Below are 144179 nucleotides of genomic sequence, written 5' to 3'. Positions count from 1 at the left end.
CTGAACGTATCTTGTTATCATGGTTTACCTGGGACAGGTGTGGTACATGAGCTAGATAAGTAGCTTAAAACACGCTGGGAGGCATGAGCTACGTTGTGTTCAAATTTCAGAGCATTTGGTCCAGCAAACCCCCGGGCCCTCCCTCACCTTCCCTTCCTCCGCTAGGGTAGGTGGGCCATGTCCAGATGGCGGACCCTGTCCCTTTCATTCCAGGTGGCAGGGGTTTTCAAAGGCAGCATGGTTGTTTCCCTTTTATCAGAGGGTGTTGCTTTGATGGCCAGCAGATGGTGCTGTTGCGGAACATAACTGTGGTTCCAACTGTCACAGGTATGGCATGTACACAATAACTGGTACAGTTGTGACATGTACACAACAGGAGGTGTGGAAACAGTATGAAAACCTGGCCACATGCAAATGCGACATTGTGTGAAAATTTCAAAGCAATCGGTCCAGGCGTTTCGGCGTTAGAGCATCAGTAACAAATACACTGTTAGCTTTTTACATATATAAATAGATGGTCAAGCAACAGCAAAGTGAAAGTACATTCCCCTCACCCAAGTGTCATTCTTAACACTTTGCATTGCAAAGCCATTTGAAGCTAAGAACGGCCCTCAATCCCTGGGCACCGTTCCTGACACAAACTCTTTCCCTTCTTCTACTCACAACAGGCGCCTTGTGAGGTAGGTGCAGCTGAGAGAGTTTTGAGAGAACTGTGATGAGTCCAAAGTCACCCTTCATGTCTGGGAGCAGGAAAACAAACTCAGCTCATCAGGTAAGAGCTCATGTGGAGGACTGAGAAATCAAACATGGTTCTCCAGAGCCCACCACTCTTAACCACTACACCATGCTGGCTTAAAATGCACCTTGCCCAACTTAATATGTTTAATATGTTCTTTGCCCTACAGGTGTTTTTTGTTAGTTAGTTACCAGTTTTTATAATTATAATGGAGAGTGGATGCTAGAAACTGAGGAAGAATATTAAGATGTGGGTGGCTCATTCCAGAAATGTATTCTTTTTTGCAGTACATATTTGATATAGGACTCCAGCTCTGATTGACCACTAAACTGGTCCACTTCCCACATGTCGCATGCTAAGATCTAATATTGTAAAATAGGATCAGTGTTGCAGTCAGTGATGGGTTTTTCATTGGTTCCATATGCCCAGGGCTGTGAGTAAATGAGGACACAGTGGCTACCTTTATGAGCACTTCTTCTCTAGAGTACTTGAATCATTGCTTTGTAAAACAGGGCGGCCAGAATGGTGCTCTATAAAACCCCATTCCATTTTTGTTTTTCTCTTGTAGCTATTCTCATTCTAAGAGACCAAAAGCAATGTCATAAATTTTTCTCTGGAATAATAATGGGTAGCTTGTACCACTTTTGACATGCAACTTGAAAGGCAGGTTTGAAAATCCTCTCGGTTTATTAAGCATATCATCTGTCCAAATTGCTCCATAAAAGTATCACATACGAAGATGTAATGAATATAATAATAACCTTTACCAACATTTCATTTTGAAGCTCCATTTACCTGAAATGAGCTGCTTCCGATAAATATTTCACAACATATTTCTCTTTCCCAATTGCATTTACAACTTGTGAGGCAAACAGGGACATTTTAATTTTGACAAAATGGGTGTCTTTCATGAACTGGCTTTTATATTGTGCCTCATTTTGCAACTAAATGGCTTTCTGATTATCATGTCCCGGGGTATCACTTCAAGTGCAGTGATATGAAATGTCATTAAGAAGTAATGTTCCTCTGCTTTGACAATTATATTAGTAAACACTGGAGAGTTGGTAGGTTATGTGCCATGCGGACTGGTGCTAATGGCTTGATTAGCATACGCAGTAGCAATATTTGTCAATATTGTTCATTAATTCAAATTTTCAAATATGAAAGAAAAAGCAGAAACACATATCTGAGTACTTTTCACGTTGGAAAACAAACTGGCAGTAGCTAAGAAATGGAGACTATTACCATCATAATGGGTGAAATAAGTGGTTTATCTCAAGCTCAGTACTTTGACTTCGTGCATGTGCAGTGCTGAAACACACACAGAACTCTCATGAGCCCACCTTACACTGAGTTGGGCTTTGGCTATCTAGCACAGGAGTTTCACCAGAGAAAAATCTGTCCCAACATTTGCAGTCTGTGATCTTTAACTGGAGATGCTAGAGATTGAATCTGGGACCTCGTTCATAGAAAGCATGTAGCCTACCATATGGTCTGGGGTCTGGTTGTGTCAAAACCTTTTCCTAAAATGTACCATCTCAGTACTAAAGATCAGCTAAACATCAACTGCTGTATACCAAGTCAAGCCATGCCTCTATCTAGCTAAGTATTGACTATTCTTTTGTTACAAGGAATATCTTTCCCAAATCTGCTCACATTCCCCCCCCCCACCGTTCTTAAACTAAAATATTTTAATGAGTAATTTTATATTTTATGGAGAAATGTATGACTGTTCATTGAGATTTCTATGTGAGCATTAATTAATTATTGGGGGGGGGGGTATTTATGTTTATCTCTTAATGGTAAGGAAGCTGACCCTGTGCTCATGAGCACAACACAGTGGGACACCAATAGATAAAAAAAATAAACAAACCCCAGTATAGTCTGATGAGGACTGAGTATTTTGAGAATCACCTGATAACAAGAGCAGTGAGAGTTAGTTCAGCTAAATCCCTGAAGAGCTCATAGGATGCTTGATGGAGAGATATAGGATATTTTTTCCTACCCTGGTTTTATTGGTGCTTCCCAGATAATTTAACATAATATAAGAGCCATTTTGAGAAGGAAGGATGTGTATCCTTTAATCAAAAAAGAAAAGTAGTATGAACTGGGAAATGAACATAGGATCCTCTCCATGCAAAGCACATGGTACACCAGTGAACCACACACGCACATCCCATAATTCATTCCAATATCCTAGCAGAAACGTAAACCAGAAAGAGAGAGGGAACAGGTTTCTGTACAATAAAAAAGAAGCTACCAAGTCAAAACTTAAACTTAATCCCTGTACATATGATAATGTATACCTACATTTTTTTATTTTTTTATTATTAGTTTTATATACCGCCCTCCCCCTGAGGGCTCAGGGCGGTTCACAACAGATTAAAACATACATTAACACATAATTTAAATACCAATTACATAAAAACAGAACCCATTAAAAATGTGGATGGCGTCTGGCTACCCCCCTCCCCCCTTGTGCCCACAGGAGGCCAGATGACACAGTAGATGTATTTTTAACCAGGCTGGCCAAATGCCTGGTGGAACAGGTCCGTCTTGCAGGCCCTGCGGAAACTCTGTAAGTCCCGCAGGGCCCTGATCTCCCTAGGGAGCCTGTTCCACCAGGTAGGGGCCAGGGCTGAAAAGGCCCTCCCCTCGTCGAGGCCAGCCTGATCATTTTTGGGCCAGGGATCACGAGTAGGTCCTCCTCCAAGGAGCGGAGGGGCCTACCGGGGCAATATTGGGAGAGGCGGTCCCTCAGGTATGCAGGTTCATATGTTCATATAAATTTTTCCAGTAATAATTACAGTTGCAAATTAGTGTGTCAGTGCTGGAATATCATATCACAGAAGCAACTTGATTACATGGTATCTGAATTCCAGGTATCTGAAGGTTGCAATAACTGTGCACCCCCGCCCCTGACACACAAAATTACATATATCTAAATGACAAGAACCTGAAAATTATATTGTTGTACAAAAAGACAAGCTCCCAGGTGTCACTCCTTTTGAGGGACTATATTCTTCAATTTACTCTGACCTTTCTCATTATTTTGAGACAGAGAAGTGGTTGATATAAAGCCAGTAGTCTTTACCTGAAATTAATAAAAAGGTGTATGTCCATGTAAACAATGAGAATGGCTCAGCAGCTGAACAGATAGCCTTTCTCAAAGCAGTTTGACCTCAGTGTATGACATGGTCATGTTTGAAAACAATTGCTCCTTCCTTCCTTCCTTCCTTCCTTCCTTCCTTCCTTCCTTCCTTCCTTCCTTCCTTCCTTCCTTCCTTCCTTCCTTCCTTCCTTCCTTCCTTCCTTCCTTCCTTCCTTCCTTCCTTCCTTCCTTCCTTCCTTCCTTCCTTCCTTCCTTCCTTCCTTCCTTCCTTCCTTCCTTCCTTCCTTCCTTCCTTGTCCATCATAAATAAGCCCTCCAGGATCATTAGGTCCAAGAATAGAACTGGGCTCGCTGTAACTTTTTCAGGTCGAAATGTTTCATACGGTACTGGTCTTGTGGTTTCCTTCGGCTGCCACTGCCCATTAGTCACATCCATAGAGCCATGTAGCACAAGGCACTCAGCACCAGCAGGCTGTGTGTTACAAACCACCATCTGTCAATCTCATTACTTCTCCTTCATCAGGAAAGAATTATAGTACAGCAGGAGGATATATTGGCTGTCTCCTTGCAGGAAAACCAAGAACTTAAACAGAAATATAACGAGAGCTTTGTTCAGCAGGTATTAGGGTAAATGAAGCCCATCTAGGGCTGGAGCAGGAACAATTGTAACAGTGCATTTGTGTGTGCATACATTTTCAATGGAATAGGTCAGGAAAAACTGAGAAGCTGGGGAAAAAGACAACACTGGGGATTCTTGGTTGCATTTGGGAGTAAGTCAAGCCTTAATAATGTAGAAGTAGTTTCCATGCCATGGCTGGGGATTGTGCTGCCTCTCAATCCACAATTCTCTGGTACTATTTAGAGTTCATCTATTTAGGCTTAGAGGAACAGCATGAATTATAACTTTTCCTGTGTGAGAGGTGAACGAAAACTCTATGCTCCAGATTTAAAAGTACTTTGTCAAAACTATTAATGATGTCTTTGTGCCTTCAGTCTAATTGTATGTCCTCCATGAGAAGGGCTGGCATGCAGTTCTCCTGACTATGCCTACCCTCTTTGTGCATGTGTACATTGTTCTCAAAGAAATTGGTTTAATCTCCATCTCAATATTGCTGTTTAATTTATTGTGCCACTGAAGTGAAAACTCAAAATGAATTTTTGTTTCCAAATCTAGATCAATGACTGGCCTCCTCCCTGGATTTGGGCTTGAAGAGGTGGGTGATGAGCAGGACTTGCTTACAAGCCAGCCCTCAGTATTGCCAGCAGCCTACTGGTTTTCATCATACATTATTTAATTTTATCATATATACTTGTTGTTCAGTAACAATAGTATATGTTGCTATAGATACTTGGATTATCTTTTTACAATTTTCTGTGAAGCACAGCCATTGCCAAGATTTATTATTGGATTAAACATATATGCACATCTGTTCAATTCTCTTTTGTCAGGTGCTCAATCTATGACTTTTTGGGCAGTGACATGAATGTTGGAAATGGAACATTATGTAAGGATGTCTTTTTCTAAATGAACTGGGGGAAAAAAACCAGTTTTGCACCACCATGAATACTATCCAGTATGTGTGAAAAGGAATCTGTTTATTAGATGAAAAACATGCAATAGCAATGTATTATGTGGGTATTGAATTTTACTTTCATGTTGCACTTAATGTGATAGATACGTTAACCAGCATTATGAAGAGGTAATTTTTCAGATAGAATAAAATCAGAGAAGGGCACTATTTGGCAGTAAGTAGAAAGTTTGGAGTTCACATATTGAATATCTGAGAGCAAGATGCCAAGATGCCATCTCCTTCCATATAAATATATCTGACTATGAAGGTAGCTTTCTGAAACCCTTTTCCTTGTGCCTTGCTATAGTCAAAGTGGGACTAGTGAGTGCACCACTCTTAAAGATTTTTTCCTTAAAAAAGGATTTAATTTGCTACAAATTAAGGGAGAAAGTACATCTATTTAAATAAGTGGTTTTGAAAAAGAAAGAAAAGAAAGATTCCGATTAAAGGAATAAACACAGTTACTAATCAGCACAAATGGTAATGATTGAAACCCTTCTTCCCAGTCCATTTGTATACCCAAGATTCCCCTGGAGTATTTTCATTATCAATGCCACCCTTACTTTTTATGTGATCCTGAAAAATCTCTCTTTAACTATGACAGTGAGCCCATTTACAGTGTACTTAAAATGGAAAAAGAGAAATAGGGAAGCTATTATTTATTTAAGAAAGAAGGTCATTACAAGTTGATAAAAGCTTCTGAGCTTAAAAATAACTTTCTTATTAAAGTTATGTATTTTTGATGTTCATAGTTTTAGAGAACTTAAATACATGGATATACTTCAGCTACAATGTAGAATGGTATAGTTGTCGGCAGAGGTAATTAAACACAACGGTAGAACTCGTGGCAAGGAGAGAGTGGTGTAGTCTTCTTGCACACAACAGGAACCTTCTTCACTCATGGAAATAAACACTCTTCAAACATGTTCTTCTTTCCATAGGAAGGCCTTTACTTAATAAGTTGCAAGATATACAAGACTACAAATATAAACTACTATACCTATACAGAACACTTCTAATCTATATACAGCACACAGCTTTCCTAAGCACACAGCTTTCTTTACAGACAGCTCATTACAGAAGAACAATATGCAGAGTAGGAGGTTACATATAAGGGTTCCCAACTCCAGCTTAGGCTCAGTCTCCTACATTGGATACATTATCCTGCCTCAGCAACAAGCCCCTGATTGGTCCATAACTTTCCACCAATCCCTTCAAAGATCTACACTTGTTACTTTTTTACTGAAGCCTGTCACTTGAACTTTACATAAACTTTTACTTTATGATGCCTTCTGCTGGACTGAGAAGCTGAACATATATTCATCCATTTTGTTTCTGTCAGCCATTTTACTAATCCTGACAATAGTATGGCTTGATCTGATCAGATCTCAGAAGCTAAGCTCCTGCAATACATAAAAGAGAGACCAGGGTTTGCTATAGAAAAATGGGAAATGGGGAAATATCTGTTCTGTCAGCAAAACTCCAAAGTTCTCTGGCTTTTCACCATTTTCTTTTTTGTAAACCACTTCTGATAAACTTAATAGAAAACAGTTACAGAAGGTATTAAATAAATACATTTGTTAGGGGCATTAATAAAATTAACATTTCCATATGGCATTGGGATGGGAAAAGTATAGAATAGCTTGTTCTCATCAGATCATAGAAATTAAGCTGGATCAGTCCTTGGAAGGGAGATTACCAAGGAAGATTCTGCAGAGGAAGGCCTTGAAAACCGTACTAGGGTTCACTATAAGTCAGCTGTGACTTGACAGTATCACACAGACACATCTGAGCAGGTAGGTTAGGATGTTGTAGGTGTTGTTGTGTATCACTAAACTCATCCCCTCATCAACAAAGTTGATACAGAGAGGAACCATTTCCTCACCACAATCAGTGTTACAGCATAGGCTTTCAAATGCGCTCAGAGCTGCGTAAGATTGGATTGCTTGAGTTTTCCACTGCTTATGTTCTTATTGCTAACAGAACTTTATTGCCACATGAAACCAGGGAGGCCCTGTTGCCTAGTTTGAGGGCTACAGCAGTAATTGTGGCAAAGCTCTACATTCAAGAAGACCAGTGACAGGAAATCCAGCCAAGATAGTTGACAAATCCTCCAGAGCATTTTGGAAACCAGCTGGATCAGTTGCTCTGTGAGCCAACCATCCACTGAGATCTGCACATGTTTGGCACGCCTTCTGACTTAGGTGAAGATGGAATGCTGGCAATAAGTATTTTTCTTCCATTCAGTTTCTTTTCATTGGAACAAAGTATCTTCTGCTAATCTAGCCTGGCAACATTGTTGGAGCAGAGAAGAGGGAGAAAAAACAAACATCCTTCATAATATCACTTATGCCTTCTCTTTCATCTTCTTGTTGGTAAATTCTGTGGGCAATTTTTTAAAAAAATGTTTACTGTTTGACCAAGAATGAAACACTGTTGTGTATTTCTATTCAGATATTCAATCATTGGCATAAGCCATAGTGTTTTTAAGAAAGAAATATATCCAAAATGGCTTAATCCCAGTTGAACATAACTTTGGCACATCACCAACCAACCAGCCCACGAAAAATGTCTAGCTCTGTAGGTGCACCTGGCTTCCATTAGACTGCCTTTTTACTTGATAAAAATAGCTACAAGGGGGCAATTGGAAGAAAATTATGCTTAAATATGGTCTCCAATTAATCAGTACTTTAAGGGATTGGCTACAGACAAGTCCTCTGCATTTACTTTTTCCTATGAAGTTCCAGGTTAAGTCAACAGTGGTTTGCTTCTTGCAATGAACTAGTCTTGACTTCAAGTTTGTATTCTGGGTGTTGGTGTGTTCCTGAGAACTGAAGGAGGCAGATGTTTTAACATGAGCTAATTTTTTAATGGTATTTCAGATTATTTTGAAAGGGCATACTAGATGAGAGATGGAAGATCTATGATGGGATTTCCAGCACTTTTTTTTGTTTATATAAAAGAGTTGTTGTCCCCCTAAATTCATTGGTGGATTCTGCACAGCATAAATATAATGTCCTGAGGGTGTTATAAAAAGTGTTTTGGGGAAGAACTTGAAAGAAATAAAACGGATAAAATGCTAAACTAGAAATCTTCTGGGTTGAAGACATTTCCTTCCTGCTGGATGGGGGGGGGGGAGCAGGTAGGAATGGCTTTATTTCTCCTGCCCACCTCTTACTTTCATTTTCGCTGCTCACACCTGCCATTTTGTGGGCTGCAGCAGGGTTTCCATGAAGATTCCCCACAGAGTTTTACTCTGCTTGCAGCATATCCGCAAACAATTTTGATGAAAAAAGTAGATGAATAAAGTTTGTTTTACCTAGCATGTGTTGTTTTTCCATTTTTTGTTTTGATGGGGATGTCTGCAAACCTACAGCAACTACAAATATGCACATATTGCCGCTTCTCTAATCATGTTGCCATAGCTTTGCAGACATCCTCCTCAAAACAAAAAGAAAAAAAAGACATCATTAGGCAAAGCAAGCTTTATTCATCTGCCTTTTACAGTGAAATTGCATGCATGTGAGCTGCAAGCAGAGGAAAGTTCTGTGAAAAACCTTCACCAAATGGTGGAGGTATGGAGAAGCAGCAGCACACAAAATGGGAGGTGCAGCTGTGAAACTAACAAGAGCTCCATGCAGCAGGCAGGAAAAGAAGATTTGTGTTGGCTGGCCATGCTTATGTTTCCTCACACTGTGGGAACACAAAATATCAAAACAGATATTTTTAAACTGTCTGCAGGACGTTATATTTCTGTTGTGCAGAATCCACCATTGTTAATCATATAGGGCAAGTAAGCCCACTTTAACCTATGCCCCATCACCTGTAATTTCATTTCCTTTCGTCCCCCAAACTGATATTATACAGCCTCTAAATCTTCTGAGTTCCACAAAGAGGGAGGTTTGACCCCTACCACACTGCCTGAGAAAAGTTTTTGGCTCTGTCTTTGAGGGCATATCTAGTTTATATATAATAATCACAGATGATTATACATGTGTTTCCCTCAAATTCCACTGTTTAAATGTTTTATTAACTTACAAGTTCGTCTACATCGTGTATTAATCCCAAAAAATTATACTTCTTCATCTCTATTAACAACATCAATATTATATTCTTTAAAACTTTATTGTTTAAATTGCTAAACATCATACTTTTCTCTATTAAGTCTTAATTTTAAAATATATCAGACTTCAAAACCACTAATCATGTTCACCTTTTTCTTTTTTATCCATAGATTCCTATCACAGGTTTCCACCTACCCCAAATTTGTTGAAATTCCCTTTCTCTTTGCAACAAAGTGAACTTAGCATTTCTGATATTTCTAATACCTTAACCCACCATTCTTCAATTGCGGGAATAACTGGAGTTTGCCATTTTTACACCTGTGCTATTCTTGCTGCTGTTGTCATATATAAAAACAAAGATCCATGTTTCCTTTCCAAAGTTCCGTCCAGCACCAACAAAAAGGCCTCTGATCTCATTTGTACTTTCATCTTTAAACTCTTTTGGATTGTTGAATGTGTTATTCTCCAGAATTCTCTAGCCTTGTCACAAGTCTACCACAGATGATAGAAAGTCCCATCATGGTGCTCACATTCCCAACATTTATTTGAGGCATTTTTTGCTAATTTATTGAGGTAACATGCCATCTATACATCATTTTGTAAAAAATCTCTTTCAGATTAGAGCTTAATGTATATTTAAGACCCTTTGGCCAAATATTTTCCCATTGTTGTAAATGAATGTTACTTCCAAAATTCATAGCTTATTTTATCATAGACTCCTTTACTTGTTCTCCTTCTGCTTCCATTCTTAACAATAATTTTATACATTTTGGCAATGTTCATCATTTGTACACAATTCAACTTCAAATTCCATCTTATCACCAAAGCCATGCATCTTTTTATTGATTTTAAATCAATAAGTAACCAGTCACAGAAGATACCTTCCATCTGTAATTGCTCTTTTGTTTTCAATATATATTCCCCTTGCACGAATCGAAAATATCACAATATACAATCCATTTATTTTCAAACTTAATTTCGCATTTAAAAAATGCCTCATGTGGTGAAAGCCACCTTGGTGTTTTTAAACAGGTCCGTCCAAGACTTCAGGTAGTTTCATCACCTCTTTAAACTCAGTATTAGAATTTGTATTGCCTTTCTTAGGACCTATGGTCTATTCTGCACAGAACAAATAAGACATCTGGGGATGTTATAAAAAGAGGCAACTTAAAAAAAATTCCTATTAGAACAAATAAAATGCCCTGGGGATGTCTTTTAAAAAGCCACTTCTCATGTTGTGTCCAGACAGCACAGGCGTCAGAAGAGAAAAGAGGCTTTTCCTGCCCAACCTTTTTGCTGTATATTCAGTTTCCTCCTCATCTTGCACCTGACATTTTGTGTGCTACTGAAGGGATTCTTCCTGCCTCCATTTGCTGAAGGATGCTCCAGGATGTTTGCTCTGCAGGCTCCAATGAATAGTACATAGTTGTACTCAGCTCTTCTTGCCGATTTTGGTAATACAGTTTATTATTATTATTATTATTTTGGAGAAGAAAAGAGGCTTCAACAAATGGAGGCAGGAAAAATCCCTTCAGCAGCACACAAAATATCAGGGGCAAGCTATGGAGGAAACTGACCAGTGAGCTGAACAGTCAGGCGAGAAAAATAAGACTCCTCCTGAGCTTCTGAGCTCCACATAGCCAGAGTTGACTTGCAGATGACTTCTGGAAAATGTTTAGCATCTTCGAAAAAGATGTCTTGAGCTGAAAAAAGGATTCCTGAGGATGTCTTTGGGAAAAAGCTTTGCGAAATTCTTCCCTAGGATACCTTTTTGTGTGTCTTCAGGTCAGGGGCGGAGCGAGGGGAAACTGTGCCTGGGGCACGCAGGCGCCCTGTGCCCCTGCCATGGCCCCACCCACCCCAGAATGCCCCCGGAATGCCCCCGGAACACCCCCACTATGCTTGCTTCATGGCTTGGCCATGCCTCCGCCATAACTCTGCCCGGGGCGTCATGCCCCGTGTCCCATGGCACTATGCCACTGCTCCAGGATGTCTTATTTGTGTTGGGTGGAATGCACCCATATCTGCTAAACCACCCCTCCCCCAGTAATTTTTCATATCCCTACTGCTGTAATTTCAAGGAGCAAGTATCCAAAGTTCACAATTCTCAGTATCACAGAATAACTAAATACAGATTCAATACATAACAGACTTCTCTCTGTGATACACCTCTGAAGATGCCAGCCACAGATGCAGGCGAAATGTTAGGAATGAGATCTACCAGACTACGGCCACACAGTCTGGAAAACCCACCACAACCAGTTGAATCTGGCTGTGAAAGCCTTTGACAATACATTTGAAGAAGCTGTTTGTTAGACACTGAAAACCTTGTGGTGTAAATGAAACCTGGCACTGGCTGCCAGCTTGGTACTACAAATGTCTAAAAGGCTCAGTGCAGCAAATTCTTAGAAGCCATTCACAGTTAAATAGAGAACTGTCTCCTGTTTCCTATATTGCATGATGAAACCTCATATAAGAACTGGCCAGGAGTAATGAAGGCTGCCATGCTAGTAAAAATCGGCCAGTTGGTAATCTTTATCAGAAGTAAGTGAGATTTGCATGATGCTGAACATACAAAGGCATTTTTAAGATTACTCCTTCTAGCACTGTGGTTCATTGAGAAGACAGTGGTGCTATTCCCAGAAGCGGCCAACATGCCTTTTTTGTATTTAAGAACCATAGTTCCCTAAAACAATGAAAGCCCAAGAAAAATTGGTGAGATTTTTTTTTCTTTCTATCAACTACTTTGTCACTGCTGGCTCTCTTTCTGTTCCAAAACTATCTCTTCATAATTTATTTTGATTTACTACCCTATGCACAAGCAAGTACACTGTTTGAAGAAGTTTGATTCACAGTTGCATTACCTTCAGTGAGCTCAGGGGGGGCATTTTCTAGTCTCTGTTATTGTGAGGAATAAAAAAGTAATCACATCAAATGTCCTTTTCAAAAAAATTCAAATTAGTTTTCTTGAATACAGCCAGCAACAGGCCTTTGAATCTTGCCCAGACTAAAAATGGTTCGCCTTAGGGCCAAATTAAGTCTAACGGATGCCACAAGCACAGTCCCACCTTGGTGTCCCAGCCCTTCCAGTTGCAAGATTCATAATTCAGTTTACTCGCAGGCCAGTCTGACCAAATTTCACAATTTATATTCACAATATAGCCTGTTCTTTATTTCATTTATTTAACATTTAATAGCAAAAAGCAATTTATTTGTGCGCCACTTAATTGAACATTTGGGATGTCTGGTCTGAAATAACGCCCCCCCCCCCCATCACATTGTTATAACTAAAAGCTGGCAGAAATTGTTGATAAGTAGCAGATTATTATTGGTAACTACCACCATGCCTACAAACCTCCTAGACTGAGCTTAAATAAAGTCTCCCCCCTAGAATAACAGAATAAAATGACCATACGTTAATATATGTACCGTATATATTCGCGCATAAGTTGAGTTTTTTTAGGCTGTAAAATGCCCCCCTCGACTTATATGCTAGTCAATGATTTTTTGGGGCGGGGCCACGGTGCCTTCTCCCTGGTGCAGAGAGGGAATGGCGGTGGTGCCCTGCTCTGTGCAGGTGACCCCTTCTGCCCCAGGGAGAATGGCAACGGTGCCCTGCTCTGTGCCGCTGGCTGCTGCATTTCCCACCCTTGAATTATACACGAGTCAATGTTTTCCCATTTTTTTTGTGGCAAAACTAGGTGCCTCGACTTATATTCAGGTCGACTTATACACGAGTATATATGGTAATTACTGTGTGTTAGGAAATGGGAATACATGTATATATAGATTATATATAATCCATATACTTGTATAGGTCAGGTTAGGAAAAATTCTACTGTAACGTGGCCATACAACCTGGAAAACCCATAACACCTAATGTTGTTTCCGTCTAGTCCAGAACACTCTTATCCTAATATACAGAAGCAGTTAGAAATGTCTATGGATAAAATGCATTCTGGAATGAGCCAGGTTACCATGTGTGATTGTGCCTAGCTAAAACATCTGACTTACAATTCTTCACAGGAGGATCCTTTGACAATGCAAGTGCATGCAGGTGAAACGTCAGGAGAAAATGCTACTGGAACATGGCCATACAACCTGGAAAACTCACAACACCCTAGTGATTCTGGCCGTGAAAACCCTCGACAATACACTGAAACAACATTCATGATGAGATCACTGGCACCATTCAATGGAGACCCATGATGCTTACACACCCTCATTTTATGTAGCATTTGTAGCAGCAATAGATGGGGAAGGGATTAACTTTCCCAGAAACAGCATGTTGTGGATTTTATTAACAATGATATACTGATTTTAAAAAATAGTCTGTATAGACCCCCAGAACTAGTTGCTGCCATAGAATTACAGACCTTACCTTAAATACCATATGCCATATTAAAGTAATACTTGTCTTTTTATTATAAATATTGCTCATTTCTGCTTCTGAGTCACACTGGAAGGCAGAATTTTATTGCAGATTAGTTAGCTTAGTGGTTAAAGTCTCTAGAAGAGTCCAGCGTCAGTTCCTGACTGCCAAAAACATCTCCATCTTCTGCTTGAGACTGTGGTCTGTGCTGAGCTAGATGGCTCAACAGTCTGACTCAGCATCAGGCAGCTTCAAAAATCGAAATATACAATCCATCATTAGGTCATTACTGGACTAAGGCTGCTACTGAAAATATGGGAGTTAACTTAGCTACTGTACAAATGAGTGTAATCTGAATGGCACCCAGGGATGCATTTGGTCTTCATTAACAAGACTCAGTAGCTATTTTGTCATTTTTCATGTTTGTCATAAAAATAAATACACTTTAATAGATGATCTAACTGAGCAGGCTTTGGCAACAAAATGGCCTAGGTTCCCATTATAAATGAGATGTGTACAATTTAAAGTGAGGTGGAATATTAAACCATTTACATCTCGTTCATGGGAGAGACAGACAAAGATTTAGGTTCTGATTGTAAAGGAATGAAAAACAGGACATTCTTGGAGAGTGCCTTAAATCATGCATTCCATGTTATATAGTTCAGGCTATAAATGGCCTATTTCAGGATAATTAATCATGTTGAGTTTTTTTTTCCAGGTCCAAAGTTTGCATTTAACTAAAAAAATGTTTTATGAGTAAAAGAGCAGCTTAAGCACCTTAATAGATTGTACGAGGGCCAAAAAGGAATTTGGAGGGCACTTCCTGTTCTCTTGCAGGTCAAAATTACCATCAGTTAGAAAGATTTAAGAACGGCATTGAAAACCCCTGGGAAATTCTATGGTTGATGGGAAAAGGCTGAATTTCAAACCAGTGGCAAATGTAAGATCTAAGTTGAATGAGCAGCTGACTAGTCATTTGATAAACATCTTTGGTTCCAATTAACTATTAAGAACTTATTAGCCAGGGTCCAATGAGCTTGCAGAAAGGCTTTTTGAGGCTCTTCACTCTTGCCAGAACTTGTAAGGAACCTAGCAAGCCAATGGAAAGGTAATGTTTTCTCCTGAATGAGTAGTGCACCAATTGTTTTTCATTTTGTATATAAGTATCATTAAAGATAAAATTATAAAACATGTAGAAAAGCAAGACCTGCTGAGAAAGAGTCAGCATGGCTTTTGCAGAGGCAAATCCTGTCTTACAAACTTACTAGAGTTCTTTGAGGGTGTAAACAGGCATGTGGACAGGGGTGAACCGGTGGACATTGCCTACTTGGATTTCCAAAAGGCTTTTGACAAAGTTCCTCACCAGAGACTGTTGAGAAAACTCAGCAATGAAGGAATAAGAGGGGAAGTCCTCCTATGGATTAAAAACTGGTTGAGAAACAGGAAACAAAGAGTGGGTGTAAATGGGAAGTTCTCACAATGGAGAGATGTCGGGAGTGGTGTCCCCCAAGGATCCGTTTTGGGACCAGTGCTCTTTAACCTATTCATAAATGACCTGGAAGTAGGGGTGGGTAGCGTGGTGGCCAAGTTTGCAGATGATACCAAATTATGTAGGGTGGTGAGAACCACAAAGGATTGCGAAGAGCTCCAATTGGACCTTGATAAATTAGGTGAGTGGGCTCAGAAATGGCAAATGCAGTTCAATGTAGCAAAATGTAAAGTGATGCACATAGAGGCAAAAAATCCAAACTTCACATACACGCTACAGGGGTCAGTGCTATCAGTCACAGACCAGGAAAGGGATTTAGGCGTCTTAGTTGATAGTTCCATGGGAATGTCAACTCAATGCATGGCAGCTGTAAAAAAGGCAAACTCTATGCTGGGGATAATTAGGAAAGGAATTGAGAATAAAACTGCAAAGATTGTCATGCCCTTATATAAAGCAGTGGTGCGACCGCACTTGGAGTACTGTGTCCAGTTGTGGTCGCCGCATCTCAAAAAGGATATTGAGGAGATAGAAAAGTGCAGAGAAGGGCAACAAGGATGATTGAGGGACTGGAGCACCTTCCCTATGAGGAGAGGCTGCAGCGTTTGGGACTCTTTAGTTTGGAGAGGAGGCGGCTGAGGGGGGATATGATTGAAGTCTACAAAATTATGCATGGGGTAGAAAATGTTGACAGAGAGAAATTTTTCTCTCTTTCTCACAATACTAGAACCAGGGGGCATTCATTGAAAATGCTGGGGAGAAGAATTAGGACTAATAACAGGAAACACTTCTTCACGCAACGTGTGATTGGTGTTTGGAATATGCTGCCACAGGAGGTGGTGATGGCCACTAACCTGGATAGCTTTAAAAGGGGCTTGGACAGATTATGGAGGAGAAGTCGATTTATGGCTACCAATCTTGATCCTCTTTGATCTGAGATTGCAAATGCCTTAACAGACCAGGTGATCGGGAGCAACAGCCGCAGAAGGCCATTGCGTTCACATCCTACATGTGAGCTCCCAAAGGCACCTGGTGGGCCACTGCGAGTAGCAGAGAGCTGGACTAGATGGACTTTGGTCTGATCCAGCTGGCTTGTTCTTATGTTCTTATGTTTATGGATTATTAAAATCACCACTGCTTTTAATATCCAGTTATTATAAACCAAAATAGAGTCAGATGGGATAAGATTGAGTTTGTCCTGTGCTAGATGCTGCACAGTGTATTGCACAACACAAAGATAATATTCTGTCATCTTTATCCCTTACTTTCCCTTGTAGTGTAGAAATTTCCTGAACATTAGGTTGCTGCCGCAATGATCTCTGATGTCAGCTCATGGCACTATGTGGTAAGTATCTTTCTTTTTTTGCAAAATATATTTGATTGGGAGCTCCCAAGTAACCTATCGACAAAAATAAACACAAACATGAAAAATTTACAGATACCAACCAATAAACAATAATATTCAATTGAAATATTGCTCTCATTCAGACTGCAATATAAAGTTTTAAACATGAAAAAGAAACTCCAAAGCACTTGACAATTCCAATTAACAAGTGACAGTTTCTGCCCAGAAAGAATTCACTAAAATAGTCCTAACAATATCAGGACTTCCATGAACACAGAAGAAGAATGTTGATCTTTTTTTCCACTTTGGCTTTCCATTGTGAGTAACCTTTACATGTTGTAATAAGTGAAACATTAGTTCCTCCATTACTGTCTCATCTCATCCTGTCTTATACCAAGATTCAGCACAAAGCCATGTAATTTTTCATTTTCTTGTGATTTCTCATCTTATGAAAGAAATGAAGAAAACTAAATGATTTCCTAGCACAGTATCAGCAGAGGCGTAGCTCCAAGGGAGAAGGGGGGTGCACCGGGCATGCGCCCCTGTGGGGGTGTGGTGAGGGCATGGCGGGGGCATGGCAGGGGAGTTCCAGGGTGGAACAGGGGTGTGGCGTGGCGGGATGGGGACAGAGGATGCACCAGTGCAACTTGCTATGCCCCTATCAGTGTTATTGGAATGTGATGTTCTAGATTGAGATGATCTATGTAGATTTGTGACTATGTCGATAGTAACACTCATGAAGTTCAAATTTTATATGAACTGGGGTTTTCATGGATACAGCAATCCATTCTCAAGAGTAATCATAATAGTGGAGAATCGTGCGGCTATATTTGTGGAAATTGTTGAAAAGAGATCTGGAGTTCTCAGATGAGGTCTCTCCAAGACCAAGTTCTTGACTATGTGAACTGACCTTATAATTAGCCAAAAATAAGTGCCCTGCATGTTCTGCTTGACTGGCAGGTGTTGTTTGTGATAAGCAATGTATCAAACTTCCAATGCATCAAACTATTTTTCTTAAATAGCAGAATGTACGTTTCTGAGTAAAGATCTTCACTGGTTGAACAATACATAGGATTGAATAGATATCACAGGTGACTGATCCTGAAACAACTAAGGGCAACCATTGAATCTAACAGATTTTACAAATAACATCAGATGCCTATCAGGCATGGGCTACCATCCATCATATTCAAATCAATGTTATTCAAATTATGCTAGTATATGCAAATCAAATGTGCAAATCAGCTCTAGTCCCGTGACCCATGCTATTTCCAATTTAGACCTGAAAAAAAGCTGCCTCTTTCCACTCTAAACTGTGAAATGGAATCTCTCTGATTCGGTTATGCTTAATGATTTTTCTCATTTATATTTGTCACCTACTAATTAGCACCTGGCCTCTCCCTCCTCAATAAATGCAGACAATTTCTAATCTCTTTTAAAGAATCTTTACTTTAAAAAAATCGGATAAATGTTCATAATGATTAACAAAGAGATTTGGTGCTGGGTTTGGAGGGAAGGTTGTGCAAGTTAGTCCTTCCACTTATGCTGTCCTGCTCTGAAATACTCAATACTGGACTTGCCAAGAAATCAAATTATTCTAATCAACATTTTATGTAGCATTTCCATTCCAATGCCACGTAGCTCAAACGATAAGCTGAAAATGTTGGAATGCAATCATTACTTGGAGTCTTCCAGTGGCTCTCAAACTTTAGCAATTTAGGGCCTGGCATTTTGAACTAAAAGCCTTTGTGGACTCCAAAGCTTCCTGCTTTTATGCTAGCGACCTTCACATGGCAGTCTCCTTTCAAAACATGCAACAAGCCACGCATTCATACCTCACTGGAGCTAGGGTTCTCTAGTGACATGAGAATAGCACAGTGAGAAACCTCATCCTAAGGGGCCGCAGTGCAAAATGCTCTGAGCCCTAGACAGCCAGCTCTTTGCATCAGAGTCTTTGCACCAAAGACTGCAAGAAACCTCTTTATTGGTTAATAGTTGTAGACAGAGACCAGCTGAGCAAGTTGGGAATGATCTAACAAAGAAAAACAAAACACTCTCCAATTGGCCATTGGAGAGTGTTTTGTTTTTCTTTGTTAGATTATTGGGCTTACACCTCGCCATTTTTTCGGGTACCAAAGATGGGAATGAGCCTGGAGAAATGTCCAGAACTGCTCATCTAAATAGAAAAAGACCAGTGTCATGAAGAACCTGAATTTCAAACCTGGTGTACAATTGAAAATGATCCCTATTATTGCCATAAACTCAGAGAGGTCTATCTCTCTCTATCTCTCTTCTTCTCTCTCTCTCCTCTCTCCCCCCACCCCACCCCAGTATGGTGAAATCGTTTGCACTGGAAAAAAGATTAAAAAATAGTTCAGCTTTTAGCAGAAGTAACTACAATGACCTTATTAGAAGGTGTACCTCCCTGACACCATCCAGCCAATTAAAATTCCTAGGACTGGGCTACTGCATCCTGACAACGAAGCAGCATACTCTCTGGCTAGTGCTTTAAGATCATCTGGAAACTAGATGACTGAAGGTGGTAGCAGTTTTATGCCTTCCTGCCGTTTGAAGAGAAGGAACCTGATTCTGTTTCCTTCCTCCATGGCAGGAGAGTCCCTGCCGCCATTGCTAGAAAACACAGCAGGATCCATTTCCAGGTTATTCAGATGGATGTGAGAGTGTGGGTTTGCCTTTGACTTGTTTGTGTTATTCCATTTTCATTGTTGCACATACAGAATTTTCAATATAGAAAGCCTTACAAAAGTCAAGACACATTAAAAATTAAAGGCAAAGGTAGGCTCCCATGCAAGCACTGGTCATTACTGACTCGTGGGTTGATGGCACATCATGATATTCACAAGGCAGACTGTTCATGGGGTATTTGCCATTGCCTTCCTCAAATTACTGTAATACAAATTAGCAATGGAAAACATCACTAATTAATGACTGAATAAAAGCTTGCATTGCCCAGCAGCAGAATTATGCAGTATCTATAAATATGCCAATATTGGCAAACTGTCTTCATCACCTGATATGATCTTTTGGAATATATGGGGTTGTTTTGGGGTCTGCATAAGGTCAATGCAACCTTTTACCTTTTTGTGGGTGATGTACTGCTTGACTTCTTGATTCTTGGTGGCACATTCAAATGCTGTCTTGATATTTCCTGTGCCCATGACTCCTGGCCGATGAGTCAGTATACTTTGATTCTTGATTTTCTGCCTTTTGATCCCTGAACTGCCATTTGGTTTTATCCTGAACTCTTGTTCCCCTGTCTTGGGCTTTGCACAGTTGGTGCCTAAGATGCTAGACCTCGACTGCTATTAAACCTGGTAGAGGGAAAGCCTACCAATCCTGAAGCTTTTTAAAAGAAAATAACAGGCATCTGGAGATCTGATCATGAGTCTCTAGCACACAATCTAGTTGAGCCCTTAGTATTTCAGTAATCCCATGAAGAAGGTTGGGAGCATACAAATGGTTTCCACAAACTGTGGTGTCCCAATGCAATAGAAGACAGAAACCCTTGCACATTTGTGGAGAAGAGTGGAGTTTGGAAGGCGGATAATCATTTTTTTGGGGGGGGGGGGGGAATTGTGCACCTGCTAAAATTCCTTCTTCAGTACAATTGTTAACTGTACAGGAGCTCTGCTGTCCTCTCTTGCGTCTAGTCACACTAGCCAAATCCAAGTATTAAGATTCATGGCTGAACAGGGATTTGAACATGGATTTCCCACATATCTAAACCCAACAACGTGGCTGATATCCATCATAGAGGATCTCAACTGTTAGCCATAAATTTGTTTCTTCCCCCAAAAAACCTTCTCTGAAAGAAATCAGGCTTTTCATTTTTTAAAGAATACCCCTGGGCTTTCATTTTTTCACCACACATATCTCTGTATTTTCCCCTGCAAAACAAATAGAAAGCATGGGACTTTTTATGAGAAAAAGACACTCAAACTTTCCACAAATGGCTATTTCCATGCAAAGCAGAATTCTAATTTTAAAATCTGTTTCAAATAGGAACGATTGGCTATTCCTTTGAGCACCAAGCAAAGATTTTATCATTTTCTCTTTCATACTATCTCTGGGTTATAATTTCAGGATAACTTTCTGCTACACCTTTTTTTCCCTGCCTATCATGATTTTATCTGAAAATAGAGATGAAAGAGTTATGTGGAAGTGAGATCTGAGTGCAATGCACAGCAGCATTTTGTTAGGTGAATAGAGGTAGACACATTAACCGGGAAGAATGCTGAAATAAGAGACAGTGAATATTAACAACAGCATCAGAGTTCTTCCTGCATTAAATTAATCTTTCCTCAAACAGGATCTGCAAAGCAGCATTTGAAATGTACAATGGCTGTAGAGCAATGGATTGCATTTGCAGGCAAAACTAAGTAAACAAAATGGAGTGATCCCAGGTATTTGCTTTCTTTGCCTCTCCCATAGCTTTATTAGTAGTGCATCACAACTGGAAAGGTTCCAAATAAATAGACAATGGATGTGCTATTGTCCTTCCATTAAGTAGAATTGGGTCCAGTAAGGAAAATGAGGACTGAATAGCAAGGAGAGTTTATTTGAATAGCAAACTTGTGGGACTATGATGGTCTATGATGGAGCAGCAGTGGTGTAGGAGGTTAAGAGCTTGTGTATCTAATCTGGAGGAACCGGGTTTGATTCTCCACTCTGCCGCCTGAGCTGTGGAGGCTTATCTGGGGAATTCAGATTAGCCTGTACACTCCCACACACGCTAGTTGGGTGACCTTGGGCTAGTCACAGCTTCTTGGAGCTCTCTCAGCCCCACCTACCTCACACGGTGTTTGTTGTGAGGGGGGAAGGGCAAGGAGATTGTAAGACCCTTTGAGTCTCCTGCAGGAGAGAAAGGGGGGGGGGATATAAATCCAAAGTTGTCGGCGGCGTTGTCGGCGTCGACGTTGGCGTTGTCGGCGGCGGCGGCGGCGGCGACGGCGTCGTCTTCTTCTTCTTCTTCTTCTTCTTCTTCTTCTTCTTCTTCTTCTTCTTCTTCTTCTTCTTCTTCTTCTTCTCTCGAACAGATCTAAGCAAGAATTCTGAGGAATGGCACAGAAATTAGTTGTGGCAAACCAGGGGCACATATTTTTTGAAGAGGAAACTTAGTAATGGGACAATGTCTAAAATTGTTTTTATTTCTTTGGATCTTGATTTGCTTAGAAGCACAATGAATCTCTTGAAAATAATTGATTTCAGGCCAGTATTAAATCATGCTAATAGTAAAATATGCTAATAAGCTAGTAAATCCAGAAAAATGCAGAAGTTCATTCAAATACTATACATTTGTATTTGGGGCTTATCTGATTGCTTATCCAAATGATCAGTTTAGAATGCTGGCATGCCATAACCTTCTTTCTACCATTATTTGTAAACCCCAAATCCCAGGTTATGGTGTATGTCTAAAAATCTGCTCAAGGTAACTTGCAAAGTAAAACAGCATAATAATTATAAAACAAAAGCATGACAAAAGACCATTAAAATACAGCATAAAAACATGTAATTAAAAACCACAACAAATACATGACTGGATTATAGGGAAGAAGACAGTAGTCACTGTTAAATTATGTTAAACATAACAATAGGTTATGTTTTGATAACTTAAAAAATGGGTGGGCTGTCAGACAGAAGCAACTTTGAGGAAAAATATTTTGTTCACATGGAACACAAGGCAACAATTATGATTGTATGTATCAACTGGACAGGAACTATATACAGGAGTGGAATGTCCATTTAACTCACATGGAAATTTCCTGGTGGACCACTAGTGACCCAGAAGAAGCAGAGTCAAGCCTTAGTACCTCTGTCCAAGCCTCAGGGCCTTGTGGCCTGGACCTCTCATCAGCAATGTATTGATTGACTGATCATCTTTATATCCTGCTCTTCCCACCAAAGCAAGATTCAGTGAGGCTCACATAATGATGAACAATTCTACAATAATTAATAAACTATGGGCACAACATTAGAAATGTAGACCCCAATAAGAGGCTAATGAAACTGATAAAAAACAACCTAAAATCATTGGTACCTAAAAACTTATAAATATCCTTCCTGCAATGAAAGTATCAAAACATACAAATCTGATCTGATCTACAGTTTGGTGAGTCAAATAATTCAGACAGCCTGGATGATAGTCAGGAAAGGTTGGTAAGGGGACTGGGCTGGAAAAAAAAAGATGAAGGATTCAGGCCAATGGTTGTGATTGGTGCTAGCTCACCACATATCCCCTCCTGCACTGCTTCCAGTTTGGAACATAGTGAGGTGAGTGAACTAATTCCCCCGGTCAACCTCACTGAGCTGAGTGACCTTGTAGCTTGTAGCTTGATTTGGTCCAGAGATGTTTTCACGTTTTACTCCACTCCTGACTATACATTAGTTGCACTATTGTCTGATGATCTGGAAAGGCACTGCATCCCCCCTGCTAGCCTCTAACCATGCAAAGGATGACAGTAAGCATCCAAAAAAACAAAAAAAGAAAGCACATGAGTGCCTGATGCTCCTGTTATTTGAAGGAGAGTTCTGGCAGCATGTTCCATTTCTTGTCCAGCTGCAGTAAAGGAACAGCCAAGTTAGCTCCTTGGTTGCCAAGTTTGCTTCAAAAGCAGAGGGCTCCAAGAAAACACATTCTTGAGTATTGTTTGGATACTGCCCCTGCTTCATTCTACACATTGCATCCAAGCCAGCAATTGAAGCCTAGACAAGCAGTAAACCATTTACAATGGTGGGTCTATCTGCAATTAGTCAGTTACCTGGGTTTTATAATATAAACCACCTTTGTCCTCAGTATGCAAACAAAGCAGTTTACATAGATAAATGGACAGACAGACCGAAGTATCACATCACTTCAATATGGGGACAGAAAAAGATGGTTTTTTTAAAAAGTATGTTCAAAAATCGCTCCTGTGAGCAGACTTGTTTCCTTTAGCCATGATCCGAGGAAAATTAAAAACTCATTCAGGAATGCAGCAGCCAGGCTGCTTATCTGGCAGTCTCGAAAGCAGAGGATTGAATTACACCACGCATCCTATACCATCACTGGCTGCCGATTGAGTTCCGGATTATGTTTAAAGTGTTGGTTTTGACCTTCAAAGCTGTTTGCGGACTCGGACCTGCATACCTGAGGGACCGCCTCTCCCCATATTGCCCCGGTTGGCCCCTCTGCTCCTCAGAGGAGGACCTACTCATGATCCCTGGCCCAAAAATGATCAGGCTGCTGTCTCGAAGCGAGGGGCAGGAGAACCTTTTCAGTAGGCTCCCTGAAGCTGGCCTACCTGGTGGGAACAAGGCTCCCCTAGGAGATCAGGAGGTCTCCTATGGGACACTATAGAGTTTCCGCGGGGCACTGGCAAGACTGGACCTGTTTCAACCATGGCGTTTGGCCAGCTAGCCTTGGTTAAAAATACATCTACCAAGTCATCTGGCCTCCCGTGGGCACAAGGGGGGAGGGGGGTAGCCAGACGCCATCCACATTTTTAAATGGGTTCTGTTTTTATGTAATTAATATTTAAATTATGTGTTAATGTATGTTTTAACCTTGTTGTGAACCGCCCTGAGCCCTCAGGGGGAGGGCGGTATATAAAATTAATAATAAATAAAAAACAAAATAGCTGGCAGAAGAGGAATCCAATCATTCTGTCTCAGGCAGGGAGACAGGCTCCTTCTTTGAGGAAAAACCTGGATGGTCCCAATGCTTTTCAGTGGGAGTCCTCCGAGTGGCTAAGATTCTCTATGTATGTCTGGGTATCTTTGAAGATAGCTCCTTGAAAATTAATTTTTTTAAAAAAGAAAAGCTATATATTGGTGGAATTGGCAGGACCAGCTGAGTACAATTATGTCCTTTTAGGGCTGAAAAGGGACCCAGGATTGGCAACTGCAAAGCAAATGTCCTGGGGCAACCTTCAGTAAGTGAAGGCAGGGAGCTTCCCTTCACCAGCACACAACATGCTGGGCACAAGTGGAGGCTGAAGTGGACCAGAGAGTTTAATGGTCAGGTGGGAAACATAAGATGCCTCTGAGTTCTGCATTCCACACAGCCAGGCAGGGGACATCTTGCAGGTTAAAGGGAAAAGGTGCACTTTGAAGGTTTTTTTTAAAAAAACCCTTGAGCTGAAATAAGGCATTCAGAGGACATCTTGGGAAGAAACTGTGTGGAGTGCCTTCCCAGATTAGAGTCCCCAGGACATCTTATTTAAACTTTGCAGAATGGACCCTTGTGTTTGGGAAAACCCTTTACAATAATACAGGAAATGCATGCTGTAGTGAGGGAGATGGAAAACACACACACAAGAAAAGGTACATGGAAAGGTGGGACACTGGTGTAAAGAAAGGTAAAAACTCCCTAGAAGTGTCAGAATGAAATTACTTACCTACTCTCAATCTATTCCCTGAATAGATTTGGTCTATATTTGCTGTGTACATATATATCTATAACTAATTTTAAAGACTGTTGCAAGTCCTTAACACTTAATAATTTACTTGCATATTACCATGTATGAAGAATATTTTTGCATTTATTTATGAAATCTATGTAAAGTTATTTTACCTCTGATATCTCAGTTTAAGTATGACTAATGCCCAGCCACCTGCATTATTTTTCAAGAAGCTAATTGCGGGAAAATAAATCTGTCTTCCCATATTAAAAAAAATAATAAAGGTAAAAATTCCCCTTAACATGTAAAAAAAAGAGAGAACTTCTTTAAATAGGTACATAGTTGCATGTGAATGGCAGAGGGAGAGGGCAGAAATGTGGCTTCTGTTATCAGTCATACCCAAAGCAGAACGCAAACAAGGGAAGAAGGCAAATGGGACTCAGAGCTCAGGAGATCAAATGTATGGGATCGGCCTGGTGAGTGAAGGCACCTTAGAAGTTTGAATGGACCCCAGAGGAATTATAGTTGGGTCCTGGTTCAGTGGCTGTACTTGTGAACATGAGTAGAAAAGGGTAACAGTGTTGTTGGTAAGGCTTCTACTGGATAGATTTGAGATATTCAATATTGAATTATTATTTAAGTTTTTACATAAACCTTGAATATGGCCAGCATTCAACTGAACTCTGGCAACTTTATGGTAGTGGCAGGATAGACTCAGCAATTTTGTGCAAGAGATAAATAAATAAGGTGTCAAAATGTTCTTCTTTCCATTCTCATTTGCTAAGTATTGCTGATGCTACTTAATTGGACTGGTCCGAAACAGCTTTTTTAACAATCCTAGTTACCTTTTTTTAAAGTGCGAATATAACCAAGATGTATTAAATGACAAATGTTGCCAAGTCTCGCTGCTATTTTCTTTTGGGGAGCAGAATATATCCAGAAGTATAGGCTTAAACAATTCCTGTAAAGCTGAAATTGAGAAATTTTTAAAAGATGCAAACTTAGCAGTTTTTTTAATACTTGATTTTGCTGAGATTCAAGGCTGCTGATCACCACAGAGTTGCTGAATATCATAGAGGCAAAATCTAGTCCCTCCAAGCCTTGCCTTGCCCTTTCTAAAGGTTTTAAGGTTATGGGACTGTTTCTTTTCTTTTTCTTTTTGTTCACATGATAGTCAGTGAGACTTGTAAAATTGACTGTTTTATGGAAGAACTGTGGTGTGCAAACTATAACTATGGTGGGCAAAAACAGCTTTTCGTCAGAAGGAGAGGGGAGTAATTGTGTTCCTTATAGGCATCAGGAAGAGGACATGAAAATTTCCAAATTCCTGATATCATCTGTACAAGTCTTTAGTTTACATATTTGAGATTTTATTTATAAGAACAAAAGAATAGTTGCAGAGAAGCAGCTGGAGATGAACAGATAATAGCCAAAGATCTGGCTTGTTGGAAAGACTAAGGACACAGACTTAAATCCTTTACAACTCTCATAAGGATCTAAAGATCATCTAGTACTGTAAAAAACAGAACCATGTACATTTCTAGCCTTTGATCGATGGGAAGATGGCCACAATAATCTAACTGGTAGCTTAGTTTCTCTGAATGTCACATGCCTGAACAGATAGCACACAGAGAGAGACTGCAGCCTGCAAAGGAATTGGTTCATGTATATAATATGAATCAAGTTAAACCAAATGGATGGATCAAATTTTGATAGGTCATATTCTAACTATGACCTTGATCTAAATGGCCCAGACTACTTTGATCTTGTTACATCTTTGGAAACTAGGTACAGTCAGCCTTAGTCCTTGGATACGAGATCACCAAGGAAGTCCAGAGTTGCTGCGCAAAGGCAGGGAATGACAAATCATCTCTGTTCACCTCTTGCTTTGAAACCCCTACAGGATCACCATAAATTGGGTGTAACTTGATGGCGCCATCCTCATTTTAATTATGGGCCATTCTGCACAACACAAAAGAGACCACAGAGGACAGGTCTATCGTCAGCTTCTCAATGGGCGGTAGAGCTGTCCTTCATGGTCACCGTGCTTTTCAATGGGAGTTCTCCAAGCAGCTGATTCGAGAGTTCCTCAAAAATAAAATTAAAAAGGAGGAAATTGACCAGAGGAGGAAATTGACCATTGAAAAAGGTGAGGAGAGGAGGAAATTGACCAGAGAGCTTAATGGTTGGACAGGAAGCGTAAGATGCCTCCTGAGCTCTCCATTCTGCACAGCCAGAGTCTTGCAGGTGCCTTAAGGAAAAAAAAGGTGCACTTCGAAGGTTTTTCAAAAAAAAAGATGTCCTGAACTGAAATAAGGCATCCTGAGGATGTCTTGGGAAGAAAGTTGTGTGGAGCGCCTCCCCAGGATGACTTTTTTAGCATCCCCAAGACATCTTATTTAGGCTGTGCAGAATGGAGCAAATAAGTTGACAAGCAGGACATGCTGGCTCAAGCCTGCCTTGTATGACCTTCTCTCTCTCTCTCTCTCTCTCTCTCTCTCTCTCTCTCTCTCACACACACACACACACACACACACACACACACACACACACACAGTAGCTTTCTTGGTGTTGGTGCGCCTGCACTTGTATTCATTTAGGGGCTGCAGACTTCAAGGGGAAATGTGTCAATCATGGGTGGGGCCAGGAGGCATGGATCTTGCCCCCCTCCACCAGTGCGTGAGCTCAGCAAACAGCTGCTATGAGAGGAATGAACTGTGGAGTGAACTACTATGAGAGGAATGAACCTCCTTATCCATTTTATTCTGAGAATGAGTTTACATAATCTGTTGTTGCACACATGTTAGTGTTACATTGGTATTTCCTGTTGCAACCATATAAATGGCAGGCACACTTTTCAAAATACCCATGTTCCTGCATATGCCATCTGCCATATTTTCCCCTATACTTTGGATTTGCTCAGATGTACCCTTGATGTACTTAAAACAGTCTAGTCTGTAGAATAACATGCCTGATATTTCTCATGTTGTCTGTGGCCCACCAGGAACGTCATCTGTACATTAGATAGCAAATCCACTTCAAAAGAAAGGGCTGTCTGTTGTTTACCTTTAATGGCTTTAGTGAGAACCAGCGTGGTATAGTGGTTAAGGAACAGTGGACTCTAATGTGGAGAATTGAATTTGATTTCCCACTCCGCATGAGTGGCAGACTCTTACCTGGTAAACTGGATTTGTTTCCCTGGGTGACCTTGGGCTAGTCAGAAATTTCTCAGTCCCACCCATCCCACAAGGTGTCTTGTGGGGAGAGGAAGAGAAGGAGTCTGTAAGCTGCTTTGAGATCCCTTACAGGAGAGAAAGACAGGGTATAAATCCAAACTGTTGTTCTGTTCTTCTGTATGAGAGTTTATTTCAACAGGTAGAGGTTTTTATGTTACTCTTGTATAAGAAGCAGCACCTGCCAAAACTAATAAAGTAATAACTATTGTCAAAATGAACTTTTGGTGTGATAATATGGAAGATTGATTCATTCTGAATATATATGTTTGGGGAACACAACTGTGAATGACCATAGCCTTCAGAAACTGTTGCCAATTTTCCACCCTGAAAACCCAGGATGCCCATAGGAGTGTCTTGGCTCCAACCTTCATGTCGTACCACTTCTAGAGAGTTAGATGTGTTAGTCTTAGCAGCAAAATAAAATGCATCTGATGAAATACAGGCTTTAGGATCACTTTTCACAACAAGAACCCAAGGGCAGTCTGTAGATCTCATGTTGCTTGTTGACAACTTTCCTGGTACCTAAGTGTTTTTAGAAAGTGGGCATGGTTAAGTGGGATAACCATGGCCAGCAGGGATTCTGATTGGCTATTGGACATCTGATTGGCTGTGCAGATTAAAATAATGTTGTAGGAACAGCCACATGGCCTGTTTCATTTTCTTCCCTTTCCCATTGTATTTTTAAAGTGACTCCTCTTGTCAGCTATATGTTGGCTTTGTGTGTGTGAGAAAGACCTGGGGTGACCATATTTTGGTTGCCTCTGCCAATTTCAAAGGCGCCCACAAACTCAAAAAAATAAGGGATTCCATGAAAGGCTTACACCACAATATTGTTGTGAGCACTGGTGGGATCCAAAAATTTTAGTAACAGGTTCCCATGGTGGTGGGATTCAAACAGTGGCATAGCGCCAATGGGGCTGGGCGGGGCACGACGGGGGCATGGCTGGGCATTCTGGGGCGGGGCATTGCTGGGCGGGGCTGTGGCAAGGACGCAGCCACTGCGCCAGTCCTTGGGCGGGAAACGAATGCACACAGGCGCAGGCTGTCACGCACGCCAGTGCACCTCCTGCTAGACGCTTCAAGTTCTGCGTGCTACTGCTGAGGAGTGGAGGAGGGGCGTAACTAAGGCAAAAATCACGTGGCAAAATCACCAATTAGTAACCCCCTCTCGGCACACACAAATAATTAGTAACCTACTCTCGGTAACCTGTGAGAACCTGCTGGATCCCACCTCTGGTTGTGAGCCATTAATAAGGTACCACAAAACACTTTGTATGTAAAGAGCTTTGGGATAAAGATAGAGCTAAACACAATGAAAAAATGATGTCACAGGGGCATTTCAAGGGATAATTAGGAGCTGGGTGTGTTTTACTTTGTCCCCGGCCCATTAATTCTGTCACCTGACTAGGAGGAGGGAACTGTCTTTGGTGTACTTTGCTGAAGAGAATAAGCAGGCACGTGCTTCATTTTTTGATAACACATTGCATTTGTATGATGAAGTTCATATTGGGAGAACTCCATAATTGTTGGCTGATTATTTAAATTGTAGGATCAGGGACTGTCAAGGCCCAACATTTTAAAATTAAGCTTAACTTTGGTTCCCTTACCTGTGCCCTGCATTGCTAAATTACAAAAGCACCTACTGGCAGCTACTGGGTTGGAATATAATGGCTTCTTTTTATAAGAATGAGAACCCCATCGGGGAGAGGGGCTGAATCCACCCATGGGAGTGGTGGGTGGGTGCACTGGTGGATTTAGCCTCCCTAGGGCAGTTGCTCTGGCGGTGGGGTGAAGTTGCTGGCGTGCAGCTGCCACGACCCTCCCCAGCATTGAGACACAGAGCTGGATGTGGCTCCAGTGTCCCAGTGCTCCTGCCACCACTGGAGTAGCAGGGGTGAGGCACGGGCATGGGCAGGGGAGGAGCCAACATTAGTCGGCTCCCTCCTGGCCATTTGGAGTGTTACACCAGCGAGTGGGCATTCAGACTTACATAACCCTTTGGGATGGCATAAGTCTGTTCAACCCAACTAAGGTTTCTGGGCAGCAGGGAGGCTTTCACTCTTGTGAAGCCTCTCCACACCACTGGGAAGCACCTTTGGGAGTGGCAGAGGGGTGTGGCCATGGTGCAGCAACCAGCCACCTGAAGTATTGGATGGGGCTGTTAGTTGTGGAAGCTATGGTAAGTAAGAGTCTGGTGCATTTCAATCTGGACAAAAGTAAATAACAAGGCAAACAACATTCAGTTTCAAAGTTCGCACAGATCTTTATAAACCCCTTGATACAGAGCCATGAGATGACCATTAGTTAGTCAACGTTAGCATCCTGGTGGATTGTTGGTGTGGTTAAAAACAGTAGAGTGCTCCTGGAATAACAAGTCAAACTGTGACCTTGATAGCAGTCCTATGGGATTTTTGTTGTGCATGCCAAGCTGAAACAACTGCATTTCCCAACAAGTCCTGTGCTGACACTTGTAGAAATGCTCAGCTTAGGAGGTTCCACAGAGTCTGCTGGGATCCCATCCTAGATACCTGAGGTTCATGAAGACTTCTACCAACCTCCCTAGTAAAACTCTCTGAGCAGTCTGACTCAGAGAGAAGGCCAGGTTAGCACAAGCTTGACCTCCCATGGGCCAATATGATTGCTTAAATTTAAAAGGATCAATGGAGCAAAAAGGGGAAAATGAAAGCCAATTACTTTGTTCCTTGGAAGGCAATGGGGGAGTCCCCTTTGCTGGGCCCTGATAGAATTCCCAAACCACCAAGGCCACTGCAAGTGCATTTCCATGTCATGCCCACTGTAATGGGAAGTGACAGCCGATGAAAGCTTTTATTCATGGCCTTCTGACACTGCTGTTCCATGTCAGCACATTTCAGGGTGAAGTGACTCTAAGCACAGAGACTAAAGAACCTGGAGAATGCTTCCCTGAATCACTGGAGGGGGCAGGGGAGTGGCAGATACCAGACCCCCCCCATTTTTTGTCAGTGGGTTTCCTGTCTCTGTATCAAAGTGATTTGAAAGGGACAATGGAGGTCTTTATATTCCTGCTATCAGTGCTGTATGGATAAGGCTTGCTTATGCAGAGATCCCACCTTCATGCCGCAGCTACTATGATACCATATCTAGCTTTGCTAGAGGTCAAGATGCTGCAAACTAATTTGCAATGGAGCTCCTGAAGTGGCAAGCATTTCCCATACACACACACACGCGCGCGCACACACACACACACATACCACACACACACACACACACACACACACACCCCCAGCAACAGTGGCTTGACCCTGAAAATATACCCGGAGAGAAAGATTTTGGAACACATATGAGTGATTAATTCTCCCCTACTCCTTCAGATTCTTCACAGAGATCCCCCTTCTCTAAACAGCTCCTGCTACTATTTTTATTGTTCACTGTTTTATTATTCAGCGCCATTGCTATGCTAAGTGCTGACAGAATATTCATCTCTGGAATGTGCAGTGCACTCCAAATGGATTCTTAGTTTGCATATAAGTCTGAAGGATATTTGTATTTCAAACTTGATACATACCAGCCTGCATTTTACAACCACCCTGTGTTCACAACTCAAACAAACTATAAAATATTCCATGGCTTCCCCCTCCTTTTCCAATTTAGATATGGGAGCCACTCCATGATGGCTTCAACTTTTTGTGCAACAGAAACAAGGGTACAGCTCACTGCCCCTGCTAAAGTTTAGCGGACTTCAGTTAGGCCTGCACAATTTACAACTCACCAGTCTCACTACAGTCCATCATTCTTGCATTGCAGTCTACCACATGTGTGACATCCCCTCTGTTTTAAGTCCCAGGCAATGAGTTAAAACAGAACATCTGAGTTCTTTTTCGGCAGCCATACATGGCTGGTTTCATTTGGCAAGTTACTTGTCCTATTCAACGTTGTGAAATCGTCATGATGCATGCAACCTGGTATGCATACAACTCCCTTGCCATTGCTGCTTTCTGTTGCTCTCACAGTTGATTTATAGGGGGAAAAACCCTACCTATTACAGTTACTAACTTCTTCAGACTTTGCCTAGCCAGTTGGATGCAACTGTTGAAACTCATGAACACATGAGGTTGCTTCATAATGAATCAAACCATTGGTCTGTCAAGGTGATCACTGCCTACTCTACCTGTAAACAACTCTCCAAGATCTCAGTCTGTGGTCTTCCACATAATTTGCTACCTGATTCTTTCAACTGGGTATGCTGAGGATTGATCCTTGGACTTTCTGCATGCAAAGCTGGTGCTGTATCACTGAGTCATACTCTTTGACCCTTGAAACCCCTCTCTCCCCAAAACAAAATCATCTCAAGTTGGTGAATGGATATGACTGGATTGCTGTGGTCTGAAGTAACTGGGAGTCATAAGGCAAATGTCTGTGTGAAAGAATACAGAAGAGCAAGAAAAACCTTTACCAGTCTTGTGGAAGGAGAGATTGGGTAGAAGGAGAGAAATCTAAAATGGAGCAGAGGAGAATGATGTAAGCTTCTATGGGTTTCCTTCGAAATAGAAATGGAGTATTAATGAAGTATATAAATCAATCAATCTGAGGTGAACGTTGAATTCTGTTTATAATTGTCCACATCCTTGTTTCCAATTGTGGATACCACAGTCCTTGGCAAAAGTGGACTCGCAGTGATCAGTTTGTGTCTGTGAGTTCTGGCCTAAAAAGACTAATTCACTTCATTGCCCTTCCTTTTTGTTAATCCTTATGAAGTCCTGTGATGACTTAGTCCCAACAGGAAAATGAACAGGGAGCAAATTGACTTCTTTGATGCAACAGAGAATCGATGGTCTTCCCCTGACTCTTTTGTGTCTCACCAAAACTGTGTCACATGCTGGGGTGTTGTGGGTTTTCTGGGTTGTAAGGCCGTGTTCCAGTAGCAATGCTACTTGAATAAGCCATACAACCCAGGAAACCCACAACACCCTAGTGATTCCAGCCATGAAAGCCTTCAACACTACATTGTGTCACATGCATTTCCCTCCTAAGCACAAATGTCTATGGCTGAACTCCTCTGGCTTTTCTTCTCTATGGGGTTAATTCCCCAAGCCTCACACAGTGCTCATTTCTCAGGGAGCAGCTCCTTCAATAGGGCTGGCAATCGAACTGATTTTACTAACCTCATCAAATATAGTTTCCATAATCTTCTCTTCTTTAATATGTCCCCATCTCCTTTCTCATTTAAGATCCTGGCTTTGGAACCAGAAGCCATGGGCAGTACAGTGCTGTGTTTTTATTTTTGCAAGGAAGCTGCCAAGGGAAACAGATGGGGTTTATGATAGCAAATTGGAAGGAAATAAAAAGGTAGATGAGTAATTCAGGGATTATAAGGCTCAGAATTTTTGTGAGGCAGTTTTTGGTTTTTTAAAGAAGAAAGGCAGGGGTGGGAGGGGAAGTTATTCCATTTCATGTAAAACACAACATTGCAGAGGCTGAAAATGTGAATTGCCTGGTGGAGTCTGTTACAAGAAACTGCAGCCTGAAGGCTTCCTGGAGCTTTGGCCAAGAAGGACTGCTGTGCTGCATTCATGAAGGAGAACCCTGTGAGGGTGCGCTGAGCAGTAGGGCATGGCCAGAGCCCGTATCACCCTTGCACCTGTCAGGTCCCCACATTTCAGTACTACCTAGAGGGGTGTCATGACAGCCCAAAGTCTCCATCCACTTAAACAGCTAGATGAGAGAGTACCAGCAGCAGGTAGCAGTAATGTTTCCTGCTCTGTTGCTCTAATGTTTCCTGCTCTGTTGTTCTTCTAGCCTTCCCTCTGGCCTGCCACAATAGGGGGAAGAGGAGCGTGGGAGAAATCAGTAGCAGGGAGTGAGGTTCCTGCCTTGTTGCCTTTCACTGTCTCTGAGCTCTTTAAGTGATATGTAGAGTCTCCAGTTTGAGAACTAGTATCCTTAACTGCAGAACTGTTTGAAACCTGGGTTACAGGGGAAAAATTGCTTGTTTAGCAATCTTCATTTAACCTGAATTGGGCTCTCTAAAAAGGATCTGACCAGTGGTGGGATTAAAATAATTTAACAACTGGTTGTTTAGAAGCACCATTTTAACAACCAGTTCTGCTGAAGTGGTGAACCTCCTGAATCCCACCACTGGATCTGACCCATTTGGAGGGAGTGTTCTGCCCTCAAAATCGTGTTTGTTTGTTTTTTTGCCTCCTTATCCTGTTTTAGATTTGCTGTGCGGAATCTCCCATAGAATCATAGAGTTGGAAGGGACTGTACAGGCCATCTAGTCCAACCCCATGATCAGTGCAGGATCAGCCTAAAACATTCCTGGAAAGCATTTGTCCAGCTGCAGCTTTAAAGTAAGGGGGAGCTCACCACCTCCTTAGTTAGCTGATTTCAGTGTTGCACAACTTATAATGTAATTCCCCCCGCCCCTAATATCCAGTTGGAACCTTTCTGCATGTCATTTAAACTTATTATTGTGAGTCCTATCTTCTGCTGCCAACAGGAACAGTTCCCTGCCCTTCTGTAAGTGACAGCCCTTCAAAGAAAGCAATCATGTTCCCCCTCAATCTTCTCCAGACTTACCATTCCAAGGTCCCTCAGCCTTTCCTCATAGGACTTGGTCTCCATTTGAAGAGTGAAGTGTGTGTGTGTGTGTGAGAGAGAGAGATTGAGAGAGAGAGAGAGAGCATTTCAGCAGAATTCTTACTTTTGCAGGAAAACATTGGGGGAGCAGGAAGCTGAAATAAACTCCTACTTCTTGCTGAACTCCAAAGAATAATTCGTCATGGGTAGCATGTGGGCAGTTCTCCATGCTGCCAATATACTGGTGCTATTCCTTTGTGGACACAGGGATTTATTGGGTTGTGGTGTGTGCGTAGATAGATAGACTGCACATAACATCCTTATAACCAATGCAGTAGGACTAGGATTACAAAACTGGATAACAGTGCAAACAAAAAGAAAGGGGTTGGCCAAGGACATACCATAATACAGAAAGCAGGTCATAAAGGTAGACAACACAGTTAAAGCAATATAATACATGCAATTTACATTGCAGTAGACTGCAATCCCATCCCCTAATAAAAGTAAATGAATAATTTAATTTTATGGCAATAATATTGTTGCTAATTTTAATCTGATACTCTTATCGTTGCCCTGAGACCATTGAGGTGAAGGGCTGCCTAGAAATGAAATTATAAATGAATTAAAAATATAGTAATGTGTGTTTGTGCTCACAAAGGGAGTCTGTCCCCTCTTCTTCTCGAAGTGACCCTGGGAGGGGAAGGGGAACTCAAAGTACAAGACCGTGTGCATTTTGATGTGCTGTGTCTGATTTGCAATCTGCCCTCACAATGATCACTTCAGACGTACAAAGACATTCAGACAAGAGGCTTTTAGGTGTGATGGTGGAAGACAGAAGACCACAACACTCCAGTTTTATTTTATTTATTCTTTTGTTTGTTTGATTTATGCCCCACCCTTTGCTGGCAAAACCAGAAAAAATTACACACATGCTATTTCCAATCTACAAATAAATAACCAAGGCTGAAAATGGCTTGTTTGATTTTATGCTGAGGACTTGTCAGAGACCTATGCCTAGAGAAGAGTGAAAGCCCTATTTTGTATCACCATTTTAAATTCTGGCAAAAGGGGTATGATGATTGCAGAAGCAAAGGCAATACACGTGTATTGATATAACCATATGAAAAAGGCACAGTCAGGGAGATGGTCCATACTGCACACCTCACACACGAGCACACACGCGCACGCGCACACACACACATGGTAGCTACAGATTGTGTTCTCCACCATTCCTAAGCCTTAATCAGGACTTCTTACGTCTGTGTTTTAACCTGAAAGCTTTTGTTCAGATTACCTGGGTGGAATGTCAAGCTCATACTATTGACTCTGGATAGCAGTAATTAAAATAAAACCATTTTAAAAGCTTGAGAAAGAAAAAAAGGACTCTCTTGCCTGTCTCAATGTAAAGATTTATATTAAATGGGTGAAATTTAATCAAATATTCTGAGGTTCAGGAGTGTGTTTTTGTAGGATTTAATCTGTTTGCATATGTAAAAAAATAAATGGAAACCTCATTTTACCTGACCACACTGAAAATTTGACATTCCACAGCCAAGCCACTGGATATGCTTCTTGCTGAAACATTTCCAAACTGAAGTGTGATCATCTACTTCCTCTGGATATGTGGACGTGTTGCTCTTGTATGTAACTTTATGATAGAATACTGACAGCCTCAGGGCTGGATTCAGCTCTCAAAGAGATTTTATCTGGCCCCTAGATGGCTGTACTCAATTTTAGTCAAGATGTGGCAAAGCGTTTGCTAATAGAAAAAGTAGAAAAAAATATTTCCAAGTCCTAAGAGACACAGCGGGCTCATACTTCTCTCTCGTTTAATGCTGTTTGTACTGTCCCAGACTGCCTTTGTGCACATTCTCTGAAGCCAGCATTTGTAAAGCCTGGCTACACATGGGGTCAGTAAAATTTTGTGGCTAAATCAGGGGTAGGGAACCTGCGGCTCGAGAGCCACATGCGGCTCTTCTGCCCTTGCACTGCGGCTCCACGAGCCGAGCCGCCGGCCCCATCCTTGCTCGCCCTGGCGCACCAACTGCCTGCGATTGGCTGGGCCGCACTGCGGGCTTCCCCTCTCGCCCGCCCCATTGGAGCGGGGTGGGCGCTTTCCTGGTGGCCGGCGAGGCCGAGCCACCGGCTTCATCCTTGCCCGCCCTGCAGGCAGCAGGGCGGGGCACACCACCGGGCCGTGCGAGCCTGATAATACGTAGCTGGCTTCCCCTTCCCGCCCGCTCCGCTCGAAGCTGGGCAGATGCTTTCCCGGCGGCTGGCGAGGCCGAGCCGCTGGCCCCATCCTTGCCGCATCCATGCGCTTCTCCGAATGAGTGGAGTAAAAGGTAAAAAAACCCCAATATATATAGTGTTATCTTTATTTTAAATGTCAAAAATTATTTGCGGCTCCAAGTGTTTTCTTTTCCCGTGGAAAACGGGTCCAAATGGCTCTTTGAGTGTTAAAGGTTCCCTACCCCTGGGCTAAATAAACTGTTTCCACCTCCAATCAGTCTCTATGGAATAAAGCAGTTCCTGATAATTCAGAAAATGGCCACCCCTGCTCTAGATCGCCACATATTTCTGATATGTGTCTTTTCTGACCCTGTCGATACCCTTCTGTCTAAAAAAGGGAGCTGTCAGACAGACACATTCTTTTTTTAAACATAGGCAGGAAAACTTTTGATTTCACAAGACAGAGGAGCCAGGCAGTTGAAACCAAAGGTTTATCCACTCGATCAGGTGAAGAGGCTTGGTAAGCAACATTTGGCAGAATCTGAACGGCATTCAGATCAGTGTTAGTCATCTAACAGAATATCATTTTAAACAGAAAAATACCAGTAAATCTCTTCAGTTGTTTTGGCTAAGAGTTCATTTGCAACTGCATATAGTCAGAGGTGGGATCCAGCAGGTTCTCACAGGTTCCCGAGAGTAGGTTACTAATTATTTGTGTGTGCCGAGAGTGGGTTACTAATTGGTGATTTTGCCACGTGATTTTTGCCTTAGTTACGCCCCTCCTCCGCTACTCATCAGTAGCACGCAGAACTTGAAGCAGTCTAGCAGGAGGTGCACCGGTGTGCATGGCAGCCTGCTCCTGCATGCATTCGTTTCCCACCCAAGGACCAGCGCAGTGGCTGCGTCCCTGCCACAACCCCGCCCAGGAATACCCCGCCCCCGTCGTGCCCTGCCCAGTCCCATTGGCGCTATGCCACAGTTTGAATCCCACCACCATGGAACCTGTTACTAAAATTTTTGGATCCCACCACTGCATATAGTTATCAGGATATGATCATTTTGGTCCTCCTATCAGTAAGCTATGACGGTGCCTTTTGAGAAGTATTTCCTCCTTGTCTTTAAAATGTGCATTCATGCTTACAGCTTGTAAACAAATCGGGAAAGTAATAACATTTCATTAAAAATATGGCATGTATGAACTACCCTGATTTGCATCATGCGTCTCTCCACCTCTTTGTGTCAAAGCCAAAAAGACAACACAGCCTCTCAGTACCCGTAAACTTTATTAAAATATGTGCTTCTTCAGCCTTAAATTAAATTAAAAGTCTTCAGCTCATACAGAAATAGCATCAAAGTGAAGAAATGAGAGGATTACAAAGCAAAGAAATAACATAAAATATAATGAGTTTAGGAAAGAAGTTTTTTTCTGTTAATAAAAAGGAATTGATATCTCTCTTGGCAGGCCTTATATGGAATATGCTGGGTAAAACTGAGAGATAAAGTAATAACTATTTCAAATAAATAAACTTCACAAAGTATGCTCTTGAATAAGATCCAAAGAATCTTCATTTGCATTTAGTATACCAGATGCACTGAAAAGAACAATTCATTCATAAGGTCCCTTGATAATCTGGTTTTTAATTTTACCTAGCAACAAGTTTGCACGTTCATTGTTCATCCCATTGTGGCAAGAAATATTCCTTAGGAGCACTGTTAAAAAGCTGGATTATTGTTTTGCTTTTCAATCTTGGAAGTTTTACGTTTTATACTCCTCAGTACATTACTGAAACTGGTTATTTTGAAACACTGCTCTGTCATATTAAAGTAAATCCTATGTTCATCTGGGCCTCAATTCAGCATTGCATTACTGGTTCAGCAACAAGCTAGAAACCAGTGTTTGCCTTTAAGTTGTATGTTACAGTATGTGCATTGCAATTGTAAGCTCCTGTTCAATTCTCTTGGATGACCTTAAGAGAATTACAGAGATGGAATCCCCTTGACCATGTCCAACTGATCATCCACTATGAAACCAATCCAATCCAGAATCCAAAAAAATCTTTACATTCTTCACTAAAATCCTTTTTAACAGTAAAACCAACTCATTATGCTGGAGACTTTATACAAATAAGAAGAGTGAGTGTGTGTGTGTGTGTGTGTGTGTGTGTGTGTGTGTGTGTGTGTGTGTGTGTGTGTGTGTTCACACATGCATGCAATAACTTAATAAGCATGCTCTGGAACAGTTGAAATTAAATAATTTGGAATACTTTTAATAGATGTCTGTCAAGGACAACTTAATCTCAAAGCAGGGATGTGATAGGAACACTAAGGTATGATACCTGAAAGACTGCAAAAGAGGATTTGCAATATCACAAAAAGACTATTGAGCACATTGCCGTTGGAACACTATACTTGCCCTGCCAGCAGATAATTGTAGCGGATAGGGCAAAGAGTGCCAGACAAGTGCAACCAACTTATGTGGTAGTCATGATGCTCACATACTGCAAGGCTGTGCAGCTGATTGGATTCAAGCTGTTACCTTACAACTGAGAGATTACTGAGAATGACTGGTCATAATTTATACTAATATTCAGCTGAGTTGAAGATGACAGAGACTAACAAGCTGTTGTATTAACCTGTTTCTGTTTTTTTATTTATTTTGTTAAACAATTTGAATAACAATGTACTATGTCTTGAAAGACAGCTTTTCTCCAGAGAATTTTATTAAGTGAATGAGATGGGGACTGAATACATTTCAATTCTTTGTCAATAAGTTGTTAATTTCTCAAGTGAGATATTTTGTGCCTTCTGGCATCAGCTTCAGGGGTACATTATTGCCCCCCCACACACACACACATCCTTTTCTGTTTGAGTGAGCAGGAAAACTACAATTATTGCAGCTGTTGTTTTTCTCTTGTGGTCACAGCCAGTGGAGTGTCTATATAAGGTGATTTCTGTATTTGGGATGAATCAAGCTCGCCGAAGGACCTCAGACAGAAGAGCTGATGTGAGAGGGAGCAAGCCAGATTTGTCCAATGTTACATTCTCAAATGACCTAATAGCTACTTTCCCTTCTTTGTTTGGGTGATTATAAAATGTTTACCCAGATGTTTTATGGCACAAGATCCTGCCAAAAAAGGATTTAAGGCTAGAGATGGAACATTCGGAGTTGAGACAGGAGGCTGAGCAGATTGGTTGACTGTTACGAGCAGTGACCTTAGAACCTCTTGTGCTTAATTGTGTGTGTTGGGGGGGGGGGGGAGGATGATAGAGAAAGCGGCTGTGTTTTTTTGCTCCCTACTGTTGACTCTTCAGCTCAGCCCAGCTGTCACTAGGCTCTGATAGAGAAATCTGAGCTAATATAAGGCTTTATGGAGGCAACAGGTGGGTATGATGGGGGATGGAGGAATAAAGCCTTTCAAATTATAGCGAAGATACTTTATCTTAATGAGTTTGGATACTGGATCTTCTTTGCAAAAGGGCTCGGTTTAGAGTCAAGTGTTCAGACAAGGCTGCACATCACTCTTCAGTAAATGCCTAATGGTCCAGTCCTGTGGGTGTGCTTTAGGTCACTAGCACAGACAACTACTGTCAGACCTTAAGAAATGGTAATGCTACAGTAGGACTTCAGCAATACCTTCTGTTCCTGATTATCTCTCTCACCCAGAGATGATGTTACATATGTTTATAAAGAAAGGTGGAGAATCAGATGAGTGAATAAATTACCTTTGCTCTAGAACACTGGGATCTGAAGTTCCACACAGCTTGCAAAATGTTTATGCACATCGATCACTCTGAAAACATTCTCATGTTGAATCTATCCTGAGCAACTTTTGTGGTTATGCAAAAGCCCTCCATAGGACATGCTAAAGCCAAAACAAAAATCTATTTCATACTGTTATTTAGTCACAAACACTGACCTAGTAGTATTAGGTTGGATCCAAACAGCTTTCTTCACTCCATCTCACTTAATTATTATGCTCCTTAATACACCTCCTGTTCCACATGGCTTTTGGCCATGCAGGCCCCATGATCTTTAGAATAAACTGTCTGAGTGGTCAGAGAAAACCCCCTCCTCTCCATTTATTTATCTATTTATTCAATTTATACATTGCCCTCCATCAGCAAAGCCTGGCTGAGGGGAACTTCCACCATAATACAGACAGACTCATAAGGGATACAGACACTAAATCCAATAATAAAAATCAGTGTAGTGAAATCAATAAAATCACATTCAATTATAATTCCAGAATTTTTCCTTCTTTATAGCTATATGCCACCCCTCCTCCCAAAATGTTGCATTCAATATGAATTTAAGGAGGGCTGAGGATGAGAGGCTAGCTTCCTCAACCATAGGTCTGGTAGAGAATCTCCATCTTACAGGCTCTGTGGAACTGAACTAAATTCTCCAGGGCCCAGGTTTCATTAGACAGAGAATTCCACCAGGCTGGGGCCTAAACCAAGAAAAAGACCTGGCCGTGGTTGGGAACAGTTGGATAACTCTGGGACCGGGGACCGCAAGTGGAAATGCTAGTTTTAAAATCTAGGCACTGAACCCAGAATTAACTGATTGAGGAATCCAACCTCTGCCATAAAAAACATAAATGGAAAGGTGTATCTTGTCTATCATGAAGAATCTACATCTTGGACTCACTGAGGTAAATAACCAGGCTTACTGTTCCAGTCCTCAACTCGAACTTCTGGTTCCATGGAAGTAGATACTGTAAATCCTGACCAATAAAGTAAGTAAAATAGAAAACCATGACATTTTTGTGCCAAAATTAAAATATTAATTGGAACCACCACACATCGGCACAAATATTAATTTCCCTTCTTCATTGATATGTACAAAAATATATTTTCCTTTTTATTCATTTAAATTATTTTTTTCCAGCCTCAATCCCAGCCAAAGTTTTGTCCAGTCATCTGGTAGAACTTCATGTTGAAAGGCCTGTAGAACTCCCGTAGCCTCTGGACCACCTTCTGGTCGATGTTTGGATGGGTCCGCCCTTTCGTTTTGCCCAGGCAATGCGGCTTGCTACTGCCTTCTGCCTTTTTCAGGCACGGAAAGCCCTTGGTCTTGTTGAAGTAGAAGTGTTTATCTGTGATGATCCTTTTGAGACCCAAGAAGTCCTGGACTCGGCCTAACTCGCCAGCAGGGTCACTGATTAGCCTTTCCCCACTGACAAAGAGAATCTGCCCAATAGGGAAATAGAGGAGCCAATTTTCCAGATGCTTGGCATAAATGCCAATCTGAATGGCACTCCAGGAGGTATCAATGAGGCCCGTAGTCCTGTTTTTGAAGGTCAGGCTCTCGAAGGTGGGGATGTCAGGCTTCTTGGACAAAGTTTGTGTGTAGTCAGAAATGGCTCGGGTAACCGGGTCTCTCACCACCACAATGAGCTTGGTGCCTTTCGACATGGCAGAGATGCGAGCAGGTGCTTCCTTGGTGACAAAGTAGCTGGGAGTTTTCTCCATGGTGATCTGCCCATCGAGGGTTCTTGGCATCAAATCCCTAAAACAAACCAAAAGGGAGAGAAAATGTGTGGAATAAAAAATAGTAGATCTCTAGCAATATGGCAGCACAAGACTAACTTTAGGTAGTTTTCTTAGACTTGGCTAACTTGGTTTACCATTTTTGACAAAAGATGAATTTTAGACACAGAAGAGATGGGACAAATATATGAGGTTCATAGACATGAAAGACTTAGAATTATTTGAGTAGCATTCAAACCCTGAATTTTTAAAAACTGCTGTCTGATGCCTATGCTATTTAATGATTTTTATCCCCTTGTCATCATAGTAGCATACTCTTGTATTTTTTCCCCATCAAAAGGCATGCTCATCAGGGTAAATTGTTTGTTTCAAACAAGTTCCTTGGCATCTCTTAATCCATTTGCAAAAAGCTGAACTATGTAATAGTAAACATTCTTGCGGGCAGAGGGGGGGTCTCTCCGTCTAGGCACTCCAAGAAGCAATTTAATGACCCTTACTGTACAGTCATATCAGTACAGTATAGTTCCATTTCTCTACATCCATCACACTAGATAATTTTATGCAGCCTGATTGACCTTCAGTTATGCCAATGGGAACTACTTGAACTATGTAACAAACTGCTTTGGAAAGTCTAGTGTGATTTTCTCCATTCCTCCCCTATTGGAACACAGTATCATCAATTAAATTTTATTTAAATAATTTTGGGACAGTCACCAGGAGTGCCTTGTCTCACATTGCATGTAATTATCTTACGGAACTCTGGGATGATGACTCAGCAATGTGAGGCTACATCTGGTGCTGCCCCCCATGTTTAAATGCAATACAAATCTGAATATACAGAGGGTACCCATTGCCACCATGCCCTGCTTGTGTCTTCTGAAGGCTTCTCGCTAACTATGATTATAAACAAACCACAGACCTAAACAAACCCCTGGTTTGATCCAGTAAGTCTCTTTTTATATGCTCTTTTAAAAGTCCCAAACACATTAAAGTAGGTGGCCAACTGAAATAGTTACAGCTAATGTATCATCTCATAATCAGAAACACCTTAGAATTCTCTTCTTCACACTGTATAAGAATTGTGATAGAATTCAAAAATTGCAAGGTCAAAGGCAGTAAATGATACCAAATGTTATATAGGATCCTACGGGGGAAACGTGCGCGCACACGCACATACCACTTCAAAAGTACAGTACAAAGTCTTGCCCTTAAACATCAAATAATTTTGTGGTTATTATTACCATTAATGCTTGTGATGACATGACTTTAATGCAGAATTTTACAAAGCATCACAATTGCATAGCGATAGATATGATTAGAAAGTAATCAGGATGGGTTCTGCCCTGCCCCATTTTTTGGCAACTAATGGATACCATAACCACTTGTATCAATCCCAAGTCAGGAACGCAATTTTAGGAATGAAATTAAAGGATGTAACATTGAAATAGTATCAGTGAGTTCTTAATGGCCAGAATCTACTCTGAGGACTCAGTAGCTACTTTTAAACTTAGTAGTTACTTTTGAAAGCTCTACTCACGTCACCACATGTAATGTTTCTGGATTCCAAGATAGAGACCAAAAGAATGAGTAGTCCAGCTTTAATCTAAGGAACCATTCCAACAGGTTCCTGAAAGCACTCACAACTGACTGAACAGTCTACTTGAACATGTGATCTTAGGGAAAGTGTTCAAATAACACACTAAACTAATATTAGAGAATAACTTGAAAGTATAAATTCTGTCATGACACCATGAAGTGTGAGTTTTGGTCTTTCAAGAAATGCGAGATGAATTTTCATGAAATTGTTCATTTTGTTCAATAAAACATGACCACACATGATGCTGAGATCATGGCCAACACTACTGATCTACTTTGGAATGTTATGGTCAGCACCACATAACAATAAGAGCATTAAGAAAAGGGGAAAATTGAGAGAAAAGATAAGAATGAGAAGGAGGGAGGGAGACAAAGAAAGAGCAGTCACTATGGTCTTAAAGAATGTGTGAAGAAGCTAATATATTTTAGTCTGTAGAAAAATATTTTTATTTGTACTCTTGACTTCCTACAAGGAAGTCTGAGCAAAGTTTTAGCCTCAGAAATTTTGCAAAATAGGCCACAACGCTATTTTAAAACTCCAACAATATATGACTTTTAACTTTCCCAGAATATCTTGGAAAACAGTTTGACTAGAAATGACAATGGAACAAAGAAGAAAGTGTAGACACCCTGAGAAATAATGCTTCTATCAAATTATATTCAGCTCATTTTGAAAATGATAATCTGTTTGCAGACAAGGACTTCAATTGCCACTACTGTATCTGGAAAGCAATGATAGAAAGCCTTATATTATATTCCATTGTAAAGATATGTTTGTGACAATTATTTTAATTAAAAGCTAGAGAACTCAGAGGCGTACTAGCCTACGGACATGGGAATACCCATGTCCCCGGGCGCATGCCTTTCAGTCATGTGGGTGGCAATGGAGGCCCCCCATGTGACCAAAGACATGCCTCTGCAGCCGGCGCCCCACCCCCCTCCTTGCCCAAACACCAAAAAGCAGTGCGTTGGCCGATGGAGTGCCGCTTCCTAAAGCCCAAGCAAGCTGTCCGGTCTCTGGCTGGCTGGAGGCCAAGCAGCTTACTCGTGAGGCGCGGTGGTGGATGGAGTGCTCCATCTGCCACCCTGCCTCTTCCTAGAGCCCAAGCAAGCAGCTCGGTCTCCGGCCAGTCGGAGGCCGACCAGCTTACTCACAAGTCGGGCACCAGAAAGTGGCAGATGGAGTGCTCCATCTGCTGCTCTGCCACTTCCTAGAGCCCAACTTGCGAGCAAGCTGCTTGGCCTCTGGCTGGCAGGAGACTGAGCAGCTGCTGGGGGAGGTTGCTGCCCACTCCACCGTCGAGCTGGCTCCTTCTCAGAGCGATGGAAGTGGGTTTGAGGAGTGCCCAGCTGGGCTGTGGCAGGCTACTGCCAGACCACCCCACCCCACCTTCATTGGAGCCTGCTCTAAGGAGGCACCAGCTCAGAAGGTGCCAGCTCGGTGGGGTGAGTGGCAGCCTTCCATAGGCCCCCTGGGCAGCCCTCAGCACCTTGTCAGGCTGCCTGAGACTGCCACCAGCTCAGGTAAGGGGATTTTGTCTCAGAGGGCCATTTGGCCTCTGCCTGAACTTATTTTTTTGTCCCTGTAGGATTGATCTCCACACACCATAGATACTATGCTCTTTACTAACCCGAAAGCATTTGAAAACTATTAGGTAACACATCACTTTCTAGAGACATCTAGTTCTTGAGCACTTCCCCTTCCTAATAAAATTCAGGCAGTTCTGGAAATTATTAGCCCAATTCGAATCCTATAAAATCCAACATGGATTTTTCCAAATGTTTCACATTATGTCTATATCTAACCTGAGTTATCACTTGTTACAAATAAGAGGAACTACTGAAATACCCCCTTAGATAAACCAGACAAAGAAGATGATTCACTGGTAGCACTGAACTTTGAGAGGACAACTTTGTGGTACAATAGTTTTCTTCAAAACTAGGAGATTAATACAGGCTTTTTTGCTTATGTTGGCAGGATGAAACCACTGACTGTATGTTCTTGGGAGCTACGAGGAATGTCCTGCCACAGTTTTGGAGAGATTAATTAATGACAAGGGCATCTTTCATGAATATAAATGGCAGCTTGTAGGGTCTTATGGATGTATGGCATCTGGATTTTATTGAGAAGGAGCCACTTGAAAAGACCAGAGCCACGGGCATATTTTGGAAAACACTTTTGCAAGTGACTTTTGCCAAAATAAATTGACTCTGTTATTTTAATTTTAGTGAGCCTTGGGGGCTCTGTTTAATTACTTAGTAGAAGAAGATGCCTTTTTTAAACAGAGAGGACATTTTAGATGTACGTAACAAAGATCAGAGTCTGCCTTACTCCAACCTTCACCCTGTCTATCTTGCCTCCTTGGATGAATTCTACTGCAATCCTAGAATGAGGACTCATAGTTAGACTAAATTTAGGAGGACTAAAAACTGGTGCCTGAATGGAAGAGAAGTCAGTAAAGACTGCTGCATAAATACTACTATATCTGTACTACCGTATCTTTACAGTTTGTGAGGAGTTTGTGAGGAGCATTAGCATCAGTATCTGACAAAAACAATACCAGTTCTGAGAGTATTGGGACAATTCAAGACAAGAGAGCTTTCAGCTGCCTGATCTCTTGCGCAATGGTATAATCTAATCTATTTCCCCTGCTCTTAATTGGTATGCTGCCCTACATATGACATCACTTTCATTAAGAGTTCTACAAATCTGGTTGCAAAACTTCAAACGTGCTCATTAATTTTTGGATGTCATGCTGGAGGAAATGGCAGTCTCTTCCAAATGTCTGATCCCAAACCTTCCAAGATTGTGATCCCATTCGGCTTTGCATGTCACTGTGAAGTGGTTATTACAAAATGTGTATGATTTGCATGTTATTTTTATACACTTTTCCAGCCAAGAGGAACAGTTCTGGAGAGCTCAAAAGCTTGCATGCCATTGATGGTTTTTGGATTGGTCTTAATAAGAGGTATTTTCTGGGTATCTGTTGCATCTACCAATATTTTCTTCCCCTCTATACTTACAAGTCTCATGCCAAGGGGACACCAACATCTTTTTAATGGAAATATGCATGTGCTCCTCATGCTTGTACAGATCTCCTTAGCATTGCATCTCTTAGAATGGGAAATGAATTGCTTGCCCATCCTTTAGTTCCACTTTTTGAGAGCATGTTCAGTAGTTCAGAAAGTCATGGGGATGTGATAAGAATGATCCCAGAATGCCGCAACTGCAGTCACTTTAAATAACTCTAGTTTCATTGGGGAGAAGAAAAAGCAAGAGCTTTCCCCCCTAAGTGACCCATGTTCATAGCTTCCTGGACTCTTACTAGGTCACAGGCACAGCCATCTGAGTAGTTCATTTTGAGAGGTTTTTGAATTCTGAGTTGCAGGCTGGTGTCCAGAAAAGTATCATGGTAAAGGGAAGAACTGGGCTCAGAGAAAAGGCATTTTCTGATGCTAGTTATTTTTTTAAAATTTCCCTTTGCGCCTATGATCCTTCCAACAGTAAAGACTTAAGGGATGCTATAGAGAGAAACTGGGATCAACTAAAGTAAGGCATCCTTGGAGTCCAATTCTGTTAGGCAAAATGGAAGCCCATTTCTTCACTTCAGTATCTCAGCTCCAGTTTGTTAGCTGCTGCCAGGGATCTTTGGCCAAATAGGGCCAATACCTATGCAGAACCCTTAGCCCCCAGTGGCTTTTGTGGCTGGGGCAGTGGAAGTTTATTTTATCTTTTGATAGCACTTTGCCAGGGCTAGAAGAGTGATACTTCTCGTGGGAATCCTCTGATACTTTGTCCTTCCTCACACTGAGGCTCCTTTGCTAGCCCAGGGAATGATGATTTCTGGCCCAATAATGGATATAATGAATTACAAAACATCTTTGTACATTTGTAGCACTCATTCTATGTGGTTCCAAAGAGTTCATGACAAACTTTCCAATTTTGTCCATAGCATTAATTTTCTTCATAGGTATAATTCATCCCTTTTAATGCAGCGCATTGGCTGGCAATTAAGCTTTAAGATGTTTGCATCAGGTTATTGATATGTATTTTTTAAAATCCTGTATTATTGATCTATCTAATCAAGTTCTACTCAACATCATTTGCCTGGGTACCGGGCAGATAGCAAAAGTATTCAACGGGCTTACTGTCAGCACTAGGTAGAAAACATGGCTGCCCACATATGAACTCCTTCAGAATGGGCAATGCTTAGATTTGTTTAAAACTATTCCACAGGAAGCTTCTTTTATAATAATAAAAATAATCCTGGTCTCCTGAAATCTTAACAACCATGGCATGACTTTTCACATTTAACGCCACCCCCGTGTCTATTGAGGCCAAAAAATGTAACTTTCTACACTTTCTGAAATATGCAATGATTTTTTTAAAAAAATCTTGGCCTGTATCTACCTGGATTATAATCAAACTGTATGTAAGTAAAATAAAGGAAAATCCTGGGTTGAACAGTAGGGTTGCTGTCAGTCTCTTTGAGGGAGAAACTGGGCTCAGAGTGTTTCTGTTCCTCATGGCCAATTCCCTGCTCTTTAAACGGTCAGGGGACATTCACATGTGGAGACTCGCTCTTGCTTTCTCTCTCACCCTCCATCAATATTGGCTGGCACCTAGCTGAATGCCTGTGTGTGGCATACCTACTTCACTAACATGATATACATGGCTGTTTTTCCTGGCTATGATATAATTTTTCCACTAGGGTGGGATGGGGAAAAGAATGACCATTGTAGACACTGCTTCACACTGTGATTGTTGCTCACTAACACAACTTCCTTCATTCCTCTCCAACATTCTCTTTCTCCCTCTGCTGTGCTGCATTATCGAACATGCAATTGTGCCTTGAATTATATAGGCTCGACGTGCCAAATGAGATGAAAAGAGCACTGGCAGGCAAGCTTATAAGCAGCACAGATACAATTCCATGCAGATGCTCTTGGGTGCAATGAACAAAGAGTGGTGTATTACAGAATGAAGGCCCTGTGGCAGAGCTATCCAGAAGAACTCTCACATGCTGACATAATAGTTTATCCTTATCTTTGGCTTTCTTACCATTGACTTAACCATGGTCCCCAAAGGGTACACTGGGTTATTAAGGATCTGCCAGCAAAAGAATGGGAAGGAATCCAAAGCTCCAGGAATTTTTTTTAAAAAACCCTGGTGATAAGGCCTCACCACACTGAGTTACTTAATTACAGGGCTCCCTACACAACTTTCTGAGTCCCAGAGGCTGGGAAGTCTTATCTCAGAAATAAAACATGGTCCACATAGAAAACATCGCCTGCATTCAGGCAATCATCTCTATAGTCTTTGGTCTGAGGGAGATCATGTCTTTGCCTGAGAGTCAGCTCCATTTGCACTGAGGAATTAGAAGGAGCTTCATCATGAAAGTCACAGACAAATATTCAGCTCAGGAGCTGTTTAATTTTTAAGAGTTTAAGGAAGAGAATTTTGGGCAATCATGGTGAGGGTATTATTTTGGAGAAGTAGTGTACAGTGGCTCACAGTATGATCTTCTTCCTTGGAAACTTGTGTGTCTGTCCTATTTCCTGCAACCCTTCTCTGGGGGGAAATGAATCTTCTGGACTCAGAATAAGGGGTGTGTGTATGTGTTGTTTTTGCTCTAGTTACAATATTGGTTCAGTTTCAGACATTATTTAACTGCTACAACTTAACTGGAGAGGCCTGGATTCGAAGCCTCAGTTAATCCAATGGGTTGTATCGTTACTTGATTCCAGTATTTCTAGTTTAGACAGTTCTGAAAATATTCTTGATGAGTGGATGAGATTGGATAATTGTATTTTTTATGATCCATAATGCCTCCCATTCTAAGGGCTGGCTTAGCTGTTTCCACAATTCAGATACCTCCCTACCCTAGATGGTAGTTGACCACAGGGCTGAAACCATGTATGTTCCCATATGCCAAATATTCTATTACATATTACAGGTCTCCCTACAACTCATAATCATAGCTGGCAATATACTTGTGGAAAATGTTGGCCTCTGCTACACCAAAAGCTCCTTTGGTCCTTTCCATTTCCAATCCCCACTTTGGGAAGTGCACTATCCAAATGACACATCTCAAAAGAGTTCATTTCCAGAGGGTGACATGAGGAGATTATTTGGTCAGATGCTGTATCTTAGTAAAATGCTGTGCTGTTTGGATGATAGTGTGGTTAAAAATGAAAGCTGCTTGTTAATGCAGAGTTATCAGGCTTTTGCAAATGTGGGCAGAAAGAGATAAAACATAACACCTTCCCACTGGCACTGTGAATCAAAAACATACAAAGCTTGAAAAGGAAGTGGGGAGAAAATTTTGACAAAAGCATCAAATCACTGTGGGACTGTGACATTCTGGCACCCTTTGCTGTTACTTCACACAGTTGTTGCCATTAGTGCTTGTTCACTTGGTGTTTTATTTACATGTCAAGCATCCCACAAAGCACCTACTCGACCTGTTATTGCTCCACTTAGATGAAGGAAGAAATTCTGGATACACAACAGAGAATAGCAGAAAGCCCCAAACTACCACAGCATGGTGGAATGTGTTCAGATTCCACTGATCAATCCAATTCTTTTAAAATGTCCATAAATGGAGTGGGAGGACACTGTAGCCACTTTATACAATACAGCCTTAGAAGTTGTACTGTTAGTCCATCTTGATTAGACCAAGACCATCCCTAGAGTTGCACACTGTAAGACACCACAACATACTATTAAGTAAAAAAAACCCCACTACCACAGCCAAAGTGCTATTGCCCACAATGTGCATAGCCTTGCCATGTTGCACACTATAGTCACCTACTATCGTGGAATATCCTTCTGTTCTCAATGCCACCCACAATGCTCTTCAGGGCAGCTGGCCAACAACTGGCAACCCTACCAGTGCAACAAATAATTATGTGTAATTGTTAAATAATCATGAGTCCAATAGCCAGTCATGACATCCAACCAGGCACACACAGGCTGCAGAAGAGAAACAAGGCCCCCACATCAAGGCTGCTTGCTAATGTATCAAGCTTGCATGTGGCTAGATTTCAGTGATAAAGCACAGGGCGCACATATGTAAAGTTTTAGGCATTCATCATTGATTCTACCATTGATTAAGTACTCTCATATAGCAGGGCTAGGAAAGACACCTCCAGCCAGAGTGAACAGAACAAGGATATCTAGACCAACTGTCTGAATCAGCAGAAAGCTTCTGGAACCAAGAGCTATCCTAGGTTGACTTAGCATAAGTCAGCTCTTAAAGGCACTGTCTCATATAACAGCAGCACTGTAAGGGCAGTGCTATGCTACAAGGGTTATTCAAAGCCTAGGAAAATAAGCTAACATTCGCTTTTTGAAGGGTGAAATCTGGTTTCCAGAATAAACTTAAATCTAATCCACCACCACCCTCAAACAAACTATGGACAGGAAAAAATGCAGTTCCGCAAGGCTCAGGATTAATCAGAAGGGATGCGAAAATCCTTTTTTGCAGAATAAGTTATGCTGCCTTTTCACCTTCAATATTTAATTACAGAGTGACTCATTGAAATAATAGAATAATGGTTGAGCTGAAAGATGGCAAGTTAATCTTGCCACTTGGTTTTGCCATCCTCAATCTAGCGTGGTGTTATTGAAAGAAAAGCTAGTTGTACTAGCAGATCACCCCAAAAGTTGTTTCCATTGATTAAGGTAAGAAACATATCTTGAATGCAATTTTTCTCCTCCCAGTCCAACTCTGATGATATTTTCAACTCTAACCCTAAGGAATCCTCACTCCCAAATTCCATGCAGATAAAAGAAAGTGTCCCTGTTCTAGAGAAAATTAAAATTCTCAGCAGGTATTGGCAGGCATAAACTGATGTCTGAGTGAGCTTTCTTCTCTTTTCCTAGGATCCTCAAGGTAGGGTGTGTGTGTGTGTGTGTGTGTGTGTGTGTGTGTGTGTGTGTGTGTGTGTGTGTGTGTGTGTGTGTGTGTGTGTGTGTCACATCTGGTTTGGAGTGTGCATGTTTTTACTATTGGGGGAACAAGCTAATACAGGAGTATACCCAGGGTGGGATTCAAATAATTTAACAATTGGTTCTGGTGATGGGATTCAACTAATTTAACAACCGGTTGTTTACAAGCACCATTTCAACAACTGGGTCTGCCGAAGTGGTACAAACCTGCTGAATCCCACCCTTGTGTCTGAAGGTGAGCAGTCCATAGCGAGATTTGGGTGAGAAAAATCTGGGTATCTTTACTTGCTCTCTCTATCTCTGCAATACTGTCTGTACCCCATCAGCAGCTTTCCTCTGTTCATTACAGGGAATGCAAGCTGATTGGCATAACCTCTCGATCACATTGAATAGGCACTGTGCCTCTTCACCTACTTTCTGCTCAGCTTGCCAGTGAACATAAGCAAAGTTTTGCTTGCCTGCCTTGAACAGGTACAGCAGGAAGTAATGAAATAGCTTCTTCAAAGCCACTGAAATGATGATGCAACAGTTGGTAGAACATGGAAGTGCTGAGCACAAAAATGGCAGTCAGGATTTGGGGTGATCCTGTTGCTGTTCCTGACACATACTGTTCTCTTCAATACTAAACTCTAGCCAGACAGAATAATTTTGTTCAGGTTGAGAATGTTTCCAACATTTATAAATGAGGGTTGTTCATGATGTTGGTGTCATTATCATAATTAATAAATTTCCAACTAGACATCACTGCAGTATACACAGAAAGGGGCAGTGTAATTTTTCATTTTGAAGTTTTCCTCTGCAATGTTGGAATTCCAGTTTAAAGTTTTGCGGAGATTTTTCTGTTGGCACAGATATGTGTTGCGTTGTACAGCCTTGGCCGGGCTGTTTTTTTCCCGGCACAGATTTGACCCAGCAGACACACAGTGTTTTTCCATCTCATGATAGAAGCTGCTGGTAACGATTTCTTGCTAGGATTTTACAAGTGCCTGCTTCATTCAGTCAAGGAAGAGTTAACTGCTGAAGTCACATGACTAGAATCACATGAGCTTCTGGAAAAATCTCTCCTTTCTTCTTCCAGCAAAAAGAGGCGAGACACAGAGGGACAGACAGATTGAACAGACACCCAGACTGAGCACTTGCATAGACAGTTTGCTGTTCCTATAATTAGTGTAAATTCATTTATCTAGTAAAGTTCTACAAAACATCGCGCTTGCGTCTCTACCCTATTATTTGCTCTGCTAATTCATTGCAATGCAACATTTCTGCTGTTTTCCCCTAAATCCCACTTACTTCCTGCATTGGAACCTGGCCAGGAGAAAAATGCTTCACACACTCTGTTCACTCATGCTGGAGAATGATGTGGCAGAGTTTGGCAGTGGCACAATAGATTGTACCACTTCAATCTGCAAAGTGATGGATTTTAACTTTGAATGTTCCTGTACGTCAGAAATCTCCCTGCAATTAGAAAAGTAGCACGGGCGGGGTGGGGGGGTTCCTCCCCACTGTTTTTTAGGCTAGTTGCATCTGTGTGGGATGTCCATGGTTTTCAGTAGGGGAGGCTTCATATGTTGTGTTACTTTGCAATATATCCAGATCTCTTGCTTGCTACTAGCTTTTCAATAGCTTTTAACAGCATTATTCTCAGCCCTGAGTGAAGTGTAAACAGGATCTGATTTTACATGTTAACTTGCAAACAAGGGCTTCTGTTTGCCTAAAGAGCTTGATTCCAGCAAGTGGCGCACACATGTATTCAGCCATACTTCTCTCGAGCACTGAATGAAGGCAGGCACTGATTGAGAAAACGCACATGTGGAGAAATTCAAGGGGAATGTGTTCCTATTCAGAGTAACTGCTAGAAGTACAAGGCTAATAATAATACTCAGTCTTTACAAACCACTTAAGAGAGTTCAAAGTGCACCACATGCCTTAGCTAGCAATTCCTACAATGATCATGTAAACCAGATTAATATTATTATTATTATTATAATCACTAACCAAATGCCTATAATTACAGCAAGTGAAGTATGTATTTACAAAGAGAGTATGTATATTTCAATGAGGCCTGGAGGGTGCAATTCTGTTTGCTCAGAGATGGGTCCCTTATATGGGACTCTGGTCAAAGAAAGCTGGGTCCACAATGCCTTCCTTATGTGCAGGGCCTAACTTTTAACATATGAATTAATGGAAAGTATTCACTTGTATGGGAGAATATAGATTGTATACAGCCTAAATCTGCTTACTGTTGCTGCTGATCCCAGTAACTGAGTCACTCACCCACAAGTATAACTTGACATGGTTCAGTTCTGGAAGAGTTTCAGTGTTCCTTTTGATTGCATAAACTAACCCCATTTCCAATTATGATAAAAGAAATATAACGAACCATACCTGACCCACATGAGTTACAGATGCTATCTGTGCAGGAAGGTTATCAGGAACTACGGGCACATCTACTTAGGCATTTATTTGAGCCTCAGTTGTGCTCTTACATGGTATCTGATCCCCACAAGTCAAATCCACACCTCTCCTATTGATCCTTTGCTATCCATATCATTTTGGGCTGTATAGGAGGGGGGCATCAAGAAGTCGGGGAGGGGAAATGGGTGCTTTGCAAGCTTTTTGTATATATGTCCAGATATCTTGGTAATACAAGAAACGTGCTTGCACCTACATACCTGGAGAGAGAGTGTTTCCAAACTACAGTCAAAGGCACAAGCACAGCTTTCATTTACCCTTGACCGAAGAACAGTCCACTCCTTCTATCTGGGATGGTCGTCTTCTTCCACCAAGTGCACAGCTTCGGGAGGGACGCATATGGAGCAGTGGGGGAGGTAGGGGACACCCACCTAGCCAGCCAGATCAGCCAAATCAATTCTGGCGATCAATGGGGTGGCAGATGTCACAGCCAGATCACCCTCACATCCAAAAGTCAAAGGCACAAGTGGACAAAAATACTTTGGCTCTCTTCCTGCTCCCCACTCCTTGACCTGCATTCTGGGTCTCATCAACCCTGACTGTTCTGGTTTACAGAGAACATTTGGAAATGATCTTATCAGTATTATCAAACACTGAGGTTTCATTTTCTCGTCTAAGTGGCTATGATGAAGCACACAGCTCCTTGAGACACACGGTCAAAAGGCCCTTTTGTGAAGGAAGTGATGAGGATACAGTCTTGCTTCCTAAACTTATCAGACCGAGTTCTTTCTTAAACCTGGAGTGAAAGCATACATGTAGTAAGATGTTATTCAGGTAGAAGCTCTGCAGATTTCAGATTCATCAAACAATGTAACCATTCAGCCAGAGAACCAATTTCTTGCATCTTAAACGTAGACCAAGAGGCAAGATGCCATTCTGTGTGCTGGAAAATAAAACTGGCTGATTAAACCTCCAAAGTAAAAACATCTCTCTGTCTCTGAAATTAAACAGATCCAGGGTGCTGGTGCTGAAATACACAGGCGCTGATGTCTAGAACTTCAGCAGACATCTTTATGGAATGGGATGCTTCCATTTATTCAAGTAGGCCTCAGTATTTATGTATCTCATTACATCGGCAGCCTGTGGCATCTGTTTCCACGCTATATCTGTCAAGCTACATCTTATCAGAGAAGCTCTCTTTCTCTGCACAACATTCCTGCCTCTCCTTTTACCTCACTGATAAGTAACCTGATGCTTATTCTAAGCTCTTTTTTAAATAACAGAGTGGAAAACAGACAAGGCTAAGCAGAGACTTTTAAAAGGGCCTGTGAGCTGCTATACATCTCTGATCAGCGGCACTCAACACAACTGAGTCAGACTTGAAGCATAATTACATAATGTTAGTATTTATCAGAGACTGCTGCCTATCCACTGGGATTACAAAAGCTCCTAACAAGCTTAGCAGAGACACAAAAAATGTCGAATCCATGCTCCACATGTTCACAAGGGCACATTTTGCTCTCACATCTTTCATTGCTAATGAGAAGGATAAAAAAAATACCTGACTGAAATTTCTGTAGTGCTGAAGAGTAAGAGCAGAAGTACATAGAACAAAATGTGATCCTATAGATGAGAAGCTATTAGACTATAGGGCATGGGGTCCTTAGTACATTTATTCACAAGTAGTTTCTGGATTAATCGCCATTGTTCCCCAACCCTTCAGGGTGGAGAGAGTACACTTGAAAGGACAAACAGTTCTGGTCTCTTAGGAAATGTATTCAATAACTCCCATTGTACAGAATCATCTGTCAAAGGTGGGAACAGCACTGAAACCTCTAATATGTCAGGATGATGGTGCAGCTCCTTAACAGACACTTGATTTAAGGCAGAATGACACAATGCAAAGAATGCAAACAAAGCCTGTGCAACCACTTCTAGTTGGGAAAAGCAGTTTTGAGGCTGAAATTGGTTCCCAGTTCCTTATTTACACTTCCTATTTCCTTTTTTGAGAATCCAAGAACACATATTGGGGACAATTTAAAAAGCTGTACACCCAAAAAAACAAGCTTTGGACCACAGCATATTCAGGGGACTCTGCCCTCCAAGAGAACATATTCTGATTTTTGGTCCAGCTCAGTTCTTGTGGCAGTTGCTCCAAAGTTAGGTACCTCCCAGGTCAAATGAATATACAGATACTGAGGCCCAGCGACATCTCTAAAAAATTACTGGACCACCCCAAATCGAACATCTCCATACTCCAGAGATAATACCCTGGAAGAAAATATAGGACAGTGCCTGGTCCAAACATTGGTTCTGGCACCAGCGGCTTCTATTTGGAGCACCAAAATCAGTATTGCAAAGTTCTGAAAAAGGAACTAGAACAGATGCATGCACCCTAGAATAAATATTGAACCACCTCACACCATACACTCCCATATTCAGTGGTCTCTCACCTTCAAGGGGACATATGCTTTGTTCCTGGTCCAAAGCCCAGTTCCTCAGCCAACTTCTCCAAAGTGGGGCACCCCACAGATAAATGCACACAATGAAAATGGGGCCCAAATACACCTCTCCAATCATTGGACCATCCCACATCACACATTCTCACACTAGTCTAGAAAGACTTTCCACTGCAAGAAGATATACAGTCCACATCCTGCACATACAGTGCTCAGTCCAAACACTGATTTTGGTACCATTGGCTTCAAGGTAGGTCACCACCTAGAAGCCGGTATTGCAAGAAAATTTGAATAAGGAACTGGAACAGTTACATGCCCTTTGTTCTCCAAAATCCTTTGAATGCAGAGATATATGATATGGGGTGGTCCAAACTTTATTGTGAGGTGCAGGGGGCATACAGGTCTCCAGTCCCTTACTCAAATCTTTGCATTACAGACTTCTTCATGATAACCCAAATAGAAGCTTGTGAGGCCAAGAAACAGTTTGGACTGGACACTGCCATAGATCTTCTTGCAGGGGTCAGTCTCCAGAGTCTTGCAATATAATATCCGAATATTGTTTTGGGTGGTCCAAAGATTGCTTTGGGGTACAACTGAGCCCCAGTTTTTGTATGTACTTTTGTCATGGAGTCAACCCACTTTGGAACAGCTGGCTCAAGAACTGGACTTTGGACCAGGAACCTATCAAAGAAGTCTTCCTTAGATATAACATATCTGAATGGTTTCGGCAATATGCTATAACCTAACTTGATGTTATAGATGACATGAGCTCTTTGCAACTGTACTGCAATTGCAGCTGTACAGGGAAAGCAGGATTTCCTGCCTTCTCTCCTATGGTGTTTTTGGTGGCTAAAACAGCCAGAGGGTAGCCTTGGATGGGCAATTTGCCCAACTGGGAGCCAGAACATGCTTGCATGTGCTGCCTCCCTCAGAGAAAATAATGCTGTTACTTGCAATCCCCGGGCTGCCTCAGTGACCAAAAAACAGAACAAAGGAGACAGAATTCCTCCTTCTCCTATGCAGTAATCTTGATCTGAATCACAATTTGCAACAAGTACTAGCAACCAGTACAGCAAGAGTTGTCAAGGCCTTTGGGTACCTTTGGAATTTGGACACAGCATGATAGGCAAAGCCACAAAATGGCTGTCAAAATGGCTGCCACAGGAGGTGGAACCTCACACAAAATGGCTGTTGTCACAGCTTACTTTCAGTAACAGTGAAGATTATTGTGCTGCGGTGCTGCTGTCACCACCGTAACATTTTTAAAAAAATCTATGCAGCCAATCTTATTTAATGGTTAATTAGAAGCCTTGCTGAGCAAAAGCCCCATCTGCATCTACACACTTGGCAGTCACCAGGAAAAGTATAGGCAGGCGCCATAGTGGGGACCCCTGAGCTACAGTATAACTGCAAGACCCTGTGGTGAACTTATGCAGTTTGTAATGTCTAGTTAGGTGCCTAGATAAACATTAAAACATTTACTCAGGCTGTAAAAAAAATCTTAATATATCTATTTTTACTAACACTTTTCTTATTCTGTCCTAGCAAGTAACAGAGGGGCTGCCTATTTTTCAGCAACTTGGGAGGCAATAGTTATCTTTAAATGGCTGTTCTGTGATGACAGCCAACACTAACTTTCCTCAGCACCTCTGGTGGTAGTGACTCAGCTGTTATGGGTAAAGATCAGGAATTATGCAGGGAGAGCTGGGAAGAATGCCAATGCATATGTCAGTTAGATTTGAGTCCAGCTTATACCCCAAAATCTTGTCAGTCTCTAAGATGCGAGTGGGCTCAAATCTAGCTGTTGTATGACAGACCAGCACTGCTATTCTCTGAAACTGCACACATATGTGTATCTCTGCTGCCCCCCCCCCCCTTTGTGTTGGCTTTAGAATTACCAGGCCATAGCCACACAGCCCAGAAAAACCACAACAGCCAGTGAATTCCAGCCTCGGAAGCCTTTGGCAATACGTTTCTTTATGTTATTTGAAATACTAGTCTTCCATTTTTCAATACATATTGCTGTTTCTCAGATTAATCTATGCTGAATTTTTATTTTGTTGACAAAGCCTGTTTTGTACTGATTTCCCTGCAATTTAGTTTTGATTTCAGTTGTATGCTACCATGAAAGCTGTCTGGTTGAGGAACGAGAGACAAATTACTGCAATAAAAAAGAAGCAAATACAAACAGGACAAGAGACTTCTAAATGCATCTTGGTCTTGAGAAATATTCTAAATGAAGATTTAGACTGTTTGCTACCACATTAACTGAAAGCAAAGCAAAGCAAAGCCTTTATTGGCATACATAGAACAACAGCAACAAAACACAATAACTGAAACAGTGTTTCCCATTTTGTAGATGGGCCAGAGTGCGCCCAGTGCGCACTCTGGCTTCCCCCCCCCCCACTTACTTTAGGAAATCAAGCAGGCTGGAGGCCTGTTCTGGTGGGACAGTGTAGTTCCCACCAGAACAGGAAGGCCTGTTCTGCAGCCTGCTTGGTTTCTTAAAGTAAGTGGGGGGGTGCAGAGGGGTGTGTGTGGGGGCGCAGGGGGAGGGGCCGGGGGAATTTTGCACCCCCCCGTGACCAAAATCCGTGCGCCTGGTGCGTGGCGCACCCTCCGTCCCTGGGAGCTTCGCCACTGCATTTTGGCAATAAGGCTATTAAGAAACAAACCAAGAAGAGATTTGGGTTTACTTTCATAAGCAGCCATTTTATGCACTTCTTTTGCTGGGACGTGCCTCTTGTCAGGGCAGAGGCGACCTCCCTGCTACATTTTTCATCTTGAGATGTGCCTTGATTATTCATTTCTGAGTAGAAGCCAGATTATCTACTGTGGCAGTTTAGGAAGCTGAAATTCTTGGGATGCTGAAATCTGTGCCCCATGAATGATTTCTCACTTGTGCTACATGATCCCAGAATAGCAGACTTTAGCTGTATAGAAGTTGGATGTGTTAATCAGTAGCTAGGGAAAACCCTACACACTCTCAAGCCCCCTCTCCTTGGTATTTTTCACTCTTTGAAGAGATGAGAGCTACAAGAGGGCTCAGCCATAGGACATTGTGAATGCTTCGTTAACTGAGACGTGTCTAGCCCCATTTCTGCTAGCTCTCTCCAGGTGAAAAGGGGTGTTCCTATTGATTGAAAGTTGTCAGAGCTAGCTCTGTTTTACTCTGTGCAGATTTTTACTTGGATGTTGCTGTTACTCTTTTCTTTTTTACTGCATTTGTAGGTCTGCAAATTTACTGTTGTTATTTGCAGTTTCCCATTTGTGCATGGCTCTGGGTGGCATTTTTAAAGAGGAGAAAATGTGGTAAATTAAAATAAATAAAAGGGCATATTCATGTGCTCAGCCCTTGTATAACTGCAAATCGGTGCCAGGAGGGCTAGAGCAGTTTATGAAGATGCTGTGTGAGCTAATTAGTGAAGTTCAGTTAATTCAATCACAGGAAAACTTAAGAGTTACACTGACTCAGCCATAGCAAGCTAAATGCTCCAGGGCAGAACTGGAAGCCAGACTGATTTGGTCTGCTAATGGCAGATTGTTTAACTTTTTGCTCTAGTCAACATCCTCTGTTTTAACAAGATTTTAAAATTAGACTCCAATCATGCCATGAATAATTAGGTCAGTGATTCTCACCCACCCACCCAGGGACTGAAGACTATACAGTCTTGATGCCTGCTCTGAAAATTGTATTTTCAAGACTGTGGGAGGGTGTTACGGAATTCCCTCCCCCACTTCCCCCTAATCCTCATGACAAACCATGACCCTTATGAAACAGCCATGTTTGGGTTGTTTTATTTGGGGCATATTCAAGCTCTGCCATTTATGTAATTCAATGCTATATTTTTAAAAAATGCAGGAAAGTATCAGTGAAAGATAAGAATGTCAGTTCCAGCTAAGCAAATTCATGGAGATTTGGAGGGTGGAGCCTGAGTAGGGTTGCCAATTTACTAATCTAAATCTGAATAAAGTGATGAATTCCCTCAAGTGTATTCTGGATGTCCAGAAAGTTTATCTCACTTTGGTGTCATGGCACTGATAAGAGGTTGGTGTGACTTAAAATATGAACAGGGTACTTTCTGTTGCTATTCTTGCTTTGCAGCAGAAGGGAACAAGAGAGTCCAATTTGAACTCACTGCACTTCAGATCACAGAATCTCTGTGGTATCTGAAACTTCTGAAAGGGTGACTTTTCTTCTCCTTTCATGGGGAGAATGGAGCGAATCAACATGAGTCTTGCTTTCTTTGGGTTTTTTTTTGCTCCTCTCAACTTTTCCTATCTACACAGCAGCAATTCCTTCCACTCTCCCAGGCATCACTTCAGAAGGATCAAAGGCGTTTTCCTCACGGGCCATATATCCTGGGATAAGGAAGTGAAACATCCCGGTTTGGGCATGACTTCTGGGCCTAACTCTGCCCTGCCCTGCAAGATTTCCCTTATCCTGCTGCTTTCAAAAATCACTAAATTGGTGGTTCTTTGGAAAAAGCCCGTGCCGCCTCCCGCTCCCATGCAAACACCACGGGAGATGGACCAGTTTGCCATCTGCTCTCTCTGCCCCACATCTGCAGCCAATCAGAATGCCGGAAAAACGGGACTGTTCGTGCATGCACGGAAATGTTGCCATGGAAAATGAAACTAAATGGGGGCCATGCATAATCACCTGGAGTTCTTCCTTCTGGTCTGAATGCAATAATGGGCAGCCCTGCGAGGGGAGAAACCGAGATAGAAACATCTCGATATGCATGACCCCGGTTTCCCACCATAATATTATGTCTGTCTGGAAAACGGCCAAAAGTCTCATTGTTGTTGCTTGAAATTGACCTAAAACTTATATGGTCTAGACCAAAGATGGCATCCCAAAAAAGATGGCAGACAACCTCTTCAGCTGGAGGTTGCACAAATAGAACAAGAAAGTGGGGGCAGGCAAAATGGAGAATCAGCTTGGCTGGGGACACTTCAAAGCAGGAGAATCCTCTGTTTAAACTATATTTCAAAACTGTGGGAAAAGCCCACTGCCAAGCAAACTGCTGTGAGGTAAGTACTGCATGCACAAATGGCCCCAGTCTCAACAGATTATCTCACAGAAGCATCTTTCAACCAGATGGGTTTTCATGCTAATTTTAATGCTGCTTTTTAATAGTTTGCTAATTTAACAATCTCTCTGGTATTTTTGAGGTGTGAGGAAAAACTCACAGGAATGTAGTCACAGTTTTCTGTCCCTGCTCTCCAAGTGAGAACGATCATTGCCTATAAAACTGAGATGCTTTCTTCCATCTGGAATTTAGCAGGGAAAGATCCCTGGATGAAAATGTCATCCATTTTGGGATGTAGGATGGGAAAAGTAAATTTAGCAATGTGTTTCCCACAGAACCTAGTGAAAAGAAATAAACAACAGAACAGTTAAGTGAATATACAAACTAATTTTAACAAATTAAAAAATTAAGATGAAAATGAAGTATCTGTTTTTAGCAAAGTTTTTGCATAGTTTAAAAGTTCATAGGAATCAGCGGCAAAAAGTAGACAGGTGAAGTTTAAAGAGATGCAGGTCCCAGACAGCAGGAACTGCCATTGTGGGTGAAACAAAACTTTAATACAACATATCAAACCTAGGGACACTTTTCCTCAATTTAGCTAAAAGTGTCGAGTTTATTAAGGAATGTGCAGAAACAGCCAACATGTCCATTATTTCTTCCAAAAGCTGAAAAAGAGCCAAGATACTGGCAAAATATAGAGGGCGTGTTTTTGTTTCATAAAGCTGTCGTACTAGTAGAAATGGGAATATAGTTAGGTCCACTTTCTATATCACTTCTTGTTTTTAGGTACATATATAACACCTCTTTTACATGACTAAATCGCCATATGCTTCCAATGGTTTTTGTATGCTGAAGACTGGAGTTGCCGAGAGGGCTGTGTTTCCTTGCTGTTTCACCTTCTGACTCCTTCCCAGTTGGCATTCTAAGGAGCTGAGGAGAAACTCCAGGGGCCCAGTTGACCTGCGGTTTAGAAAGGGGAACCAACACTGATCAGGGCTAATTGGAGATTACCATCTCTCCCCATCACCTCTTCTGATTAATTATTGATGAAAAAAGCCTTTCCTCTTTGGCTGTCAGGTGACAATCGCTTCATGCCTAAGAAGTTCTATCATAATCCCTCTCTTTTTTCACCATTTTGTTTTCTAATTAAGGAATTAACACTGGCTGGAGAAGGAAGAGCAGAGTCTGGCTTTGTTCTCGGGCTGTTGTACCTTTGAGGATCCCAGATGGAGGTTATTCCGAGAAGCTTATCCATGGGCCTCCTGTAGACAGTCAGTTCCTTAAGTGTTATCGACAAGAAAGAGCCCTTTGATGCCATTACTTGTGCACTTCATTGATTTTCTTTGTTTTAACAAGAAAATCATTAGAGTTTATACAATTTGAATGCTTGACTCATCAGCTCTATAGTCCTTTCCATCTCCTTCACATTTCTGCAGTTGCCATACTGTGGTGGAGAGGTCTGAAACTCATATCCCTCTGGCTTCCTGAAAGTCTTGAATGATTTGATTCTTTTCTCTTTTTTCCCCCTTCTTCCTTAGCTTGAACTACAAAAACCATCCTGTTGCTTATGGCTTTCCCCTTAGTACTCTGTTATTGTGTGGATTTATACTTGCTTCAATACATTTTTAGGACTGGTTTACATGCTTTAAAAGTCGATTTGGCTGCCAGGAGGACTTTCAGTTCACTACTAGTAGAAACTAAATTCCCATGTGTGCATAGGATCAATTCAGACTAGGACCACAATATGGGGGGAGAGGGGGCTTAAGATTCCCCACCATGTTTTTTTTTCTTGAACTGAATTGCCATGGGGAGCTACTCTGTGGAGTGATTCCCCAGGCTATTTCAGGTCAGCAAAAGGGCACCAGTCAGGGGCAGGGGTGGGGGTGAAGGCTTGAGCGCACTCTCCCCACATGCTACAATTCCAATCTGAGTTGGGCCCATGTCTGCCTCAGAACTGAGTTCCCAGTAGGGAACTCCAAGACCACATATATTGGTCAGTTGTGTAGATGCTGGGTCAAATTACATGCTAACTGTGCCATGAGTACTTATGGGATTTGCATAGGTTAATTCACATGGGGGTGGGGGGCGATAAAAAGGACTAATGGCATTTCACTTGTTTTATATAAACTCTTAGCCTGTACTAGTTCTTCAGTCTGAGCAACTTGCCTCCACTGTGAGGCTTAGTTTCCCAAAAGTTCTTTCGCAAATATCAGGAGATTTTGCAGGAGTGCCTGGTGAAGGTGGAGTTTGGGGAAGATGTAATGTCATTTCTGGGTGATGGTCAAGATTGTCTCCTCTAGTTTCTATGGTCTCCACCATAGAGACAAGGGGAAATTCTTACAGCATCACTATGAAGAAAACATTTTTTCTCCCACTCCCAGTTACTCAGTGTGGGACATTGGAGCTGGTGGACATGTAATTTCCTACACTGGACAGATAAATCTAAGAGGCCTGAATGTCCTTGCCCCAGACTCCTTGCCTGCTTTCTACATTGTACCTTGGAACAAAGGAAAGCTGATTTATGTGGTTTGTTTTTTTACTTGGGGCATATAGAAATCAACACAAGTTGACTTTTGCAGTAGATAGGGGTGTGCTGCAACATCTCTGCCAGTACAGCATGGGAGAAGGGAGTTTAAATCCTTTCTATTTGCACCTCTTTTCCAACTGCATATAGACGACCCGCCCCCCCCCCCCCCCAACACACATACAATCTGCTGTTCTTCCCAGTGATGCAAATACAGCATATCTGGGAAGGGGACAATTTCAAATCAGAAAACTGAGATGAAATAAAAATACAAACCCTCTGCCCTGCACTATGACCTCAATTAGAATCAGCTTCTGCCCCCAAGATGCTGTTTAGCAATTAAAAATGCTCACAGGTCCATTCATGGGTTTTCCATAATTTCATCTGGTTTGACCTTGAGAAGTTTTAAAAAGCTGAGCTGAACCCGAAACAGGAAAACAGAACATAGGTCAAAATACTTCTACGAAACTAGTTTGACACGCCAGCATCCATATGAAGTTTGAGTTGACTTCAATACCCAACCCAGAATCATATAAACTGACTTCAGGAGTGGTTTGTTGATGCATCACAGGAATAGCCAACAATGGGACAATAAAGAAGACTGTCACACTACACTTGCCTAATGTCACTGTTGCAACTTCCAAATTAAAAGAGATTTCCCATTTCCCTGATGGACCTGCTTAGATTAATCCAAGTTGTGATTGTTTCCCCTGAACTCAGTGTTTCTTAATGAAAACTGACATAACAGCAACCTTCCTTTCCCAAACATCTCGAGAGACTGTCTATACTGTTCCAGTTAAGGATCTGTTGCACACAAAGAACTTCCTGCTGCAGCTTCGACTCTTATAGTTTGCTGCCTTGCTCCACTGGCTTCCTGTTCCTTCCAAAATTCAACAGGCAGAACAGGAGCCTAAAATGAAAGTTTGCACTATGACTTTGAGAACTAACAATTGCAGATAAGGAAGCCATTTAGGACAGATGGGTACATGAGGTACAGGCCATGTCTTCTGCCCTGTTTTTGATCGGGATGAGTTCTGTACCCTGGTCAAGTGAGGATGAAGAGTGGAATGATATCAACAGAGAAGTCACAATGGGTTCTTTACTGGTAGTGCAAACTTGGCTTCCTCCAGGCTTTGCAATTTGCATCCGCATAATACATCAGTCTTCCAACATATCCAGAAGCATACATATCACCTGTCATAATGATGACACGACTAAAGCTATACATTTAATTTTAAAAGATAGAATGTAAAGGCTCAGGGGGGAAAAGCCTGGGGGATGGGGGTGGGGGCGAGGATGTAGGTAAGGGGGGTTCCCAGGTTTAACCCCCCCATTACATGTCTGAAGCTCCGCCCCCCGTTTGTGGTTTTTTGTATTTTAAAGTGTTTTTTTCAGTTTTTGGCCTGCAAGGGGCGCAGTTTTTAGACTAGTAGCACCAAAATTGTGGGGATTTTTTTGGGAGACTCTCCTGATGATACTACCCATATTTGGTGAGGTTTGGTTCAGAAGGTCCCAAGTTATGGACTCCCAATGGGAGCTAATAGAAGATGAGGAAAAACACCTGCTGAGGTTCCCATAGCTTTGGACCCCCTAGTCAGAATTTCACCAAACAAGTGGATCAGAATCATCAGGAGGAATCTCAATGATTCCACAGAAAGTTTGGTGCTGTTAGCTTAACAATTGCACCTCTGACAGCAGGCACCCCCCAAATTTCCCCAGATTCTCCTTTTAAATCCACTCCCTTCAGCATGGATTTAAAGGGAGAATCTGAGATCCCCAGTTTAAACATTGAAAGTGATGCTGTTTCAGGGTGGGGGATAATCCACCCCCAAACAGCATCACTTTCAATGTTGTTTTAATTGGGGACCCCAGATTCTCTTTTTAGGGTGGATTTAAAAGGAGAATATGGGCTCCCTAGTTTAAACACCAATGAAAATGATGCTGTTTGGGGGTGGATTCCAGCATCACAGCGGCCACCCATGCCCCTCCCGCAAAACTCAGATTTTGCACCGGGCTCCATTTTCCCTAGCTACACCTCTGCCCAGAGCCCGCCGATGAGGGGGGCGGGCGGGGCAGGGGAATCTGCCATCCCTGGCCTCCGAGAGCCACTTTTATAAGCACTGAGGCTGGGGGGGTGGGGCTTGGGGAGACGTGGCTATGTCCCCAGGGGCGGGTGGGGGTGTGGCCCCTCCCCCCAAACTCACCCCATAAAAAATCTATACCTGTGTCTCTGGTGGGGGGGGTGTGTCCAAAGGACTTGTTTCAATTCTTCCCACAGAAAAATTGGCAGAGTCAGGGGAGCGCTGAAGAGAATCCTATGAAATGTTTGCTCTTCTGGAATGAGTGAAATACTTTTTAAGACAAGATTTGACTCATTCAAAATAAGTAGCATGACATTTTAATGAAAGAATGTACAGTATTAGAGAATGATTATTCCAGTGTTTGCTGTAAACATATATAACATATTTTCAAGGATATGTTTATTTTTTATAATGTGAGTAACTTTGTCAAGGACTAATATATTATAATGTGTTTAATGGCAACATATTATGAAATAATTTTATGTGTTCAGTGTTATAAAGTTGTGACTATATGAAACTGTTTCTGTTCAAATTATACACTTTATTTTGTTCACTGCAAAATTTGCTTTCCAATTTCAGCTTTTATTTTTTTCCTATAATTTAAATTGCAGAATATGAGATACATTTACTAAGATACCATATGGTGTAACAGTTTGTAGTTCTCTGTCAAGTATTGGGCAAATTTACAGTTTTGCTTGCAGAAAACTAAGAATTTATTTTAGGTATATTATAATGTTATAGATGATGCATTTTATGTTATTATTGCAGTACAATAAATTTAGCCTTGACAGAAAAGCAATATATATATATTTCATTTCTTCCCTAAAATTTCAGCTTTTCCAACAACCATTTCCCCCCTATGGCTTCAAAATTTCTGGAAATGTAACATATACAATAAGGAGGTGTACATACATTAAGGAAGGCTGTTTCCGCATGGGCAATTAATGGCGGCCTGGAGATGGCAAAAACGCCGTCTCTAGGCCGCCCTCGCGCCGCGAAGCCGGCGTTTCCCCAGAGCGCTTGGAAGCGCTCTTGTTGGGGAAACGCCGCCGTGAAGCCGCTGCCGAGCGAACGGCAGCGGCTTCATGACGCCTCCCCCACCCGGCACTTACCTTGTCCCTGGGCCTCCGGCGATCGGCCAGCCGAGGCCTGAGGGACCACGCCCCCCTGCCCTGCGCTGCTGGAGCAGGCGTGCAGGGCCAGGGGGCGTGTCCCCAGGCCTCGGCGACGCGCCGAGGCCCGGGGACATGCCGGGTTGGCCGGGTGCCGGCACTCCGCTGGGGCGCCCGGCGCTGCCTCGGCTAGCTTCCAGGAACCCGTCCGGTCGCGGAGACCCGGTCTGGCAGCGGGCTCGCTCGTTGGTCGGCGGCCAGCAATGCGCCGACCTAGCCGTTTCCGCCTCTGTGCGGAAACGGCCGAAGAGTTTTCCCCATTATCTCAAACCCTGAGATACAATGGGCAGGTAATGATGATGGAATGGGTCTAGGGATCCATTGCAGTCATCAGATAGGACCTTGTTAATTTCATATTGAATAGTAATAGTAGTAATTGCACATGCCACTAAATGCATTGTGTGTAGTCACAGTCATGTGGCTTTGAAGAGATGGCCTATTCAACCTGCAGAAATTGACTATGTGCTAAATGTAAAATGTAGCTGATCTGTAACTGACATGGTCGTTGCTTCCCATCACCACTGTATAACTGCAACAGCTACTACAAAGTCTTAAAAGAAAGCAAATATCTGTAATATGGCATACTGTCTGTTAGCCATCTAAAACTGACTGTGTAACCCCAGTGACATCTAGGCCTCCCATGGGCCCGGTGTGGGGTGGGAAACTGTCGCCATCTGCCAATAAGCCCTTCAAGGGAGGGTGCTCTAAAAGTTTAATTATAAATAAATAAATAAAATACCATGACTCCTTTGTTGATTTGTTATATCCATACTATGAATCCTTTGTAGGCAATGTACATTCTTGAAATAGGATACAGGGTTCAATTAATACCTGTAAAGAGTAGGTACTTGCTTTTCCCCTTTATATATCACACTATCCCGTTGTACTGCCCTCCAATTTTGCAATTTAGCTTTGCTGTATTATTTGTATTAACTGTATTATAATGCTTATAATGGATTGTTTTCTAATCCAGTTTTATTCACTGTTGGTTGTATGTTTTATACTATTTCAAGTCTACTGTTTTTACTCAGGTAGTCTGCTTTGAGACTCGAGACTCAGCAAGAAATGAAGTCACTGCAAGCAGGTAACAACTTTTTTGTGTTATCTAGTATTCCTTTATTGATCCTTCTTCCTGTTTTATTTTTGTTTTACATTCACACAATTTTTAGATGGTTTTTACAGAGACTAAGTCACAAATAATTGACCTGAATGGGATTCTGGGTAGACTTGCTTAGGAATGCTGTCTTTTAAACTGTTTGCTGTCTCAGAAAGAGCCAATACATACCAGTATAATGTAATTTTTTTAAAAAAAATGTTTATTCCTCTCTGAAGAGCAGAAGGCTTGGAAAGATTTAAAAATATGTTGGGAAAACTGAGGAGTGGTGGTGATGGCAATTAATTAGTGCTCTAAAATGAGAAATTCCTAAATTATATCTTTCAAAAAATCACTCTCTTCAACCTAGAAATTATCCCACAATACCAGGTAGAAATTTGTGTTTACTTCATAATATGATATTATGGTTACAGCTTCTAACTATGACCAACGTGAAGGCTGAAAAATGTTCACAGTCTGAACACTTGAACCCCTTAAGCCTGAACATCTCCATTGTCCTGCTGGCTAGGGATTTTAGATTTCCAGTTCTTACTGCCCTATCAGATTTATGGCCCTATGGCCCTATCAGATTTTAGATTTTAGATTTCCAGTTCTTACTGCCCTATCAGATTTATGGCCCAATGGTCCTATCAGATTTTAGATTTCCAGTTCTTACTGCCCTATCAGATTTATGGCCCTATGGCCCTATCAGATTTTAGATTTTAGATTTCCAGTTCTTACTGCCCTATCAGATTTATGGCCCAATGGCCCTATCAGATTTATTACTACTCAGCATCAGCATGATCTCCATGGGAAATAACAATAAAGACCACCCTTTTCTGAATGAAAGCTGTTGCTGTACTACTATCCCTATGAGCAGAGAATGTTGGTAGGAAGAACTAGAACAAATAGTTGCTGTTAGGTCTAAGCTGAAAAAGGGAGATTTGGGCGGTGGAGCCTGAGGAGGGCAGAGCTTAGGGAGGGAAGGGAAGGGACTCCAGTAGGGTATAATGCCATAGAATCCACCCTCCAAAGCAGCTTTTTTCTCCAGGTAAATTAATCTCTATTGCCTGGCGATCAATTATAATAGCTTGGAATCTCCAGCTACCTCCTGGAGGTTGGCCGCCCTACTCAGCCCTTACCACTGATCTCAGATCCTGACTTTTGCCATTTCAGGGAAAATTCTTCCCAGCTTTTTTTATTTGCATTTCAGTAGTACTTTACCCTGGTCCTTCCCTTAGCAACTCAGCAACTCTGCTTCTGCTACCTGCTGTAGAAAACCTTTGGTTTTGGACAAGGGTGAGCTAGGGCATGTTTGTGAAATCTTGGGACATGGCTTCTAAGTGACCGGGGGCTGGGGGAGGAAAGGGGGGAAAAAAGAAAGAGATGTTAGACACAAACCTCAGCCCTTTTTGGATTTGGAAATAACAATCTAAATAAAACAAAACAAAAATGCTCAAATCCCTCAACTTAGAACACCAGATTTGGAAGTTCCAGCCTATTTAATTATCACTCGGAGACTAAACTACAGTACTAGAAGTCTACAGGAGGCAGCAATAATGGATTGATGTTCTATGAAGACTGATTGCTCCCCTTGATTGTATAACAGATGGACTGAAACTTTTTATTCCTAGAAAGATAAATGCTTTTTTTAAAGCCCTCTTGGTAATAAAAAAGCACCTTTGTTTATTTGGCTTTGTAATAAAAAAAATAGCATGTCTTAATATAGACTAAGCAAATTACCTTAAAAAAGGAAGGTTAAAAAACTGTTTATTATTTGAAATGTCTTTCTTGAGGCTCAGTTTCTGATAAATTACCTCCAGCTTCATTACTTGATAATATATCTCCCATGACATTTAATTATACTTACCCCAAACACATTAAGCCAATCAGTCTGAACAGTCTCTTATTAATATGCAAATTTCTGCTTTTGAAAACCCATGAATCTGTGGAAAAAAAATCTCCTTAGGCTTCAATTATGTCCACTCAGGAAGCTATGTGCCTCAATCAGACGCTTCCCTGTTCACCAGCTCGATGACTCAGCATTTGACTAAATGTTTAAGCTAACAGTTCTGGCAATAACATTTGCCATGCAGGGCCGATGAGGAAAGGAGCAGGAAGGGCCAAATGAAATTAAACTTGGGAACACTTGGAAGAGATTAATGATAATACACAAACCTGCCACTACTACTGCTTTGGGTCAGGGTGATAACCTATTGATACTGCGTTAGATGTATTCACTTTGTGATGGTTAAAAAAAATCCCTGTTATGTATTGTCGAAGGCTTTCACAGCTGGATTCAACTGGTTCTTGTGGGTTTTCCGGGCTGTGTGGTCTTGGTCTGGTAGATCTTGTTCCTAATGTTTCACCTGCATCTGTGGCTGGCCTCTTCAGAGGTATATCACAGAGGGAAGTCTGCTAGTTGTGATGCTGTAGAACTGTGTGTAACAGACTTTCCTCCGAGATACATCTCTGAAGATGCCAGACATCTCTGAAGATGCCAGGCACAGATGCAGGTGAAACGTTAGGAATAAGATCTACCAGACCACGGCCACACAGCCTAGAAAACCCATAACAACCAATCCCTGTTATCTTCCAGCATGCTGTTTTTCTGGCTAGTTTAATCTTTAAAAAGCACATTTCCAAATACCTGCAGAGATTCCAGTTCATGCACAAAGGCTGCACATATGCAATAATCTAGGTCCACTCTCAGTGAAATTTAATTGCTCTCTATTGACTAGACTGCATTAATTTCTTTCCAGTATTTTCTGCAAGACAGACATCCTCTCATCCTTGTGGCACAAACACTGTGAGAGACATTGAAAAACATTTTTGATGGCATATGGAAAATCAGTAATTTTTTATTTAAATATTTGTATCCTACTTCTTTCTCCACTGGGGACAAAGCATGTTCGACTCAGAACATTGCACTACACTTAGGGTGTTGAGTCCCTCTTGGCCACCAGTGGGGAATGAGGGGGTAGGGTTACCAAATCCAGATTAGGAAACTCCTGGAGCTGGGGAGGGCAGGGACCTCAGTGGGGTGTAATGCCAGAGTCCAGCCTCCAAAGCATCCATGTTCTCTGGGGGAACTGATTTCTGTTATCTGGAGATGAGCTGTAAATCCAGGGGGTCCTCAGGTTTTACCTGAGGTGGGAATCCCTAATTGCATTCAGTGGATTTACCTCCTATTAAGTAGGAGCAGACTTGCAGACTTGTTCAAAGAATTCTTATTGTGTAGAGGGGATTTCCACTGTATCTTCAGAGCATACCATGACTGATAAAAGGAGACAGCTTCTGTATACTCCAGATATGATCTCATAGAGCTTTCAATCACTGATTAAATTCAAGGAACATTCCTGTCTTTTACCCATATGAACTGAAAAAGTGGTGGAGATTATCAGAAATTGTATATTCCCAAAGTAAGACCTCCCCCTCCTTCAGAGATCTCTGTTTCCCTTGTACCTTCATGATTCCAGTGCTGCCTTAAATGCCAGGTGAGGTGCATCCTTCACCCACAGAACTTACTCCCTCTTTCTACTCCAGTTCTGGTCACAAAATTGAAACTTGTTCCCAAGCTCACATTTTGAACCGCATTTGCTTAGTTGTGATGCTGTAGAACTTTTATCTTATTTTTAGGAAGAGATCCAGAACAGAAGAGGCACAAATCCCATGCTGTTCACCAGCCAAGGCCACATGAAGAGCTGGGGCACAGATCCAAACATACCAGACATCTTCTCTTGGGGCTGCCTCATAAAATCTATCCCTTCGCTCTGCTGACCTCAGGATTTTCCCATCCCATTAATGTGTGAGCCAAGTTTCTTCAGAGTTACTGCACTTCACATTGGAGGAATATTATGAGTCCTTTTTCTTTCTTTCTTTTGTTAAATAAATGTGGTTATTTAAATATAGCTGTTTAAAAAAAGTTTTCTCGCTAAACTAATTAGTGAGCATTAAAGTTAATATGCTACATTAATTGTCCAATAATTAAAACTGAATGAACAGAAGGCATCCCATTCAGCACATTGAGTCTGGAGACAGACAATAGTTCCTTTCAGGAATCTGAAAAGGTTTTGGAAAAATTATTACGGCTTCTGGTGTGCACATTCATTTCATTTGTATCCCAGTAAGTAAGTTTTGCAGCATTTTATGTTGCTTAGAAAACTCGCTTAGCTTGTTTGATGAGAGAGTGAGTCAAAATTAGAATCTATATACATTGTCCCATTATGCACAAAGTGTCTGGTGAACGATGGGGGTGAATGTCCATCACGGCAAGATTTCTAGTATGGACATATTTTCTCGAGCCCCGCTTTCACTTTCCATTTTCTCCGTGGAAGGTGACACTTGTAGTATGACTTTTAATTTGCTTCACAGCCAGAGCGGGCAGATTTGCCAGTGAGCACATCTTTACCCTAGACATCTTCCCTCCACTCCCAGCCAGCCTACCTAGCTCATCCCTTCCCACTCTCTTGTACTTCCATTCATGCCTTCCCCTTCTCCCTCCTTCCAGGTTGCTGGCTCCTTCCTTCTTCTCTAAAAACTCATATTGATATATTGATATATCAGTATAAAAATAACAGTGAGCTGGTTTTGCAAGGAATAGTACAAACAGGGAATCTGTTTGACTCTGCCCCACCTCCCCCGCAATACTTCCACCCTCCCTGATGATTGGGGTGACCATTTAAAACTTAATTTCAAACAAGCCTGTTGTCTCCTGCAGTAGGGAAGTGCTTTGCCTCTTTCATTTGTGCGGATTATCATTTTTGGGATGGGCTAGAATATTGCTATAACTGCAATAACAGTAATATCAATATACTAATTTAAAGGCTTTTCCAAAGCCAGCAGTCTTGAGGCTACCTGGCATGATGAAATCTGTGACTTTAAGATGGAGCTGATGGGTGGAGTTAAGAGAACCAGGAGAGCGGGCAGAGTTCAGCAGACAAACCGCATGGTGGGCTATGAGCTGCCTCCTCATGTGAAAACAGAAAAACATGAGCAGACCCCACTACAAGCCCACTGTGCGGTGAGGAGCCCTGAGGTAAATGTCCCATACATCATGGGACATTATGTACATTGCAGCCAAGGGAGGTAGCTCCCTCGGGGATATTTCAAACATAGGGTTGCCAGTCTCCAGGTAGGGCCTGAAGATCTAAAATTACACCTGTTTTCCAAACTACTGAGATCAGATCCCCTGGAGAAAATGGATCCTTCAGAGAGTGGACTCCATGGCATTATACTCCACTGAGGTCCTTCCTCTCCCCAGGTTCTACCCTCAAATCCCCAGTAGTTTCCCAGGTGGCAACCCTATCAAGAGCTCTCTCTGAACTTTTTAACTGTAAGGTATAAAAGGAAAACATTTACTTGTGGGGATGAAAGACCCATTTTCTTGTAGGCATAAAAGGAATACCCAATTGTTCAGTGTAAAGTGGTTCCTACTTTTTAGAGCAAAGGAAATGAGATAAGTAATAAGTATTAACGCTTGGTTTTCTTCATTTTATTTTATTAACATTTGATTCAACTAAAACAAATTTAAAATATTAAGCTACCTAATATTTATGTTCTGGCTGTTCTGAAATAACTCTCTACTCCCACCCTAACAAATTATGGCCTTGGCCTTGCTTCTTGGCTTCTTTCAAACCACTCAGTTCTTCTAAACACCATTATCTGTCTCCAGTCTTAGAGATATAGTTCTGCACAAAGTTTTGAATTAAATCGATTGGAACAGAACCTATGTCATAAAGCATCGGGCATTGAATGAGTAGCAGCAGCAAAATCCCTCCGAAGCAGATCTATATCAACCATTGGACTGTAATCTCTGACACTGTTTGACAAGTCTAACTGCATGGTGTTCATTCACAGTCATATCAAAACCTCTCTGATTTTTCAGACCCGAGGTAGAATTGAAATAGTGGAAGATTTTCTAACAATAAGCTGCTAAGCCACCTCTTTCTGTCCCTGGGGTCTTCCCACTAATTGTGGCTTATCCTACTTTTAAAAAGCGACCTCTTCTAGTTTTCCTATAAGTCGCTTCTGTAGGTGAAAATTTGTTTCCATTAGGCTTATTGAGGGCATTTTTAGTGCCATCCTAAACATTCTTAACACCTGTCTACATCTGTTAAAGCCAATAGTCATAGAAGGGTGTGGTTCCACTTAGGAGGGCATTGCTTATCTCTTACTTCTATTTCCCATAACCTTATGGCAAAAGGATAAATCAAAGGTTGGACAGAACTAGAAGGTGGTCCTTCATTTTGCACTATTTTGCAATGCTAGGGAAATTTGTTAATGAAGAGCATTTCTTCCTCATTTTGAGATAGGTAAGTAAATAGTACCACAGTCAGTATCTCTTCAAAATAGTAGGTTTCAACAGTTTTACAATAACTGATTCAGAAGTGAAGCTACTGCAAAATTCACAAGCTCCCAAACAACCTGTGGTATCTGACCGCATAAAAAATTCATCTATGGACAGCAATGTGTTGTTTTTTTTTGCATTCCACATCAAGCATGTCCTTGGATCATCTCCTCTTGAATACTATGTAGTTTTTCCCCCTTTTTTAATCGAGAAATACTCCAAACCAGCAAGGGGCAAGCTGTTAGCAGTTTTCTTCGATTTAAAAACAGCTTTTAACTCTATTAATCAAACCCTCTTATGGAAGAAATTAAGCAGCCTTGTAATCGATCAAAGATTACTGTACCTACTAATACAGTTACACAGCTCGAATACATGTCAACTAAAATACTCACACAAAGGACATTTAATAGCAAAGGTTTCTATTACAAAAGGAGTCAAACAAGGCTGTCCTCTAGCTCCCTATTTATTTAACTTCCAGCTACCCTTAATTCAACAGATTGACACCCTCCAAGACTTGCTACCCACTCTGCTCCAATACTCCAATATGCTGATGACACGGTGATCTTGTCTAGAACAAAAAATGGCTTTTAGCAAGTGGTTGGATTCAGCAGGTTTGCTCCACTTCGGCAGAACTGGTTGTTTAAATGGTGCTTGTAAACAACCAGTTGTTAAATTATTTGAATCCTACCACTGCTTACAACGCTACATTAATGTCCTTAACCACTACTGCAACCAAAACCAATTGAACATTAATAGTGATAAAATAAAAGTTATAGTCTTTGCAAACCATAGGTGTGATTATTCTTGGGAGATTGAAAATATCCAACTCAAACAAGTGGAACAAATTAGATATCTCAGACTCACTTTTAGTGTTAATTGCATGTGGACCACTCATTGCAATAAACTAATAAAAACTTCAAAACTGACTTTTGCTGTTTCCGCGAGGGTGGAAAACTGTGCCCTAGGGACAATGAAAACATCGTCCCTGGGGCGCTGTTCGCACAACAAGCGCTGCTGCATTGCAGCAGTGCCGTGCTGGGCCTGCCCAAGTGGTGCAAAGACGCCGCTTCCAAACCACGCTCCCTTGAGCAAGGTTTTTCGAAAGCGGAGTCTTCGTGCCAGTGTGGTGCGAACTGCACTGGCGTGAGGGTGCCGCTTTTGGCCCCTATAGTGTGTGCAAGGGACTTGCCTTCCTGTACAGCTCTGGCAGCTGGAAAGACATGCCCACACTGCCCTCTGACCCCGGGAGTCGGAGGGCAGCATGGGCGTGTCTTTCCAGTCACCTGGAGCTGCACAGGAAGGCAAGATAAGTCCCTCGCACACACCCTGGGTGGCTCCATGCAGAGCCACCCCTGCAGGCAGCACCAGCATCAGGACTGCCCGCACGGTCCCGACGCTCCACCGGCTTCATTTAAGCCGGTGGGAAGCCGCTGCCTCTGGCCATGCAGAAACGGCCTTTGACGTCCCTAAACTAATTTCAGCAACATAAAGGCAACCAATATGTTCCAGCGGCTCAAATGGTGTATTCTGAGATGATGATTCCAAAATTTAATTAGGATCAAAGCCTTTCCCTCAAGCATAGAAAATATTCAGGCAGGATTCCTTTGGAAACTTCTGGGTGTTTCAAACAGTGTCACCTATTTTGTAATAATGACCTACAGTGTCACCCTCCCATCCTACCTCCTCTCACAATACTAGACAACACAGTATCAATAGTAGAGACCTTTAAATTTCTAGGCTCCATCATATCTCATGACCTAAAATGGTCACCTAATATCAAAAATGTCATCAAAAAAGCACAACAAAGAATGTTCTTTCTGCGCCAACTCAGGAAGCTCAAACTGCCCAAGGAGCTGCTGATACAGTTCTACAGAGGAAGCATTGAGTCTGTCATCTGCACCTCTATAACTGTGTGGTTTGGTTCTGCAACCCAACAAGATCGACACAGACTTCAGAGAATAATCAGAACTGCAGAAAAAACAATTGCTGCTAACCTGCCTTCCATTGAGGACCTGTATACTGCACGGCTCCAAACAAGCGCTCTGAAAATATTTACTGACCCCTCGCATCCTGGACATAAACTGTTTCAACTCTTACCCTCTAAACGTCGCTACAGAGCACTGCACACCAAGGCAACTAGACATAAGAACAGTTTTTTCCTGAATGCCATCACTCTGTTAAACAAATAATTCCCTCGATAATGTTAAACTATTTATTATATACTTATTATATAATTACTGCACTACTTTTTTCATCATTCCTATTACCCATCTCCTCCCACTTATGACTGTATGACTATAGCCTGTGCTGACATTTTATTTTACATTTTATTTTATTTTATTTTATTTTATTTTATGATTTTACATTTTATGTTTTCATTACTACTGATTGTTTCCTGATTGCTTACTAGACCTATATGACAATCATTAAGTGCTGTACCTTATGATTCTTGACAAATGTATTTTTCTTTTATGTACACTGAGAGCATATGCACCGGAGACAAATTCCTTGTGTGTCCAATCACACTTGGCCAATAAAGATTCTATTCTATTCTCTATTCTAATATGTGCTGAAATAGGTCAGCAAAGACTGGAGACCAAGACCTGGATCTCAACATTTTGGTTCTTGCTCAAGATTTATTTCCATGCTCAATCTTCAAGTTTAATATTGCACATGTTGAAGGATGCCTTTCTTTCTATCTGGCACAAATTCATTCTGAAAAAACTCCTCACGCTGGGTCTGGATATGAATCTCTTAGTCAATATGGAAGAGAAAACTATCATGAAACTGATCATTGAAAGATTAGAAGACCAGGAAATAATTTTTTTCAGGTTTTACACAAAAAAATGTGCTTCCTTTTTTTTTTTTTTTTTTGGCCTACCAAATAAGTAGAAAACCCCATCACAGTATTTTGCATTGCTGGTCACTCCCTTGCATAGACATGCATTCATGATGGCCCGATTTAATACTTTATCCTCCAACGTTACTATGGGGAGATATCAAAAGATTCCCTTTCAGCAACAATTATGTTACTTTGGATGAGACATTCCAGACTCTGGCCCCTTCCGCACATGTAGAATAATGCACATTCAATCCACTTTCACAATTGTTTGAAAGTGGATTTTGCTATTCCACACAGCAAAATTCAGCTTCAAGGTGCATTGAAAGTGGACTGAAAGTACATGTGTGGAAGGGGCCTCAGTTACACATTTACTATTAAATTGTAAGCATTTTGTCCACCAATGTGCTCCACTAACCGAATATTTACAAAGGCTGGGTCTTAACAAGCTCAATGAAGATATACAAATCAAGTTTCTCTTGGCTGATAAAGATTGAAATGCAACTGACATTGTGTCAAGATACTTGGCAGCAATATATCCACATCTTATAGGAAAATGCAAAAACTTTTTAAAATGCCTTTCTTTATGTTTCATACCAATCCATCCTATTAACCCTATTCATGTCTATTTTTATTATGCCACTAAAGGTTTTACTGACTGACTAACTGAGGACATAGCAGCAATTTAGAAGGAAGAACTGAAAATGGGAGAAAGCAGTTTCATTTTTAAAAAACCAGCTGAGCCTCGGGATGGCGATGGGACACAAGAAGCGTTGTGTGAAAATGTATAAACAATCCATTAGCAGTAAGAAGCCAAAAAGGTTGTGTCTGAAGTGACGCAAAAAATCTGTTAGGAACTGGCGGCTCAGACAGATTGTAAAGGTGGTGTAAAAGGGGTCTTTGTGAACTACCGAAACAATGGGCATATCTGAATGACTGAACTGTCATTTTTCCCCAATTTGAATTAGTTGTAATACCTTAAGGGGGATGTGGGGTTTGGTGGTTGGGTTCTATGTAGGTAATAACTCAATACATAGTTTTTGAATCCTATATTCTGGTTCTGAACTCCCTTCCATTTCTAGAATTGGCTGCATTATTTTCAAGGGATGGAAACATAAGCAGAATCCAATAGGAACTCATAACTCTGTTACGTCCCGGAAAAGTTACTCATACAGCCAATTCTGACATAAACTGATGATACTAGAAGTCATTTTGACACTGTCTATCACTACTCAGTGAACACCAGAACAGCAAAGGTGCCAGAAACACAAATTGTTCATGTATAAACAATGTCGTTTTTTCACAGACTCTTCCAATTTAGATGCTATATTCAACACATGGGGGCCTCTGGAACCAGTCCCAGTGTGGTTGTAACACTTATAGTTTCATAGTTCATCCGGATCCTGTGGCAGGCTTCCATACCAGTGCTGTACATTAGTGATGACATGAAACATCACTGCATGATGGGAGCAAATCATAAACCTTGTAGTATGTTCTAAGCTCAGACAATGGACGCACATAGCGGGGAGCGAGATCGTGCTGACAAGCTTCACACTTGACGGTCATACATTTGTTGAAAAGCATGTGTAGCGTACAAATGAACATTCATGCAACTTTCTCCACATGATTGCTTTTTCCAGGGTCCACAACTGCATGGAGAAAGCCCAAAGTCTTCATGCACAGCTTTGTGTGAGTGTTACTGATGCAATCCCACTCCCCCCACCCTGATGCATTCATTGCTTATGCTGAGCCTGTTTGGAAAGGGTTCATGAGATGATCTGCTACATATATTACAGCTCCAGAGGGGAACAGCAGTCCTACAATAGCTCTTTCCAGATCATTCTTGTGCGTATAATATGTAGTTCATCCAGATGTGTGCTGTGAGGCACGTTTTATATGCGTGCACATATTATATATGAGTTTCTAAGCCAGCCAGCAATACAAAGTATCATTTAGGGACAACAATGTTTTGTGTGCTCTTGGTAGCTTTTTATGCTTTTTCCTCCATCCACCCAATCAGCCCCTGGTACGCTTGCTGTCCTAGCCCCCATTATTTTTCACAAAGCCATATTAATCATCACAGAAACTCTTATTATCTTATTTTCCCTCTGCTTCCCTCTTGTCTATTTTGAGAAAAATTAATGCATTTTTCTCTAAAGGGGAGGGGGAATAGAGCCATCTCTATAATTCAGTTTTAAAAACAAGCACCGCTGGCTAGAGGAAAGGCCCCTCTTAGGCAACTCATTTTTCATGCGAGTAATTGAAGCCTTCCCTTCGATTTTTCCTCTGGGTGCTAAAGACAACTGAGGCCTTCTTGGAACTTGCAGATATCTCCTGCAGAGGCTGATCACAAGCACCAGTAGGCTTAAACAGAGCTTTTGAATCTCTCTCAGATGTAAATATGAATTTTGAACAGTAATTTGTCAGAGATCTATGTGAGACTCTTCAAGAGTACTGTATTTCTTCTTGCAAGCATCTTAAGTTCTCTTTTTTCCTTGCCCTGACTCCTGGGAACCACGGCTTCTAATATTTTGGAATTACTTGAATATTGTTCTAAACTAGCAAAAGAGCCCCTTATCTACATATAAGCAGACACATACACAAACTGTATTTTGCAGCGTTGCTTTAGGGGAACGAGTGATTACATTCTATGTATTTTGAAGGCATTTGTAATAGTGTTTTCTTGTTTATTATATATTAATGTTGCGTACTTCATGTGGGTTTAGGATTGTTCTGCTGTTCCCACAGCATGAGACAGAAACCACAGAGTATCATTTGTCATCATTGATCCAATTTGTTATTGCACACAATGTTTCAGAAGCTTTACTTTGCTCTCCTCTCCAAGTCAGGCTGTTTGGACCACCCAAATTAAATGTCCCCTTTTTCAGTCTTAAAAAATACCATTTGCTGCCAGATATTTGTCATCTCTATCCTTAGCCTCATCAAAAGACAGATTTATGGCACATAAGGAAGCCCCTTAGAGAACAGAGATTCTTAAATTATTCTGAGATATGACTTCTTTATAGATTGCTATATATTTCCTACCACTGCAAGGCCAAACAAAAAATCTTTATCTGTATTAGAGCTGCAGCTGACCTTGGGCTACAGTCTGAAATATATGGAACAAGACCCACACATTCCTACAGCCATTCTTCATAGCGCCAATGCTCTATTTCCCCCCTATTTGTTAAATGTAATTTTTTTATGGCAAGCAAAGGGCTCCCTCAAGTTTAAGAAGGGGCAAAGACATCTGACAGAGAGAAACATATTTAGAAAATTCTTCAGAAGTAGGTTTCAGATGTGAGTCAAGGAAACCAGAGAACAAGCGGAGCAGAAACTGAATGGAAAAAATCTTCTTTAGGTGTCATCAACTCACATCTCACTCAACAAATTACAGCAATATTTTTAAGAAATCAGAGAACAGCCTTTGCCACCCACAGCCACCTCTCCTCCAATGTTCCATTTTCCTATCAAGAAATGCTTCTCTGTCCAATGTCCCTGAGCCAGAGAGTACAAATCTATTTCAGAATGTTTTCATTAATAGCAGAACTAGATACTGAGAGTGATGTCCATGATGCCAAGAATAACAAAAAGTACTTATTAATCAAAATCTTTCCTGTTCAGTCCTGAGTTACACCCTTCTCAGTCCATGAAAGGTTTGGAAGAGCATAATTCTGCTTACGTTTGCACTTTCACTTGCTAATAAAAAACAGTAGATAATTTTCTGAGAGCACTGTCTGGCATTCTGGTAACTTCCAGGTATGATAAAAACACAGCTGAATTTATTACCACCTACAGCATTGGTCATATAGCTCTAGCTGAGTCACTCCAAGATTGCAGCATTTCTCTTTTCTAACAAAGGATAATGTGCCCACCGCTAGTCTTGGATATTGGTAGAAAGTCAAGCGTAGGCTAAGCGGGAATTATGGGGTGGAATTATCCTTAGAAAAATGCAACCATCACCTTAAATTGTGGGAAAATGGCAAATATATAAATGAAAAAGTGTTCATCTTTATAACCCATTTTTATCTACCTTTAAGGAGCAGCTTACAGAGCAGTTTACAAACACCTTCCCCTCCCATCCCCACAATGGTCACCTTGTGTCCACTGAGAGAGTTCTGAGAGAACTGTGATTTGGCCAAGGTAATTTAACAGGTTTCATGTAGAGGAGTGGGAAAGCAAACCCAGTTTTAATGTCTGCAGTCATGTGGAGGAGAGGGGAATCAAATCGGAATCTGCTACTCTAAACCACACTGGTTCACCAATTTAATTCTCTCTGAATTTGTGTATAAAAAGAAAAGAAAATAGGCTGACATCTCCTTCTGCAGATGCAAAACGTTCTCAAATACAATCCAGGAAGAAAAGAAGATGCAGGAAGTGCGTCTTTGCTCAGAGCCTCTACAGAGAATGCTTTCCAAAGGTTACACAATGGGGGTTTCCCTGCTTGTTCCTGATGTCAACAAACAGGCCCTATCACTGCTAAGCCACCAGTCCAACATAATAAAACCTGGTCTATCATTGTTTGGGAAGCACCGTTGTCCCTAATTTGATTAATGAAGTGATTGTGTCAACAGGGTATTCTATGCTTAGCACTTTGTTGCTGACCCAACTGGAGAAATCCCATCAGGGCATTCATTCCCCCTGCCCCTCTTGTCTCACCCTTGTCAGGTAATTGTTTACAGAAAGATGAATGTACACAATAATCCAGGGCGAAGAGAGCTGATGTGTGTGGTGTTAATGAATGAAATCATCAGCTGGGTAATAACCAGTATGTATGTTTGTCAGGCAGGTTCCAGCAGGACATTAGCATTCTGCAGCCACACTGGCTTTACCTCCTGGGCCTCATGTCTGACAACCACCCTGTGTTAGCCCATGAATAAAATACGGACTGATACTCAGACATAATTAAACTGCCAATGTGGATGTACCTAAATGAACTTGATATCTTAATGACATCAGATAGCGAGCGAGTAATGAAGGCCAAAAGAAAGGGATGTGCATAATGAACACAGACGTCAGGCTGCCACAGGAAGACTCACCCTTAGGGTAATGTTCCTTTCAATAGGGTAATGTTCCTTACAATAGCCCCCCAGCTCTTTCTGGTTTTCCAAAGGATCTGCTCTGTTTATGTAACCATTTGCAGACAGGGAGGGAATCTAACTAAAGTTGTTGGGTTAGGGAGGCTGCTACTTGGGGAAGGCTTTTCCAACATTTTTGACTCCAATAGTCTTTAACTGCATAGGGGCCTGGCCATTTCTAGAGTTGTAAAAGTTCCAAGAATTTTGAAACTATGTAAACAGTTTAGATGAGAGAAATTTAAACTATACAGCATTTATTTTGTGATCAAGCCTGATTTTTTTTACTGCTTTAGCAACAGAAAATGTATTGTTTATCATTTGTCTGCCCCATTACTAACCCATTCTGCACAACACAAATAAAATACCTTCAGAACATTTAAAAAAGCATTTTGGGGTGGAATTTCAGACAGATTCCTCCCCCAAAATGTTTGGAAGTTTTATTTTTCTACAAAGCATTGTATTTAAATAACGCAAACTTGCGTTTCTTTTCCCCCAAGATGTTGTCCAAATGTTCCCTGCTTGCTATGCAGAAAGCTGGGAACGTTCTAGTATTCCCACCTGACTGTTAAAGAGCTCTCATTTTTGCTACTTGCACTTGCCATTCTGTGCTGCTGTAAGAGATCCCACATGCAGCTGGCCATTTGTTGAAGGTTTCTCACAGAGGTTTCCTCTGCGTGCACTTAATCTGCGCACAGTTTCACTGTATAAAGTACATGAATAAAGTTAGTTTGGACTGGAGATCACACACATGTCTTTTTCCTTTTTTTGTTTTCAATCAGGCAGTTCTTATATCATGTCGTCCTAGCTTTGAAGATGTCCCATTGAAAACAAACAAAAAAGGGAGGTGGAAAACAACATGTGCGCAGAATTGCCTGTCCAAACTAACTTTATTCAAGTACTTTATTCAATGAAATCAGATGAGCTGCAAGCAGAAGAACCATCCATGGGAAACCTTCAGCAGGTGGCTGATGCATGGAGGATTTCTGCAGCAGTCCAAAATGGTGGGTGCAAAAAAAAATGAAATCGATAAGTTCTCTCAGGTGGCAGGCAGGAGAAAGGAACTGTTTTGGCTTGAAATGCTTTATTTTCCTGCACTGTAGGTAGAAAAGAGCCAAAACAGTTCTTTTTAAAATGTCTGCAAGTCATTTTGATCACAAATTTTTGTCTTGTCAGAGGCAAATCAACAGTTTTGTTGATGAGGGTCAATGAGGGAACTTCTAAGCGAGAGATAGAATTTGCAAGATAACTCTATTGACCCCTGGGGGCAACGGCATAATCTTTTGTTGTAAGGGATAGTAAGTATCTGCCTTGCAGTAGTGCGGATGGTAATATAGGAGAGGTAAAATAGGAGATTTAATCTAAACTAAAAAAGAACAACAAATCCTGCCATTTCTTGTCATCCAGCTCTATGGCAAACTTTCTTTCCCCCCCCCCAGTGCACTGCACTAGGCTCTGCTGTTCTGGTGTTTCTTTCTTCCTCACAGGAAGAATGCAAGGAAATACTTTGTTTTCCTAACTACTTCAAGCGTTCAGTTCAGCCAGCGAGCATTCACTGGAATTAACAACCTAGTTTACCACCTTGGGGCTGCTTAGCTCCACACTCTAACTTATTTAGGGCAATGTGACTACAAATAGAGTGGGATTTACTCATCCCCAGCAGGTGTGCACACTTTCAATAGACCAATCTAATGAACAATTAGGCACTCTGCAGTGATAATGGTAGACAGAACAATACAGCTCCAGCACAGGGTTAGGATGTAGCATTTTGTGCTTTACTTGTATCCTGTTACTGGCATTTCAGTAATTTCAAGTAATTTCAAGTAATTATTTCTACAAGGGAAAAGAGAGAATATAAAGTAACAAGGACAAAGGCAGATAGCCCTGTGCCAGTCTGAAATAAAAGCCAGCTAAATGTCTCTCCTTTCCACAAACACAAAACAACATGACTGGGGGTTGATGAAGCTGAGGCCTTCAGCAGCACTATTCCAAAACAGTGTAACGGAAGCACTGTTGTGAGCTGTCTTGTGCAGTGATAACCATCTCTAAGCTTTTGTTTAGCTAACAGCTAAAGAGCAGCACCAGGCACTAGAAGCGTCTTGCTCAATGGCTGCTCAGTGGCTGCTATAATATTCTTGCTTGAATATTCAGGAAAGCAAACATATCTAGGTTTTGGTACTGACTAAATGGCATGTGGGTATGCTACGTACTTCTGAGAGAACTGATGCTGTTTTAAAGCTGTCTCACTGGGTTCCTGCTGCCCATACTATGTAAACTGGTAATGTTTATACTTGCAAAGATGTTACAAATAGGGTTGTCAGCCTCCAGAAGGCAATTACAATTGATCTCCAGATGACTAAGATTTGTTCCCCTGGAGAAGATGATTGCCTCAGAGGATGAACTTTATGGCACTGTATGCTGCTTAAGTCCCTCCCCTCTCCAAACCATGCCCTTGTCAGGCTTCAACCCCAATATCTTCAGGTATTACTCAACCAAGAACTGGCAACTGTGATTTACAGAGCATTATTATGTTCAAGCCATTCTTTTCACAAGGAAACTTGTGCTTTAAAGATTGCCTCTATGGAACTTCCTAGAGCTCAGGTAAATGGGAAACAGCGCAACAACAAACACCAAAGATTGTGACAGAATTCCATTGTTTGTTTATTTAGGCCGTTTCAGCACGAATGCGGAAACGGCCGGGTCGGCGTTCCTGACGCCGACCCGACGACGCTAGGACCGTCCGCACGGACCGTCCTAGAAAGAGCCGGGCAGCCGGCGCCACGGAGCGCCAGCGCCCGGCCGACCCGGCATGTCCCCGGGCCTCCGGCGCGTTGCCGAGGCCTGGGGACACGCCCCCCTGGCCCTGCGCGCCTGCTCCAGTGGCGCAGGGCAGGGGGGCGTGTCTCCAGGCCTCGGCGACGCTGCAGAGGCCCGGGGACAAGGTAAGTGCCGGGAGTGAGGAGGGGCGGGAGGCGTCTCGAAGCCGCTGCCGTTCACTCGGCAGCGGCTTCGAGGCGGTGTTTCCCCAACAAGAGCGCTTCCGAGCATTCTGGGGAAACGCCGGCTTCGCGGTGGTCGGGCGGCGCGAGGGCGGCACGGCTGCGATGCAGCTGCGCCCCCTGTGCGAATGGCGGCCTTAGATTACAAAACGCGTTTTTGCCGTCTCCAGGCCGCCATTAAATGCCCATGTGGAAACAGCCTTAGATTATTTAAAACCACACATTCCATAAAAATATTCAAGCTGCTCATTATTTCAGTTTGGTTGCAAAATAGCGCTTTATCTAACAAAAACAATCAGGATCTATGACTTGCAAGAAACCTCAATTACTCCATCCAGTTTCAATGTCTATGTGAATTCCAGAAGCTGCCTTCTGTTCAAAGGCAAAGAGAAAGAAGAAACCTTCATCCTAAATCCAGAGCTTGGGGACAGCTAAGGCCCTAACTATTAGAATAAGATGGTGACAGAGCAAACTATAGAAGGCAAAAGAGAAGAGGTTAAAGATGTTGATGTTGGTCCAGCCTAAAACCCCTTAATGGAGCAAACCCAGCTTGTGACATTTTACAAAATGTAAAACCATTTTCGACATTTGTCTATGATTTAGGATTCAGGGCTCTTGGAAAGGAAATGCTCTGGGTTTTTGGACTGGGAGTGAGGATGTGAGATGGTGTGAATGTAGGAAGCATGGAAGTTTTCCAGTCTTTGTTATTTTTTACTCTTTGTAGCAGGAAGTGTATATTAGTGATCTCAGAGCTGGAAGAATAAAACAGTGCAAAACTAGAACAGGCTAGTTAGTTCAAATTAAAATGAAATTCCGTCTTAGCTCCTACTTTTTAAATCTTCACTGTCCCCTTTGAAGTCATTGTAGGTTACAACAATGCTAAAACAATAACAATAGAAGCCATACTTTCTGAGCGTCTCTAGGGATTCCCTGTTGTTCTTTCATTGTTCTGGAATTTCACATTATGTGGTATTACACTCTTCCTTAATTTAACTAGAATGTCTAAAGTTTATCCTGGAACTGAATATGTGGTTTGCCACAGTCTTCAGATTCTTTGGTTGATTGGCAACATGTACCTGTGTTGGCAACATGTACCTGTGCACTGATAAAACAGTGTGAAAAGCCACTGTAATGGGATCATACCCACGCCCACAAGATTTTTGGTGTACTTGTTTCCTGAATTAGCACAGGAACACATGTGTGCAATCATGTAAAAAAAGAATCATGATGTGCTTAGAGATGCAATTGCACTGAATTACTATTTCTGAGGAGTTCATGATTCTTATGTATTCATCAGTATAATGGAGTAAAGGCATAAAATCACTGATGAATCCATGCATACAGCTGAACATTTTCAAAGATCTCTTATAAGTGTACATGCTCAGGTTATTCAACACAATCAAGAATTCTGCAAAAAATGTGTTCTGATTACAGAGGTGCCTACGCACATACAAATGTATGCATGTGTAAGCGTTTGCTGCAGATGCTTGATTACACATTTGCAAGAATTAGTTCAATTCTGCAGGGCTTGTGAGATGGAAATGTTCCACTAGTCCTTTGGTTGAAGCAGCAACCTTGCTGGACTCCTCACATTTACCCTACCCCTTATTTGTCTATCACTACTACTATGTGATCTAGTTGGCTCAGGTGGGCTTGATATTGTTAGGTTCCTCCTCCTGGGCTGCTCAATCCAGGAAGGTACAATATAACTATAAGGCACTTGAAGGCAATTTAAATTGATGGGATTGTTATCTAACCAGATATATATTTTTGTATGTGTTTTATATTGTAATCTTCCTTGAACTTGGAAAAGGTGGTGTAAATACAATAAATAAATGTTTGGGGTAGCAGTGCCAGCTCTGATTAGGGAAAATTCCTGGTGATTTGGGGGTGAAGTGTGGGGAAGGGAGATAATTCAACAAGGTGTAATGTCATCAGGGGAACTGATCCCTGCCTTCTGGAAAACAGCTGTTATTTGGGGGAGATCTATAAGTCCTGGTTGGTAACCCTTATTTTGGGGAAGAACCAGTGGCACAATCTCACTTCTGTGTTTACAGTGTATGCAAATTCATTGGGTTTTTTTATAATGGTGTTTATTAATTTTTCAACTACACGTAATTAGAACAATACATATAATTCTGTGGTTATTCAGTCAGCCTAGCACTAAAAACTACTTGCACAACACCACCAGAAGGGGGGGAAAGCTATCTGACATCCCGCCCAGAACCCACTGCTGAATTTTTCTTTAATATTATACTGTTACCATTGGTATCTAGACCAGTGACTAAAAAACAAATAAACCATAAACTGTTCAAATTTCTATCCTTTTCATATGCAGTACATAGTATAATCTTATCTCTTTATCTTATTTCTTGGATTTAAAAGCATTTTACACATAAATTCTTCAATCCTTCTTAAACATTCTGACGTTCTAGTTAAAAAAAATACTCACGACTGTTGTCTGACAATCTTTTTTTTAAAAAAAATAGTATCTAGAATGTATTGTCAAAGGCTTTCACAACCGGAATCAGTAGGGCTGTCAGGAGAAAACACTACTGGAACACGGCCATACAGCCCGGAAAACCCACAACACCCTAGTATCTAAAATTCTGCTTAGTTTTACTGATTTTTATCTACATTTTAACTATTTCATTGGATGTTTTCAAGTAAACTCTTTAATGTTTTTCTTGTAAAACTCTTTGGCACTTGACTTGTTGCAGAGGTATTTCTCTGTGACTGCATGTGAAAAGAACTCACTCTCATTTCAATTACTGGAACCTTATTTCTTCTTCAGAGCATCCACTAAAAAGGTAAAGTCCTTTTGCTTCGCTTCTGCAGGACCCTCAAGGGAATTTCCTTCATGAGAATAATGTCTTTCTCATCCGTCTTAAATGTAGATTTTCAGTGGGCCTTCTTCATAATTTGATCCGCAGTGTATTTTGCACAGAAGAGGACAATAACTCTAAACAGTCCCTGTGATTTTGGATTTTTTGGCATTTGTATAGCTTTTCAATCTTTCCAGCCATCTCATCACCTTGTATCAACATAAATTTGGCCAGGGCTGAGGAAAGCTTCTTTTTAAGATTCTCTTTCAAAATATCTTATTTTGTAACTTTTCTCAACCTTAAAGCAGTTTCTCTAGTCTGATGTTCAGTTGAAGTATAGCTTGTTCATATTCTTTAGATTTCTTTTGAACTGAGTCCTCCTTTTTTACATCTGTAATTTGTTCCTTTACCAAGCAAATTTATTGTTGAACTGTCCACAGGCTCCAATTGAACTGTGGAAAATTTTGATAAGTGGGAGTGAAGTGGTGTACAATCAATTTGCTGTGTGCGCTGTGGCCAATATGTATTTTATTTTCCTAAACAACAAAAGACCGTGGAGACCAAGAAGCCCATGGCTGTGGAAGAGGAAATATGCTCATGCTAGATTTTTGTCTAAAATTATCCATGCACCCAAGATTAGATCTATGTTTACTTTAGTACTAATCATCATTCTACAGTAATTTGTCTCCTGTGCTGACTACATACATACAGTTTTAATGGAGTCTGGGCTAGCATTCTGTTTGGTACCTTCATTGATGCTGTACACATCAAGGCAAACCAAGAAGCACGCCGTGATTGTCAAGGCAATGGGAATGTGTCTCCCCTGCACATTTGCGTCCTTTCAAGCACAGGCTCTGACTGTCAGACACTGAGGGATCACATTTTGATGGCTAGAGAAATATTTGGAAAATTCTTCCGCCCCAGTTTGGCACACCTCAATGCACTTTGAACAGAGCTGAAGTTAGAATGTCATTCGATAATCATTCGCTTCCACAATAAATGCAATATTTTAAACATAAAATCTTGGGACTAGAGCAATAAAAGATATTAAATATTGCCTATTTTAAAAAAGAAAATTTAAATTAAAAAGCAAAACCCAGGATCCTAAGATACTCTTATTCACGACTTTCTGGCCGAAGAAAATGCTATCTTTGAAAGCAAATAGCTTTGAGTATGGGCTTACCAAATAGGGTTGTTAACTCTGGGTTGAGAAATTGCTGGAGGTTTGTGGGTGCAGCATAGGGAGGGCAGAGACCTTGGGGGGGGGGTGTGTGTGTGAAAATAATGCCATAGAGCGTACACTTCAAAGCAGCCATTTTATCCAGGGGAACTGATCTTTCTCATCTGGAAATCAGTTGTAATTCTGGGTGATCTCCTGGCCCCACCTGGATTTTGGCAACCTTATTACCAAGGTCCTGACTGGTAAATTAACCAGGATATCCCCTATATCTCTGCTTATGTCAAAGCTGTAGAGCCCAGTAGCCACAGGAGTTTTTAACTTTATTCATATTATGATCCTAAAACTGTATGCAGTTGGAAATAAAAAGTTAATTTTGGATGGAAAGTCTCAAAAGGCAGTGTAGAACCCTTTCCCTCCAAGTTAGTTCCAAAAGTCAAGGGACTGTAGCTGTCTCTAAGCATGATGTTGTGATGTCAGAAGAAGAAAAGTGCGTTGACCCAACATGTAAAAACTATAGACGCCCTGGGATCTTATTCATGCACACTCACATTACATCTTTGAATATTCTGCCAGTCACATTTGTTCTCTAAGGAGATAGAAAGTGTTTCAGCCCTCTGCAATGCCCTTTCAATGCTGCCCCTGCTGTGCAAATCAGCCAGCACAGTTTTAGTTAATTGGTACAGTGCAGATCTTGGGGGAAAGAAACGGCCTTAACCATGGTTTCCCCAGCATAGATGCTACACTTAGCTATGATTAATGCAGCATAGTGTAGCTTCCAACCCACTTCAAAGCAGAGTTTCACATTCTAGTTCATAGCTAATTTTTAAGCACAGCTTAGGCATTCATACCTAATACTTAAAGCAGGGTAGGTGGAAAGAAACTATGATTAAATCAATGTGTACATTGCCCTGTGTTAGATATAAAAAATAAAACTCTCTGGCTCACTAGATGCATAACAAATGCAATCCATTTGTAAGAACTTTAAAAAAAAACATGTAAAAAAACCATGTCTCAGTTTCCAGTTCAAATGGTTGCAATTAGGGATTTAGGGCGATAGAAAAACTCAAGCTGTGGGGAAAGAAGCTAGATATCAAATATCAAGATAAATGCTGTCCTCCCTTTAAATGCTGCCCCATGGTGCACACAGTGGTCAGCCTTGGATGGTTTTTAAGGAGAAACTCAGGTACCATAAGAAATGGATGATACACTACTATGCCCCACCATCAGAAGTAGGATCAGCTACTAGTAAGACTGTCAGGGGGGCAAGGAAGGGGTCCAGGAAGTAAAAGAATGAAACCATTTCATTCCAAATGAGCATGACCTAAACCTGGAGGTGAAATGCATTAGCCATGGCCTGACCCGTTACCATCCTCTGCTTTCACCCTTCCCTTTGGAAAAAGTAGGATATCAGTGTCTCCTTCTACTCCACAAAAAAAAGACATGCAGGATCTCTAAGAGCAGCTCTTGCCCATTAAGGCCAGCTCGAATGGGATTCCTGAGATTAGGACACAGCCGCGATCCCTTTCGACACCATGTCTGAAAAGCTTGCCCACATGAGGGACTCAATGGAGGAAAAGAGAGAAATCTGATCCAGTTCCTGACATTTCAGCCCCTCCACGCCTCCTGTCATCTCTCTAACATCCTGGGATTGAATAGGTCCATAAAAACGCCCAGTGTGAAAGGCAGTTTCAAAAGCTGGAGAAACACAATCCTGATGTGAAACCTTTAAGGTACTCAAAGCTCGCTGTCTTTGACTTTCACTTCCTTTCCTCTGCAACTCCCTGATGGCTAAGGTCTTGGATTTATGGGCTGGAAGTTCAAGTATTTTGCACTGATGGAAAAATACTAAGAAAGAATTTCAGTAAGCCCCAAATCCCCTTTGCTTAAGTCTCCAAGTACAAGGATTCTTCTTATATACATAGTTACAGCTTCTTTTTATTAAAATAAATTATTAAAATTTATTTTATTTAAATAAAAGTCTCATTGATTGATGGATTTTTAGCACTTTAAGGAAGTCCAAGGATTGTACAATAGAGAAGAAGCCAAGTAAGTGAAACAACAGAGGGAGAGAAATTAGTCTGATAGCTGTTCCCTAAGATTGCCATGGTAGAACAAAGCAGCCAAGCAGCTACTTTCTGGGTGGTGGAAAGAGTCCCAGGCAGAGCCTCCAAGTCCATGAAAGAAAGATTGACCTGCTGCTAGGCCCTCCGGGGTGGGTGGGCGGGAGGCGGCTCGGACAGGCACCAAGGCAGCCAGCCGGTTCTTGGGCCAGCCACCACAGTGCCCTGTCCCCCCCCCACCTCCCTGCAGGCCAGCTCCTGCCCTCCCCAGGCCCTGGGGAGGGCAGGAGGCTGGCTCGACAGGCACCAAGGCAGCTACAGTCGGTGCCTGGGCCAGCCACCATGCCAGTGCTCTCTTGTCTCTTCAGTAGGTTAGGCTCCTGTCTCCTCCCAGGCCGAGGGGCAGTGGAGCTGGGCTGGCCTGCAGGGAGTGCTGAGGGGTAGAAGGCTTCCGGGTGCCATGTGGCCCAGGAGCTAGCCTGGCTACATGAAGACTAATACAGAGCCATATTTAATTTATTTCTGTTTGTTTGTTGATTTTATCCTGTGCTCTGTCTGTATACTTTGTGTTCACTGCCCTGAGCCCTTCGGGAGAGGGTGGTATACAAATGCAATCAATCAATCAATCAATACAAAGCGAGGCAGAAGTTCAACTTCCAGACCTAACCTACAGAACTACTAGGGAACCACAAAAGGCCATGGCATTTAATGGCATTTCTAATTGTAAAAAGCCATTTGTAATTTTAAGTCTTTGCTACTGTGAATCCAGAAAGAATCCAGCACACAAGGAGTTAACCTGTAGCTGCTTGTGATTGGCCGGTGGCTATAAAGTGAGTTCTTTAGTCACAGTTGAGAGAAGGAGGCAGAGATTAAATTCTCCAAAGAAAGTCCATACAGAAAGAATAAGAAGAAAGAGCAGCTGCAACTAAGTGCAGTGGCCACAACCATGCAAAAAGGGCAAGGCGAGAGGACACCTGGGGTTTCTGGCCTTAGAAGGGCAGAAGCAGGCAGTGGACATTCCCATTCAGGCCAAATAGGGTGACGTTGCTGCGGTGCGAGGTCACCAGAGGGAGTGGGGCTGGCCCCCTTATAAGGCCCTGCACAACCTTGCCCCGTCCCTTTTCCATCATGCCAGCAATGAGTTTTCCCACCCACTGCTTCCTATTTTCAGCAATGTTAATGCATGCGTTCTTTGTCATAGCCAGACTGGCTGGTTGCAATGGGAACTAATCTGTTGGGGAGGGGAGCTGGGGAGCTACCCCTCTTGGGTGGAACCTCTGTAACATAAGAGGCTTGTGGGATGGAGCAAGCCGCGGGTCAGGACACCCAGGCGGTGGCTACTGAGACTTGTGCCCCGGAGCAGTAAACGGATCTTCAGCAAGTAGCCTTCCACCCAGCTGAGTTCCACTACTGCAGCACAACGTTTACATTTTCCTCGAACATGTGAATTGGAGGAAAGGCTCACTAGGGGACAGCACTTGGGCTGCCCAGTGTACAGATCAGACCCCATGCTGCGCCTCACGCTTCTTTGCATCTGCTGTCAATAAATGGTTTGGATGTGGCCAAAAATGTTTACCCACAGATAAAGGTGTAGAGAGTTTTCTGTCTGGGACCCTAAGCTATACTGGTCCCACCCTCAGGTGGCAAATAGGCTTACGGCTGTGGTATTTCAAGGGGAGAGGAGAGGGTTTTGATTACTGTTTGAAGGTACAGAAATAAAGGAAATCCTGCTCAATAAAGCAAAGTGTGGGACAAGTCATATCTAGGCAGAGGTAGTCTTGAATAGTGTGGGGACTACTGCTTAAATATCTTTACCTGAGGTTAAACTGAAGTTCTAGCTTACAGAAGTTAAGGAGAACAATGTACTGAATAACATCTATTCAGTGTGAATACTGAGAGTAACGAAGTACAAAAACAAACACCTTCGTCTGAGGAACTGAAAGAAACTGTAGCAAAAGAAGCTAGCTGCTAGCAACATCAGCTACTTGTGCATGTATCTATTCTAAACAAACCTGCTTTACTTTTAAGTTACAGTTTGCCAAAATATATATTTGTTGTTATAAATAAAAGCTTACTCTAGTTCATTTTCATAACATTATAAAAGCATCTGGTTCCTTCTTTTTGATTTCTGAGGAAAGGGGGTTTTTTGTTCTTATTTGTTCAAACAGCGAGGCTCACTGACTAAAATATGAACCAATGAAGCCCATTTCTTTATCAAGAAAAGTCAACCCTCACGTGCTACATTTTTGTTTAAAATCTGACACAATTGCTCAGAGACTGCAAAGAATGGCAGTTGGGGTGTTGGAGAGAAAATCTCCTGAGGGCCCTCGTGGGCTGAGGGCCCTAGTTGTTCCACCATTCCCTTGTTTCAATTACCGCATATGGTGGTATGGGCAAGTAGGACACTGGAACCCAATTCACCAGATTCTTATTTAGAGCCTGACAGTTTCCAACACTTTCCACCAACAGTCCTTGTCACGTTTTGACACAGCTCTGTTTGCAGTGTGATTCAGCTGACAAGTTTACACAGGACACAATTTTCATAATGTATTTTTATCAGAAAAGGTGACAAATTGGGAACTCCTGCATAGTAAATGGGGACTAGGATGAAAGCCTAATAGTTTATTAAGCAGAATTCTTGCCTCTGCATGACATCTCTGCTCCAAATTCCACTACAAATTATTGGGTCTTACAGAAAAATGACCATGATTTTTTTAAAGTTTCCGTCACAATTAATACCACTATAAACTTGTCTCTCTTTTTTTGTCAGAAAAAGGATTTTGACAAAGCCATCCAATTCTGTCTGAGGGGAAAAGGGAATTCGGTTCATGGAATAATTGTGGCCATGAACATTTAATATCTTTCCTAGAACCATCATTCTTCTCCTCTTCCTCCCTGCACATATTCAATTCAGAAAGGATACAAAAGTACCCCATGTTATCAAAGAACTGGAATTCATACAAGGACTTCAACGGCAACTGGGAAACTGGCAATATTTCCTCTGCTTAAAGAATGCCAGCAGGTCGCAATTGTTAAAATTAGGCCCAGGACTTTCACTTTCAACGCCAGCAGGAAACCATCTGCTAGCGATCTTGCTGCCATACACAAGCATACCAGAGCTGGCGAATTTTTTACACTTCCGCAGAGGCCATTTTCCAATTTCCCCTTGGGCTGCATAGCAGTTACGGATGGAGACACAGAAAATGTGCATGCATTTGATTTTGATCATGAGAGAATTTCCTCTTCCAGATTTGACCAGGAGGGAGGAGCTGTGGCTGTAGATGGATAATGTGAAATTATCAAACAACTTGTTAAAAATGATTGGGATGAAAGACACTGGAAGGTCAACATTTCACAGATAAGTCAGGCAAAAGCAAGGACAACCATACACAGGAGCCAGTATCTAGAAGCTTAGCTGTTATGTCTGTAACATGGCTCCTAATTCATTGCAATTCAGACGCCTCCTGTAAAAGAGAGAAACAGTTAAGATTCCTGTGGCTTAGACTGTGGTATAATTTTAGTCATCGTCAGGCTACTTTCTAAAAAGCATCACAAACATTAGGGTGCAAGCTTATTTACATTTGGGGGAGGGGGAGGGGTGAGTGCAAAGATAAGAGATCCATCCAGTTCATTCAGTAAATGAGCTCAGAGCTGCCCTGGCAAATGGTGAGTCTGTGTCTAATCAAGCTCAATTAAACACTTGTTCTCATGCATCTAGGCCAGAGCAGAAGATGATTTCCCAGCTCCGACCCCCTGAGAATCTTCCCAGTCAGTTGCTGGAATTTCCACCAATTTTTTTATTTTCTGATGTATGAACATGTGCAACAAAAGATTTGCCGTGGCATCCATATAGTCCAGACCAGGGGTCTGCAACCTTTACCACCCAAAGAGCCATTTGGACCAGTTTTCCACGGCTCCAAAGATCTACCGAGCCGAAGAGGCGACTCTGCATGGAGCCGCCTCCAGTTCGGCCCCTCCACTCACCTTTCCTTCCAGTGCTGCTCTGGAGGGACACACCCACGCTACCCTCCGACCTCCAGGCCACGTGGAGCAGCAGCATAAGGTTGAAAGAGCCGTGTGCAGCTCCGGAGCCACGGGTTGCAGACCCCTGGTCCAGACTCTTCACACCTGCATCTTCTGCTAACGTACTCTGACGTCCACTAAGTTTCCCTTCTGTCACACTTATTTGGGTTCTGATTGGATTATTAATTCAGTGCAGTGACGTAGGTACAGATTTTTATGGGTTGGGTTTGGGAGGCGTGGTCGTTGGGGGCATGGCCACACCTCCCCAAAGCCCCGCCCCATCCTCAGTGCTTATAAAAGGATGGGGACGGCAGACTCCTTCCCCTAACCTCTCCCCTTGAAATATCACAGCCATAAGTCTATTTGCCACCTGAGGGTGGGACCAGTATAGCTCAGAGTCCCAGACAGAAAACTCTCTACACCTTTATCTGTGGGTAAAACATTTTGGCCACATCCAAACCATTTATTGACAGCAGATGCAAAGAAGCATGAGGCGCAGCATGGGGTTTGATCTGTACACTGGGCAGCCCAAGTGCTGTCCCCTAGTGAGCCTTTCCTCCAACTCACCTGTTGGAGGAAAATGTAAATGTTGTGCTGCAGTAGTGGAACTCAGCTGGGTGGAAGGCTACTTGCTGAAGATCCGTTTACTGCTAAGGGGCACAAGTCTCAGTAACCCCACCACCGACACCCGGGCAAGGGGCTGGCCAGGCTACCCCTGTAGCAAAATGTAAAGTGATGCACATAGGGGCAAAAAATCCAAACTTCACATACACGCTACAGGGGTCAGTGCTATCAGTCACAAACCAGGAAAGGGATTTGGGTGTCTTAGTTGATAGTTCCATGGGAATGTCAACTCAATGCATGGCAGCTGTGAAAAAGGCAAACTCTATGCTGGGGATAATTAGGAAAGGAGTTGATAATAAAACTGCAAGGATTGTCATGCCCTTATATAAAGCAGTGGTGCGACCTCACTTGGAGTACTGTGTTCAGTTCTGGTCGCCACATCTCAAAAAGGATATTGAAGAGATAGAAAAAGTGCAGAGAAGGGCAACAAGGATGATTGAAGGATTGGAGCACCTTCCTTATGAGGAGAGGCTGCAGCGTTTGGGACTCTTTAGTTTGGAGAGGAGACGTCTGAGGGGGGGATATGATTGAAGTCTATAAAATTATGCATGGGGTAGAAAATGTTGACAGAGAGAAATTTTTCTCTCTTTCTCACAATACTAGAACCAGGGGGCATTCATTGAAAATGCTGGGGGGATGAATTAGGACTAATAAAAGGAAACACTTCTTCACGCAACGTGTGATTGGTGTTTGGAATATGCTGCCACAGGAGGTGGTGATGGCCACTAACCTGGATAGCTTTAAAAAGGGCTTGGACAGATTTATGGAGGAGAAGTCAATCTATGGCTACCAATCTTGATCCTCCTTGATCTGAGATTGCAAATGCCTTAGCAGACCAGGTGCTCAGGAGCAGCAGCAGCAGAAGGCCATTGCTTTCACATCCTGCCTGTGAGCTCCCAAAGGTGGGCCACTGCGAGTAGCAGAATGCTGGACTGGATGGACTCTGGTCTGATCCAGCAGGCTAGTTCTTATGTTCTTATGGTCAGGGGCAGAAGGCCAGCCTTGTGGGCACCCTGGGCCAGGCTGTCTCTGCCTCTACCCTCGCCGCCCTCCCAGAGCTCCAGCAAGGTGGGTGAAGCGGTGGCAGCTACTCCTCCATCCAACTTCGTGGGTATGTTGGTGGAGAGGTGGAGGGAGAAGGGAGGCAGAGCTCAGAGACTTCCGGAGGGAGAGCCCCAGCCAGGAGGGGACCAGGCAGATGGAGGTGAGTCAGGGGCGGAAGAGCTGAGTGGGTCATGGAATTCACCCAGCTACCAGTTCTCCTGAACTAAACTGGCTGAATCCCACCACTGGGTTGGGTGCATTGTGAGATCTAAAGTTACAAACAACAGATTATTGTGTGCCACTCCCTTTGCAACTGCCTAGCCATAGAAACTTGTATACAACCAGCTTTTCTGCTCATAAAAAAATAAGGGACAGATTCTGTTTCACCTCCCCAAAAGGCTATGCCAAGGATCTTTGGGCCTGCATGTATAAAAAACCATGTGGGGATGAGGCCTGTAGTAAGGATGTGGACTAGGTTAAGACTGACTGAGGGAAAAGTTTGTCTGGAGCGAACCCAGACATAGCAACATGTTTGCTAAGTGACAGAAAGGAGATGAGAAAGCCAAGGCTGATACACAAACTGTATATGGAAGACTAGCCAGAATGGGTTGCACACAAACTATAGTTTATCCTAAAGTGCAACGCAAGTGACAAGGTAACCTACTTCAAAGCAAGGGAGGCTGAAGCAATCAGCTCCATTCTTCAGAAAAAAGGACTATACTTTATTAACTGTACTTTTGACATAACTTATACAGTTCCATTGAACTGGGCTGCCAGCTAAAATTCTTTTGGCCTTCTGGAAGACAGAGCAGGAGGAATGGTAGAAAAGCAAGGCATACAGCAGCTCCCCCGGTTCTTCAGCAGTTAGCTACACTCCAAGTACATACATCGGAGATTTAGAGATTTAAAACTGCTAAGGGCTAAGGAAACTAGTTTGCACAGAAAAAAAGTAGTCTGTCCATATTTCCTAGCTTCTTTTTTTTCCCTTGCTCCTTCCAGTATGTCTAAATTCAGTTTGGGAATTAGTTTCAACTTACATCAACATATTGACAATGTATATTATATTGCCAATTTTGCCTTGCTGGAAGGAATCAATGAAGAATGCTGCTGGTAGGCCAGCATAATGCCAATGTTGGTCAGTCTTGAGCAAAAGAATGAGTGCTGCTTTCCCAGTTAAGGCAAGTACAGATGGCCCGGGGAACCTGATCTCATCAGATCTCAGAAGCTAATGAGGGTTTTTGTTCTTTTATTATTATACCTGGGAACTGACTTGTGATTTGGTTTCTACTGTGGTAGAACACAACACAACAACCTTTATTAGGCATTTAAAAGAGTGTTACCAGACATTTATAAAGTACAAATCAAGAGTACATTCAAAATGCAGACAGATAGACAGTAAATAGAAGTATGCATTACTTAGAAAGTTCTGTCACTTGTAAAAGAAATTTTGCTACTTTTTCCAAGAGCATGACATCTGCATTGTGTAACAGAAGTTGCACAACAGAACTGTCAGAGTGTCCTTCAGATTTGTCTAGGGTCAGCCTGGGAGAGAAATTCCTAATGCCCACATATCTCGGACAGTTGAGTATAATGTGAGCAAGAGTCTCCACTTGGTTTTTACAGTGTGGACAAACCCAATCCTGGAGAGGAATGGATAAGTAATGACCCTTTGTAATGGCCGATGGGAAAGTGTTTCGATCTGGCCCTTGTGATAATCCATCTCTGTTGGGGTTCAGTTAATAATTCAAGATATTTGGCTATGTGCCCCTGTTCCGGTATCATTCCGACAGAGAGGGGTGAGCATGATTTATTTGCTTGCCCCAACAAGGTATGGTATTCCTGTTCTAAAAAGGTAGAACACATACACAGTTCCTCTGGTGCAGACAGTCTTTGCACTTCTATTCCAATTGGTCACTGTAACTTTCTGCCCTTGCATTTATTCCTGAGTCCAAGCTCTCTGATTTGATAATGGTTACACTTCTTAGATGGAAACAGATTATTTTAAAAGTAGCTCTCTTCATCTCCCTGTCTCAATTTTCTTACATGTGTCCAAACAGTGGTGTTGCTTTTAGTGTAACAAGTCCCATGTGCTGACTTGGGTAAGGTGACCAGATGGTCACCTTTGTGAACCGGGGCGGGCGGGTAGGCGGACGGCTGCGCATGCACGCACAGCCGCAGGAGCGCACTGCCTTCTGGGGCATTGCCGTTTCCTGCCCTGTGACAGGGCGGGAAACAGCAGCACCCCAGAAGGCCGTGCGCTCCTGCGGCCACGCACGCGGGAGCCTGCCGCACTACCTTGCGCCCCAGAAGGCAGTGCAGCAGCCTTCCAAAAATCGGGACAATTGAAATAACCCGCGGAACATGGGACAAATTGTTTGAAGGCAGGACTGTCCCGCCAAAAGCGGGACGTCTGGTCAGCCTAGACTTGGGCGACCTAGGCCAGCCATATTTCATCAGATCTCAGAAGCTAAGCAGGGTTGGACCCAGTTAATTCTTGGATGGGAGACCCCCAAGGAATTCCAGGGTGCCATTTCAGAGACATGCAATGGCAGACCACCTCTCTTAGTCTCTTGCCTTGAAAACCATACAATGTCACTAGGGGGCCATTTTACACATAAGTACAGCAATAAACTAGGTTGCAATGTCTCTGGAATCTGAAGGGGAATTGAATATGTGTTTGAGACAAAAGTAGGGTCTCAGCATTTTGGCATCACAAGGGAAGGATGTAACTGTTAAAGATCATGCAGCCAGACAACTCTGGTCCCACATCCTCAAAGTTTGCTTCTGTTTCTTTAAATCCACCATTAGCCATTTGCCTAATTTCTGCTTGCTCCTACCTCTCAACTTTCTCCAGGCTTTTGAAACACTACAATCACAGCTTGCTTTTTCTCCCTCCCATCTCAATGACCTATACAAGAAAGACCCCTTGACAGTCTGACACTGTTATTGTAAGGATTAAAGGGGATAATGGGCAGTTACTCAAGTGCCCAGGAGAATAAGAGAGGCATCTAATGACAAAACATCATTGGAGAGGCAGGTCACCAAGGGGCACTTGGAGGTTCTTCTAGTTCCAGACTACTCAGTCATTTTTCTCCCCAAAGGTCTGACTGTATGAACATTTACAGTAGGAAGGGAGGGAGGGACAAGCAGGAGGTAATTATGTCTGTACTTTCCATGAGGTAGTTAAGCCTCAGCTTTGTGACTGAAGCAAAACGTATTTGTTATCACTGAAGGAAAACAGCAAGAAAGAAGAAGTTGGGTTTAATAAGAGCAGGGATCAAATACGCAAAAAGAAGAGACAAGCGGAGAACCATTGGACCACACAGCATCTGAGACTTTCCCTCATTTGTTTAGTCCCAACTAGTAGAAGCCGGCCAAGTGCACACTGGCTCTGGACTAGGCTCAGACTTCAGTAAACGTTCAGAGATAGTGTTTCCCCGCCTGGAAAGCAGCCACTGAGAATGCCTCTCTGTGTTCCCTTGCTACTGAAACATGGCATGAAACATGGGCAACAATGTTAGTAGGGCAAAGGTGACAGAAAAGATACCTCCAATATTAAAAGTAGTATGTTACAATGTGGGATCTATGTGTGAATAAAAAAGAAGGTTTTCGGCTCTGGAATAATAGGAGCTAATAGGAGGGGGCAGAATGAGAGGTAATCTTAGATAATCTTAGATGAGCATTGGGCCGGTAGCAACATAGTCAAATACAGTGGCTGGTTAGCTGGTTGTGGTAGCTCTGAACTCAGGCTGTGATGGCATCCCTTTCACTTTCCTAGATGTAAAATCCATACAAATACACAGATTAGGTCTCCTCCTCACATTCCCCTCTAACATTTACATGTGAGAATGTATGCATGTTCCCTTATAACCAGTGTTTCTTTAACTTTTGGGGCTCATCTCTACAATCTCAAGACTCATGAGTTAGCAAAATCTCCTAGGAATCCCTCAGGAACAAAATTGCATTGTGCAGTTGAGTGTGCATCATGTTTGGGTATACATATATTACTGGCTGATGTATACAGGTATCTGTGGGATGAGGCACTAGTCTAGAACTGGATTTTTAAAAAGAGAAATAAAGAAAGGCCTCTCTAACCCCCTCAAATGACTGTACATAGGTAAGCACCATGACAACAAAATAAGAACTTTTCTCAGGTCTTGTAGGGGGACAGGCAGACAAGAACAGTAAATCCTAAATGGATCAATCAACACCTTCTGCTATGGAGTAGTCAGACTATCCAAAGACTCCATCTTCAAGATGAAATACCACCTTGGCATCAGCTCTTTTTTATGCTGATGATGCCATCTTGCTGTCCCAGACCCAAATAGGCCTTAAACGACTCTTCAAGGCATTTGCATCTTATTGTCAACAGAACCTCCTTACCATCAATTATGATAAATCTAAAATATTATTTTTTCTAAAATCTGGAAGCTCCATACATGGAATCTAAATGGAAACAAGCTTGAACAGGTTAAGGAATTTTGTTACCTCAGAATTTGCTTCCAACATAACCTCAGATGAACATCTCCTATAAAGCAAGTAACAAAAACATGTAAACAAAAAACATCTGAAATAGATAGCTAAATTCTTTTATACTAACAGTGGCCAATATTTGCTGGCAGCCATCAAATTACTGAAGCCTAAATTACTGCCTCAAATATTCTATGGTGTTCCAATATGGATCTGTGACTATAAGCAGACATCGAATGCACTCAATCACACTTCATTTGACGTTCCTCGAGATACCCAACTGCGTAGCTTATTCAACAAATTGCGCTTAAGTTTAATAGAGACAAAGGCCTGGTTGCCTACTGTCAGACTTTGGCTCTGATTTTACTTTAGAGCCAAACATGAAGCTCAATATGGGCCATGCTATTGGACCCATTTCAATCTAATTGGTCCAAGCAAATACCGAAGAAGCCTGAGTCTTGGCATTTCACTGGAATACTTTTTCAACTCAAGTGAACAGTTTATATTAGTTTATATCTGGACCCCCCATATCTATGGGATCGTCTCCTCCCCTGTGCCCCCACTCGGTCTCTGCACTCTGCAGAGGCCAATCTGCTGGTGGTCCCTGGCCCCTCTATGATGTGGCTGGCCTCAAACTGGGCCAAGGTCTTTAGTGCCTTGGCCCCAGCCTGGTGGAACACTCTGCCTCCAATCATCCGGGCCCTGAAGGAACTTGAGCAGTTCTTCAGGGCCTGCAAAACAGAGCTGTTCCACCGGGCCTTTGTGGGAGACAGCCGCTGATGAAGCGCCATTCCCTATATTGAAGAGGTGATGTATATTGTAGAGGTGATGTTTTCTTGACCCCCTGGTTTACTGAGTAGTTGCCATCTTATGAACATTTTAGGTCCTTGTGATTTGTGTTCTGATGTATGGTTTTATCAATTTTGATATATTTTATCTGTGGTTTAAGTTATAAACTGCCCAGAGCCCTTCGGGGGTGGGTGGTATAACAAAAATGAAGTATAAACAAACAAACAAACAAATATTTAGGACCACTAAACAAAGATTAAAAGACATTGTAAAACAAATTATACACTCTCAAGCATATAGAATTTGCTCCCCGCTCGCTATGGGTCTACCCCCAAAACAAGGAATTCTCCCCCCTTATTTTTTCAATCTCACTGTCCTACAGCAACAACGAACCTTCATGCAAGCAAGGCTCAACAGTTCTTACAGGGGAGATTTTTACATGCTCCTTGCAGTGAGCATCTTTGCCCCTGTTCTCAGAGAGGGAAATAGAATCCATTGAACACATCTTACTCCACTGTGATCTCTACTGCCAGCAAAGAAATAAACTGATAAGTCCACACTTAAAAGAAGGTTTATTGACCTCTGACACAGCAAAAGTTAGATATCTATTGGGTGATAATGCCCCCCAGATAACAGCTGATGTAGCTGAGTTTTTAGTGATAGCTCATAGGATCCAGAACCATGAAATCATTTCTGTACAATTTCCACCTGAACTTAGGTAATGGGATCGAAGGCTATATGTAACTGGAAATTTTTACATCCCCATTTCATCTTTATTTTAATATTTTACCTCGTTTATGTATTTTATTCAATTTATTCTTTGTTTTGCTATGTGCATGCCAATACAGGTATTTGACTTTGAAATACCTCCTTCAGGTTTTACTCCCCTCCTTGGGGCTCTCATCCCCTTTGGGGGGGTACTATGGTGTGAGAGTCCCTGCTTTGCAAACAAATAACACTTTGCACACAAATTTCCTTCCATAACTGTCTCCAAGCACATTGCTGAGTATAAGCAAAAGGTCAGCACTGAAATCTAATTACTTCTGGGCTAGATCCCAGACGTCTTTCTTGCATCCCATAGAACAATGTAAAACAGTAGGCAAAGGGTTGGGTAAGGGAATAGAATGCTGCCTCGAATGGAAACTGCAGGGTCAATTTCATGGGATGGAGAATAGAATTACCTGAGCTAGGGTAGAGCCAGGTTACTGGGACTAAGAACTTACTAAGGCCAAAGAACTTTTCATGACCTTTACTGACAAGGCCTTTTCTGCCAAGGGTTCAACTACACACCTTGCCAAGTCAAGGAATAGACAGCTGTCTTACTTTGATTTTTGTGTCTAAGCTATTCCTGAAACCTTCCAGCTCTGGCTCTACTCCAACACTGCTGCTTCATAAGAAAAAAGCAAATAAATGCAACAGGCTGAAGTAAAATTTTCGTTTATCCCTGTTAGCTAGTTAACACACATTACTTTCCACTCTTACTTTTCCATACCAGTAAAATTGGCAAGAGAACATAACATTGCTCAAATTCTAGCATATCCTGAATGAATAAAGACATATCAAAATATCCAGTTACAAATAGCTTAGAATTCTGTAAAACTGCTATAGTGTTGCTGAGAAATTTGAATTTTACATGGTGTGTGTATGTGTGTGTGTATACAACCTTTCCCTGCCTGAAGTAAAAAAGTCAAATCCTCTGCAGCAATTTTTAAAAAATGACACAGAGATTTAAGTTGGAGTAGGGGGTACCATATTTCAGGTCGGGTCTGGAGATCTCCTAGAAGTTCAAATGATCTCCAGATGGCAGAGATCACTTCCCCTGGACGAAATGGCTGCTTTGGACGATGGATACTGTGACATTATACTCACTGAGGTATCTTCTTTCCCAACTGTTGCCCTACTCAGGCTGTACCCACAAATATTCAGGAACTACCAGACCCAGAAGTGGGAACCCCAGGATGGAGCAAAGGAAGAAGAAAGAAGTATTTTGGATTTATACCCCCTTTTTCACTCCTGTAAGGAGACTAAAAGGGGCTTACAAACTCCTTTGCCCTTCCTCTTCCCACAACAGACTCTTTGTGAGGTGAGTGAGCTGAGAAAGTTATGAAAGAACTGGGACTAGGCCAAGGTCATGTGGAGGAGTGGGAAATCAAACCTCATTCTCCAGATTAGCATCCACCTGCTCTTAACTACTACATTACTGACATGCAATGGCGTGCAATAGGCCATCCCCACTGTCATCCCCAGAATCTGATGTTTAAAGGGACTGTTTGGTGTTGATCCCTGATGAGGTAAGTTAGGCCACCCCCTCCTTTTGGGGGGAACAACAACAACACTGAGGATTACCTGGGGCTTCTCCCTCCTTTCAGGATTCTCATTTGTGGGACTGGAAGAAGAGCTGGATTTCTGATTGTCAGGAACAGTCCCAGGTTTTCTCTTTATCCAGTTTGTGCCTTTTTATATCTTTATTATAGATATCTCCCCCACCCCACTCCAGCTGAGGCTTGGACTAGAACTGCAGTACTGGACTTTTTTTTAAATCTTCTTTTTGCCCCACTGGGATCAGTTTTCCCCACTCAGGCAAATAGTTCGAGGGGATTGTGGAATTTATCACAGAAGAAGCACATAACAGTTTTTTCCTCCCTTACAAGCAGCTGCTTATAAAAGTATTTATCTAATTAGACAGGAAATCTGATCATGTATTTCAATGTGTCAAGTAGGTTGTTCTGCTTTTTCAATTTATATCAGTTAGGGGGGTGGGAAGGAAGAAAAAACAGAAATAGCCATAAACTTGCTATGATATATATGGACTGTGCACTACAGATAGAGAATTATGCCATTTCCTTTATTCCCACGCATTTAACATGCCTAAGCTAGCCTTAAGAACTATTTTTTCATTATTTGTTTTTTTGGGGGGAGGGAATAACTTCAATTATTTTAATGGTCCTAAACATATCAAAATTATCTCAACTTTGACTCTTTGATAAAGGATAGGTGATAATTTAGGGCAAAAGTATAAACCATATATAAACATGAATTCATAGAGTATGGCTACATTGATTAAATTTCTCTGACTTACCTTCTTTAACTACAGGCAAATATGGTACCCCAAACACAATTAGAATGGATCTATTCCTTCTCAATGTACCTTTGTGCAATGTGAACAGAACTTTGCCAATCATTTTCTATTTATTCCCCCTCCCCCTGTGAAATAGCAGTCAGAGAGGAACTAACTGTTGCTTTTATACACATTCTTCTTAACCCTTTGTCTTTTAAAAATGGAAAACATGATATATTCTAAGAACAACACAGAAAAATTAAGACATTTTTGTGATTTCCCTAGGATCTACAAAACTACATGAAAGATCTGGAAGACAAAATTAGACTGAGCAAACAAATTCCATCCAGTGTGTACTCTTTGGACTGAATTCCTATAACTGAAAGAACACTGGAAGCTGAGTGCTACAAAACTGTTATTAAGTGACTACTGCTGGAAAATACAGTCAGATATAATACAACAGCCTGCTTGTGAGTAACTCCATTGGTGGTGGAAATTGTTTTTTTAATGACATCACAGTGAGGAGCTTTCCAGGTTTTAAAATGTATTATTTCAGCCCAGATCATTATGTATTGTGAGTTCACACAATAGATTCTGACAGCTAAATTTCTCTAGAAATGTAGCATTCTAGAAGACATGGGTCAACGTTCAAATTCTCAGTTTTCTAGCAGATACTATCATTGCCAGTGTTTGTATTTCTATGTGATTCCCCAGATTTTTAATTTCTCAATAAAACATTCTGAAAGTGCAATTTTTATTACTTCAAAAACTCCTTTCCCAATAACATTTTAAAGTTCTTGCAGAACTTGATGTATGATTTTTTTTATTGTTTAAACTCTTCCTCCAAATATACACACTAGATGGCACTCAACGTTACATGGCAAAATGACAAGGTACCAAAACCTGCACTAGCTATCTCAGACAAGCCTATACAGATTATTATGTCAAAACAGCTTCAAACTTCTTATAAATTCATGGGCAAAATAGTTCAATATGGACTGAAAACCATGTGGCACTCTATCAGTGAAGTTTTTAGAAGTGTGTTAACTGCTTACGATTGCACTGAGTGAACATAATCTGTTCATATAGAAGTTCAAAGCAATTAAGGACAGATGTAGATTTTTCATTTTTTTTAACTGCATGCTTCAAGCAGAACGACTGTTTCCATATTACTACCACAACCTGGTTATGTACTTGTAATCAGAAATTTCAGGCTAGCAGATGCAAACAGAAGACCACGGCATCTGCAAAATGATGTGCATCAGCAGCACAGACAGGAGACAGGAGCTCTGATTATGCAACAGGGGAGATCAGGTGCACCAATAGGCAGACTACCAATCTGTGCTATCGAAAAGTGACGTGCCCCTTTTGCAGATGAAACAGCTCACACTATTAAATTAAAAATAAATTGTTCTTGAAGGTTCGTGACCATCTCTCCCATAAGTCAGAGGAAACTAATGATAAGATTACAGATCCATCTGGAGTGATAGCAACGGCTGGGAAGACCTATCATCTCCTAGTTAGCTGGCATTATAAGAGAGAATGATTCTCTCTCATTCTACTACCGTATTCTTAGCATAAAATGTACAAGTGCATTATAAGAGAATCACAGCAGCACTTTGTGGCACTCCAAAACACAAAACCACATCAATTGCCTTGTCAGCATCATACATTCTCCATTTTACACCCAGATTTTGAACTCATATGATATGGGACTCCCTTTCATTCTGCAACAGAGATGAATTAAGCTACTTCTAAATATGTAACCTTGCAACCTTGGAATCATTCACCCCCCCCCCCCAACATATTACCTTGTAGCTGCAGACACAGGTTACAGTATGATTTAAAAGCTACACCAACTCAATAGCCAGCCTGTGAAAAACCCGACCCTTGGAAACACAGGTCAGAGTTCAAAAGCTCATCAAGGAACTGACAGCCGCTTTTATGAGCCTGCGGCCATGGCACAGGCACAAGGATCACCATCTGGCCGAAGGAGGACATCTTATAAGCACACACAGTAATGAATACCGGGAGATCCTAGAAGAAATTCAGATTTGCTTGTAAGAAGGCAGCATGTTACACATTCTTACTTGAAGAACACAAAGAAAAAATTCAGTATTTACCCTACCAAGCCAGTGTTGTATAGTAGTTTAACACTGGACTAAGATTAGGGATATCTATTTTCAAATTGTCATCAATTACATAGCTCTTCATGAAATTCTAACAGAGTTGCATCCTTCATGTTGCACTTTAAGTGACCTTGGGGCAATCAAAAGTACTCGACCCAATCTACCTCAGAGGGTTGTTGTGAGAATAAAATAAAGAGGAGGATAATGTCTGATATGCTGGACTCATTGAAAGAAGGACTAGATAAAAATGCAGAGGACAGATAGAAAGGCTTCACCAACTGTCCCTGGTGACTTCACTGATAGAGCTAACAATTTGCAGCCACCAAATTCAAGTCTAAAATCATAACTGTTCTGGATCTGTTATTGACTATATGGACCAGAAAACAAAAGGTCATATCTGTTTTAAATGTAGGACCTTTCTAATGTAACAAAGGTCAATGCAACTATATTGTCGAAGAAGAAGAAGAAGAAGAAGAAGAAGAAGAAGAAGAAGAAGAAGAAGAAGAAGAAGAAGAAGAAGAAGAAGAAGAAGAAGAGTTTGGATTTATATCCCCCCTTTCTCTCCTGCAGGAGACTCAAAGGGTCTTACAATCTCCTTGCCCTTCCCCCCTCACAACAAACACCCTGTGAGGTAGGTGGGGCTGAGAGAGCTCCGAAAAGCTGTGACTAGCCCAAGGTCACCCAGCTGGCGTGTGTGGGAGTGTACAGGCTAATCTGAATTCCCCAGATAAGCCTCCACAGCTCAGGCGGCAGAGCTGGGAATCAAACCTGGTTCCTCCAGATTAGATATACGAGCTCTTAACCTCCTACGCCACTGCTGCTCCGCCACTGCTGCTCCGAAGGCTTTCACAGCTGGAATCACTGGGCTGTTGTGTGGTTTCCAGGCTGAATGGCAGTGTTCTAGTAGCATTCTCTCCTGATGTTTTGCCTGCATCTGTGGCTGGCATCTTCAGAGGATCTGATGGTAGTAAAACCACACAACACCCCAATTTAAATCTAAATTTCTATTTTTCAGGTTCTTAAAATTTAAATTGGTGAGACTTCTCATCCAGTCAAGACTAAGCAGATGCTCTTGGGGTTCTCCTGTCATTCTGTCTTGGAATTGGGGTATGGGTAGGCAAAATAAGTTTTACAACAAAGAGTAATGGATATGAAGCAACAGGCAGATTTAGAGAGATTATCAACTTTCCTGTCTTCTGAAACTTCTGAATACCTGGTTTCCCTGGCTGCTTATCTCTCCCTTTTGGAGATCTTTAGCTATAGAAAAGCTTTCTCCCATGATAAGTGTCAAAAACTACTTCTGCAATTTTGAATAGGTGATATAAAAAGATTCTGAAGGTAGACAGGTGATGCCCCAGTGGTTTAGGAGAGGTTGAAATTATGGAACATGTTTTACTAAGTTGCCCTTTATATCAAGAAGTTAATTGTAAGTTTATTCTTCTATTGTTTAGTAGGTATTCCAGCCAATTAGACTCAGTTTATGTTTGTATGTTACTTATAAATGAAAAACTGCTAGTTTCGGCCTGTATTGCAAAGTTCTGTAAAATTCGTCAATCACGAATAGTTTAAACATTTCATTATATATTACAGAACTTTTAAATAACTGTTTTACTTACCGTAACTTGTATTTCCTTTAAATTATAAGTTAATTTGTGTCTGAAGTTAATTTTAATTATATCAATATATCTCCCCTGTTTTTCACTGTTTGCTGTTATTTGTGCTATTCTGACAACATCAACAAGGACTGACTGAGACCTCTGGTTAAAAGTGATCAACATGTACAAGTGTAAATCAGATTTTTGCAAATGCGATCAAAAAAAGTCAGGTAATGCTGACTACAACATTTTAAGGATTTGACACTGCTAGATGACTATGGGAAGTTCATTCTCATCCTGGCTTGGGCTACCACCTAAGCACATTAGAATATGCGAAGCAGTTTGTGCTGTGCTCCATCTTTAGGAAGGAAAGTGTGGCATGAAAAACCCCATGCCATAAGAATATGAAAAGGCTTTGTTTGTGTTTATATGAAGAATCCCAGGCTGCTTGTCCAAAGAGCTCAGTTATCCCAAGCAAACATTCCTGGTACATACTACTACTTCTTGTGAGCACAACATTCTGACTATGTATGGCCAGTGGTGGGATTCAGCAGGTTTGCACCATTTCGGCAGAACCAGTTGTTAAAATGGTGCTTGTAAACAACCAGTTGTTAAATTATTTGAATCCCACCACTGTGTGTGGCCCTCTATAACTGCCAAAGTATTTCCTTAGAGGCAAGTTTGAGATTTGCTGTATACATCTGCCAGTTAAGCAGTGCTTTTTACAAAATCATCTCTGATCATAAAGGAACTCTTTGGATATTCTTATTCCTCCCATATCATTGCTGGGATGATGCAAATGCCTGAATAGGAGAAATGTGAAAGAAGGATTTTCTCTTCCTTTTTGGAAATTAAAACACTCATCTCTCCTAGCAAGACCACCAGCAGCAGGGGAGGGAGCAGAAGCCAAATCTCGTCAAAAGTCCTGTCCTGGGGGAATGGAACATGCATGCAGACATTGTCTAGTAATCAATATTACTCTGCTTGCCATTGACAAAGTGCCTTGCCCCTTACTCCTTTAGGTAATATCCTGTCTCCCTCAGCACGGAACTCCATCTCACTCTCACTCCTGTGCACCACAGCTAAGGGCTCTCAAGAGCCACAAGTGATCTGCTTGGCCATATCATGAGCATGAAAAACTCAAGAGCAGCGGCACTATACATTTCAGTCTCCGTGGCTCAGAGTCTGCTCAACTTTACATAGCAGGGAGAGCGTGAGGCGATCAGGCCGAGGAACTGCACAGGAAGCCTTGATCCACAGCTGCTTCCAGCTGCTGGAACAGGCTTCTCTCCAAAGCCTTTCAAGGAAGTGAAAACTTCTCCCTTCACTTTGATTCCCACCACCCCTGTCTGTTGGGTGGGGGGGATGGGGATGCAATATAAATTAGAAGACTCCAAACTTGTAAAGCATCACGCAGGGCCAATATCTTATTTCCCTCCCCCAGCCAGCTCCTCACACCCCCTTGAAAGAATAGTACACTGTTCATCTCTTTGCAGCATGCTGCCTAAGATAGTGGTATTCTCTCCCCTACCAAATCCAGTGGCAGCTTCACAAAGGCAAGCAGGATTAAAATACACAAAATAGACATTCTTGGTGTGACTGATAGGATAATGGGATTCCAGTGGGCAACTGAATCGAGGCTAGCAAAACAAAGGATCAGAGAGCGACACAACCCCCCTCAAAACAACCCTCCGCCCTAATGGCCTGGGTAAAAAAAAAATCTTTTGTAACTGGACTGGATTACTCTAATACATTTTAACACAACCCACATACGGTTTTCTTCCCCTGCAGACTTTATAAAGTCATATTACATGGGAGGAGGGGAAGCTTCACCTGCTATTGAACCCTGGCTGCTCAATGGACTTGTTCAGTGATTCCTTGATTTTTTTTTAAATCAATGAGGCTATTGTGGTTTGCTTTCCCCTCCCCCTTTCCAACTTGTCCCCCATGAACCTGGTAACTCACAGACGTGAAACAGAGAAAACAGCGGCAGGCACTCAAATTCCCCTCAGTACTCTACCCACACGGATCCATCAATGTAGGTGTCGGAGCTTTCAAATTAAAACGCAGAAGTCGTTTTTAAATAAGCATCTCCATAGGTGATGTGCTTCTTTGATAGAAGTTCTGGATGGGCAGGGGGGCTTTGGTTCCCCTCGAGTTAACACACAGCACTTTACACAAGTTTCATTTCCTATTCTGATCCATAAGTAAGCAGTGGGACTTCAGCTGGCTAGCAGAGAGATTTGCTAGCAGCACATTTCCCCCCTTTGCTATAGTCATCAAAATTAATTTGTTGAACTTTTTTTTTTCAAGAAAAGAGCTTAATCAGATTTACTCAGCTTCTGGCCACGATTTTACTAAACTTTTAATTTCCCATTAGAAAAGCAACATGAAACTCTTTCTAGACATCTTTATTGCAACAGATCTCCCCTCCTTCCTTTACTATGCCACTAGCAGAGTCGCTAGTATTTTTCTGGCTGTAGAGGTCACTGTTGTCCTCTTGCATTTGTCTAGATGGGAACTATCCCAAGAGAAAAAACTTGAAACTGAGGCAAAAGCCACCCCCACACTACCTTCCAAACAGTTTTCTCCCTGTGCATATTAAAAGCTATGATCTTCCCCCTCACTAATTTATTCTAGTCTAAACATCCTTATGCTACATTAATTTAGATGAAATGCTTAGAGCTTAGCTTTTCCTGTTCAGTTAGCTAGGGGGGAAAAATCAAAGTGTGACATTTTAGCTCTAAAATCTAGAAGAAATGCAGCACTGATTTAGTAACAATCCTCTCATCATATTTAGGAGTAACCCTGCTGGCAGAACTTCAGTAATTTCTGGAGGAATAGATGGCAAACTACTTTCGTCTGTAGGAATGAGAACCTGCGTGCCATACTAGAGGGGAGGTCGTGTTAGCCTGCTGTAGCTAAATGTCTGCCATGATAAATGCCTTCATCTGTGAATTGCCACAAGACTCCTTGTTATTGTTAAACAGATTCTCCAGCACTCAGTGTACTCTTGAAATGTTTCTGGAACAATCTTTACCATATATGAACTTCGTAATTGCGGTTTTCCCAGCTGTGGACTGGATTTATCCATCAACAATTCACTCTCTTTGTACTCCCATATAGGGCTGATCCAAAATCATTTTCAAAATGCTAAAGGAAAAAAACCCTAAAGACAAGACTAGGACATTCATTTTACACATATATTATTTAATTTTCAACTTTAAAAAATTCTGGAAGCAACACTTAAAATGAAAGAACTTATTAACATTAACCAACACGCCTCTCATGAAATAGTTGCTACCCAGTCCTCTTGACTCCACTGGGAGATGGTGGAACCCACTATGGACTGGTGAGTTTCCCACCCAAACTTCTCTTCAAAGTATTTTTCAAACAGCCATTAATCTCATTATCTTGTTTCTGAAGCAGCAATGGCTTGTTGATTTCATTCTGATAACAGTACAAAAATATTGTACCTGCTTTGAGCAGGATTCTGATGCTGTGCCCCAAAAATTTCCTAAATGAATAAATAACTTTTTTTAAAAAAATCTCTACTGTTCATTTTCAAAGATAGAATACTTACAATATTAACATCACACTAATAATCTGATGCTGAGGTTTCCGGGGAACCATTTACACAAGGAAAAGAACAGTTAAACAGCACACCCTAGTTAAACAGACTACACATGATTATTTCCCAAGAGTACTTTTAGGAAAGGCCAGCTCATGGATCCATATTACCCATTAGTCAGCATAACCCATTTGAAATAGTTATTCTGTTGCTAAAATGGAAGAGGGAGAAACATGTGTGATATTCTGTGATAAATAGATTCTGCAGCCTGAAATAGCACCCATAAGTGGTTTATGGTAAAATATTGTTTTACTATAACTGCCCATTAGTCAGCATAACCCATTTACTGCCCATTAGTCAGCATAACCTATTTGAAATAGTTATTCTGTTGCTAAAATGGAAGAGGGGGAAACATCTTTGATATTCTGAGATAAATAGATTCTGAGGCCTGAAATAGCAGCCGTAAGTGGTTTATGGTAAAATATAGTTTTGGTAGAGAATTTCATGGTAGATACAGTATAACTTTCTAATTTCAGTGACACCTCTGTGAAAATTAACACTTTTAATACAAAGCCCATTGGACAGAAACACATCTGATTTTTCCTTGGGCAAATTCTGCATTCTTCACTCTGGCCAGGTTTCTAGGACTGTATGCAGCGTTTCTCCCACTCCACCGTGTCCAAATCCTTCACTGCAGTGAAACTATTTTCAAGTCTCCTTAGGATCACTACTGGAGATAAATAGTTTTCCTGAATATCAGCCAGACATTATGGCCATACACTGTCCCCAAAGGCAGGCGTTTGTTTTTCAAAGTCAAGAAAAAATGTGCTCAAAAATAAATGGGAAAACCTCAGAAGTTTTAACGTTTCCTTTCTTGGTCCGCTTTCAAGACATGCAACATTGGATAACTGTACTGTTAGGAAAATACCATTCCATGGACAGTTTTAGAATTCAAGAACACAAAGTCTTTATTCTCTGAAAAAGATATCTTTACACCCCAGAACCTGTAGAACTAAGAGATATATACTGACATCACAACCTACAATACTCTATGTCCCCCATTTCAAGAACACCCTTCAGCTATAATCAAAATGTATGACTCAGTGTTAAAACTTCCAAGTAATAAGTATAGTAGGAGATAGAGATAAAAAGAATGCAGAACAAGATGTGTAGTTCACTGCTACCCTAAGAATTCTCATAAACAGGCTCACTTGGTGCATGAAGGGAGCCTAAGATGTCAGCAGGATCCTGATCACCTCTCCCTACCCTCTTTCAAAAGAAATGACTACAGATAACTTTGAAGCATGGTCCACTATCAAGGGCACACAGTTGCTAGCCTCAGACTCTTTTGTTTTACTCCTGTATACTTAATGGAGAACAAAGCCATTTCTGCTGCGCAACAAAAAGACAAATTACTTGCTGAGCCAACAAGCTATTTTCATATTAACTTGCCAGAGGACACAACTTTATTAACTTTAAATGACAGAAGCATATGGGAGAACCAACTAAACAATGCAAATTGCAAATAAGACAATTGCCCCATGGCTTTCATCTTTGCTTTCACATTGTTGAGGACCTTGTCCAACGAATGAAGAATGTATTCCATTAAGCAATATTAGCATGAGCTGGATTAAAGTTGTCTGTGCAGGTACTTCCAATAACCAACATTTATTAGATTTCTCGAAATCTTACAGTTGGGAAAATGGATTATTTAAATAAATGGCGAGGCTTAGGATTTCAGACAGTCAATTGCCCCCAGCCCCACACAGCAGGAAACATAAACACAGTGTATATAGCCATGTGATCTTCTGACTCGCTGGCCATGAATAGCTTGAAGAAGCAAACTTAAGTAATATTATACCAAGATTCTTGGAGATAAGTCTGAGGCACAATAGCTGATAATGTATCTCTTGTACTATAGTTCTAAAACGCATTCTCTCTATTCAACCCCAAAATCTTTTATTCTTTTTTTAATCAACATTTTACAGGACAGGTCCAAAAGACATGATGACTAAAGAACCAGTCCACACATTTACCACAACTAGGAAACCTGTCCATAAGAAGGGACAATGAGTACACAGACACCACAACCAACATGTGACAAAGCATGATGAAGACAGCACGCACATGTGCATGCTAGAGTTGAACCAAATGGTTGCCTTTCTCAATTTTTTTAAACTTGAAAATAATGCTTTTGCTTGCTGGCTGCCATTCTCCCCCCATTCCCACCTGTTGCTGGTTCCATGTTCATTCTTCAACAAGGCAGATAAAACCAGCTGAGAGCAACAGCAATGCTACAACTTGTGTTGTCATTGGGGCTCATATAAGCGTGCAGAAGACATAACCATGATATGTCACCAATTAGGTTTGTCTATCTGAGTACACTGCAACCACTCTAAACAGGTAAATGCTTTTGATCCATTTCAAGCACCTCCCCCCACCACCCAATAATGCTAATGTACTGCCAACAATGCTTTCAAAGCACATCCTTTTGTTTCATCCAACCCAAATCGTGAAGTCATTCTCCCCCTCAGAAGGGGAGAAGGCTGAACACATACAGCAATACAGGGCATGTGCAGGTTATATTGTATCATTCAAGAGGTATTTTATTTGTCCCCTTTCCAATCTGTGCTACTTCTAGGGAACATAGGGGGTTTCCAATGGGGTCATGTCCCATTTTATCTTCACAGTATTATGAAGAAATTCCACTGAGAAAATGTGACTGGTCTATGATAATCAGTTGAGGTTTTTGGCAGAGTGGGGATTTCAGTCCATGGGTGTTTGTGTGTGTGTGTGTGTGTGTTTAAAAGCCCCACTGAAATGGCACATGCCACTTTCTCACCACATGTACAGGCAAATGTGGAAATAGCACTGAGATCTCTCTTTTAAAATAGAGGGATAATGCCAAGTAGTGAGGCAAAAGAAATAAACTGACAGACACTGATGATTTCACACAGCTTTTAACAGGTTAAAAACTAGAGCAGCACTTGAGAAGTATATGTGGATGAGTACAGCAACTGCTCCCTAAAAAGAACTCTTTCAGTTCACAGATGGCATGAAATTGAGAGGTGTTTAGCTTGTCTCTGATGGGAGCCAATGAACTTATGAAAGTACACTCTACACACAGAGGTAGGCATCGTTACAATTAATACCATAGTTCCAGATCGTGGGAGAGAATCACATTCTCTCAGGGGCAAATATTCCCCATTTGTGATCCAGGAAGATGAAGCATCCTTGCAACAAATGCGTTAACTTGAAGAAAGACAACTGACTTTCTCTGCACCAAAACGTATATACACAAGCACACCATTCCCCCTCCCCCAACTTAACACCTAGCTGGTTTTGACAGGAATGAACCACAACCCATTTTCTCTGGACTGAGCTGAGCCCCTCACCTTTAAAGATCATTCGGATAATGCTTAAATTCACTATCAAACCTCTACTTTTACAATAACTAATGAATGCATGAAGAGAGCACTAAAGTGTCACAAAGTGCAAAAGAATTTGGAGAAACAGAAAATTACATGCATTTCCACTACCAGCTGGCAAGAACATCATGAGGAGTTCTGAGAAAGAAAATCAGAGCACACGCACACAGATTCAACTAATTTGTTAATTCTGCCTCCTCAAACAAACAACACACGCCACCAAACAGATTCCAAGATAAATCTGTTTAATATATGACCAAAAAGCTATGCTGAGGATCATGGGACCTGCCTGGAGGCTACATGGAACAGGGGTAATGATACGAAAGGAAACTGGATGAGGCTGAGTGGAAACTAAGTTTACCGGATCTAGCCCTAGCTAGAGGCAACAGACACTACCTGGGGGCTTCCCAGAAACACCTGGCTGATGACTGTCAGAAACAGGAAGATGCCAAAACATTGGTCTGACCCAATAAGGCTACTTTTATGTTTAAGCTCTTACATCAAAACAAACCAGAGGTAGCAGGAATCTTAAGCAATGAACAAACTTCTGTGGAAACTTTCAATCTATTTCTGAATCACCTGAACTGCTGTGGAACAGGAAATCTAGTATTTCATACCATCACTTACAGTACAATCATAAAGTTAAACATTTCTACCACAGTGGACTTAGGAGGATGCAACTCTGCTTACAGCTGCTAAATTCTTAAATCCGGCTGTTCTGTGTGTGTTTCCCAGGTCAAAAACTCAGGTTCAAAAGTTATGCTAGCCAGCATGTACAATTGCAAGCCACTTATTTCCCAGTTTCTAGTTAACATGAAGTAATAACACAAGGCGGGCATTCCAGCAAAAAGGCATTCCTGCCTTCACTAGGGAAAATGCCCTCAAGCAGACTGTTGTCAAGTTCCTGACCCCTCTTCTGCCTCCATCTCAGCTGAGATCTTGATCAAGTGAGCTTTGCTGCTGATGGCCTCATGCTTCCTCTTGAACTACTTCCCTCATCTCAAAGATCAAAGGTATCAGGGGCAAGGTAGCTTTCAAAGCTAAGGCTGGAAAGGTCAGATATGAAAAACAGGGTTCATGGCTCAGAAAAAAAGTTGCTTCACTGAAGGGTATGAGGTTTAATTAATGGTTTATTTTATGGGGGAGAGCAAGACTGGAAGGCTCTGTGGTTTAATCACAATGCCTATAGGAAGAGTGTGGGGAAACTTTGGGACTCTGCAAAATGTATTTATAACATTTGTTGGCTGTCTTTTTACCCTATAGAAACTCAAAGTGGCTTACAATGTTAAGAATTATGTAGGATGCTCTGGAACTTTGATGTAGGGCAGGGTATAAACAAACAAACAAACAAACAAATAAATCCAGCCTCTGGGTGAGGCTCGAATTGTAATGAAGGCCAACAACCAGCTAAAGATCTGGCAGCTGTGAAATCTACAACTACAACAACAATAAAAAACAAGTGCATTACAATGCATAAAACCCACAAGTTAAAATAAATAATTTAAAGCCATCACCAGAGTCATAGCGAGGGGGAACTGCGCCCGGGGCATGTGTGCACCCTGCACCCTTGCCATGCCCCCACCAGCCTCGGCCATGCCCCGGAATGCTCCCGCCATGCCTCAGCCACGCTGATGTATCACTCCCTTCCCCCTGCCCTCTTGGCGCAACACCACTGGCAATCGCTACATAGAAGAATTAATCAAACACCGTCATGAATAAATTATCTTCAGCTGCCTTCCAATGATGGAGAAGGAGAAGATTATGGATTTATATGCCATCTTTCTCTCCTCTGAGGAGACTCAAAGGGGCTTACAAACTCTTTTCCTTTCCTCTCTCCACAACAGACACCTCACAAGGTAGGTGAGACTGAGAGAATTCTCAGAGAACTGTGACTAGCCCTAGATCACCTAGCAGGAATGTAGGAATGGGGAAATTAATCTGATTCACCAGATAAGACTTGTGTGAGGAATGGGGAATCAAAGCTGGTTCTCCTGCTGTTAACGACTGCGCCATGCTGGCTCTCAAGAGCAAGGCGGTCAAGCGTGTCTCCCTGGAGAGATTGTTCCATAATCATGGGGCTGCCACTGAAAAGGTCCTCTCTGAAGTACTCATCAGACAAACTCCTTTGATCAGTGGGGCATACAAGAGGGCCTCTCCTTGTGATCTTAGTCCCTGGGCAGAAAGATTTCAATCCTAGGTACACTTTACTTGCCAAATTCCGCTGATCTCAATGGGGCCTCAAGTGTGTGTGCAGCCTCTGGGTGCAATTGTAACCTATGGGGTAGTGACAGTACAGGAGAAATGGGAAGTGCTGAACACAGGTAACGTGTGTAGGTTTACAGGGGCTGTTGGGAGTGAGAGGCTCTTTTGGGGCTCCCTGCTGTATGCCAAAAACCTTATAGGGGACAAACCACATTTAGTACAGCTGTGGGCTCAAAAGAGGCAGTGAGAGCTTTACTCCTGAGAGCTTTACTTATGGGAAAGGCATGAATCCAGAAGGTGATCTCTAAAGCTACAGAGATCTTTAGATTTGCCTTAATAATAATTTGCCTTAATAATTTAGACTTGCCATAATAATCAATCAGTCCCTAAATCTAATAATTGATTGTTTTCCATCTCCTTTGTCAGGAAATACCCTCTTGCAAATGATCCAGTGCTCTGTAGAAAAGAAAGGAAAGTTCTTTCCTTCCTGGTTTTCTTATAAGGCAGTAAGCTTGACTGAGGCAGTTGGAATGAAAACTTAGTATAAGAACAGGACAGAAGGACACAAGGTCACTTTGATAACAGGGAACATTCAAGACAACAAAGATGCACTTGCAAGATAGGCACTTAGGAAAAATGTGAGATTTTGGAGAAGAGTTAGAGTTATAGCTGGTTTGTGTCAAGGTCACTGGAGTAATGGGGAAAAAGGATCTAAACTCATGAAAGAAAATCACATGTCTGTGCGAAGATTGATGGGCCACTGTGGCTGTCAGATGGGATGATGGGAAAGGGAGCTTGCAAACTTTAAGGTCCTGGAAAAGGAGCACGTTAACCTTATGCAGTCCAGTATATACAGAGTTTAGTGCCTCTACAGGCTCATGAAGGCCAGGCTCCAGACATTTATTTCCAACCTCCTCCCAATATTCAAATATTCAGTCTAGGAGTATGCAAACAGAGACTACTTCTGAGCATGTGCCAAGTATGTTCCACTCGCCACTGAGTAAACACACTTCGCATCACGCAGCAGAGCTTCCAAAGCAGAACCAGTAGAGCGAAGGAGGAGCAGTCCTATGCAAGTCTGCTTGGAAGTAAGCATTATGTCGCCACCTTACTATCAGCCAAGTGTCCTCAGAAGTGCAGCCGGGGTCTCCCAGCACTCCCTTCCCGCCCAACTTTAGTAAAAAAATTACACACTGGGTATGTGAGATTATTTGTGGTATAGACCTTTGTAGCTAGATAGACAGTGTAACGGAGCGCGTTCGTTTCACAAGTCGGTCGTGCCCCCAGGACCCCCCAGCACAACTTAATCCGCCAATGTCGTTAGACTTTGCAGCCGGGCGGGGAAGAGGGGAGGCGCTCCGCCATCCTACTCTCGTACAGCGCCTGACATGCCCATTCTCTAGCATCCTCTAGCAGGGCGGCCACAGGCATGTACGTACCTGTACCAGGTGAGCCCCCGCTGGTAGTTGCGGTCGAAGAAGTGGGGTTCGGCGCCCGCCGCCCTGACGTCCGGATGCACCCGCAAAAACTCGAGCAGCGCCCGGGTGCCGCCCTTCTTCACGCCGATGATCACCGCCTGCGGAAGGCGCTTGCTGCCTTCTCCTCCCGGCTGGGGCTGCAGGGAGGGATCCCGGGGCGTGCCGGCCGCCTCCTCCCCCTGAACCCCAGGGATCGGGGCCGGATCCCGAGCGAGGACCCGCGCCGCCCCGGCTAGGCAATAGCTGGCGTAGAGAGACATGAGGAGGGAGCCCAGCACCAGCAGCAGCTTCCTCAAGGCGCGGCGGGGCAAGGGCTCGGGGCCTGACGAGGAGGCAGGGGGCGCTGCTCCCCGGGCCATGCTAGGCGGCCCCCCGGGCCGGGGCCATCGCCCCCCACGCTCAGCCGCTTAGCTGTGGCGGGGACCAGGCAGCCCCATGGACAGAGGGCTCGGATCGGGGCCTGCTGCCGGGCTCGGGCGGCGGAGGAAGGTCCCCCTCCGCTCCTTAGGGCTCAGGGTTGCACCCACACCTCATCCCAGTGCACAAGGGGCCAAAAGCTCGGGGTGGGGTGGGGGTTGGCAGCAAAATCTGGGGTCCTGGGACCGAGAGGCAGGCCCTGAAGGAGGCGCGGGCATCGCAGCCCCTTGGCCTCAACTTCAGCGAGCTCCTAGCGCGACCAGAAACATCCCGTCTGGGGGAGACCTGAGAGGAGGAGTTGGTCGCGCACCGAAACGGGGGCCGTGGGCAGCCGTCTCAGCACCAGCAGTATTGGGTCCCTATCCCTAGTGCGCACGGGCATCCAGGCAGCTGCGGGGCGTCAAACGCGAGAAGGCAGCCCCAGGCTAGAGCTGGTGGTCTGTGCCAGGATCTGCAGAGGTCCTTCAGCTGACAGATCTCCTCCCGAGCAGGGATGCCGAGCTCCACCGCCTTGCCGAGATAGATCCCGTGCAGCCCAGGCCGCCGAGGAAAGCCAGTTCCAGGGGAAAGATCGTGAGGAGGAAGAGGCTGCGATCCTGAGACTGGAGGCTCTTTGCAAGCAGCCAGCCCGGAGCCAGGGAGGTTCAATTGCTGCTGGTGGCTTCCGACGCCGCGCTGGTTTGTCGGTGCCTCCTTCGGCTTATGCCAGCTTGACTCATTAGCGACTTCGCGCGAACGGGTGGCTGGGGAGGTGGGCGAGCAGCCTTCCAATCGCCTGTCACCTTTCCGGGGGGATTTGCCTTTCCCGGCTGCTCCAGCTGCTGCCACACGTGGAGCTCTTGGTTGTAGCAAAAACTTCTCCAAAAAGGCACCTCCGAGCGGGAGTGATGCTCTTTGGAGCCAATGAAATGTTGAAAGAGGCGGATCTGTCTTTCGCAAGGCAAATCGGTGGGGAAGAGGGAGACGGGTCTCGAGACGCCTGCAAACTCTCTGAGTGGCCAGTTTCGGTTGCAAACGGGCTAATTAAGATGTGCAGCCTTCCGCACGAGCTGCTTACTCTTATGGGCTACTTTGACATTAGTCCTACTGACTTCATTAGCATTTTTTATGAATCCGGAAGAACATATAGCTACAGAGAAGTACAACTTCAGATGTTGACACCATGCCTATGGCAGTTTATTAATATTCCCAGTTTCACAGTTGAGAAAATGAGGCTCTCAGCTAGTGTGAATTCCCCCCTCCCACCAACCAATGAGCCAGCCTGAGACTTCACATTCGCACTCTGCCAGTCATAATCTCAGGTGAACCTACTCCAAAGGGTTGTTGTGAGAAAAAATAAAAGGCAGTTATGCGCACAACCCTGACTTCCTTTGAGGAAGGACAGAATAAAAAATGTGAGTAATAAAATGTGATTCCATGGTTAAGCAAAAACGTGAAGCTAGGATTCAGTGCAATGTTCTCTCCGTTGGACAGCTCCAGCATCCCTGGCAAAGTTGCATATTCCATTGGGAAAAGGGAATGGATTCTTCTACTTTTGTGACATCCTTGGTCCGCTTTTGACACTGTGGGTGATATACTACTGAAACACCTGGAAGAGGAGGTAGGTGTGGAGCAGTGTTAACATAGGTTAGGTCTTTTTAACCAGCCATATTCAAAGTGTGGCAATGGAAGATGCAAATCAAACTCATAGAATAGTCCTACAAGGTTCAGTTCTCTCAACATGTTTGTATGAGATCCCAAATAAGATCATACATTATTTGGAATGGGATGTCATTCAAATGTGAATCAGGGATTCACTTAAAAGATTTGTAGATCCAGGTGACCTGTTAGAAAAAAGCAGGTAAATATAGTAGCAAAAATGCTAGGTTTTTTTCCAGTGGCATTTCGTTCAGAAGTTGACCCAGTTCATGCAGACATCTGATCCAGCCCCATTGATCCATGCTATGGTGATCTTGAGATAAGACTACTGTAACATGCTGTACTGGGGGGGGGGGGGTTTGAAGAAATGGCCCTTGAAGAAAATGGCCTTTGAAGACATGGCCCTTGAAGAAAATTTGTAGAACTTGAAGAAACTTTAGATGGTGCAAAATGCAAACCAGGGGCTTTAAATTAAACCCATATTTCACCAGTCCTGAATGGCTGCTCTTGTGAGGAGTGAAACTGACATCAGGAGAGACAGTCCTGACAAGTATGACAGGAACAGTCCCTCTGATTCAGAGGATATTATCTGTTTGGACCCTGGCCCTTCTATGTTGTCATCTTACTGCTATGGAACAGCCTCCCAGCAAGCCTGTAAGACAGAATTATATAAAAGACTTTATACAACAGCTTGAGCCAACTCTGCTTTATTTGTCTTAATTATCTGTTGGGATTAATGGGCATAGAAATTACTATTTTTGTATCATACCTTTGTTTTTGTCCACCTTGTGTTCTGCCTATGTTGGGAGAAAGCCAGGTTATGCAATAGTTGTGTAGAACTATAAAATTTGGCTGGTGCCCCTTGCCATGCAGGAATGAGAAAAGTTGCTGTCTGCTAACCTTCCCTTTTCTACACAATAATGATTAAAAGTACAGGAGCCCTCCCTTCCATTACATCCGGCCACCCCGCTTCTTTTAGACACGGCCAGTATAAAATCTGGTGTCTTCAGGGGAGGGGAAATAAAATTACCGAGATAGGAAAAGAACAAACAGGGTTTTTTGAACAAATTGTCCTCCAAAATCCAATAGCAAAGTGACCTATCTTTATAGATGCTATAACTATCCTGTGGAATTGCACTCTGAATCAGAGTTATGAGGTTTTATGTGACTGTTCTCAAACTTTTTGTTTTTTTGTTGTTTAGCTTCAGATAGGGTTGTCATCTTGTTTACTGGCAGGAATCCTGTTATGTGACAGGTAGAAATTCAGCTGCTTCTATCATGGAGCAGTATAAGACCCAGACACTTTCAGAGGAAAAACGTGGCAACTCTAACTACTAGATTGAACCAGATACTTGCACAGAGTCACTCAATGCATCTTATTAGCTATTTCCTTCGTTTATACTCTGCTTTTCTTCCCAATGAAGTGTCAAAGTGGCTTACATTTTTCTCCTCCCTTCAATTTTATCCACATAACACTCCTGTAAGGTAGGTTAGGTTGAGAGAATATGTGGCCTAAAGTCACCCACCAAGCTTCCAAAGCAGAAATGCATTGGAACCTGGGTTTCCCAGATACTGGTCTGACATGCTAACTGCTACATCTTACTGGCTCTCAACTATTTGAAATGAGAGCCAGTCTGGTGACCCCCTATGTTAATTTCAGTGTTGAAAAGGGTCATGCAAGAAATCAGAGAAGTACCAAGAGTTCCCTAGCAGCACAAATAGTTCCACTGACAGGTCTACTGATCCAGACTTCCAAAAATATAGCATGTTTATATCCCAGCTGTGGAACATTGTGCTCACATGACTGTGAGTTGTACACCCACTGTGCACACAAGGATCTCAGTCCCAGTCCCTGCAGCAAACAAACGATTGTCATTGTAAGTTCTGACAGCACTGATGCCCTGTTGTGGGAAATGGTATGTCTGGATTTGGCATTCTCTCCCCAGCCCTCATTGATCTGCGCTTATCAGAGCTGACAGAAGAATGACCCATTTGCAGTTAAGTATTTCCACACAAATCACAAATTAAATACACAGAGAGATTGTTTTTTAATTTCCTTTATCACTTAAGTTGGTTCTGCTTAAGGAGTGAACCAGACATTTCCCTCCATGTCAGCTTTAGTAATAAAGGCATCATTGGCCCTTCTGCAGAACACAATTTTTTTCCTGAAGTCTTTAAAAGAAGCATCTTGAGAAGGAACTCTGCATAGCTTTTCCCCAAAGATGCCTTCAGGGCATGTTATTTCAGCTCACCCATCTTTTTTTTTTAATGCACTAGCACTCTCCGCCCCCTGCCCCCAAGATGGCTTAAAGGCGCTTCCCCCTATGCCATTTTATTTTTCCCGCCTGAGTTCAAAGATTCTACTTTCATTTTCTCTGCAGCTCAACACACTGTCTCCTCTAGCAGTGGTGGGGCTACAAGGCGACGGGGGGGGGGGGGAAGGGGGGTGCGCAGTGCACCGGGCGCACTTCTGGGGCGCGCAGTTTGGCTCAGCTAAGCCTCTGTCCTCTAAGGCTTTATTTGTCCATGCTGTCTGGACAAAAAAAAAAAAATCAGCAGTCATTTTTTTAAAAGATGTCCCCAAGATGCCTTGCAAAGGTTGTCCAGAAAGGTCCAGTATTTCATTGCCTGCAGGAATGACCTTTTCCCCTTGAAATAGTCTTCATAAGACAAATGTTGCTCAAGACCACTTGATGCCGATCTTCTTGTTTTGTTGGTATTTAAATTTAGCTTTGATGCTGGATTTCATCAGCTTGGAAGAAGAAAGCACATCATAAACTATTTATTACAACTATTATCCAGGAACTGAACAGGAAGGGCATGATCCAGTGAAAGGCTGGAATCTTGAATGTGGTAACATGTAAATAGGAATGCAATCTATACATTCTTGTTTGGGACTGAATTCCTTTCAGTTCAGTCTAACTTACCTCTGAGAAAATGTGGGTAGGATCGAGGTATAATTCCAATTCATCTCAGTGGAGTTTAAAATTATTTAATTTTTGTTTGCCTTGTTATGCCCAGAAATTGTTACAATTGCTAATCATCAATAGAACCTCCTTTGGAATTATGGAAGCCAATCATCTGGAAAAGGGGACAAGAAGGCTAACATTCACAAGAAATATTGGCTATTAAAAACTCTATACTCTTTTCTTGTGTGTGTAAAGTGCTGTCAAGTGACAGTAGATACCAGCATGGGGAACTCAGCAAGGGGCTTTCAAGGCACTGATTAAGCAAAGGTGGTTAGCCATTGCCTTCCTCTGTAGAGCCTTCCTTCAACCCTGCTTAGCTTCTGAAATCTGATGAGATAGGGCTACACCAGGGGTCTGCAACCTGTGGCTCTCCAGATGTTCATGGACTACAATTCCCATCAGCCCTTGCCAGCACCATGCTGGCATGGGCTGATGGGAATTGTAGTCCATGAACATCTGAAGAGCCACAGGTTGCAGACCCCTGGGCTACACCATGCCACCTTTTCTCTCTAATGTTTGCTTAGGAATTTTTTCATGCTTTTGTTCATTGTTCTAGCCCAGGGGTAGGGAACCTGCGGCTCTCCAGATGTTCAGGAACTACAATTCCCATCAGCCCCTACCAGCATGGCCAATTGGCCATGCTGACAGAGGCTGATGGGAATTGTAGTTCCTGAACATCTGGAGAGCCGCAGGTTCCCTACCCCTGTTCTAGCCATTACACTTATACAGTGGTATGATAGTGGCAAAATCAAATCTGCCATCTTGTTTGCAACTAAGTTTACTTGAGGGCTGCTATGAGTCAGGGTTTAGCTCAGGGGTAGGGAACCTGCGGCTCTCCAGATGTTCAGGAACTACATTTCCCATCAGCCTCTGTCAGCATGGCCAATTGGCCATGCTGGTAGGGGCTGATGGGAATTGTAGTTCCTGAACATCTGGAGAGCCGCAGGTTCCCTACCCCTGGTTTAGCTGATAACACAAGTGCCAGTCTCCAGATGGACTGTTGACAATTGCCACGGCCACAGTTGCTGCCACCTCCTCTTTTGATTTCTGTTTACACCCATTAGACAAGTGAAGTGGGAAACGGCCAAGGGTCCTGTGAGATGAGAGCCTTGTTGTCATCACCCTTTTTGTCCAGCAGTGTTTCATACATTACACTGAGGCAAATCTGAGTTTGCCACCAACTGTACACTCAGGAGGGAGTAGTAATGACTCTTTGATGAGTGTGATACATTTGTTCATTGCATCCAAGCTACAATTCTGTTCTCCAGCCTGCATGGTTTTAAGTAAAGTAAGTGGGGTGGGGGGCGCCGCTGCAAGCCCTTGGAATCACACTCTGCCCCTCCCCGTGAATTACCTTCCCCACACCTTACTCCCTAGCAAACCAAAGCAGGCTGGAGAAGCAGGCCTGCCTGTGTGGGAAATAAGCATTTCCCAGGACACCCCTGGGAATGATGGTTTCACCAGAGAACAGGCACAGCCCTGTTCTCCCCTGTCCCTGCTCCAATTTGCTAAAAGTGAGGAGTGTGTGCTGAGCATGGCCATGGGGAGAAGGGAATCCACGCCGCCTCTCTGCTCCTTGCCTCACTGGACTTTAGTAGCAAACCAAGCACAGAGCTGGAGAACAGGCCTACCAAATTGTGGGAACTACATTTCCCAGGTGACCCCAGGAAATGTAGGGGTTCCCAACTAGAATTTCAGTGCAACCCTGTTCTCCTTCCCTGCTCGAATTTGCTAAAAGTAGAGGGTGTGTGGGGGGGGCACTATGGGGCATGGGGGGTTCAGGGAGGGGTCGGAGGGAATTTTCCGGGGGCCCCCCACGTGACCCAAAGCCGTGTGCCCAGTGCGTGGCGCACCCTGCTGTCCCCTGGTGACTTTGCCGCTGAAAATATGTAATGTGTGAAGTGGCCTGATGAGATTCAGCTCAAAGGGCTGAGAAAGGTCTTTCTGTAAATATGATAAAACATTCAGACTGAATCTGTATTTTCAAATATATATAACATATTCTAATTATAGAACGGGGAGAGAAGCATGTAGAGAATTTGAGGGTTTCCTATGCAGAATTCTAAATGTCTCATTCCTTCACAGTTCACTGCCTGATCTATCTGGAGGTAAAATACACAACTGCATGATGGTTTACAGTCTGCATGGCCGTCCAATTAAATTGAAATACTTGTATTAAGACAAATATTGTGCTAAATAAGCTTACTCTAGTTCATCACTTTCTGTTTTGTTTTGGGTTTTTTTTAAAGAAGGAAGAATGTGTAGGCATCACATAAGGGCCCTAATATTCAGTAAAGTGCAAATCCCAGTTTTTATGAAGATAAGGTTTTTAACTCAGAGACATTTTGACCCCCCCTTTACCATGATGTTTGTCCCCATTCACCTCCAAACCTTTCATTATCTTTGCTGATCCATTGATTCAGTGCCTTCTCTGAATTTGTGCCTTCTCAGTCCCTTCTTTGAATTATTGGTCAAGCTTGCATCGGTTACGATTTAGAGGCTGGGTCGGCGAGTATGACGCCGACTAACTCCTGGGACCGCTTCACATTAACAGTCCCAGAAACAGCCGGGAAGATGGCGCCATGGGATTGGGTCAGGCTAGGAAACTGCCGATTTCTGTGGTTCGTGGCCGCTCAGACAGGCTGCTCTCCTGACACGCTCCCCTGCCTCTGCCGAGAGTGCTTTGGCATCGCAGGGCAGGGGGGCGTGTCCCCAGGCCTCGGCGATGCACTGGATGGCCACAGACACGGTAGGTGGAGGGTGAAAGGGAGGGGAGGGCGCTCTTCGAAGTCAGCTGCTCAAAACCTTTCGCTGGGGAAGCTGCAGGTCGGAAAACAGCGGCTTCAGCTGAAGCTTTGAGGCCGATGCTGCCTTTTGCCATCCCCAGGGCGCCGTATTTGGCCCGTGCGGAAAGGGCCATTGCTTCAAGTAATCATGGGTTTTTCCTTACCAAAATTACCTGCTCATAAGCAAAACTGCAGGAGGAAAATCTATTGACTAGTTGCTTTGTTTAATTGTGGGTTTAACCTGCCCATGAGAGAAAATGTGAGGAGGAGAGGAGCGAGAAAAACAACCAACAATTAAAATGCACAAAACAGTGGAAATCTAAGTGGCAAGGAGGTAAAAAGTGAGGCAAGGGAAATGGCAGGCCAGTCTCTGAGAGGGAAGTTGAGTGAGGGTGAAGGGGCTTGAGAAATGGGCTCACTTTTCAGTGGGATTTTTTTTAAATACCACACTACAAGGGGAAGCTGGCTTGGAAACATGTCAGCCCAAAGAATCTTTATAAAAAGAAGTTTCAGCCTGAAAACGTTTTGAAAGGGGTGTGTGGAAAGGGCCACAATCATGGCTCCATTTGTTATTTATTTATTTATTTATTTATTTATTTATTTATTTATTTATTTATTTATTTATTTATTTATTTATTCATGGCCTGGTTTGGGTAGGTGTTCCCATGCTCCTTTGGTGACTGAGCTGGAGCCGTTGGCATTAAGTGTGTCACTGACAGAGCGGCCAGTCGCACATTCCTCTGGAAAGCTTGAAGGCTGTCCGATTTTGTGTTTGCAGTCTCCCATCACTTAGGCAGGTCTAGAGGTTAAACGGAGAGTTTGGGGGAGAGGGCAAAGAGGCTAACACATCCTTACAACTGATTACAAGGTCAGAAGCCAAAGGCAACCACTCCCCCTCCTGAAAAACGGTGCCAGAAGAAAACACTGCATTGTTTGCATCTGGGGGAGCCGAGGTCACAGAGAGAAGAGAGAGGCAGATTGATAAGAAAGGGGCTATCTGACCTCATACGGGGCTGGTGCAACAAAAGCCCCCTTCATCATTTTGAATGAATGGGGACAATAGCAAATAGGGAGGAGCCAGTGGCAGTGTGAATATCTGAGAAAGGATTCAATGGAGGCTCCTGTTTTACCCAAATCCACTATTGAAATGGATAATCTTCTGGGCATTCCCTCCTTGAAATCAACCAGAAAGTTCAAGGACTCCCCCCCCCCCTTCTTTCCCATTATGTGTGGACAAATGTGTTGGATTGGCTGGGAATTGTGCTGAGATGGATAAACTTGTGTCATGGGTGATCCAGCCTGAAGTGGATTCAAGACATTTCGACTGCAGAAGCTGGCGGCTGCAGAGTGAATCAGCATTCTAGACCCCTGTATTAGACTCTCTTCCTTTTGAACTGGAAGAGGGCCGTCAGGACTCAATCTGCAAGTTTCTTCCCGAAGCTCAACTCAGACAGAACTAAAAACCACACCACCATTTGGGTACATAGAAGAAGATCTACTTTTTAAAAGGAATCTTTTCCATGTAAGAAGTATAACCACAAGGCCTTCTGAGCGCCTGCATTACTGAATCAGAAAGCTCTGATTCAGGGAGAAATTCAAGGGCAACAAGTTACAACGAGCAGCTGGAACTGCAGAGCAAAAACTGTCTGTACCATGGAAACTAACTTCTACCACAGTAGAAACCAAATCACAAGCCAGCTTGGGAGTGTTACAGGGAAAGAATGACAGAATGTTACCCATTACATCTTCAACTCCCTTCTAACTGTGTTATAGCTGGTGGCAGTTTCACCACATCTGACTGGGGTGGGACCAGCAAAAGTTAGCGGAGGCCAGCGATTTTGTGGCTCCTTTACAGATTTAGGAGAAATAGTTTTGATAATATTTGGAAGACTTTTGGAAGATCATAAAAGATTAGAAGGATTCTGCTCAAGACTTCAGCCCTATCTGGTTCTTGAGTCTGACAGACCCTGGGCAAGGATCTAGGGCTGTATAGCCACAAGCCCCAACTTGGCAGTCCCCCTTGTCCCTGGTTCTGAATTGAATCACTATCTTGCCTCTCTTGCATGACAAAGAGACAGGTCTTGTTGCTGTACAAGATGCAAACTTTTGAACAATCCACTCTCCTCCCACTTTATGTAATTGTTATTTTATAATGGAAATGTGGGCCTGATCCCTGTTAGCTTGGTGTGATTCAGGAATTCTTAGAGTCTAGAACAGGGGTAGGGAACCTTTAACACTCAAAGAGCCATTTGGACCCGTTTTCCATGGGAAAAGAAAACACTTGGAGCCACAAATAATTTTTGACATTTAAAATAAAGATAACACTATATATATAAAGATAACACTATACATATTTTTTACCTTTTACTCCGCTCATTCTGAGAAGCGCATGGATGCGCCCGCCCTGCTGCCTGCAGGACGGGCAAGGATGAAGCCGGCGGCTCAGCCTCGCCGGCCGCCGGGAAAGCACCCGCCCACTCCAACGGGGCGGGCGAGAGGGGAAGCCTGCGGTGTGGCCCAGCCGACCATGGGTAGTTGGTGCACCCGCCCTGCTGCCTGCAGGGCGGGCAAGGATGGGGCCGGTGGCTCGGCTCATGGAGCCACAGTGCAAGGGCAGAAGAGCCGCATGCGGCTCTCGAGCCGCAGGTTCCCTACCCCTGGTCTAGAAAAACAGGGCCTCTCTTTTTCTTGATGCTATGAAAAGGGAAATCATTACCTCTGCCCAATATATCAACATATGTACACAATGTCAAGTAAGGGTGTACAAAAAAGCAAATTTAGTATTATTTGGCTTTGGATATATAAGACCTGGAAAAGGTCAGTATTCCTGAATACCAAATACAGGTGTGGTATTTGGAGTTGGGTTTTTTTAAATTTTTGATTTGGGGGGGGGGGAGGTTTCCATTATTCCCAATGGAGAAACTTTCCTGGTAGCTTGGTGTGTGTGTGTGAGTGTGTGTGTTTAAAGGTACTGGCTCCAAAACTGAGTGGAATTGCTGGTGCCTGTTCTTTAAATAACCACCAAATTTCAAGTAGATAGGATTAATAGATTTAATTCTATGGACCCCTGAACAGGGTACTCCCAGCTATCCTCCATTATTTTCTATGAGGGGACTTTAAAGTTGATTCCAGTGCAAAAGCAATGCCTTCAAGCAGTAATCACTGGCTAAATGTACCCCATGTAAGAACCAACAACAAAACCACTGCAGAACCCAGTAATCCCAACAGAACCACAAGCTGGTGTGCCAAACCAAAGTGAGCCAAGATCAAACCAGAGAAACTCAAGGTTTGAAATTCACTTTTGCGAGCCCAGCAAGACCAACTGCAATGTGAAGAAATCAAGCAGAACCCAGGACTGCTGTGACAGTGCAAGCCCAAGAGAAGTGTTGTCAAAGCAAAAAATCTCTGCAGTGAAAACACTAGGAGGGGGACACTTTTGTGCGCCTAACAGAACAAATGGTAGTGTAGGCAATATTCATCCCAACCCAGTGCCATTGTGGCAATGCAAGCTCAACAGAACCAAAATGAAACAACAGCAGGACAAATCCAAGCATTGAGCAACACTGTAAAAACTGGGAAGGGGGCTCAAAGCAACTCTGGCTTAGAAGAAAAAAACCCCTCCTGAAACTGACAAACATATTTGAAGTTGACACAAGCAGCCTGACAAGCCCACAGAACCTTTGCAGATGCAAAAACAAAGCAGCCCCTGGGAGCCTGCAAACTCAGACTCCTAACATTCCTAATAAAACCTGAATATTTCCAGGATTTGGGGGACACTTTTTTGGCATCCTGAAAATCCCCAAATATATTTGGGGTGACAAAAAATACCCTGAAATACCTTATTTGTATTTTTCAAGTATATTTTCAGCTCAGGTGTATCCAAACACACACCCTTAGTGTCAAGGTTTACTGGGAAGGAAAAGCTCCCTGAAGGATTACAAAGGACTTTGCCTCCCATTCAGGCTTCTTTTCTTACTCTCTTTTATTAATTCATGTTCAGGTACTGCTGCCCTTGGTGGTGGATGCCTCCCAGATGGCTCATTGACTGATGCCAGCCAGTCAGTTGGGATGTGCTGCCCTTCTTCCTTCCCAGAGAGACAGTATCAGATGCAAAACAGGCATGCTTTATTGTTTGCCATGAATACAGGCAATGGTTGTAAGAAGATGCTTCTTCCACTTGCAGCCAAGACAGGGTTCAGTCTCCTTTCACTGTACAGAAGGCTCAGAGAAATGTTATTCCCATTTCTTGTCATGAGCCGCGGACTCTAGAGAAAGGCATCAGATCATGTATTCAGCTGCTGACTATTGTTTGGCCAGGCTATTCGGTTTTGACTGAGGTAATCACGCTTTTGTTGAAAACAGAACATTTGGGCAGAGTGGGGGGAACAGGGAAGAATTGTCGTCCCTCCCCCCTGGTTATTTTATTAACCCAGGGGCCTTACCAACCATACTGGGCCTAGGCTGCCTTGCTCTCCACACCCACCCACTCACTCACACAGGCACATGGCAATCTGCACATGGAATGGAAAGTATAATTTAAGTGATTAAGAAGCTGAGAAAGAAGAGGCAAGACAAAGAGAAGGAAAGCACAAAGAGGGGGAAGGCAAATCATTTGCTATCTTAGTCTTTCTCTTGCAAGTAGGCAGACATGGGAAAGAATAGTCTGGTACGTATATAGTGAAGGCTCAGTTTTAGGATTCAGTAGATGTTGGGTTGTCTTAAACAATTGGGATAGTTGTAAACTGACTGATGCAATAGTAGCCGAGAAGAAACATTTTGTAGCCACCATCACTGCCACTTACAGGGAGCTCTATAAAATGATCTGTAAGAATCAGCACCATTCTACTCATCTCAAAACCCCTTTCATATCACTCAGCTTGGTGGTATACCAAAGGGCTGGGCTTTGTCTGAAGGATAGTTGAGGTCATCAGGGGGCAACATTGTCGATAGCTTCAAGGAGCTTAAAATTCTGTTCTTCTATTGCAACCTCAACAGAGTACATGTTTAGAATCCTAAAATTCCGTAGAGTATTCTGAAATCCAGTAGGATTCATTAACCTTCACGAATGAACGAAGAGAACATAAGAACTACTGAATCCTAGTTTGGTATGAACGAAAGGAGACTCTTCAGTAAAGAAGCCTGTTGCTCATTATTTTTGTAAGTAGTTATTCCAAAAGTAGGTTTTTTTAAAAAAAATAAAAATAAAATTTACTTCCTGGTTAATTGAGGCATATTTTTAATTAAGCAAAACATTTTAATCAATTAATATAGCTGATTAATTGACTAAGGACTGCAGTCCTAGTAATGACAGGTCAGATACTGTAGACGGAATCTTCTTGAACTCATAAAAGCTATTTACTTGCCAATGGGCATCAAACTGGGTATGGGTAGTCTATTCATTTTAAGAGTATCCCTTGAAGTGGTTATATCAACCCCCTTCTTTCTAAAGATTGGTCCTGAAATAAGTCTGGCTGCTAAGGCCCGCCCTTTGACACCTATTTATCTAACATTTCATCCAAAGTTAAAAGGACACGTTTGAACACTTTAGCCAATTACTCTTCTATCTCCTCGTGCAATTTCTCATAATGAGTCAGTAGCCAGAATTTATGGGGCTAATAAACTAATGCACCCAACAAGAAAATCACTCCCTCTGACACATAAACTAGAGAGATTTATAGGCCAATATCCTGCATGCTTCCAACATTATCCAAAAACCAAACTTGAAACTTTCTACATACTAACTTACTTCTCTCCCAGGCAGGCCAAAAGCCTTGGAAAATATCCCCTGAAGTTCCCAGTTCTAATTATAATTAGAAGGTCATTATGATTACAAAAATTTGGCCGTCATAATGAAATTATGATATTTGGGACAGGTTGCTTCAGCAGGTCCTTGGGGAGGTGGGATAAAGAAGAAAGAAAGAACGAAAGAAAGAAAGAAATATATTACACACTTGCAGAGGTGTATGAAGGGAAAATGGAGCCCGGGGCAAAACCTGATTTTTCTGCCCCACCCCTGCATGGGTGAGGGGGAAATCAGCATTTTTCCTCCACCCACTGATGGGCCAAGGGGGCTCCTGCATTATTGCTGAGACTAAAGCGCCCAGAGCAGTGGTGGCATGCCCCTCAGGGCACAGGAATCTGGCCAGGGTGAATTCCCTGCATTGTTCTCCAGCTCAGCAGGCAGAGACCTTTCTGCATGGAAGCGGTAAACAGGAGGGGCAGCCTTGGCACCGCTGGGCTCCCAAAGAGAAGGGCAGGAGGCCTGTTTATACCAGGGCTGGGCAGTCAGGAATGAGGCCCAAATGCTGGGAGGGCCGCCACCACAGCCCGGGGCTTACCAACTTGGAACCTGCCCCCTCTCACAGTACTGCCATTTGAGGAGGGGGCAGCAAGTGGGCTTAGGACCTCCTTCTGCCTGTGCAGAGTTGGCTGAGGGGCAGCGGAGGCAGAGAAGGGACTCACTTGGGCAGGAGAAGGTGGAGGAGAAGCTGCTCCCCTGCAGCTGCCATCACTGCCGCCATCTTGTCAAATGGGGAGGAGAAGGATCCCCTGGAGGCCCCAGCAGGCAGAGCAGAGCGCCACTTCTGGTTTCTGCCCAGTCGGCTGCCATATGCGGGATTCTGCTGGCAACAGAGATGGGAGGGGGGAGCACTGGGTGAGGGCACCCCTCTGAGGGAGGGGTGTGGTGCTATTTTCCATGATTAAATTGCCTGCACCCAGGGACATATGCTCCCATATGTCTTTCTGGCAGGTACCCGGCTGCACACTTGTTGCACTAGATATACTGGAGAAAAAGGGGACCTGCCAAGTGGTCACAGGCTTAATGAAAATACAGTCCAAACAAAATGAAAGAAGGCAATATTTTTTACTGTGATGTATCCAGACTAACTTTTTCAGTTACACAAGGTGCTTTTATGAGTAGAACAGAACATCCTTGCCTCCCCCCTTGCATAGCTTATCTCCCCAAATGCTGCTCCTGAGGGACAAGGAACCCTTAGAAATAGCATGACAGGCAAATTTGAGTGTCTCCAAAGGGTTGCCTCAGTGTCAAGCCCCAGGGAGGAACTGGGAGGTAGGACTTGGCATGCCAATGTCATGCTAGCATGCTTATGCCACTTCCAGTTAAAACCACAAGTAACAGAGGGGATGCTCTTGTCTAGCATTTTGTAAAAACTCTATTTTTTGACCATGGACTTTTGGTGAAAATGCTAGAGCAATTTATCTGGAAATTACACAAGTGATATCAGCCCCCCCGGCCACCCCATATATTCCAGAGAGTATTCTAGGAGGACCTCTGTTATACAGATAGCATTGGCATCACTGGTCCTGCCACAGGAAGAGGAAATTGGGAGAAATTACATCAAACCTTCTAGCAGCAGCAAAATTAATCTGAATCCAATCGTGCAGGTTCATTCCTGGAAAACCTTCTGGAGAAATCGAAACCCCTTGCTAGGGCGACCCAGCAGGAGGGAGTCAAAGGGCAGAAGCAGTTGCTAAATGGTTCTAAGAGCCTAGCAGATACTGCCACTAAGGCAATTGCCATGGCAGTGGCCTTGAGGTGCCATTCTTGGCTTTGATCCTCTATCTTCCAAACGATACAAGAATCAAAATGGAAGATCTGCCCTTTGATGGAGTCAACCTGTTTGATGAGCAAACAAACAAGATATTCCATATGATCAATAAGGTCAATGCTACAGCAGAGTCCTTGGGTCTAGCCCTGGTTCAGCGTCAACCTACTTTTAAGACAAGGTACTATCCCCAGACAGGGGTATTATAACCACCACCAATATAGATGTACTTATGCTCCAAGTCCCAATAGAATCAGGGATGTTCTACTTCCTACCAGTCAGTGCAAAACTCTAAGCACTTTGGATGTTGTGGGTTTTCCGGGTTGTATGGCCATGTTCCAGTAGTATTTTCTCCCGACGTTTTGCCTGTAACTTGGCTGGCAGATCTGTTGGCAGTAAAGGAAGTGGAGCACATATACCTGTGAAATACCCAGGATGGGAGAAAGACTATTTGCAATTGTTAAAAGTGTTAAAGGTGCAGTTTGCAAGTGTAATTTGCATGTGTTAAGTGGACTTCCCCCATTTAAGTATTTGAATGTAACACTGAAGTTGCATAATCAGTTAGGGCATTCACATAGTGGTTTGCCTGTGCATTTAAGTAATTTGAAATCCATTTGATTGCTTCCCTCAGAGAGACATCCTGAGTCTGGATAGAGTTCATTAATCATTGTCTTGATTCTAGTGTTTTTAAGTACTGGTAGCCAAATTTTGTTCCTTTTCATAGTTTCTTCCTTCCTGTTGAAATTGTCCATGTGTTTGTGGATTTCAATGGCTTCTCTGTGTAGTCTGGCATAGTGGCTGTCAAAGTGTTCCAGAATTTCTGCCCCCCCTGGTTAATAATTATTGTTTATTAATCATTTCAGTCATAACAATAAACTCATTAAACTCATCATATCATAATATACAATATGTAAAGGTAATACTTATATGATCTATACATGAATATATAAATCATAATTGCATTAGCTTGAACAGATTTGAAACAAAGAAGATCAAAAGAAGGAGCTATCTTGCTATTTAAAAAACAGACAAAAACAAGAAACGCCAAGTCTTATACAATAAGTCCAATATTCCATAAAATGTATACTTTATAAATGTCAACAACATTTCACAAACCAATTATATTCCCTTATTTATTTAAATATTTTACTAACAAGCCCCAAGTTTGCTGTGTTTTCAAATAACATTCTGTGTCCAGCTTGGTTTATAACATGTTCTGCTACTGCTGATTTTCCCCGCTGAATTAGTCTGCAGTGCCTTTCCTGTTCTTTGATTCATGTCTGGACACTGCATTTTGTGGTCCCTATGTAGACTTTTCCACAGTTGCAAGGTATGCAGTAAACTCCTGAAGGCGTATTTGTTGAATTTTCTTGGTGGGTCTGAAGATTGTTTGGAGGTTATGTTTCTTCATCAGTTTCCCTATTCAATCAGCAATTCTCTTGATGTATGGTAAAAACACCTTCCCTGCTGCCGTGTGGTTGTCCCTGTCAATCTTCATCAGATACTATGCAGTGGATGTTGACTCTGGAAAGGAATTGGCAGTTGGGAGAGTAGTTCTGCAGGTGGTATTGGAATGACAGCCACACACCTACCTCCACAGGTAAGGAAGCTTGCTACTCTCCCAATGTGGGACTGCACAGAAGACCACAAAGATGAAGAGTGACATTGCACTTACTTGAAACAGTGGTTCATCAAGTGGACTTCTGTGCAGCCACACATCCCTCCTCTCCTACCCCACCATAGGCTGCTATTTGAATACCACGTCTGACTATCACTGATTGTTATAGCTGTGGTGGCAGTAGGAGAACTGAAGGATAACTCCTCCCTCTCCCTTTTACATGCTGTGTTTAGGCAGGAAAGTTCCCACCTAAAGGAAGGGAGGGGGAGTGAGTGCCTCTTAAAGCCACAGAACAGAAATTCAACCTTATCATTTTCCAAGGCAGATCTGCGCATGCACAGTCCCCAATGTGTGCCAGTAAAGAAGCCCACTCAATGAACTACTGTTACAGGTAAGTGCAACATCATTCATCCTTATTGCTCCAAATGCTCCAAAATGTGATTATCTAGAAAGTGCTTTTAAAAAAAGATTGATTTTAAACTGCTTTGAGTTAATATTTTATTACTCAGTTATGTGATCCTTTCATTTAAGTAGTCAGAGTCAGAAAATTACCATAAGCATGCCCAAGGATTTTGTACTTTTCTGTGAGGTACTGAGAGAACAAAAGAAGACCACCAGGCATCAAAAATTCACAAATGCAATGAGCTGCCAGTGCCTATTAAAACTAACTAGGCCCCCAACAGATTCAGTTCAGAGCAAAAATGTTTTCTGATAAATGAACTATATCTTCAATTTTTTTTACTTCATTCATTGCTTCATGTGGAAGGTGGATCAGTAAGTTCTGTCTCCTATCCCCAAATGACTGGGAGCTGACTTTCCCTCAATAGAGAGGAACATTCTCAGAGACCTCTCATTTATCAATATATCTATAAACTGATTCAACACAACCCCTAGCCAAAACTGGCAGCAGTTTAGATACATAACATCTCTGAGCTGAAATAGTTGGATTCCACCTTCTTGTCATTGTTTGTGTCTCCAAAAACTAGATAATTTCAAAATGGAATGGAATTGCATTGGGGTTATCAAGTACTTACATTCTTGCCCATCTCTGTCAGCCAATGAAACCTGGTGGTTTCACTGCATTGAGCCACACACATTTTTTTATCCGTTTATTCTTGGTTGTCTCCTCAGTGGCACACAAGAATCTATGAGGACTTTGCCGAATCAAACACACTCATCAGTGTATGTTCAGCAAGCCATCGGCGTAGAGATTTTTGTGACGTTTATAGTGCTATTGTTAATTTTTATTTGCCCTGTATGTTTTAAAGTTGTAGTGGCCATTTGAAGTTGAATGTATTTATGTATTTTCTATTGAAAAAAGACACATGCCATAAACAGTAACAAATCAATAACAGAAAAGTATTGTCTATGGTACCTTTCTCCATTGTAAATCTTCATGGCTTTGTTACATGATTCTCTGCTGTGAGATTTCAAAAGGGGGAATGGCAGCATTTTTAAAACAAATGGCACAGCAGAGCACATGGTCTTCTCCCAGGGTTAGTGACTTCTGAAGAAATGTCCAGAGCCAGTGGTTCAATAGTTTAAAGCAACAAAACATCAATGCTGTTTCATGCCTGATATGCATATGTGGCATTTATGTGGCTTTGCATTCAATTGGATGATTTATGCAAGCAATTGCCCATTGAAATGTGTTCAGAATTTGGTCCGTAATCATCCATAAAATGGTTCACAGCACTTATCTGAATGAATGGGTTTGAAATGATGCTCCCAGTCTTCTGTTACCAAGGATATGTTTTCACAAGTTTTCCCTTTCCATCTTTTCTAAAGTTTTATTTTTTAAATTTTATCTAAGGGTAAAAGCTGATACCAGTTGAGAACTTGGGCACATGGATGGCAGTTGAACTTACTGTGATACCTGGATAGATCCTGCTTACTGGATCACTGGGCTGATACTGTTTGGTGTTCAGCTTGAATGCTATGTCACATCAGGGGTCGCTGTTTGTGCTACTAGATCATGGCCATGTTGTGTCTCAATAAATGAGCTATGTTTGTAGCTCAAAGTTGTAAATTGCAACAACCTTTGGACCAGCACAGTCAGGACACAGAATCATCTCAATCATCAGTTAAGGCATGTATATTTCAGAGTCATGACCTACTTGTCAAACACAGAATCAACTGCAGCTTGCTGTCTTTTGAGCCCTGTATATTGTAAAATACGTGTATAAATTTGCATGTGCAGTTATCCCAGTTATCCCAGTTAGGGCTATTTTAGCTTTCTTTTAGTCCCAAAGTCTGAAAAAACAATATTTTTCAGCATGCATGAGGAGGGACTACAATTCCCATGAGGCTTTGTGAATGTGCAGGTTTGAACTTATCCAGAGCAAAAGTTTGATTTGCGTTCTTTTTAGTTTCTTTTTGAGTCCCCTTGGCTGCAAGACAATATTTTTTAGAGATGCATGCATGTGTGGAACCTGCATTTCCCATGAGGCAATGTTTGGACTTATCCAGATCTGAGCTGATAAACAGCTCAAATTAATGAACATTGAGTGATGCTGCCAAAAGGGACACAGAAATGCCATCAAAGAGTAAGCAAGTCTCATCTCAAGTGTGATTTTTTGGGTTTTAGTAATGTGACATTTTAACTCCTGTGAAGACCCAGAGAGTGGGAGAGGTGGCAAATGCATCAAAATAGGGTCCATTATAGTACATGCATAGTTAGATTTTTCATAATTAAACATAACTGTTTAAGATCTTTGAACATAGACAACATGTTGAATGCTCATTTTCACTGACCATAACATTACATGAACAGGTTGCAAACCAGTCACTGGGTAATTATGCATCCCTGTTTAGCGTGGTGAAGAATAAGAATAGTATTTCATTTCTCCAAATCAACTATTCATGCTTTTATACTGTAAAGCTTAAATTCCCTGTGATTCTTTCACACAATTTATATTCACAGCATCTGATTGTTGTAATGCAGAAGTGTAATATAAGAAGAGTTTGGATTTATATCCCCCCCCTTTCTCTCCTGCAGGAGACTCAAAGGGGCTTACAATCTCCTTGCCCTTCCCCCCTCACAACAAACACGCTGTGAGGTAGGTGGGGCTGAGAGCTCCGAGAAGCTGTGACTAGTCCAAGGTCACCCAGCTGGCGTGTGTGGGAGTGCACAGGCTAATCTGAATTCCCCAGATAAGCCTCCACAGCTCAGGCGGCAGAGCTGGGAATCAAACCCGGTTCCTCCAGATTAGATACACGAGCTCTTAACCTCCTACGCCACTGTAATATAAATGAGAATTCTGCCCAATTGCCATGTTTGTCTTACAAGGTAATTGATGCAATGGCTATTTTAAACCTAATGTGTAAAAATGCCCTTCTAGAAGAAAAAAAATTACTAAAGATATAAAAAGCTTCACTATGCTGAGTCAGAACTTTGATCCATCTGGCCCCCCTCTAAGGGGCCAACTACATATTAAAAGTCCTTGTATTTGTTGACCATCAGCACCTGAACTTTATATCAAACATGTGATGGGAATTTCCACATGCACACTGGCTGTTTTCTGTTAGCAACCACAACACTCAGGGAGAAGTGGCTACAGTTGTGAGATTAGCTTGTAGTTACATAGCCAATGTGAATGTGATTTTTACAACAGAGCCAATAGCAGCTGCATAAGATGGCTTGAGGATGCAAAAACCAATAAGAAGGAGGAGGCACCCATTTCTCCCTGTGTGATGTGGTCGCAAACAGAAAAGTGGCCATGTGCATGCGTTGGGCTTAAAACTCCCACTGATACAGAGTTCACATGTTTATCTCCATTGCTGTATTGTGTAAATGGCGCCTCTGACTTGTGGCTGCTTTCTAAGGCCTTAGATGGAAAGTATATCCCAGGTACTCTGCAACCGATTCATTAAAAAAGAATGAACAAGCTAGTGATGGAACCTGGAATCTTGCACCAAAAATGTGCTGCATCGTTGAGCTTTGGAGGTGATCAGTTATACAGAGTTTCGTGCAATGCTTCTTTGTTGCAATGCTTCTTAATCTTGCTTCAAACTCAGTCTATGTCATGCCCAGGAGACTTTGTTTATCTTATGCTTCAGCACTGTATCTGTATTGCAAGTGCTATAGTGAACGGCAGACTCTGGAGAGGGTTCTGGAACAATAAAATTAAATATACATAATTGGAGCTGGGCTTTAGAGTCGCTAGCACATGCTTGGCAGCATGGGTTTTATTTACAGAATTTCCTAATTTATTCTAATAGGTGTACATTACACATACAATCATACAGTAGATTAATTTTACTCCATGGTATAAGTCCTCTGCTTTTGTATTACTCTACAAATTAGATTGCTGTCATTCCCAAACAGATTTGATGCCTACTTCTGATGAATTTCCTCTTGCCATTGCTCACAGAGAGACTAGTAGTTATCTAAAGGCAACTGTAGCAGCTCCCTCTTGGAACAGGACCAAAGGGTGAGAATTATTTTCCTTTTTACGTGGTCTTCTAAGCTTTTGGGGCACAAAGGCAGGAGGGAAGAAGTAGTTTCCATAAGAGCATGACTGCATTTCCAGTGTAGTAAAGGCAACATACTTGGTGCATGCTGTAAGCCTTTTTCTTTGCTGCTTGAGTAAACCATTTAAGTGCTGTTAGGAACGGCTTTATAAACTCAGGACAGGAAAGGGAATGATTGATGATTCCCCTCTGGGCACAACAGGACTCCCACACTTCCCTGTATTTATAATATTTGTGTGTGTGTGTGTGTGTGTGTGTGTGTGTGCTATATCTAGATCTTGCTGCTACTGGGCCCACATATTTGGTGCTGAAAATTTGGCATAAGTTGCCATAAACTTAATTGTTGTGGGCCACCAAGGGAGAAAGGCATTGTTTATACATATCACCCCCCTCCTTTCAGTCCCTCGCCTGGTGCACCCCACCTTTCCTCCCCAGTTGTATTATCTCTTTACAAGCCAACAAGAACAGAACCAAATGTTTCACATCTGCTCACATAGTCCAGCCATTTGCATGAGAATCAACCAGCAGTGTTTCAATGAGCCACAGCTCACTGGTTGAGAATGGGGCTGAAACCAGTTCCAAGAGATCCCTCTTCCCTTTGCCAGATGTGATGCTTTTTAAACACACACACACACACACACACACACACACACACACACACACACACACACACACACACACACACACACACACACACACACACACACACACACACACGTACTCCCAGAATCTAAAGGCATATTCCTTTTGTGTTATCAACATGGCATAGTGGACTGTAGTCTAAGAACTGGGTTTGATCCCCAATCCTCCATATGAAGAATGCTGGGTGACCTTGGGCTAGTCACAGTTCCCTGTGAACTCTCTCAGCCCCACCTACCACACAAGATGCCAGTTGTGTGTGTGTGTGTGGGGGATTGTTTGTAAACCACTTTGAGACTCCTTATGGAAGATAAAAGTGGGGCGTAAAAGCCAACCCTCCTCCTCCTCCTCCTCCTCCTCCTCATCATCATCATCTTTTTTTTAATTTTAGGGCACTGGGTGCTCTCTTGGAATTGCCAGCCAATTCCCAAGTCATGCTTTTCCAGCCTTGATTAGGAAAGCTTTTAATATAGGCATCAAAGCCTCCTTTGCATTTACAATCAAGGATAACAGGACTGCACCCATCTGATTAATAATTTCAGTATTAATTGTTGTTGAATTCAGACTAAAACAATGATGATATTGGGGTTACACCAAAAGAAATCAGAACACTTTAAACAATAGATAAACAAAATTAAAGTCAGTGTTTTTTTTAAAAAATCACACTAAGACAGCCCTTATAAGAATGGAAGGAATGCTTATTAGTCATAGGGAAGTCTGAACCAATGGGCACCAGGGGAGCTGCTCCCTGACTGCCCATAGCCTTATCACTGCTGGGGGAGGACAGCTAACCTGGTGACAGCGGCTGGTTGCATCCACCCTGTCTGGGGCTCAAACAGCCGGCTCCACAGTGGTGAACGTTCTTACATTCTCTTTCCAAGGAGCCAACTTCTGATGGCAGCAGCATCTCTTGCCCACCCCTGCTGAGACAATGGCAACTCCTGTGTGCAGCAGGAGACCTAGCAGGGAGTGGCATTGATTCTGGGGCTTCATTCTTGATTTTTGCTTTGTGCCCAGATTAGAATCACTAAGAATTCACCCAGAGAATTCTGACTGTGAGGATTGGACCCTTGGCTTTCCCAGTCCAAGTTCAACATAACTATTACAACGTATCCAACACTTTCTGATTAAGCACATGATAGTAAAATTAGTCTGTGTACACCATCTGGCCAAAGATACTTTCTGGTGTGTTTCCTCTGCAGTAAGTTCCACTTAGCCCAATAATGCTGACTTCATTGCACAGCATTGCAGCGTGAATCATGTTTGTTTCTTTGATTCCAGTGCAAAAATTAAGCACATACAGAATCTCTCACACTGATATAAACAGTACCTATAATACTTAGCTTTGACTGGATCCAGCCCCATGTTATTAAAATAACCACAGGACATGTGACAAATGGCC

General features: G+C 42.3%; 1 protein-coding gene across 1 annotated transcript; it reads right to left on the bottom strand.

The window, feature by feature from the left end:
- Nucleotides 1-38374: 38374 nt before the first annotated feature.
- LOC125429825 (heparan sulfate glucosamine 3-O-sulfotransferase 3A1-like) lies at nucleotides 38375-121936 on the bottom strand. Its single transcript, XM_048491336.1, has 2 exons — nucleotides 120631-121936; nucleotides 38375-42623 (listed from the first exon to the last, which is right to left on the bottom strand). Exons 1-2 carry the CDS (start codon nucleotides 121026-121028, stop codon nucleotides 42005-42007), a joined length of 1017 nt encoding a protein of 338 aa, XP_048347293.1. The 5' UTR covers nucleotides 121029-121936; the 3' UTR covers nucleotides 38375-42004.
- Between the last annotated feature and the right edge of the window lie 22243 nt (nucleotides 121937-144179).

The sequence above is a fragment of the Sphaerodactylus townsendi genome, linkage group LG03 (genome assembly GCF_021028975.2).
Source record: "Sphaerodactylus townsendi isolate TG3544 linkage group LG03, MPM_Stown_v2.3, whole genome shotgun sequence".
In the NCBI taxonomy this organism is placed as follows: Eukaryota; Metazoa; Chordata; class Lepidosauria; order Squamata; family Sphaerodactylidae; genus Sphaerodactylus; species Sphaerodactylus townsendi.
This window is presented reverse-complemented; position numbering and strand designations above follow the sequence as displayed.

Excerpts from the sequence above, each read along its gene's own strand:
- LOC125429825 (XM_048491336.1), bottom strand. The coding sequence starts at position 121,028 with ATGGCCCGGGGAGCAGCGCCCCCTGCCTCCTCGTCAGGCCCCGAGCCC. Across the intron at positions 42,624-120,630 it reads CGGGGGCTCACCTGGTACAG|GGATTTGATGCCAAGAACCC; the intron begins GTACGTACATGC and ends GGTTTGTTTTAG.